This window comes from Telmatherina bonti (assembly GCF_933228915.1).
Source record: "Telmatherina bonti genome assembly, chromosome: 6".
In the NCBI taxonomy this organism is placed as follows: domain Eukaryota; kingdom Metazoa; phylum Chordata; class Actinopteri; order Atheriniformes; family Telmatherinidae; genus Telmatherina; species Telmatherina bonti.
The window spans coordinates 39,012,981-39,155,363 of record NC_136624.1 but is presented as its reverse complement, the minus strand read 5'-3'; the positions used below and the strand labels follow the sequence as shown (position 1 = coordinate 39,155,363).

At 43.8% G+C, this 142,383-nt stretch overlaps 2 protein-coding genes across 3 annotated transcripts; one reads left to right on the top strand and one right to left on the bottom strand.

Moving 5' to 3' along the window:
* The first annotated feature begins 20,773 nt into the window (after positions 1–20,773).
* On the top strand, positions 20,774–55,114 carry lrig1 (leucine-rich repeats and immunoglobulin-like domains 1). The gene is made up of 18 exons (XM_079242599.1): positions 20,774–21,688; positions 30,866–30,937; positions 31,637–31,711; positions 39,589–39,726; positions 39,841–39,984; positions 40,705–40,848; positions 41,182–41,325; positions 43,022–43,165; positions 45,032–45,112; positions 48,021–48,092; positions 48,483–48,554; positions 48,731–48,894; positions 48,982–49,335; positions 50,250–50,531; positions 51,357–51,794; positions 51,875–52,009; positions 53,082–53,363; positions 53,594–55,114. Exons 1-18 carry the CDS (start codon positions 21,486–21,488, stop codon positions 53,788–53,790), a joined length of 3,141 nt encoding a protein of 1,046 aa, XP_079098725.1. The 5' UTR covers positions 20,774–21,485; the 3' UTR covers positions 53,791–55,114.
* A 1,283-nt stretch (positions 55,115–56,397) lies between these two features.
* slc25a26 (solute carrier family 25 member 26) lies at positions 56,398–113,906 on the bottom strand. Of its 2 annotated transcripts, XM_079241783.1 has the most exons (10): positions 113,751–113,906; positions 111,415–111,571; positions 108,786–108,904; positions 101,246–101,350; positions 99,894–99,941; positions 75,755–75,799; positions 71,551–71,620; positions 68,068–68,132; positions 65,423–65,496; positions 56,398–56,707 (listed from the first exon to the last, which is right to left on the bottom strand). In XM_079241783.1, the coding sequence occupies exons 1-10, from the start codon at positions 113,781–113,783 to the stop codon at positions 56,611–56,613; spliced, it is 813 nt and encodes a 270-aa protein (XP_079097909.1). In that variant the 5' UTR covers positions 113,784–113,906; the 3' UTR covers positions 56,398–56,610. The 2 variants fall into 2 exon arrangements, with proteins under 2 accessions (XP_079097909.1, XP_079097910.1); XM_079241784.1 differs by lacking the exon at positions 71,551–71,620.
* Between the last annotated feature and the right edge of the window lie 28,477 nt (positions 113,907–142,383).

Genomic DNA, 142,383 nt, shown 5'->3' with positions numbered 1-142,383 from the left:
CAGCTTTGATCACAGTAACGATCGCCGCCTTTGGTAAATCCGTCTGCATACAGAAAGAGATTTCACACATCTGACCTGCATAGGAGACATGCTGGGAAGGAACCTTTGCTGTCCAAAAAGAACATTTGAGTAAAAGTGTAGTTGGAAAAATGTGATAGTCATTGGAGCAGAGTGAAGACATCTTGTTGGGGAGAGGAACCTCATACCAGCTGTGATGTGAAAATGTTTTAGTTTGGGGTTGTATCTCTGCCTCTGGGACTGGGCAGCTTAAAGTCTGTGATTAAACTATGAATTCACACGAAGACCATCTGTCTGAATGTTAAAGTTGATCCAGAAGTGGACGTTTCTGCAGGATAACGATCCAAAGCACACAAAGAAGAAGCTCAGAAGGAAGAATTCGAAGGTTTGGGGATGACGGATGGATCCGAAACGTTTAAACATGTAATAAAACTGTTTGCACGTGAAGGAACTTCGCTGTAAAAACGTGCTTGGAGTCGAAGCTGACCAAAGCGCTTCACATTAAATCAGAAGTATCAGGCAGCAGCTTTAGAAATTATCACGATGAAAATGTAAAACACAACCACAAAGTGCCACTCAGGTAATCTGAACTGTGTCTGGGGGTTCAGGATTGAGGTTTTTGACCTCTGTGTGTTTCTACTCCGGCGTTTCAGTTTCTCCTCGTTGAATCATCCGTCCTGATGTTGGGTCCTGACACCCGCCACACCACCACTATATGTCTTTAGTAAGGATTTAAAGCAGCCGGTCTCTGCAGATTTAATGTAGATGGGAAGTTCATTCCACAACCAGGAAGCAGCTCAGTGGGTCTGCTCAATTTCCCGCCTTGGTGACCCCGCCAGAGAGCCTGGTGGGCGGAGTTTTCATTCCTTATAAAACAGGCGATTGACTAGATGACCCACTCAGATGTAACAGCTTGTTCGGGGAGAACGCTCCTTTTCACCACATGGGTGGAACGAACAATTCAGTCGGTTTGCAAATAAACTTAGAAAATGTTCCAACCTGATAAATAACGTTGATTAAGTTCAGTAAATATCATCATATTAATAATTTCTAGAATGACTTCTGCTGATTTTACAATCTCTCCAGCTGCTCCCGGCAGCAACAGAACGTTCCAGTCCAACTAATTGTCCTTATTTATTAAGAGACCTTAAAGAAATGTCAACAAAATTATGTCTGTGTTATTAGCTTTTTTTTTTTTTTTTTCATGATCACAGTCTCTTTTACAGCTGCAAACACTCCCTTCTTCCTCCTGCTCCACTCATCACTCCTCCCAGGCTCATCACCCAGCTGACAGTAAAGGAGCGGACCCAGTCCAGTCCTCTACTTTTTATCCTGGATTTGGATGGAAATGTTTGGATTCAACTGGTTTAAGACTTTAAAGGTCTAACTGGGGTGAATATGAACAAGGTCACCAAATTATAATGAAATGTGTCCATTTAAGACTTTAAAAAGAAATCAATAAATAAAATATTCATCTCTGTCCTAAAATATATCAAATACACATAAACAATTACTTTATATCAGTTTCTTTATTTGCTCGCTAAATAAAAACAACTGGACTATTTTCTGTAGATGAAAATTAAACATATGTCAATCTAATCCTTATTGTCAATTAAATAAAGATATAATTTAAAAGGATTGAGAGTGTTGGAAAGCGTTGCGTTGTTGTGTTTCAGTGTGCGGAGTCGGTTCACTGAACAATCTGAATTAAAAGTTAATTAAAGAAGCAAATTCAGTTTTAGTTAAAGACACGATGAGAAAAATGAAGGTAAATTCTATTCAATTCAACTTTATTTTTCTTGCGTCAAATCACGGTAATACCATCTCAAGACGCTTTACAGACAGAAAAAACAACATAACGAAAGCCAATTCATAATAGTCTATATAAGGAATCCAACAGATTGAGTTGGAGGTCCAACTCAATCTCCCATCCTGAGCAAGCACACGGTGACAGTGGGAAGGAAAAAACTCCCTTTTAACAGGAAGGAAACCTCCGGCAGAACCCGGCTCAGGACAGGCAGCCATCTGCTTCAGTAAATTTGTTTTTCTTTTTGACATTTTGTAGATAATGAGTCAAATAAGAATTATTATTGGTTCATTTGTGAGAAAAATCAGATTATATAGGATTTTCTTCTTTCTGCTCCTTTTCACTCAAGTGTTTGAAATGAAAGTTGTAACGAGAATAAAAAGAAATTTGGTGTATTGTTATTTTTATTTCAGATAAAATCAAATGTTTAAAGTTTACTGAACCTTTGTTTAAAAAAAACATCTTTAACTTTATTAAAGCATCCTGAATGTGCAGAAAAGAATCCAAAAAACAGGTTTTTAACAACACCATTGTGACTGATTACCGTGATGCATGAAGACATTCAGGTTCGTTTTCACTCTTTTTTTTTTTCTTCTCAGCTGTTTTCAGGCTTGAGAATAAACATAAGTCTGACCGAACCTCCACTGCAAAAAGCAGGCGTAAGGGAGGAATTTTACTAGTAGAGATGGTCAGAATACACCCCCCCACATCGCCACACCCCCCTGCTGCCAGCTGTCAATGCATCATTCCAGCTCCTTAGTGGATAACTCAACAAAGCCTGTTCAGTCAGACAGCAGATCAGTCTAATAACAAGCGTGAAGTTATGCTCCGAAGCTGAACACGACAGTGCATTAGATAGATTATCCAGGGTGGGGTGGGTGGAGGTGGGGGGGGGGGGGGGGGGGGGGGGGGGGGGTACGGCCGTTTGAAAGCTGTGAAAACAAGGCTGTACACATGAAAACATCTGTTGTGTGTCGCAGTGAAAAATACAGCAATTTCAGCGCAAGGAAAATACTTGGAACATCATCGTCTCCATTTTCCAGCAGTCCCCAGGCTCAGCAGCACATGTGCAAGTCAGCACCGACACACACACACACACACACACACACACACACACACACGCGGGAACTGTGCCGTCTTAATGGGCACTGCTTTGGAGATAATTGTGTCTAAATTCAGGTGTTTAAAGATAAATGGGCAATATAAGTAATGATGGCTTATTTCCTATATTTTCTAGCAGCATCCACAACCCAGCAGCTGTGTCATCAGGAGATTCTCTTAAAACTGCTTTTATATTGTTTTATAACATATGAAGGCAAAACAGAAAATGTGCAAAGCTTGTTCTGCTGGTTCTGAGTCACTGGTCTGCACACCAGACAGTGAAGTAAAGAAGGGTGTTGAAGAAGGACTTAATGCTTTGCAGGTTGGTGGAAACGTTGCCAGACATGCAGGAGAGCTCAAATGGCAACCCAAAAGTAGAAAAGACAAACTTTGTAAAGGAAATCTTGAAAAATCCTCAATAAACTTGAACTTTTCCCCATCGGAGGAAGCAGAGAAGAAGAGAGACTCCTCTTCTATGTCTTTTGAAGCCTTTTTTTTTCTAGTTTTCATGCCTTTTCCCTCTAATTCTTGTCTTTGCTTTGTGATTTCTTCAACAAAAGGTTTTCTATTCCTTTCTTTTTCGCTCCTCCTCGTCCACACACGTAGTCATGTATGCACACATGCCAAACAAGTCTGGGGCATGCAGATGCGAGGATTATGTAAGCGTCTTATTCCAGGTGCAGAAGAAATGTTTCAGCTATGACAAAACGCTGAAATGCATTTGCACATTCCACTGCATTAATCACCGGCAGCTTCGGTCTGATCGTCAGCAAAGAGCGGACGGAATTTCGACATGAAATTACTACTAAACGGAGGAGTTAGAAATAAAAATTCACTCCCACCACAGTTGTCATGAAGGTAAACCTGACCTATTAAACCTTATGGTTGATTTGTACCAGACAGTAAATGTGTTTATTTCTGCTGTAAACATGTTTATTTCCGCTGTAAAGTTTGTCTTTTTAACATGGGAGTCTATGGGGATTTGCTCTGTTTTGCAGCCCCTAGTGGATGAAGGGAGAACTGCAGTTTTTGACACTGCATTGGCTTCACTTCTAACTGCCGGAGGTTGCCGCTTGAATCTAGCGCTGCTGTGACAAAGGTAGCCAGCGCTGATCAGAACGCGTCAATAACATTGATGAACCCGTGTCATCTGATACTTCATAACTGGTGAGCGGCGGCTTACAGTCGCGGTAAAGTCAAGCTAAAAAACTAGAACAGATTTTCCAACTCGCCGCGGTAAGAAACCTAATCTCGTTCACTGTGCGCTGGATCGCAGGGAAAACACTTCTTATTCCACTTTGGTGCTATTTGTCCCTCACTATGGAGAGAAATTTGTTTCTTGATTATCCAATCAAATAAGTTAGATTTTAAACCAAAAATGATTTGAGAGCAAAAAAAATAAATAAGTGTGAATCAATTTTTTTTATAAAGATAGAAACAAATTAGGTTCCAATTAAAAATATATATATTTGAGAAAGCATACTTGTCCAACTTCAATCAAAACTAATGTTTGTAAGTCAAAAAATTACAACCATTGTGCTTAAAAATAAGTCCTCTTCTCTTTACAGTTAAAAACATTTGGTTACCAGTTATAAACTGATGAGCAGGGACATGGTTGTCTGCTAATCATGGCTGTGTGCTTCGAGCAGCAAGCAAGGCATTATCATTCATTACTTCTGTTATTATTGTAAATGCATGACTGGTTGTGGCCAACGATATGTTGTGCAACTGATAACTTTTGGGATAGATTTCAAGACCAACAGGCTATCAACTTCCCTGCAAGCAGGACAGCAAGAGAGAAATGGCTGAAACGCAGAAGGTGAAACCAACCAATAGAAACTCTGCTCTCATTCACCAGCGCAGGCCCCGCCCATCATATGTTGCAGGCCCCGCCCATCATATGTAGCAGGCCCCGCCCATCATATGCAGTTAAATTCCCAACGAAAACTTTAGAATTTGCAAGCAAAGAGGACTGATTTGCAATTTTACAATTTGTAACCAAATATTTTTAACTGTAGAGAAGAGGACTTATTTTTATGCACAATGTTGTAATCTTAGACTTACAAACATTAGTTTTGATTGAACTTGGACACGTATGCTTTCTCAAATATATATATTCTTAATTGAACCCTAATTTGTTTCTAACTCTACAAAAAAATTTGATTCTCACATTTTTTTTCTCTCTCAAAAATCATTTTTTTGTTTCAAATCTAACTTATTTGATTGGATAATAAAGAAACAAATTTCTCTCCATACCTTACTGGCAGCTGTAGTTTCAAGGTGGCAGAGATTCATGGCGCTTCCCAACCAGCTTACCCGTCATATATATTAGGAAATATAAAATTCCTCACTTACGACAATGCGTCGGATTATTAGCAGTACATTAGCATACACCAATGACGCCACATATTTAAATGCAGAAATCACCTTTCACCTGTAAACAACAGAAAATGTTGCACAACGTCCCTTTAAGATGATTATAAAGTATACTTATGATTTAAAACCTTCCCTAAATGCAGAACTTGACCTGCATTTAGAGGCTCATGATGCAGATCTACACTGAGCCTGAAGGCTTAACATCGTAGTTTTCATCAATCCGTGAAGTTTTTATGGTAACTGGGGGTATGAGTTACAGCTCCCTCCTACAATCAAACCGGCTTACGGATTTTTTTTTATAAATATACTTACAGATGATGTCACATGTCGTCTAAATCCAGCATTAAAAGGATCAGTGGCAGAAACCTGAGGCGCATATCTAAGTCCGGGCCAATAAAACTAAATCTCCTTGCTTTATGGCAAACGTAAGGGTGACTTAAGAACATTTATTTTTAGCAATGCTCCTTTACTAAATGCACATTTGGCCCTGATGGTTGGTTCAAACTGAGGTCTCACAATCTCAGTAGATTCATTTCGGTTAAAATCGTCGGCAATGTCAAACTGTAGGGTCGATCCTGCAGGTTTTAGCAGTTTCCCTGCTGCAACACATTCATATTAAATGGATCCAATCTGCACAGTTTAACAGACTGGATCCATGTGAACCAGTTAAACACCTTCCATCTAAAAGAGCTTCAATATGAGCTGACCTGCAGACGAAGGAGCTATTTACGAATAAATATATAAATATTTAAGAATGTTGTTCACACTAAAGTTTAGGTCTTTTTTATGTCAGAGATTAAAAAAGTGTTTTTAATTTAGTTTTAAATTTAATTCTCAAATAAAATTGAAACTAACTTTGTGAATTAGTTGGATAGATGTATAAGTTTTCTCTGGGTAGAGGCGACAAACCACCTCAAGCCTTATTTTTCTTTTTTAATTACCTCCGCCAAGGGGTTTGTTTGTCTGTTAGCAACATTACTCAAAAAGTTATGGATGAATTTTAATAAAATTTTCAGGATATGTTGGGGTTGTCACAAGGAACAAATTTATGAAATTTTGGTGAAGATCCAGAAGACATCCTGGACTCTGGTTTTCAAATAAAAAGTATAAAGCAAACGCCACGCCACTGACGACCACGTCATCGTATGCTGTGGCCGTGTTCATAATGCACGTAACTTTGGCTGTGATTGGCCGATCGGTATGACCGACCCCTCTTTCTAATCGTGTGATATGGTAGAATCACGCTGATGTCATCATGTTTACATAAATGTGACCAATTGGCACCAACAAAGTAGGAAATATTTGTGACACTGAATGACTGACACCTGTTGTCGTCCAATCAAACTGATGTTACCGGGCAGAAAACTGTGATTTTGTCCGCCTTACTACTCCCGTAGCATCATGGGAAACGTAGTTGCTTTACTGAATGCAGTTTTATGTTGCTGGATTAAAGCTTTGGAGGCAAAACAGCAAAGGTAAGACAGAATATGTAATGATGTTTTTTAAACGTGATGCATAAATTCAGCTTCTTTTGATTCTGGTTGAGTGAATCTTGGTCATAGCGACATTAAACTGGTACGACTGGAATCTGTGGGATGTGTGCTTTCAGTAGAGATGCTGTTTGTTCGTTTCCATGCCGCTGGGTGGACATGAGGGTCCAGTATTTTTGCTTACGTATTTCTGTGGACTTTGTTTACTTGGTGTTTTAATTTCCTCCGCCAAGGAGGTTATGTTTTCGCCGGAGTTTGTTTGGTTGGTTGGTTGTCTGTTAGCAACATTACTCAAAAAGTTATGGATGGATTTTGATGAAATTTTCAGGACATGTTGGGGGTCTCACAAGAAACAAATGATTAAATATTGGTGGAGATCTGGAAGAAATCCTGGATTCTGGATCACTTTGAAGTTATATTGGGTGTTAATCACAATATGCATGGCGGAGGTCTGCGCTCTGCGAGTGCTTGTCTAGTTTATTTATATTTAACCTTATTTATGCATCATTGTTATATTATTTATCTTTATGTGTTGATTGTTGCTGATTTATTAGACTGTTTTCCTGTATTATTTTGTCTTGACATAATTGTAAATACATTAAGCCGTTCAGGAGTAAAGCAGGACGAACTGGAAACGTAATAAGACAAATGCATTCACCTCTAGACTGTACTTCAGTATAAGCTTGAGTAAATGTACTACTACTTCTGCTCTCTCACATCTTTACAAGTTTGTCTTGCAGCTGGCAGAAGCTTCACTAATCTTCTCTATGAGAGGCATTTCCTGTCCGATGTAAAAAAGAAGAGGAAAGAGTACGATGAAAAACAGGTGACAGAAAAGCTGGTGTCATTGTTACACGGGACTGTGCTTGTGCCCCAGCACGCACACTCATATTCACACCTGTAAACGGGTCAGTAGCCTGCAGACAAAATGTTCATCCGCATGCCTGCATGTACACATTCAAGCGTGTTGACATGTACACATGCATAACAGGCAGGGCGTGTGGAGAAATACAATATTACAAGCGTGCAAGTCCACAGAAACCCGCATGAGGGGAAAGTAAACACAGCAAACGGTGGCTTTACAGCACAAATATACCAACGACAAACACGTGTCGGCTTTAATCAGAAGTTCATACTAGTTTATATTCATTTTCTCCATGTATTTATACACTGGTTTACACGTTAACGTAAGTCTGTACGCAGACATAGAGCAGCAAGGAGAAGTAGTGCTGGAGAGATATCAGTAGCGCTGGAGAGATATCAGTAGCATCGGTACCAAGGCTAGTATCATCATCATTCCATACCAGCATGAGGAGATTGATTCTTTTTCTTGCAGAGCCAACCAGTAGCAGGTTCAGCTCCTTCTCCCTGTTGACTTCACTTTGTGTGGGAAAAACAGTTATTTTATTGTGTTGGTGCATTGTTTATGTTGTTTTAAATATTGTTTACAAACAAAAAGCATAAATCTAAATGTCTCAGGTCTTCCTTCAGTTTGATGAAAGTGACAAAATCATAATCATGATCAGTAATTAAAGAAAAAAATTATGACATAATAGTGAAATTTTAAGCAAAAAGTATTGGTATCGATATCAGCGATACTTGCCCTGGAACTACTTGGTATCGGATCGATACCAACATTTGCGGTATCGTGCTGCCTGAACCAAAACGAAAGGTAGGCGTCTGGTCGGCATTAGACACGCAGAACTGCTGAGCGGCTTGTCACGCTTCTGCTCTTCAACAGTTTGAGGTACCGTTCTAAATAAGCACATCAAATTCAGCACAGGAGGATGAAAACACAGGTGTGTGTGTGTGTGTGTGTGTGTGTGTGTGTGTGTGTGTGTGTGTGTGTGTGTGTGTGTGTGTGTGTGAGAGAACAGAAATGGGGAACATCCAGTCAGTTTGACGTGTATAATTCACCCATAAAACAAATGTTTTATCATGTCTGGGGCACCGAAGGGTCAGATTGAGCAGCAGGAGTGAAGAGTTTGATAAAAAAGAAGGAAAGAAAAAGGAGCTTGTCGTTGTCAGAGGATCTAATGAGGTAATGACGATACAAGTCCTCAAAACGCTGAAAGCAGAGGTCACAGATAATGAAATGCATTTTATTCATTTTCATGATGCATTGTAGGTAAAACCAGCAGCAAGACCTTCTACATGGTGCCAAACGCTGCCATGATGATGTAAGGATCATGTGCGCTGGATGCAATCTGCTTAATAAGTTTCAGGATTCACACCTAATGAATGTTCTGGTGCTTGAATCTCACATGACCTGCAAAGTGCAGACAATGCGCAGCAACATGGTGTGTGTGCGTGTACATTTTGGTTAAGTATGCTCATTCGCTCACATGAGCATTGCACGCCACATTTCATCCTTGAACTCCAGCGTTCTTCCCGTGTTTTGACTCGGAGGAACAGCAGAGAGAAACTGAAGATGCATTCAGTAGGATTTTGTGTTATCTAATACTTATTGCAAAAAGCTGATTTCTTCATTTTAAACTGAAGATGGAGAGATAAGTGCTTACATGTCTCAAAATGCTCAGAAAGCAGAAAGCTTCGACCTCTGCAGGCCTGAGATTGTCCTCTGGTAAAGAGCTGGATGTAGATCAGAAGCACCAAATATCTGTCAGGCAGGTTTAACAGCACCTTCAAGACCGGTCCAAAACTTTGCAAAACTTTAAAAATGAAGTCTTTTGTTACTTTTTGTGCATTTAACAGTTAACAGATGCAGATAAATGGTACATATCTTATCTTATCAGTGACTTCTTTATCAACCTGGACCAATAAGAAGCCATTTCTAACATTTGGACGGTAGAATTAAAAGTCGTTTTTACATAATTCTACAGACAAGCTGCACGCCTGGTGGAGCACACACACACACACACACACACACACACACACACACACACACACACACACACACACACACACACACACACACACACACACACACACACACACACACACACGTTTACACAATGCACACAGCCTTCAGCGCTGCTCTGTGGGTTTTAAGTGTGCATAACATGGCAACCATTATCCTATTAGCAGCAGCGGAGGCCTGTGGGCAGGCAGGGGTGGGGTGAAGCAAGAGAGAGTGGAGGTACAGCCAACGGAAACCGGGGCTACCAGGAAGACGCAGGTGCTGATGAGAGGGTGAAAAGTCTAACAACGTCACCAGAGATGTGGATATATTAACTCTGGATTAGAAGGCTCAGTTTGGGATAAATAAATAAATACTCTTCAGATTCTGAGCCTGGATTTCAGCATGGGGGGGGGGGTCTGCGGTGTGAAAACACCACGGTAGCATGCATGCATGTGAAAGCCGTTTATTCCTTCAGAGCTTTGGGAGGTCCTGCCAAGCTGCATTTGGCTTCTGCATATCCTGGCTACTTTCTCAATCTTCCCTTTGAACTTCCTAAATAAAGGACTCCTCCAACGGCTTCATCGTTGCATGCTAATTCCCATCGTGATTGATTAATCCGAGGTGTTCTTCCTTTCTGCCACACACCGACCCCAGGAGCTCCTCGCACAGTGGGGGCATGACGATGGGCTTATACAATCTCTCTGCTCCCAATTACTCCCCCACTTACCTTCCTCTTTTTTTTTCTTCCTCCCTAACTTCCATTCCTCACTTTCTCTCACAGCTATGCCGTTCCAAGCTCCTTTCATGAAGTTTTCTATTGAAGTCGGGGGAAAAAGGCTCAGCAGCAGCAGCTGGCCACTCTTTTCTCCAGGGCAGGTATGGAGGGGCTGGGAGCTCTCTGCATGAGCGAGCCCCACTCCTCCAGCTCCATTCAGCTCTGCTTTTTCCTCTGCTATTCACCAAAGGCTCTACTTTGTCAGAAGCAAGGGAGTGCAGGAAAAAAAGGGAGGGATCAGGCTTTTCTCTTTGTTCTTCACATGGCTATACAGGCATTCCTAAAGCCTCGGCTAATGAGTTGGCCGCAGCGTTGAGAGTGCAAAGAGAAGCAGGTTTGTAAAAAGGAAAAAAAGGTTTGATTTATATGGGTCTCCTTGCTGATGGAATGCCAGCCTTGTGTTCATTAACCAGCTTGGTGGTTTTGCTTTGTGAGGGTATTTGCATTGTGTATACCTGCTTTAGAATATTTAAAAAGAAGAGCTCAGTAATTAAATTCACTGGTTTAGAGGTAAAACAGCGCTCCACTTGGCCCTTCCTTCTACTAAAACACACACACGCTTTGTGGCATCGGTTAAAGCGCCGCCTAATTACCATTTCTCCACAGCTAATCATACACTTAAGATAATGTAATGATGCTGAATGAATTGCTCGTAAACATATACAACACACAGCGAGGGGGGGAGGCCATATGGTTCGCCAGTAAATGGGTATCTAGTTACCACAAATAAATTCAATTTTCCACCTCTGGCCTGTAGCTCCATTTGAAGCCCTAATTGAATTTAGACTAGCGGACCATTCTCATTTAGCCACTCAGTGGACGTCCAGCTCTAAACCAACGTGTAACCAACCATGAAATGTGACGGGTCAAACACAGGCCGACTGACTTTTACCTTTCATGGTTAAATAAAGTCATTTTAAAGAGTTTTGCACTAAATACTGGAGGTAGAGACCATTTTCTGGTTTGGAACAAGGTGCATGCTGGGTTGCAGGAAGGTCGCGGAGTTCAGTACGCCTCTAACAGTGATGAATTTGTTCCATACAGCGACAAAAGCTGGGTTTGAACCGCTTCATGGCTTGAAGAAAGAGCCGATTTGAACCCAAGACAAAAGAAAGAATGAGATCCTTTTTTTTTTTTCTTTAACTGTGGACGGATTCACGCTGGAAAAAAAAAAGAAAACAAAAAGTGCTGGCAGGCAAAAAGCAGTTTGGCTGCTTCGCAGAAATCACCTTTCAGAGAGTGAAACAAGCGCATTCCTCTCCACGGACAAAACAAAAACTGTTCCAGGCCGTCGCTTCTCTTATGAGATATTCTATTGACAAGGCTTATTAGAAACAGTCACCTTTCCCCAACTCGCCTGCCAACCAAGTGGTAAAGCAACAAGACGCGACTTCAGCTTTGTCTCAGCGGGGTGAGGATGTCAGCAGTGTGGACACAAGTAAACACCTGTGGAAAGATGTGGAAACAAACTGCCATTTTGGCCCTGCATGCAACAATGCATACCTTCATTGCAGCTAACGCCGAGGCTTGAAGGACAGGCGGCGGTAACCACGCCTGCCTCATGATGGAACAGGTTAGGGAAGGAGCGAGGTTTATCTCTCAGTGCTTGCTGTTGGGTCGACAAGCCGCATGTCTTACTTACCTGCTGACAGGAATTTGGCAAAGCCGAGCCTGACTCACTCTGCTTACTTGACAAACACTGATGAGAACAATAAATGTTAGCGCTCTTTCAATATGGACAGAAATCATAACAGAAGAATAAACGGAGCAGAAACGTCTGAACTGAACAGCCGCAACGGTCGAGCTTCACCCAGATTTTCTTTTCATTTACATCCATCATGTCACAATCAGTTATGTCTGCATTCCAGGGCCTTTTTAGAACCAGTTAATGACCCATGCAGCTGAAGAGGATGCTACAAAATTCATTTATAACAGGGACAGTTTTTGTTTAATGATGTCTATATTAAAATATTTTAATCAATTAATTCAATTAAAAAAAAAACTATTTATCCCTGAAGAGCAACTGGTGGCACAAGGAGTAGATATGAAGTAACAAGTAGCTGTGCAAAAAGGGCAGAGGAACAAGAAGTCAAGCAAATAATTTAACAAAATAATGTACAATTATTAAATAATAAGCTGTAATTAAATGAATAAGTATTATACATTAAACACTATCAAATCTAATAATAACATAACATAATATCTGCCTTTCGTCCAAAGACTGCTGGGATAGGCTCCAGCTCCCCCACGACCCTTAATTGGACTAAGCGGTTAGGATGATGAATAACATAACATAACATATAATGGCCAAATAGGTTGACGCTGACAAAAACATCCATCATGTCTGACAGATCAGCAGACAGTCCAGCTGGTTTATGCCACATAATAAAGCATCAACTGAAGTCGTTCTGTTGGAAACACGTAAAGCTGAAGGTTCAACATCAGTTGTCATATCTTTACCAGTTCAGGACCTTTTCACCTCTGCAGACCAGTCTGACACTAACCACACACTCTCTGATACCTGAGAGTTAAACTGCAGCTTAAAGACCTTCTATGTAAAAAAAAAAAAAAAAAAAAACAAAAAAAAAACAAAACCCCAGAAATTTCTTAGATTTGAAATATTTTACATTTTTAACATGTCTAACGTGTTTTTTTTTTTTTAAAGTGGAACTATTTTGTGCATTTCAGGCTAATTTATTTTTATTTCTGAGACCAGAAGGGCTGGGATTGATGGAGTTATTGTCACAAATGGCTTTATTTACTTCAGACCGACCCTCTCCGTAGGCTGTCAGATCAGCCCGCGGGCAAAACGAGTGGATTGAGACTCTTCCGCATTAAGCCCCGCCTCCCGCCACTGCACTACATCGGGAGCGCGCACCGCACCTGCTTTCACCGTCATTGTAATATCTCATAAACAGAAGGATTAGGCTCATATGAACTCAATAAAAAACAAAACAAAATACAATGTCAACACATAGCATCCAGCCCTACATGTTGGAACCTGAATCAGAGCCTGAAAACGAAGTGGAAAACAGCAACCCACAGCAACGAATGCAGCAGGATGTCTCTCTTTGGTAAACTCACCAGCCATCGTTGGAAATAACTTTATCCCACGTTTTCCACCCGCCTGATGTATTTGTACATGCCCTTGTTAACCAGTAGAAGGTAACCAATCACCGAACCTTATCCCCCGGGACGTCACAAGGATTTCCAAGTAGAAAAAAACTCTCTAAAACGCGTTTTTCGTCGCCATGGAAACCAAACGGAGAGAGTGCTGGAACTCAAACTCAAACTCAAACATGCGTTTAGGTGATAAAAAACAGTGTCATTCACATGTCTGATGAGGATTCAACACTGTAACACTGTAGAAAGCTCAGAAAACTCCAAATACCATCATAGCACCCCTTTAACACTTATAAGTAAACAAAGCGTTCTGTTTGGGTACTCCGGGTTCCTCCCTCCCACAAGACCTGCATGTTAAGTAAACAATTAGGCATAGCAATTAACCTATCACATGTAAGCCAGATAAAAGCATCTGCCAAATGACTATAGAGTAGAATATTCGTGTTTCCACCAGTGGGTGGTTTGGTTTGGTAAAGCCTGATTTCTGTTGCCTTTCTGCAGCCAATCGACCCTGTTGGCGACATGTCAGCTGTATAGCAACACATGGATTGGCTGTGTAATTGTGTGACGTCATCGCGACACAACACCATCCTAGAACTGCAACGAAGAAGAACAAAACCTGAAAACAAAGGAATTGCTGCAGCTTTGTTCTAAGTGCCGAGTTGCACAAGAAGTGATGATTTTATCAACCAATCAACAGACTGAAATATGTTAAGCTCCACCCTTTTTGGGTTGGATTTGAAAGACAGGGAACCCAACAGAACTGGGTTGTACTGTATATTCTGCCATTTTCCCCATTTTGCTGTCTGCCGAAATCCTCCAAAAACTGCGTACCGACCCAGACACATTGGTGGAAACAGGATAAAAAGTTGCTATTAAAAGCTGAGCTAATTTGGACTTGAATCAGACACATTAGTGTGACTGAAACTGTACTCAGAGTTGCTCTGACGCACACAGATGATGCAAGTGGGACTCAAATTCCTGCTGCATGTCTGTTCAGTTGGAACAAAACTGGACTAAAGATACTCTGACCATAGTTCCTGACCTGGACTTTGACCCGAAAGAAACTGAAGTACGCAGAGGTCAAAGAACACAACAAAAAAAGAAGATAAAGAAAAGAAAGATGACAAAAAGTAACTAAAATAGTGGAGTCTTTATGTATTCATGTTAAAAAAAAAAAAAACAACAACAAAGGACACTGAGCATTGTGCAGATTGTAAACCCAAACATGGAAATGTAGCCTCACCCCAGAGCCGGTGCTCGAGGCTCCACCAATAAGATTAGTGCTAGGTCTCAGATAGCAAAGGAAACAGCATAAAAAATGTGCTGTAATCAACGTACGGGTCAAAAACTGACATCTGGGCCACATGTGGACCACAGAAGGCTTGCCATAATCCAAGCCAGGCTGGCAACTGACCTCTGGGCCACTTACGGCCCACACAACACTTGTGCCGTGCCATAACTGGGCCATTACTGAGCCAAAGGTAGCCCCTGCTATCTATGGTCCTGACTACATCTGCCATTGCCTTGCAAACAAAGAACCTAACAGTCACGTTATAACACAAGGTACATAAATAGTGCTGCATCATTTGACGCTGCAAGGGAGAGATGTTGCTATCATGTCCACATATACACAGCAGAATATCTTCAGCTTGGAAGGAGTTTTCCCAAAACGTTCAGGATCACAGAACTGTTTGCATGTGAGGAAAAAAACGTGCAAAAGTATAAAAAAAAAACAACATAATTTCTCAAAATATACGACTTAAAAATGAACACAACATGTACATCACCACCTGTCCTGGTAGATTCTTTAGTTTTCCATCTTTTGATCGAAAAGACAAGAAGCAGGAAGTGAACTTTGTTTATTTCAGGAAGACGTAAGTACGTCACGTGCGCCCTCTGTCCAATCAGAATCCTTCCCACCCTGCTGATCTAAAGCGGAATTAAGTAAGGATGTCTTTCCATTCAGAATTATTATTTCCATGTAAACTCGCAGGAGAATACTGTTACTCAGACTCAATCATGTAACCGAACCTGTAGAGAGGGCAGAAGTCAGTTTTTATCACTCTTTTTGATGCAAATGAATCCTAATCCTTCTCTGCACAATGCTGTCTGACTGTCCGGTTATGCTCTTTACAGAAAGAGACGTTCATTCCCCCCAGATCACTTGCAGGTTAACAGTTAAGATAAATATCAGCTGTACCGATGGAAGAGTCAAACACGCCGGAGTCTGGCTTTGTTCTACATTTCCTGGTAAGGACAGCTCTCATGAAATTGTTAAATTGTCCATGAAGCTGTGTCATTTTCATCCATGAGTGAACTGGGACAGACAGGAGGGATGTAAAGAGAGCTCCTTGTCTTTGATGAAGACAATTATGAGTTGTACATTTTCTGTCCTTCGCTCATGTCTCCACCTTGCAGGCCACGTTTCCTCGCATCATAGCAGGCGCCCAAACTGCCCAAACGGTTTCTGCTTCCCATTAGCAAGGCATTTCCACAGTCCCGCAACACCCGTTAGCCATTCAGTCCCTGTATGATGACTTGGCCGGGCTTCACGCCTCTCCATTTTGTAGTTGATGAATAGCCGCAACAGATGGTTTGTTATCTTTGAAGATTCCAGTAAGATGAGCGTGATGAATCGCTCCAGGCGTTAAACACCCCCTCGCCTCCCCCTGAACAACCATGATATTACCCTTCCAGACATGAAAAAGCTAAATTTGAACAATATGTAGTTGACTCATCCTGGACACCTAAAAGAAGCTACTGCTTCCACTTTTCCTGAGGCAGGTCTGGAATCCTTACACAGCCCTGCAGCGACACATAAACACCAATATAGATGGTGTTAAAAACATACAGAAAGAGAGAAACACATGATCTCAGGGTCATCTGGTGAAGTCATTATCCTCTTTACTATGCAAAGTCATGGCAGACTCACATCCACTCTTCTCATAAGCCACATCCTCCACACTGCAGCATGTAAAGATGCAAGATGTACAACAGGTAATTAATAAATAACGAATAATAAAGAAACAAACAAACATGGTTTTAGCTCATTCCATTATCCTGGTGAGCAGAGACATTCCAATGTGATTGCCAGGGGTGGCCAGTTCCACCCAGAACAAAAAGCGGACCACCCCTGCAAAAACTTTAGTCATTTATACCAGCGTTTATTTCCTTATAACAAGACGCAGCATGCTTTGTTTATGTTTTCACTGCCAAAATCTTCCAAAAGCTGATAAAATACAATAAATAAAGATTTATTTTAATCAGGCACACAGAGGGCACCTCACAGGTTAGATCCTACTAAAAAATCCTGAGAGTAAAAAACTATGGACATATATTGGTAGACGACGTAAAACTACATGCTTTTATGCTAAAATATTTTTAAAATGCTATTTAATAAAGACATAAGGTAGCTACAATATAAATAAATGTATAAATGAATTTGATACTAACATGTTTGTTTTTAAAACATTTGGATTTATCAATTTTAATCTTGTCTAATAAAAATTTTTTATTCAACCTTGTGAAATGTAATTACACACGAGCTGCTTTCAATATTTCACCGGTTATAGCAACCGTATGCTGAACAAGATACAGGAATAGTTGCTGGACTTCTCTTGACTCTCTTTTATTTACATTTATTAATTTATCATATATAGAGATACAGTTGTATAAAATCTAAATATAAAGTATTGTATCAAAATTGTATAATTCAAAAGTTAACGATAAAAAAACTCAAAGAACGTAAACCTCCGCCAAGGCCTTTAAAAAGATCCTGGATGCAAACGGTGATCCGGATCACCACCTAAATTAAATCAGTTCTTTCTTTTCACGTTTCCAACAAGTCCTGAAAATTTAATGAAATTCCGTCCAAAACTTTTTAAGTTATCTTGAACACAAACAGACAAACAGATAAAGCCAGTAAAAACATAACCTCCTTGGTGGAGGTAATTATGCTACCATGTAAAACTCTCTTTGTGAAGCATTAATATCATATTTCCATAAACACCTCATAGGAGTAAAATTTATCATTTAGAAGATTATTCAGTGTTTTAATATTATTTATAAACCAGTTATGTAGAAAAGGGTGTTGTTTGTGTGTAATATATACGAGTTGTTCCACAGAAAACACTTATGTGGGGAAACTACGTTGACTCGAAAGCGGAGACCCGTCCAATATGGCGGCGATGCTGGTTTACTCGCCAGCGCTCGATGAGGCGTCTACGTATATAAGATGTGTTTGGTAAAGACACCATGTGGGAGGATCAAGCAGCACTGTTCCCATGTGGACATAGAATGAACCAACTCACGTCATTTTAACATAGTTTCCTCCCAGTTGTTGTCGGCGAGGTTTTAATAACCACAGCGCGAACGTGTGGATTTAATAGATTGTGTTACTACGGTTTAGCTAACGCTAGCTAGGTTTGCTAACTAGCTTTTTCACGTAAAACAGGCTAATGTTAGCTAACGTCAACATTCACCTGACACAAAGCTAAGTGGAATGAAAGGCAGAGTACTTTCCTCATCCCTACTGGTGAAAAACAATGCTTCTGTCTGAAGTCTGAATTTTTCCCAGCTCGGGGAAAACTCGGATCGTTGCTTAGCGGATAATTCTAACCTTGGAAGAGGAGCGTCCTCTCCGAGTGCCCTTCTAGTTAAAGTTATTTGTGTGTCAAGTCATCCAGAGCAGGTCATCCATCAAATAAATCACATTAAAAGACATGTCAACAATCCTCTAAAAATAGACCCCAAAGCACCTATGTCCACATTCCCAGTCTTTTAAAGGAAGACCAAAACGCAGGGTTGAGCATAGTTTGGATGGCTGTGAGACAGACTTCCTCTTATGTGGCAAAGATGCAAGCAGAACACAGATGGCCTCAAATAACAAATCAGAAATGATAAAGTAGTAATGGAACATCAGACTGGAGAATGAACCATAATCTAAAGCTAATCTTTAATTTACTGAAGATTTTACTTGTTTTTTCTTTGAGGTTAAAAGAAAAAACTGCAGAAAAATCCTCCTTTTTTCAGCTTTCTGTGGTTTAACAGGGACTTGTAGTTTCTCCTCGCCTCCCTGAGCTGCAGGCTTCACCTGTAGGCTTCTTACTCACACATGATGCAAAGTGAAACCTTCGTCTGTTCACTGGAAAGGGAACAAGGAACTTTGCCACTAAAACTGCCTGCAGTGCTGCAGGTGTGAATCCCCGTGTCCTCGCTCCGATCGTGATTAATGGCAATGAAATCTGGGCGTTCACCCAACACGAAACAATCACAATAGCTCTGACAAAAATCAATCATAACAATCTGTCAGTGCCAAGTAGAAAAAAACAAAACAAGAAGTGATGAGAAAAAGTGTTGGTGGGGCCAGAAGGCCGACAGCAAACACTGATTTATCACACATGTGCATTTCTGAGACAGCGGGCAAACATCATTTCAGCATTTGGGAAGAATTTTGTGCTATCATGTGGCCATTACAGGGCGCTGAAATGGATCAGTCTGTATGGACACACACACACACACACACACACACATATGCATGTGCTCAGATTCACTGAACGTTTGCAGACTTTTTAAAAATCATCATAGACAGTGATGGAAGAGGCATTCAGGGCCTTTATTTAAAAAAAAAAGTGACGGTTAAAACATGCAATTAAAAATCTACTTTAGTAATTAACAGCATGCAACAAAGTTCTGATAGATTTGGTTCTGTCCTTGCAGCTCATGATGGCATACTGCTATTTACATGTTATTAAATATGCAATGATACATGCAACAAAAGCTTTGTGTTATATTATATATATATATATATATATATATATATATATATATATATATATATATATATATATATATATATATGTGTGTGTGTGTGTGTGTGTGTGTGTGTGTGTGTGTGTGTGTGTGTGTGTGTGTGTGTATGTATGTATGTGTATACATGTGTGTTAATGCAACTATTTTCTATCCAAAACTGCAGTTACTGGATTCAGATTCAGTTAATTAAATCTAAAATATAAATCACCTGTTAGTTATCTTTTAATACATCTCACATTGATGATTACGATTGTGGTTTATTTATTGTTGATTAAATGGATTCTTACTGCATTTATTATCCTGCATGTGAAAGTTTTTATCTATATAGAAGAACTTTATCATAAATCTAAAAATATCTGATTCTACTTATGTTTAAAAGTACTTTTGATACTTTGACTATGTTTAATACTATATCTTATATGTGGGGGTGGGAAAATTAAATTGAAAAATTAAAAATTTGAGATTTTTTGTTTCACAATTTTAAAAATCAATTTTTGTTAAATAAAGAAAAATAATCCATTATAAATCTTTTGCCATTTTTATAGTTTTTATGGATCTTTTTACTTGTCATTTTGGGGATTATAGCAGCAGAATGATGATTATGGCTGTTGTGTTGTTTTTTTCCTGATTTAAATCAAGAAAAATGACGAGAAAAAAAAAAGTATACTTTTTTTTTGTTTTTAATCTACAAAAATCAGCAATATCAAATATTTGCGAGAATTGCAATTCAACTCGAATCGGCACCCAAAAAAAAAATCGGAATCGAATCAATAACTTAGTACTTGAAATGATTCAGTTTGACAAAGAATTTACGCATCTAAGAGGATTTAAAGCAGCGCCTGGTTCCTGCTTTGCGCCACAGATTATTCAAACTATTTCAGTCAAACGTGCAGAACTTGGTCATTTAAATGAATCCCACAGGTCCACATTGAACCCAGGTTTTTAAGTGAATGATGAACCTGTGAAACTTTCATTCTCAAACATCCTGAGTGAAGAGGAGAGGAAGAGTTTATTACTTCCTCTCCAAATTCTTTCTTTTACATGTAAATCTTGATGCTAGGGAGGAATTGTTAGGCCAATTATGTTATTATGGCTTGTTATAATGCGATTACAGCGCGTGATCTGCGTGATTGTCTCTTTAAGAAGTAGTGAGAGTGAGGAGGGGGTGGGGGGGGGCGGTGCGGTTTCACACCCCGGGGTGGGAAACATGGGCGGGGCCAGCGGCCGCTGAATGACAGCCACTCAAACGCGCCTCATGTCAGAGGGGCGGGGACAACGCAGAACGACCAATCAGAGAGAGCCCTCGGGTGGCTTCAGCCAATCAGAGCGAGCGACGGGAGGACCTTGAATAGCTGATGTGTTTCCAACGTGGGACTTCGGAGCGATTCGCGCAGAAAAAAGGGAAAAGTAACCGTGGAAAGGAGAAAACTCATGGTGGCATTTCACGGTGGGAAGGAGGAGGGGGACTCTGTTTTGCTATTAATCGGATGGCGGAGGTTTAGTGAGCGCAGACTGCATCTGAAAAGCGGGTTGTTGGCTTTATGTGGATGCGACGGAGCGCGCGTGTGAAAGTTGGATGTACGCTCGGGAAGAGTCGCCTTGAGAGATCACCTCTGGGCTTTCCACCACCAAACCTGCTGCTCACAACTTATTCACTCATTCACCAGTCCGCTGGACACTTTTAGGGACGCTCAGAAGTTCACGTTTCCATCTTTTTCCATCTTTTCTCCAAGTTTTCCAGACTTTTGCTGCTTTTGGCACAGTGTCGGGCGCAGAGTCCTTCCACGCTTCCAGGAAGGATTTTCCTGTCTGTTTGTTAAAGTTTAGCCTCTAAAGCAGCATTCTTGCAGACAGAATCGAGGTTTTTTTTTGTGAGTAAACATCAAGTTGAGCAGATATGCAGTGATTTTTAAACTCCAGAGGCGCAACTTGGACTTGCGTCAGAAATGACTTCTGGAGACGAGTTTGCGCCACCGCAGTCGTTTCTGTCCGCTCCTGTGCGTAAAGAAGACATTTAATGTACTACAGAAGGCTTCCACCTTTCCAGAGGTTTCATTAAAATCCCACGGGTGTCCGTGGGACACAAGGAGAGCTCGCGCTATTAAATCTGGATACAAAATGGCGGCGTCTCTGGCACGATTTGGATACGTGTGTCGCTGCTTTTCTGTTTTAATCTTGTCGCTCGGACTTTTGAGCGGTTCTGGGTTGAGCTGGGACGCAACTTGTGCCCTGAACTGTACCTGCAGCGGGGATTCTGTGGACTGCAGCAACCTGGAGCTGACGGCGACGCCTCTGGACCTTCCCGTCCGGACCGTCTCCTTGTAAGTTATGCGCCTTTAAGGAGCTCCGGACTATTTATTGACCAGCCCATAACTGGCAACACAGACAGAAAAGCTTCCAACTACATAAAACTTTTTCTTTTCTAGAAAACACCTCATATAGATGAGTTTCTGTCCAGGAATCCAGTCTTCAGATGTTACTCTTCTTTATTTCTGTTATTAATAATAATAATAATAATAATTAAAAAAAAAGGGGGTTAAATCAGCTTTCAGCAGCAAAAATCTCCTAATAGATGCAACTTTTATAAGTTTTTAACTTTATTTTTGCTACATGTCCCTGTTAGGTCATGAATATGTAAATGTAAGCCCCCCTGGAAGCCCCTTCACCCCAGTCTGGAGGCTTAATTTAACCAGTAAGCTCCATTATTTCATGCTCCTCAGACGTCATGTTGCATAGTTTTTAGATTGTTTATGCATTAAATTTAGCAGTGAATCAGCACACAGGGGGAAATGAAGGAACTTTTAAGTTTTATTGTTAAGTTAATGTCGTGTTTGTTTTCTTTGGTCTGCAACTTTTAACCTTTTTATTTAAAAAAAAAAAAAAAAAAGCTTTCCTTGTTTTAAAGCCAATGTGCACGACAGAGCAGAAGGTTTGGAAATGGATCTCCACATTTAGATTTTAAGCATTGCTAATAAATGTGGATGTCATTTCTTGTGCAGTATGTCTTCATTGTGAATTACTGTCCTGCAAAACCCATTTACTTTCAGAAGGTTGTGTGTTGTCATCGCCCCCCCTTGGAGTCAATTTTTAGACCTTTTACAGCTTCTGATTTATGTTTAGCAGCGTTTGAATGCAGCTTACCGAAGATGTTTTCATGTTTCTAAAGATAGATTGAGCAAACTGTTTCCTTGGAGTGAGTAAACAAACACGCCATAACAAATAAACCTCTGCATTATTCAGCCAGACTGATGGCAGGTATTATCCACCTTCTCCTTTCTCTCTTGCAAGCCGCACTTCACAAATTCAATTTCTGGTGAAAGAACCCGTTTCCCAGCCTGACAACAGTCGCTTGTCTGTCTGCCGGCTCGTTTGGGAAACGAAGCAGTTTGGACATTTTTATGTAAGTGTTGAGGGAACTTCTGCACTTATCCAGCTGAATGACAAACTTTGCTACGAGACAACGCGGCTTTCTGTCCTCCTAATGGGCGTTTTGGCCTCGCTGCATGGCTTCTGTGCTGCGAACTGGAAGAAATGCTCGTCCCGGAGCAGATTTCTCAGCATCTGTTTGTGTGTTTTGCTGGGAACTTGTGAGGTTAAAGACCAGAGGCCCAAACGCTGCTCTGGCTCCCAGGTTCCTGCGTGAGGCACTTTATCTTTCCCACTGAAGTCAGGAATGCAACTTTTAAGAAGACTTCTAGAAACATGAATAACGACACTTGTTCCCTGAAGCGCCACTTAGCCAAGATCAAGTGCACATGCACTTCATCATGCGTGCACGGCAAGCAGCGTCCTGCTTGGAAACCGTTTAGCCCAAACCTTCCTCCGTTATCTCCTCCAAACCTTATTGGTCGAGATTTAAGCGGCCGCAATCTGGTTGTTTTCAAAGGGAATGGCTTTACGGCTCGGAGTTATCTTTTAAAACACCTACGGTTGCATATTTCCACACAACTTGAGATTGCCACATCGTGTTGGCAGCTAGCTCAAAGGGGAACCAGCGTTATTCCTCTGGGGTTTGTAAATAAGACAGATTTCTTCGGGATTACAGTAAATCCAAACATACAGGAGCGGTGGGGGTCCCATTAGAGACGTCTTCAGGCTCAGCTTGTCCTCGTTCTACGGTATGCACAGATGTCTGGGAGACGGCAAATTATGACTCTCTGTTATGATTCACTGCAGCAAAAACAGTTGAAGGCCGTCGGTGTGGATTGAGTGTGTTGCTGTGCGGAGTTGTCAGCCTGAAACAAACCACGTTTGTCCATCTCCACCTTCAGGCTTCTGAGCCAAGAGGAATCAGTCGTTGTGTTTACCGCAGGGAGCAGCAGCTCAGTGGCTGCTTCAGGAAGGACGCTGAGGATGAGGCGTCCAGCTCAGCCTTCCTCTCTGCATGTTTGGCTTCAGCAACACTTGTTACATCTACATGTTAAATAAGAGAGTGAATCAGCCAGAAAGTCCTGAATTAATCACACGCTTTCCACCGTCTATTTGCACGCCTGCAAAGCGGAGATGGTTCAGGCGGGGAGCATAAATCCAGCAGTAAGTAGACGGAGATTTCCCACCCTTATGTGTGGGTGAAGAGTGATTGTGCTGTCATGTACAGTAGATGTTGCAATTATCTCTGTTGGGATTTCAGTGACGAAGCTCAGGACTGCAGTTATTCAGACGCCTCGCCACAACGTGGGAGGGAGCTTCTCTTTTCTGTCTCAAGCAGGTGGGAAATGTGGAAATATAAAATGTCAGACTTTATTAAGCTGCCTGTTGCTTTGCTGTAAAACAAGCTTTTTAAGCTTCTACATAAAGTAGCAGTGTGGAGTGATTTGTCCATGTGAGACACCTGATCATTTAAAGGAGAAAAGCTTTTGTCACAGTTGTTTGCTTTTTGGTCCTGATAGGGCCTGATGGGTAGCCGTAGGGCAGGTTTCGGCCCGGTGATCGTCCATCAGCGACGGTATGAAGTTCTGCTTCTGGCGAAGGGAAACAAAAAGCCAAATGCTTTCCAGTTGTCAAAATAATCGGGAGCCTGATGGGAGAACGAGGCCTTGACGAGGATTCAGGGAAAGAAAGATGTGAACTCATCGGCTGCAAGGCGACAGCGTGGAGCTCGGTGCTGCTACCAGTTAACACGCCAGCCGTTAGCCGTTAGCCCCGCATGCTTGTCTCTCCTTTATGATTGATGAACGACGTGTAGAGCAAGTTTGCTCTCACCCAGTCACATATTCCGTCTCAGGAGTGGCGTTTTATCTTATTTGCAGCGGCAGTAATGTGTATAAAAAGCATTTCTAGCCACGGTGCCAGTGGCGTAATGGGATTTTGCAGAGTAAATAAAAGCAAGAGCATCACTAATTTTCTCTGATTACTGTGTTGGAAAGAGATGAAGCAGATACTGGCTGTCTGTTCGCTGCCATCTTCTCTCATGTGGGATCAGATTTTTTTGTTTTGTTCAGTAGAAAGCTGCACATTTTAATGGGTTTTGGGCTTTTTTTCATCTGTTTTTGCTAAATAAGACAATATCCAGCGTTTCCAGTGAGGTTGCCGCCGTGCTGCTTGGTGCTCAGCCATGACTTGACCTCCAGCCAGACCCCTAAACCACACGGTTCCAGCCTTATTGGTAAACACCAGCCCTAACAGTTGATTTTGGCTTCTGCCCTCAGGAAATGGGGTTTGTTTTGGTGGTTTCCCAGCATGCACGGGGGGTTCAGCAGGAAGTGTGGTTTCACGTCACCTGTCTAGGGAAGCGTTTTGTTAATGTTACGGTCTGCTGCTGCTGCCTTCAGGCCGGTGGTCAGAAACCCCAACCACATTTAACGCACAAGGAGCCCAGAGGAAATGAAACGTTGCAGCTCGGTCTGGTCGCAGGCCTTTTTGTCTTCAGCTTGTTTTAAACGTACAACTGTTGTCATGCTGGTGTTTGCTGCCAGCGTTCATAAGCTGCAGAAATGTGTCATCATCTCCTCAGACACATGAGTGTTCGGGGCAGAGCCGCCGCCGCAGCAGCAGCGCTCAGCGAGGCCGAGCCCCCTGTGGTTTGCAGGGCATTTCTCTCTCCACAGCCTTGTAATTTCATGGTTTAGGGAGTGATTATACCAAGTTTGTTTATTAGTTTTGCTCGCCTCATGCCCTCTGGCAGATATTTTAAAGTCCCAACTTGAGGTTTTTTTTAATCACTGGTTATCAGCCACGCTTCACGTTTTTCTGCCTGTTTGTAAATGGAAGTCTAATCAGTATTATTATTATTATTATTATTATAACTGGAAATGTTGAGAACCTTCATGCAGGACTTTAGCTGCAAACAAACGAGATAAAAGCCGCTGAAGCGGAGCCGCTTCTCCAACAACAGCAGATAAATAAGATGAAGATATGAGCTCATGTCCGTTCTCTGGCATCAGCCACAATCAAACAGCTGCTGCTGCAAGTCATTCCGAAAGAATTCAGTCAGCAGAATAGATGGCAATTCTGTGAAGACATTTCAGGACACCAAGTCGCCCCCCCCCCCCCCCCCCCCCGTTTCTTTCTCGCCTGAAGTCAGTGTCTGCAAAGTGAGTTTGATCAATGAATCATCTGTGAGCTCTACATCTGGGAAGTGTTTGGAGAGATTAAAAAAAAGCGTGACTTGGAGCGAGAGGTGCTGCCGAGCGAACCCGGAGAACATGCAGACCTTCCAGGCATGAAGACACCCCCCCCACGCAGCTTCGGCACCTTTCTGATGCCGCTTGCAGCAGCGTTGGAGCTTCAGCGTCTAGAAGAGTTCTCATTAGATTAATATCATGCATAATTATTGCTCGGAATTAAACAAAATCTTTTTTTTTTTTTTTATCACTTTGAAGCAAAGTGTGTGTGTGTGTGTGTCAGCTGTTGCGTAGCTAAACTGGCATCCCTCCTGGGTTGTTTTATCAGATTAACAGGGGTCACTCACCTCCCTCCGCTCATAATCTGCAGCTCAAACTCTGACAAATTACACTCTGTGTGTTTCCATGGGAGTTTTAATTTCTGTTTAAGTCAGAATAAAAAGTTAAATTCTGCTTTAAACTGATGAAAAACGACCATGTAAACACTTCATTCCTACTATTCGGAATTAAACTTAATTCCGATGTAAGTGTCTGGTTTATTCGCATTTTAATTCCGAACTATTTAATTCCTCTGTCATGTAAACCTTTATTCCGCTCTAAGTTAACTCCGGTCGTTCTGAGCATGCTCGTTACCTTGTCCTGTCCCGATGACGTTGTTTTACCTCCCGTGTTCGCTGGTCATTCTTTCTTCTCCTTCTCAGTTGCTGCAGAAAGTGAAGTAGTATGTTGGTGTTGAGCTGCTACTTCACATTTAGAATAAAAATAGCAGTGAAACTGGTTCTTATTATGTAGCTTTTATAAGTTAGGACTGAAAAGACGAGAAGCAGGGAGCGACTTTGTTTATTTCCGGTTTACGTCATACGTCACGTGCACCCTCTGTCCAATCAGAACCCTTCCTGACGAGGCCTGGCCGCTGGGTGCGTGCACAGCGCCTGGGGAGGAGTGCACGCTTTTCCCAGCGTGTTCGGAGCGCCTTGCTCCGTCCCCAGCGCTGCAAGAAACTGATTTCTGAGGATGCAGCTTTTCTTTGTTGGATGCATGTTGTAGGTGTGTGTGTGTGTGTGTGTGTGTGTGTGTGTGTGTGTGTGTGTGTGTGTGTGTGTGTGTGTGCGTGTGTGTGTGTGTGTGTGTGTGTGTGTGTTGGAGGGAATCTGCTCCACAAATGGTAAAACACGCCGACCCCATCAGCAGTGCACGTCTCTGATGTTGGACCCAAGCTCTCCTCACACTTCCAGGATCTTCCACACACACTCAGAACGTAGCAGATCAGATTTATCGTAACGACGGCGAATCTCGCCGGCCGGCTTTCGCTTTTAACCTCGTCGGACCCGATAAGACATTCGTTCTCCTTCTCTCTGCAGGACTGGTGTGGAGATCGGTGGCCTGGAGCTCGTGTCAGCTCAGTGTACACTCTCACTGCAGTTTCTGGGCTATAAAGCGGCCTTTAATGACAGGAAGAGCTCTGTGTGTGTGTGTGTGTGTGTGTGTGTGTGTGTGTGTGTGTGTGTGTGTGTGGGGCTCTCAGACGCGCAGGTTATTCTTTGACAAGCTTTATGATGCTCTGAAATGGAGCACATTAAAGGGCTTTTGTCCTGCAGCTGCAGCGTAGAAGGCTGACACCACTTCACACTCTGGATGAGCAAAGTTCACGCCGGGTTTATCTGTTGCAGAAATGGGAAAGATAATGATGATGTATCTCCCCCCCCCCCCCCCCCCCCACCCACCCCCCTCCTCCAACTCTCCCACATATGCGCTGACTTACAAGCATGGTGTCATGCGATGACATCACTCCCACAGCCGGCGTGCTGAGCTGCAGCCTGAGCCTCACGTCTCTGTTCAACAGAAAGAATCGCAGCATTTCCTCCTGATTTGACCCAGTTTGTGTTTCGTATGTTTGAGCGAAGGCAGCTGAGTGAGGCAGAAGACGGTGAAACTGCCTCCTTATCCCAGATAATCCCCCCCCCCCCATGGGTCCAGCTGCCCTCTCGTTTCACATCTCTGGACTTCTGCTGACAGATAGCAGGTCACGCTGACCTTTGTGTTCTCTGATGGACAGTTTGTTTCTGCTGGAAAACACGTAGAAATGCAGCTGCTTTGTTTCTCTGATTTAATTGCAGACTATACAACATGAGGCGCGGCGGTCGGAGGGGCTTGAAGAAGCTTTCCCAGATGTTTCTTGGCGAAGTGTTTGGGATTGCGTTTGATTTTGATCCCTGCTAACTGTCAAACAATCCTGCTTATTACGAACATTTCGTCCGACAGGAGGTCGGCTGCGGCATTGTGGGGGAAAAGAGTGGAGTGTAATTACTACAATGTGTTTGCCACATCGTCTCAGCCGTGCATATCGTCCAACTTCTGCAGCCGGTTGAGTTATATTCCCGATCCTGTGGAGGATTATGGAAACTAACAGGATCTTTAGCGTGTTTGTTTCTGTTGGCGCTCACGCCTCCGTCCCTCCACCTGTAAGCTGTGGAAGGGCTCCTCTCCTTCCCTCACACTTCCAGAAAGTGTAAGGCCACTTTCAGGAAAGCATTATCTACACCCCCCCTCTCCCACACACACACACACACACACGCTTCCACGCAGGGGAAAGTGGGGGGGGGGGGGGGGGGGGAGTCGGAGCTGCTTATCAGCATCTCCTCCAACAGTAGGTGTTAAACACTGAGAAACTTATCAGATCTGATACAGAAGAGAATAAATGTGTCAGAATGAAGTGGAGAGAAAACGACAACGGTGTGCGCTGAGGAGGCGCGTGTGTGTGTGTGTGTGTGTGTGTGTGTGTTGCAGTTTGCACCGATGCAACATGTTCACCTCTCAAACATGACTTTCTGTCTTTTACTTGGGATTTTCTTCCGTCTTCTTTCCGGCTTCTAGCTTCACGTGCGCGGTCGCTTTTCACGAGGATGTCTCTGGACCAGGACTTGTTTCCATGTAACGCTGCTCTGACTAATAAATTATTTTGCATCAGTTTTGTGCCAAAAGCAGGTTAATAAAAGCAGCTGATCACCATTGCAGATGAGCAGCTCGCTTTCCAGCATTACCTTGCTCTGTGTGTGTGTGTGTGTGTGTGTGTGTGTGTGCTGGCGCGTACCTCCAGGCTACAGCGGCAGCGCTTGCTTTGTGCTCCTCGCCATTACCTGGTAATTGCCTCCCGTTGCAGGGGACGGTAATTGAGCAATCTGGGCCACAATAGGAGGTACACGCTGATCATGACATGGATGCTTCTACACGCCTCCTCGTCAGGCCTGTGCCTGGAGGCCAGACACATGCGCTGCTATTATCTCGTCACACACACACGTTGGGAGGAAGGAGACTGTCATTATCTGCAATTGAGCACACAGAAGACAAGAAAGGGAAACCTGTCGGGTCAAACAGCGATTGATATGGATTGTTTTCATTTTAAAGCGCCGCGTAGCTTTATTTAAATAACTGTTCCTAGTTTCTTTAGTATGTAAAACCTCCCGTTTGCCCCCTTCAGCCGTGTTTTAAAGCCACAGTGGCTACGGTTACATGGTGTTTTTTAATTCGGAAATGACTTATTCTAGTACGAGTTTACATGAAAAGAATTCTAAATGAAGGTTTACATGAAACACGTCTTCACTTAATTCCTCTTCAGAGCGGCGGGTTCGGAAGGGTTCTGATTGGACAGAGGGTGCACGTGACGTATGATGTAAACCGGAAATAAACAAAGTCGCCCCCTGCTTCTTGTCTTTTCAGTCCTAACTTATAAAAGCTACATAATAAGAACCAGTTTCACCGCTATTTTTATTCTAAATGTGAAGTAGCAGCTCAACACCAGCATACTACTTCACTTTCTGCAGCAGCTGAGAAGGAGAAGAAAGACAGACCACCGAACACGGGAGGTAAAACAACGTCATCGGGACAGGACAAGGTAACGAGCATGCTCAGAACGACCGGAGTTAACTTAGAGCGGAATAAAGGTTTACATGACAGAGGAATTAAATAGTTCAGAATTAAAATGCGAATAAACCAGACACTTACATCGGAATTAAGTTTAATTCTGAATACTAGGAATGAAGTGTTTACATGGTCATTTTTCATCAGTTTAAAGCAGAATTTAACTTTTATTCAGAATTAAAGAGGAATTAAATGTAAACACACAGAGTGTGACAACAGAATGAGGAATGTGTTGCACCAGGTAAAAGCGTCCCCCCCCCCTCTCCCCCATCTCTGGGAACAAGCAGCCATCCCTCCATCCCTCCCTCGGCAGGCCTGTGAAACATTCTTCTGCCGTCTCTCACGTCTGGACGGAGGGACGGAGGGAGGCGGCTCGGAGCTGTGGGCTCTCTTTGTCTCGCCCAGCCGAAACCCCGCCACACAAACACAAACAGGGCTCTCTGTGCAGCCTCCTCTCTGCCAACACGCAGGCTGCATGCCAGCCGAGCGGGAGGTGTGTGTGTGTGTGAGTGAGTGTGTGTGAGAGACAGAGGTGCCACTTGTTTATCTGTGATAGAAACGAGAATCTCCATCTGAAATGCAGATGTGTGTCCAGCAGCTTTCCGACAGCAGTGTCACTAATCGCTCTCTGAGAAGTCAAGAGGCGCCGATTAACTACAGTCAGCCTAAAGTGCTAATTGACTGCTGCAGATGAATGGCCTGTGGGTTTTGTTTGCAGAGAGAAGCGCTCTGCGTCGATAGTATTGATCTGAACCCTCCTTGCAGGCTGACTGGATTTATGTCCTGCAGTGATTTCACACTCATCCATACCTGGATGGATGAGTGTGTTTGCCATGTGGGAAATGGAGAGTAATTGATGCTATTGATCAGGATCCTTGTTTAAACTGCTAATGAAATGCAAAAGACAAATAGAGCAATAGTTATCAGAATGATTTGCACAGCTCTTCTTTATGTTTTTCCTCATTTGGTGGATTTAAAAACCTTTTTAATGTTATATTTTCTGCTTTTTGTTTGCAGGAATCTTGGCCACAACAAGCTGACGTCCATCAGGATTGAAGCGTTTGCCAACCTGCCCAACTTGAGAGAACTGTAAGTCGCTGCTGAAACAACACAAACTGGTTTTAAAAGGCTGAATCCGTGGTGAACCGGCGGCCTGACGCTGACATCGCCGCTCCGCTTCCGAGCAGCATCCTCAGATGTTTCGCCTTGAACTGAGGCCAATTGAGAATGAAGTGGTGGTTTTTCTATATTAAGCCTTCCCCCTCCACCACCCGATACTGCGGCCAGCACCGGCCTTGTAAATTTTTTATATGGTGAGGAGAGGGCTTGGCTTTGTGTCACTCACCACCAGCGCACAAACACGCACACGCACATGCACGAGGCGACCGTAAAAACGCACACTGGTGACATCTCTGGCAGGCCGGCCGACCGGTCATACACTCCCCGACATCTGTTTTACTCCCGTGTTATTTTTGGTTTTGTTTGAAACGATGATTTGCCACTTGCTCCACGGCCGACGTGACAACTCGTACGAGACGTCTCCTGATTTATGCCTGGATTAAATTTATATGTGTGGTTAAGAAAAGTGAACTAAGATGCTGTGAAAGTACCTTTTAAATCAAGTTTTTTCCCTCTTATTAATCTTTTTTCCATGGGTACTCAATGTGTTTTGGTAGATCCTTCATGCAAGCATGTGTAATACTTGTAGAAAAACACCATAAATAAAAATCCTTGTATGTTTCCGTGTTTTTCCCTGCTGTTCTCTAACCTGCAGTTTGTCACTTTCAGGCGTTTGGATCATAATCAGCTGACCGCCATACCAGATTTAGGACAGGCTGCTTCCAGGATTGCATCCCTGTACCTGTGAGTACCGCTTCATGTACCAGCTTGCTCTTTTGAAACCTGCTGAAGATGTTTCTGCATGTAGAAATAAAGATGCAGGAGAGTGGATTAAAGAATCCTCTGATGAGCGAACCGGTCGGTAAGAACGAGCCTCATCGGCTCGCGGCGTGGTCAGGTCGGGGCGCAGGCTGCTTCCAGTCTCAGTTTGTATATAGTTTCCACTGTGTTGCTCCTGGTGCTGTGGGGACGGCCTGCGCTGGCATCCTGCTGGAGATTTACTGCCATATTTGGGAAGGGTGTGTGCGCAGTTGGGTATGTCAGCGGCTCAACGCAGGACGGAAACCTGCCATTTGAAACTGCAGGAAGCTTCGTTATCATGCAAAGTTAATGCATTTCACCGGCTGGAATTCCTGCATGAGATGTGCACGAGCCGGATGTCATTATGTGTTTAACCTGCTCAGATCTTAAGTATCATCACACACACACACACACACACACACACAACAGGTCAGAGCAAAATAAGCTAAAGATTAAGATCGAGCTGATACGGAGCTAATCGTTTAATGTTACCTGTGCTGGCTGAGCTTTTTATTTCCATTCGTGTGCCACGATTTTCTCCCCTAACATTCCCACGTGTCGCTCAACCTGAAACAAGAACGTTCAGCCCACTTAGCCTAGCCGTTAGCTTCACTTTGTTTCCTTTCACACCTTGCCAGCATGCCGGTAGACTGCGCGGCAGGAAAGCGCTCCAGCTGCCGCCTCGTGTCATGTTTTGGTCGTCTTCGTATCGTTTTCAGCTGTGAGCTTTGTGGGAGTCACGCTGGCCTCTCCCTGTGTGTCATCTTCCTGTTTCTCAGAAACATCATGATGCACTAATGTGGTCAGAATATTTCTGTAAGCTGTGGAGGTTTTTCTTTTTTAAGCAGCTGGGACTATTTGTGTTGTTAAAAGCTGCTAACATTTTGTGTTACAGTGTGTTGTGTCTGTCCGTGAGGCTCGTTCCTCCGAAACGGACCGCAGCAAGTTCACCTTTACTTGCACAAACTGTGGAAAATGGCAGGCCCTCCAAATGATCGGTGTCTTTTTTTGGCCTGACGCGAAGCCTGTTGCTGGGGTGGTGGGCGGGCGTGAAGGCCTGGAGTCCTGGTGGGAGTGGAGGCTGGAGGGAGGGTCGGATTTTTACAAAGCCACACAGCTGAAACGAAGGCCTGCTGAAGCACCTGCAGCTGCAGCTGTCCGTCACATGGCTTACAGTAAAATGAGAAACATTGAGCATGGGAGGAAGGATGGGAAAGCAGCGAGGGAGCACGGTCAGATCAGGGTGACGTCACCGTGGGTTGAAAGAGGCGTGATTAGGGAGAAGCAGTGGAGGAGGAAGCGAAGAAAGTAAACCCAGTTTGTGTCGTCGCCAGCCAGGAAAGGCGTGTGCAGACGCAGCAGCAGCGTGCAGACGCAGCAGCAGCGTGCAGACGCAGCAGCAGCGTGCAGACGCAGCAGCAGCGCGCAGACGCAGCAGCAGCGTGCAGACGCAGCAGGAGCGCGCAGACGCAGCAGGAGCGCGCAGACGCAGCAGGAGCGCGCAGACGCAGCGTGCAGACGCAGCAGCAGCGTGCAGACGCAGCAGCAGCGTGCAGACGCAGCAGCAGCGTGCAGACGCAGCAGCAGCGCGCAGACGCAGCAGCAGCGCGCAGACGCAGCGTGCAGACGCAGCAGCAGCGCGCAGACGCAGCAGCAGCGCGCAGACGCAGCGTGCAGACGCAGCAGCAGCGCGCAGACGCAGCGTGCAGACGCAGCAGCAGCGTGCAGACGCAGCAGCAGCGTGCAGACGCAGCAGCGTGCAGACGCAGCAGGAGCGTGCAGACGCAGCAGCAGCGTGCAGACGCAGCAGCAGCGTAGAGGCAGCAGCAGCAGCGTAGAGACGCAGCAGCAGCAGCGTAGAGACGCAGCAGCAGCAGCGTGCAGACGCAGCAGCTGGGTGCTGACGCAGCAGCAGCGTGCAGACGCAGCAGCAGCAGCAGCGTAGAGACGCAGCAGCAGCGTGCAGACGCAGCAGCAGCGTAGAGACGCAGTAGCAGCGTGCAGACGCAGCAGCAGCGTAGAGACGCAGCAGCTGGGTGCTGACGCAGCAGCTGGGTGCTGACGCAGCAGCAGCGTAGAGACGCAGCAGCAGCGTGCAGACGCAGCAGCAGCGTAGAGACGCAGTAGCAGCGTGCAGACGCAGCAGCAGCGTAGAGACGCAGCAGCTGGGTGCTGACGCAGCAGCTGGGTGCTGACGCAGCAGCAGCGTGCAGACGCAGCAGCAGCAGCAGCGTAGAGACGCAGCAGCTGGGTGCTGACGCAGCAGCAGCGTGCAGACGCAGCAGCAGCAGCGTAGAGACGCAGCAGCAGCGTGCAGACGCAGCAGCAGCAGCAGCAGCGTAGAGACGCAGCAGCAGCGTGCAGACGCAGCAGTGTGACCGTGCCACCAGTCGAAGATTGTCTGGAATGTTGTCTGACGGCAAGTTTGTGTGAGACGGCGGCTAAAACGCAAACGAGCAAACGGACGGAGAATCCGTCTTCAGCTGCTCATCAGACAGTCCAGAAGTCTGTTTTCACACGGCTGCTACCGTCCAACGGCTTTCAAGGCGTGTCAGATGGCGCGTTTCTACAAGCACTCAGTGATACTCTGCCAAATGCACAACTAGGCCACATAACTGGAGCTCTGTCTCTGACTCTGCTACCAAAGGTGGACATGTGCCTCCTTTTAGTTTTCCAGGTGGTGATTTCTGGTTGGCCTTTTCTGTCACGCAGGTTGGCAAACTGTCTTGTTAAAGTAAACTAACATGTTTGAAACTGGTTTTAGAAATCAGGATTCGGACCTTTTCACACGGAGCTTATGGTTGGTGCGATGCAAGGTTGGAGTTGAGTGTATGGTTGCAGGAATGAGTCAGAAAAGACGGTAAATTACCTGACATGTAGCTTTACAGTTTCACATCTTCACTGTTCTGAAGAAAGTTTCGGTTTCAGGATGAAGACAGCAAAAAAAGGGATTCTTGTAGAGAGTTTGGGGGAAACTGGATTTAGTTTGGAGTTTAGATGACATGAGTGCAGATGTAGAAACGTAAATGCTGCTGTGGCGTCTGCTGGTTCACGGAAAGGACCAGCTGCCTCCACCCAGTCAGCCTCCCCAAGATGGTGGACCCGTTGTTGCCCCTCGTGGTCTGGTCTGGTTCATGAGATCCACCATCCTGTAACTTTTCCACCTTCGTCGCCCAGCTCTGCACAGACCTGGTAACGAGACATTTGTTTGGTTCAGGTGTGTTGGAGAAGGGATGCGTCTAAAAGCTGCAGGATAGCGGACCTTAAGAACTGGACCTGGACACCTCCTGTTTACACTGGAGCAACTTGTTGCCAACATTTCAGACCTCTCCAGCGACGCTTTCTCAAAGAGCAACAAATCTGGCAACTTGTTCTGGTGTTATTTGTTACAGACGTGGAAGAGCATAATGTGGAGGCTTCTCAGTGGGCAGCAGGTGCCGCCGCCACCATCGCAGGCCCCGCCCCCCCTTGCAGTAGTTCCAGCTCCATCACATGTTCACCTCAGCTCCATGACCGGACTAAGAGCCGCCACTGGCTGATCCGTCCTGGCCTCCATTCAGATATTAAAGCTGATTTAATGTTGAGAAAAACATTTGAAATGTTAAAAATCAGTTGAAAAACAAGATCATCCAGCATTCATTTACCGTGTTAAAGTCTTTTATTATATTTATTCATATATTTTTAATGTATTGTTTGTGTTGTTTTCTGGTGTTCTAACTGTGGTTCTATAAAACAGTTTATTGAGTAAAAGGCACCATCCTGAGTGTCGGTATGGCATTTAAAGGTCGTGACAGTGCGGTTGTAAAAGAGCTGAAAATCATGCATTTGGGGTTCACCATGTTTTATATCGGTTTTAAATTCCTAATGATTGATTTTTCTGTGCTAACCATGAGATAACGTAGCATAAACAGATAACTACTCATTCGCTTTCTGTCCTGCAGACATCATGTACAGAATTAAAAGTATCCATAGCTGTAGGAGGTTATTTACATGAACTAAACTAGTAATGGTTGTTGACATTTATAGAAGATCTCATTGATCATTTAAACTTATTTTAGTGTCCTTAAAGCAAAGATAAGCCTGAAATAGTCATCCAAGCAGTTAAAAATGCACCTAACAGAGGAAATAATCGGACAGCAGTGGGAATCTTTGGAGGAACTTGTGATGGAGCATTCAAGGCCCATATGCTGGGCTCCCACAGTCCCACAATGCATTTGGCAAGCCCACCGAGGTCCCGTAGACTCCCAGAATGCCCCAGCAGGATGGCAAAAGGAAGGAAAAAAAGGCGAAGCAAGGAAAAGTTTTAAAAACAAAGTTCCAAAGTGACAGCAGAGCAGCACAAACTTTCCCATTGTGCTCCTCGGTTACCCAGTCGACATCAAAGAGGCGCTTTAAAACAGCTTGGGGATAAAAATCATATGGCCCGCTGGATGATCTGATTCTGGAATAATTCTCCTTTTGTCCCGACCGCTGGCTTCAAACACAACGGGAACGGGCCAAACAGCCAACCTCAAAAGATGACACTGGAAACGGGAGTATGGGCTTGCTGGTGTAAACCCCCCCCCCCCCCCCCCCCCCCCCCCCCCCCGATGCACTTTCCATACATCAAAAGAAGTGTCAAGATGAGCCGGGCTCGTGATAATCAGACGGTCAGTGGGCCAGCGTAATGAGATTTGGAATTAAGTGGAATCAAGGCGAATAAGACCCCCGCACATCAAAGCGAACAAGCGGGAGCGAGGCTTCGTCAGAAATGTCACCGGTCCTACGATGACCGGTTTTATAAACGCTACGATTGTGTGTGTGTGTGTGTGTGTGTGTGTGTGTGTGTGTGCGTGCGCGCGGACTTCAAACACGCTGAGCGAAGAGGCTTTATCTGTCTGTAACATGCAGCTGGGATGGAGGGGGGGTGGTTAATGTGCAGAAAGAGGGCAACCTCTCCCACCAGTTTGAGACTGAGCTGTTTTTCCCAGTAAAAGGTCACCAGCTGTTGACCCCACCTCACCCCTCCCACCCTCTCTTCCTCTTCCTCCTCTGTTTCTTCTCTTTCTGCTCACTGTAGCCACCGTCCGTTGCTCTGTCCCATGTGTGTGTTCCTTATTTGTATTGAGTGTGTGTGTGTGTGTGTGTGTGTTTGCGCATGTGTGCTCATCCTTAACCATTTCGGCCACTGTTTATTCAGGTGGGCCACTGTGGCGTGACCCCCTCCTCCTCCTGCTCCTCCTCCTCCTCCTCTCAGATACCAGTAAATATGTGTGTGTTGCATCTGCAGGCTTAAAGCTGGGAAGGAAGTCGGGTCCGACCTTGTTTTCATGAGCTGGACTGGGTGAACACCTGCTCTTTCTATCAAACACGCACTCCGTCCTGAAAAGTTAATGATCCAAAACTTCATATGACGTTTTTAAACTTTTAATGATGAAATGTTCGTCTTCGTCTGACCACAACGCAGGACGAGAGGCGACTTCTTTACCTGCTTTCAGTCAGCTGACGGTGCGCCGCCTTAGTGCCTCACAATTCGATCAGTAAACAGTTATTATGAGTTTCAGTGCATCTTGTTCCCCATTGAAGTTTTTTTTCGTGTCACTCTGTGGCTACATTTATTTTCCACTCATTATCTATTAATTCAAGTAACCAAACTAATTTATTTCTGTGGAAGCATAAATAAATCCAACACAAATAAAACATATAATTCATGTTGTCTTTAAATGTTTTCCTGGAATCTGCAGGAAAAATTTGTTTTTCCCATAGATCGTATATGAAAGATGGACGAAGCTCCAGCGGTTAAAAATGAAGCCTATGCAGAAGTGCATAAAACTGCAGTTCCCCCTTCATCCACTAGGGGCTGCAAAACAGAGCAAATCCCCATAGACTCCCATGTTAAAAAGACCAACTTCACAGCAGGAATAAACATGTTTACAGCTGAAATAAACATGTTTACAGCAGAAGTAAACATGTTTACAGCCTGGTACAAAAATTCATTTTAGGTTTAATAGGTCAGGTTTACCTTCATGACAACTGTGGGGGGAGTTAATTTTTTTCTAACTCTCCAGTTTAAAAGTAATTTAATCTCGATATTTGGCATATTTAGGGGCGTGTCCTTTTGATTGACAGGTACCCGATCTCCCGCTTCAAGTCAGAAGAACGTAGAACAACCGCGGATTTTAGCCGGTTAACAACGTGACTTAGCTTTAGCCTGCTTACCTCGTTAGCTGGTTAGCTCCTGTTGTCTCCGGATTAGCTCGGTTAGCTCTTAGCTACAGAAAGCTCGGAGTTCACTTGATGTCAATCATCCACCATGACGCTCACAGCCCCCCTCTCAGCTCCACCTCTTTGCCCATATTTGTATTTTCCGGGAGAGACGACATGCATGCCCCTGCCAAGATGGTGATGGCAGGAACCGCCCACCGAGCTTCACTACGGGTGATGTCACGGAGGCTCCGCTCATTTTTATATACAGTCTATGGTTTTTCCTGTAGTTTTACTATTAGGTTTCATTTAGACTGTAAACAACTCGCATGTGATTAAGTCTTGTCTGTTTTCATGTCCAAAAAACCCACAAATTCTCTGAGCTGACGAGTAAATCTCACGCTACAAGGTTAGCTGCTAGCTTCCTGCTAACTCTGCTGTTTACTCTTCGCAGATCCGTCTTTTTAAAGCGTTCAGGCAACTCGCACGACGTTGATGTGGCATTTCTGACTCGTCTCATTAATGAAATAGTGCAAAGTTTGTGTTCCTGCGATCACACAAACACCAAATTAGTGGAAAAACTTGTGTGAATAAACATCAAGTTGTCTCTGTAAGGACATGACCTTCGTTTAGAAGACACTGGCTTTGGACAGTCAAAGCCTTGGAGACCGCCTTTATTTTTTGGGGGGAAACCAGGTGAGATGACCTTTCTTTGCATCAGGTTTGATTATTTGTGACTCTGCTGCACTAAAGGACAAATCCAGAGGAAAAGGCAGTAAAAGTCACCTTCAGTTACTCTGATTAAAAAGCGACAAGTTTCTGCCCCCATCGAATAGCAGATAACTCCTCCGGTGCTTTCAGACAGAGTTCAGCAGAAAATAAACGTTCTTTTTGAGCGTCGTTATTTCTATTATTTATTTTTGGACTTGGTGTCGCAGATGAAAGCGATACTAAATGAAATTCCCATCTCTAGTTAGCACCCAGTCATGTGTCACATGTGTCGCCCAGCAAAGGCTTTCATGTGATCTCGGGTGACACATGCTCTCCGTCTCCCAACACTCTGCAATACGTGCACCAACAGGCCGTTGGTGCGGTGAGAGAGATGGCTGTCAAGCACCGTTACCCACAATCCCCTTCATCCCTTCACGTTGAACCTTTTTTTCCCTTATTCCCATGATGTTGAGGATAATGTGGCCTTAATGTGACCCTTTATTCTTCGAAAGGCCCCTAAATGTGTCGAGTCTTCTCTGGATCTTCTTGGCCAGCACAGCCTGACAAATCATAGCTGGTTTAGAGCTTCTGCTGGCCTCTCTGTGCTCAGGCACATCAGGAGCTCACCATTATTTCTTGGTCGCTGCATCTTTTCCATGATACCATTCCGTGATGCGTTCGAGTGCTTGGAAATCTCCCGTTTAAGTGGTCCTGGTTGCTCTGAGATGGTCTCTCTGCCCTCAGAGTAGTTTAAAGAAGGCCAGCTCCTGTTTGGAGGCTCATTAAGGACACCCCACCCCTCGGTCTTACAGATCCGAGGGGGGTGCGAGTGTCCTCCTGCTTTGGAAGATTAAAACGGTACGTGCGTTTTCAAGCGAGGTCATTGGCTGACGTCGTCTAATGTCTTTTATGTGTTCTTTATTCAGGCATCACAATAAGATCGGCAGCATCGACGGCAGGCGGATCAGAGACCTGGTGGCTGCCGAAACCCTGGACCTCAGCAACAACGACATCACGGAGCTACAAGGGCATTCCTTCCCCGCTGGCCTTCAAATCCGAGACCTGTAAGTACCAGCAGGAGACTGGTCCAGCCCGGAAGACGGATGCAAAGCTGGGAGAAATTGTGAACATGCTTCAGGTTTTGTGTTAAATCCTCCCTAAAAACTTGATTTGTTCAGGTACCTGAGCAACAACAAGATCACGGTGTTGGAGCCCGGAGCGCTGGACCGTCTGGGCCCGACCCTGCAGGTGCTGAGACTGAGCCGAAACCGCATCGGCCAGATCCCAGTCCGAGCCTTCCAGCTGCCGAGGCTCACCCAGCTGTGAGTATGGCTCTGTGTTTTCCTGGAGTCACCCGTCACGTCCGTGGTTGGGCTGACAGTTGCAGCAGAAATCATTGCGTCGGGAAGAACTCAGTTTGGACAAGGAGGAGCTGCTCTCGTCTGTTGATCAAGCGCTGTGTGTTTAACATTTGGAGCGCTGTTAGTGTGAGCTATACCTCTTAGGGAGGATAAGGTCTGACAAGGTAAACACCAGAGCCGTATTATTGCTGATTTATTGCCTTCCTCCATATCCCCAAAGTGGTTAGTTCTATCCCCACATCATGCTCCATTATCTTCGTCAAACTTCCCTCCAGCATAACGCCGAGGCCGACCCATTTGTAGCTCAACACCTCCGTTCCAGACAGTAAAGGTACTCCCCCCCCCCACCCCCACCCATTGTGGTTCCAGCAGTTTCCCCAGGTGCCTTTTGTTGAGCAGGTGACCCGGTGACACTGTATCTACAGCTAGCGATGATGCACGTTGGACACAAAAGAACCTGTATGGATGTTTACCTTGGCCAGCCTGGGGGCTTTTACAGCCTCCACACTGACACAGCAGCTGTACACGCAAACGTCGCAGTTTTTCAACCTCCAAACACTTTCTCTCCTTTTTCTGTCACATCAAACAGCCAAAAATATTCCTGTTGTCTTAAAATGCTCCAAGCCAAAACTTTTGTTTGTTTGTTTTTTTTTTGTTTTTTTTTTTACATCTGTGTTGCAGAGAACTGAACCGGAACCGCATCCGTCAGATTGAGGGACTCACCTTCCAGGGTTTGTCCAGCCTGGAGGTACTCAAACTTCAACGGAACAGCATCAGCAAGCTGACGGACGGAGCGTTCTGGGACCTGGCCAAAATGAAAGTCCTGTACGTTTAAAAGGGAAATCAGACACGTTATCAGGAGCGTTTATCTTTCTGCGCAGCATGAGTTTAGCTAGGAGTAAGAACTGCGCGATAGGCTGATCTCATTTGCTCCTTATACTGGAATACATAACAACCTTTTCCCTTACTGGAAACTGCTCACTATGACTTATTCTCTGCTAATGTGCAGTTGTTCCACCATCATTACGTCCCCTTTGCAAGTAGTTTAACAAATAGTCACAAATTACTTTGCACTTTTTCAGATACGCTGCAGTTTTAATGCAACCCGTTGAACCAATTCTCACTGCAGGACTTGTTTCTAAAACTTGTTTCACGCAGACACCTGGACTACAACAACCTAACGGAGGTGAACAGTGGCTCTCTGTACGGCCTGACTTCACTCACGCAACTATTCCTCAGCAACAACTCGATAGCGAGGATCAATGCAGATGGATGGAAGTTCTGCCAGAGGCTGAGGGAGCTGTAAGTACCAGCCTTTAAATGAGCCCGAACACACAGGCTGGTGGTTAAGTTGCTAATTTCCTGGGTGATAATTGCTTGTGATTAAAGTTGATGTTTTTAGGTTGAATGCTCCTGGAAATGTCTGTAGTTGTAGTTTGTCTTAAAGCCTGAGAACCCAACTGTTTCCATCCTTTTCCCCGTCTCATCCGTTTACCTTCCCCACAGTAAATGACATATTGCTTTAACACCCAATATGCCGTCCCATTCTCGGGATAAGCCTGTTTATCCCATAATTAGAGCTTGGCTCAACAGCACACAAGCCCTTCGACAAGGGTTTTTGTACTCTGTTCTAAAGCGCAGGGTTTTGGCAAACCGGCGTGTAATCCTCTGTTGTTTGTGCAGCGGTAATTACACTCAAGGATCACCTTCACCTCCTTTGTCTACTAAGTTATTATGCGACCGTCTCTCCTGTACTGTTGACACGAGCGTCGTAATGCTCCTTTAAAGTGCTTTAAAGCGCTCACCTGAGGCGTTGCTAACCACGAGGTAGCTGGGGCTGTCTGTGGCGCCTCCGCTTGTTTATGCATAACAGTCTAAAGGGATAAAGCGGTAGACTGTGATCCCGCTAGTTTGCTCTGCGTATCTCGCAGCCCTTTTTCCTGTGTGCACATCTTATGAATGACAGATTGCTCCCAGCGTTGCTGGAATCAGCCCCGTGGCACCGCAGCAGTCACCGCTTATATGGTTTTTATTAGCCCGAGTTATGCTGAGCCAAATGGCGGACAGACGTGAGCGACTGGTCTTTATGAGGAGCCTGTTATTGCATTCCCAATGCGCCGAGCCGAGCCACTCATAGGGGAGAATCTCTGCACACATGACTGGTCAAGCTAACCTTAGGCCTGGCTGCAGAGACACTGGGCCTCAGAGAGGGCAATAAAATGCACAATACTGCCTTTGAACACTGTTGGAAAGATAATATAGGATTTATGATCATCTGAAATCAGGATTTTATAGAAAAAGATAAGCAGTGTCAAGTTTTGAGTCTTAACTTTCTCTTGTAAACGTTTGGACACACCCTATCCCATTAAATCCCAGTGTGTCGCAGTGTTTGACTGGTGCTGGATGTCAACTTTTAACATCTTATTCGCTTATTATCCCAAAAAATCCAGTTAATTGTAGGATTTCCAGTGTGTTCCTGTGAGGTTTACCACATTCTCCAGTCAGTTTATAGACAGGGCCAGATTAAAAGTGCCCCTGGGCCCAGAATATTCCAGGGGCCCCCTTCTCCACCGCAACATTGAGAAAATTGTGAATGACAACAGTGTGTAACGACATTTCTAACATCTCTCAGCCATTGGTACCAGTAGCAGTACACTATTGGTAGTGGTGTAACTATCTGGCACTTATGTACATTTTGTTTCATGTCCAAACTGCTGCTGTTTGCCATCTCTGGGCCCCACATGGCCCCCAAGTGGGCGTGGCCTGTGCCCATAACTCCCATTGGATAATCCGGCCTTGTTTATAGACACGTTAATCTCTCTTCCCAGTCGGATGATTAGGATGTGACATCTGCTGAAGTCATTCAACGGAAAAAGACGTCACATGCTCGCAAACAGATTTTGAATCAGCCATGAAATTTAGGATGTTTATGACGCTGCGAGCCGTTTCAGCGTTCTGCCAACTGGTCATCTTCTTCCAACGCTTTTCCTTTCTCCAGGAATCTGTCGTACAACAACTTGACCCGTCTGGATGAAGGAAGTCTGGCTGTGCTGGGCGATCTCCACACCCTCCGGCTGGGCCACAACTCCATCAGCCACATCAACGAGGGGGCCTTCAGGGGCCTCAAGGCCGTACGCGTCCTGTAAGTACGCCACCTCCAACTGCCGTTACCAAGCCCCAAACACCCTGCTCATTACGGCTTCATTCCTGCTTACGAAGAGGCTCATATGTGCCACTTAGCAGCGGTGGAAGCCGATCTGTCTAATATTGGTTGTGCCTCTGTGATATTTGATATTCAGGCTAATGTAGTTTATTTTGGTTGACTTGACAAAGCGAGGGTTGTTTACTTTTTAGCACCTTTATTTGCATTCATATATTCATGCCTTCCACAAGGTGTCTGTTGCCATTGGTCACCATTCCCCACCCTTCACCACTTTGCTCCTTTTGTATCCGGACCAACTTGGATCTGAAAGTGTTCAGTGTCACTCAGCTCCATTGATATCCCTCACCACTTTCAGAAGCCGCAAATAAAGACCAAGCTTTCTTTTGCTTGTCGTCAACCTTTTGAACAAAAAGTCCCAAAGAGAGAAAAGGATTGAGGCAAAGAAAGTAAGTCTGTGGAGAGACTTGGGGGGTCTTGGTTCTTAACCAAGGTCCTCTTGGCTTCCTGGGTAAAATAAGAGGCCATGCAGGAGAGTTTTGCCAGAGTTTACTAGACGAGGGCACTCAGAGTCCTTATCTTTGTGCTGGCATGCTGCATGCTAGTCGGATACTTAGAGGATGAGAAAGCTTGTCTCCATCTTTTCCTTTTTTTGTCTTGATTTGCTGGTTTTGTTTAATTCTTTTGCTCCTGCGGTTTAGAAAAAACCAAACTTCTAAACATATGTTGGCATTTTATGCTTAATCGTCTCAGACTGTGCGATTTTATTTTTTTCCTTATGTGTCAGCCCGGCTCTCTGTCTTTGAGGCAGGCCTAATCTAATCAGTGGAGGGGAGGAGAAGCATAGGCAGGGCCCTGAAAAGGAGCTGGGGGAGCTTTAATTGGGCCTGCGCTGCTGGTTGTGCTGGCATGGGGCTGGAGCCTGCATTGGGGTGTGAAAGCTCCAAACAAGCCAGCCTGCCCCTCTAATTCGGCCACGGGGGTTGTTGGCGCATCGGGGGCCCCCAGTCCTTTCGCCGTACCCGGTCTCTCTGCTCCACGGCCCCCACCCATGGCCTTGCTTTAACAAGGCAATGGCCATTCACATCCAGCCAGCCAGAAAGAGTAGGAAATTGGCAGCCCCAGTCGAGTCCAACTAAAGACAGCAGGCAGCAGAGGCTGAAAAGAAGCAAAGGGGATAAAAGATGCTTGGAAAGCAAAGGGAGGGGGAGAGGAGGCGATGGAGGGTGTAGCTGACCATCAACCTCAAAGGCCTTTCTCGGGTTTGGAAGAAAGTCTTTAAATGGTTGAGAGGAACTTTCCAAGCGTCTCCTTGCAGAACGGTGGAGCGGTGGCTACCATCTTCACCTCGCAGGAGGACGCAGATTCATTCAGCAAGGCTTTAGAAACCCCCAACGTGCTGTAAAAGAAGCCCTTTTTATCTTTTCTGTTTTTATTCATTGATTCTTTTCTGTCTTCACCGGGCCGTGGCTAAGCTTGGCCCCTAACCCCATTAGGACCATTGGTTGTACTATACCTGCCACCATCGCTCCCAACTGTCTGGCATTGTGCTCTCACCAGTCCCTCCATGCCATCATGAATTATACATGTTTCCTCGCAGTGAAGTTTGCCTCCACATGCACACATAGTCGCACGCAAAAGGAAAGAATGCGCTTGGTTGGCTCTAAAGGCCAGGTGCAAAAGGTTGGGGAGGGGTTCGTGGTGGGAGGAAGCATGGGCGAAGCGCTACCCTGCCATTTCCAGATCGACCTCTGCCAGAGCGTTGAAGCTGATGGCCGCCTCTGTCACTGTTCATCTCCTCCCACCCTTCATCTTTCTTATCCCTCTGTTTTCTCTCCTTCTCTGCAGGGAACTGGATCATAACGACATCTCGGGCACAATAGAGGACACCAACGGGGCCTTCTTTGGATTGGAGAAGCTCAACAAGCTGTGAGATTCTTGCCTCTTTCATTCTTTCATTCTTTATCCCCCCCCCCTCCTCTATCAACCCCTCCTATCAACTGCTACTTATTCTGGGAATCTCTTGGTTCTTCAGAAACAGCAGAAGTTTGCATAGAAAAGCCTACTAATCGATACCCGACGCCACAACATGCCTTTTGGAAAGCCAGAGCCTTTTCTCTCCATTTGAATCTGGTGATTTCGTCGTCTTGAAGCTTTCTGAGCGACATGGCTTCCCGTCGCTGATGGTAGTTCAGTAGAAGATGGTGAGTCGCATTTGTCATCATGACTCAGGGCAAAAGTCAGCGAGTTAAAAGATTTGCAGCGAGTGCGATGTTTCTGGCAGTGAGCGGCAATCATCAACCTGCAGGATGAAAAGATGATGTCCAGCCAAGATGGTTCCCAGTGTGAGCAGCTCTAAGAGAAAGAACCAGAGAAAGGGCTTTTCTTCCAGCTGGCAGGGGTTCGCTCCCCAATAGGCTTATTCCCATTTCTCCTCCGCAGCTCCCACTCCTCTGGTCCCCCTCATTCCCACTCGCTGTTGTTTGGAGCTGAGAGAGGGTGAAATTGAGGGTCGTATTCAGTCATCAAACATCAAACGCCCCACATGCCCCACCCTCTGACCCTGCCCCTTTGCCATGGTGTTGGCGGAAGCAGCCTGCCCCGTCCCAGAGCCAGCCATGGGAAATAAAACATGCATAAAGAGACAGACGGGGGACTTCAAAGTGTCCACCTCACATTCTGGCTTCCTTACAGCCATGTTGAAGTTCTGCTGTTCGCTTCTCTGAATCTCTTAAAACAAGTCACAGAGCAGCCGGCTCGCCGTCCCTGTGACAGGACAATTTGTTTGTGTGAAGATGTGGATGAGTTTGAACACCGGGGTCCTCATTGTGAGGCAGCCAGCCATATCTCCTCTTCCTGTGAAGTGAAGACTACATCAGGGGAGGCTGCAATGGAGAGCGAAGGGGGTTAGGAGGGGTTAGAGCCCCAATCGGAGGCAGAATCGACTCCCTTTCTGACCCGAGACAAAACGATTACAGCGCCCCTTAGCAATTACGCAACATGCCAACAACCTCGCAGCTGCAAAATATGTTTTATTGCATTAAATAAACAAGAAACCAACAGTTCAAGCTGCATATCTCAAAAATTTCTCAAAAATTTACGTTTCCTGTCTATTCCGACTGATTTCCAACAGCACACCATGATGCTACCGCCGCCGAGCTTCCGTGTGACGGCCGATGAGCTGTTGTCTGCTTTACAGACAGGCCTTCAAGGAAAACATAAAAACTACCAAAAATAAAATCCCCGCTGGCATAAACCAAACGTGTCTTTCCAACAAAGTCCCCGAATAAAACAGAAAAAAAATCAAAATAAAAACAACAGAATTTCAGAATGAAATTACTCTAAATACAAACCTTCAGTTATAATAAATAATTAAAATAAAAACGCCAAAAATAAATAAACAAAATCTCTCCGGTCTGAGGGACAGAGTTCAGAGTTTTTACATGGAGGGTCTTTCCGGTTTCCCAGCATGGCTCTGGCTTTCCTCACTACCTGCTACTCGTATACAGCAGCTGGTGAGGTCTGGGGGGGGGGGGGGGGGGGGGTATTTTCCAGCCAGCTTCACCTTCCTGCTTACTTCCCAACCAGAAAGTGTTCCAACCTGAATAGAAGACCTTCATCCTCCTGCTTAACTTTTGTCATAACCTTTTATATCTAAGCCACCTCACATAACGCCCATGTCCCCCCAACCGGTGTGGAAATTTCCTTCTTGCTTTTGTTTTACTTCATTTCACTCAGCGTCTGAACTGGAATGGCACCAGTATTGACATGCATTTGCAAGCCAGTGTGCATGTAAGCTCTGCACATCGACTGTATATAAAAAGATGGGCGGAGCCTCCGTGGCGTCATCCGTAGGTTTCTGAAAAGCTGAATTGAAGCTCGGTGGGCGGTTCCTACCGTCGCCATCTTGGCAGGGAGTCGTCTTGCCTGAAAAATACAAATGTGGGCAAAGAGGTGGAGCTGAGAGGGGGGCTGTGAGCGTCATGGTGGATGATTGGCTTTAAGCGAACTCCGAGTTTTCTGTAGCTAAGAGCTAACCGAGCTAACCCGAAGATAACAGGAGCTAACCAGCTAACGGAGGTAAGCGGGCTAAAGCAATCGGCTTAAAAACAGTTGTTCTACGTTCTTCTGACTAGAAGCGGGAGATCGGGTACCTGTCAATCAAAAGGACACGCCCCTAAATATGCCAAATATTGATTACTTTTAAACGGGCGAGTTAGAAAAAAATTCACTCCCCCCACAGTTGTCAGGAAGGTAAACCTGACCTATTAAACCTAAAATGGATTTTTGTACCAGGTTGTAAACATGTTTATTTCTGCTCTAAACATGTTTATTTCTGCTGTAAACATGTTTATTTCTGCTGTGAAGTTGGTCTTTTTAACATGGGAGTCTATGGGGATTCGCTCTGTTTTGGAGCCCCTAGTGGATGAAGGGGGAACTGCAGTTTAATACACTTCTGCATAGGCTCGACTTTTAAACGGCAGTATCTCCGTCCATCTTTCATATACGGTCTGTGGTTCTGCAGGTAGAGAAACACGCGTGTAAATACACACACACACACACACACAGCCTGGTCATTGCTGTGAAGTTCTAATAAAGATAAAAGTGATGTTTGAAGAGCAGTGCTGATCCAAGAGGCGCCCCCCCTCCTCCTCCTGGCTAATCTCCACACAGTTCAGATTTCCAATACCCCCCCCTTCCCCCACCCCCACCCCTCCACGCCACCACTCTTATCAGATTCAGCCTGGCTAATTGTGCTTCTTGCTCTCTCTTCTCACCCCCTCTTCCTCTCCCTTTCTCCTCATCCATCGACGCCCCTCGTGTTCTGGAACGGCAGGACTCTGTTTGGAAACAAGATCAAATCGGTGGCCAAGAAAGCCTTCTCTGGCCTGGAGACGCTGGAACACCTGTGAGTATCCCACTAGAGAGAAATGTGGAGAGAAGTGGGGGAGGAAGAGAGAGAGAGAGAAGATGGGGGAGGGGGTGAGATTGCCAAAAGGAGCTGGCAGAGTGTATGTTGCTAGCAATTTAATAGCATCTTTGTAAGAGGAGAAGACTGGGGCCAGCTGCTTCTCTCTTGTTAGCCTAGCGTGATATTTTTCCTCCCGCCTCAGTCAGGCACTAAGTTACCGAGCATATGCTGAGTCCTGGAGAAGAAATGAGCTTTTCTCAGACTTTTTGACCAACTGAAGGCAGGGAAAAGGCAGGAAAGCTGGCACCTACCCGTGCACACACACACACACACACACCTGGATGTTTCCAGGTGGCTGTAATGAGACAAGGTTTGGTTTTCCAACAGGAACTTGGGGGAGAATGCCGTTCGCTCCATCCAGGAAGACGCTTTCAGAAAGATGAAGAAGCTCAAAAGTCTGTGAGTTAACCTGACGCATCTGCAGGAACACGACACAGATCCAGATACATACACACCCACACATGCCTCGACTCGACCAGCCGTAAAACTCTCTGCAAACACACACACGCTCTCAGAAATGTTCTTTCAGTAACGGAAGCAGCTGAAGTGATCGCGTGTCGTCTTCTCCTCTGCAGCCTGATTCAGAGCCACAGCTTCCTGTGCGACTGCCAGCTGCGATGGCTGCCCGGCTGGTTGGTCTCGAACGGTTTGCAGGCCGGTGTCAACGCCAGCTGCGCCCACCCGGTCAGCCTAAAGGGCACCAGCATCTTCCAAGCTCCTTCCAGTAGTTTCGTCTGCGGTGAGTCTTCTTCACGTGTTGCATCAGACATGTGATTTGCCTCCCCCGTCCATTATTCACACGTCTTACCCCCCCGTTTCCCTTCAGACGACCTCCCCAAACCCCAGATCACCGTTCAGCCAGAAACCACGGTGGCGGTCCTCGGCAGCGACGTGCGACTCACCTGCACGGCCGCAAGCAGCAGCTCCTCCCCCATGACCTTCACCTGGCGCAAAGACCAGGAGATGCTTAGTCACGCCGAGATGGAGAACTACGCCCACGTGCACACCCCCCATCAGGGCGCAACGCCCGGCACGCCGGGTGCAGCAGGAGGCGTGATGGAGTACACCACCATCCTGCATCTGCGACGCGTCACTTTTTCCCATGAGGGGCGCTACCAGTGCATCATCACCAACGAATTCGGCCGCTCCTACTCCAGCAAGGCAGACGTCGTCGTCAACGGTACGTCGTCGTTCGGGGGGGGGGGGGGGGGAGTGATCGGAAGCAGAACGTTGGTGTGATGGATGTAACCATGGCGACCATCATTAAAACGACGGGTTAATCATGAAAATTAGCCAATCAAAGCCTGAGTGGTTACAGACCTACAGAAAGTAGAAATTTTTCCACTGTCCGCAGTGTTTTTGTCCACTTTAGATCAAACGTTATCCCAGAAGAAACTCTGAAAGCTGAAGATGAGTTTAAAGACGCATTACGGAACTTTCTGACATTAAAACTCGGTGTCCCGGACGTGTTCGGTGACAGAATGACGTCTATCAAGTGTATTTCTAGAGGCTGAGAAACCGACACGATGCAACGTTTACATCCGGGACACAGCGTGACGTTTGGCGTCACGGTAAAATAAGAAACTGGATGTTTGAACACGCAACGTCGCTGATTCAGCAAAGAAACAAGAAGATTAAAGAGACAAAGAGAGTCATCATAGAGAGCTGACAGGTCGGGTCGGACGCAGGATGGAGGCTGGATGAGCCGTCGATGGGAAAAAGTTCTGTAGGGTGTCTTCAGGACGGAGGCGTGTCCCAGACTCCTCGCCACGTAATGAGCACGTCGCTGAAAACCACCTGGCTGTCTCCTCACTAAAACCTCCGGAATCTTTGCTTCACGTTGATTTATTTTTATGAGAAAATGTTCCTGAGCCGACGTTCCCGTTTCTGACCGAATCTTCTGGCTTTTAGCTTCATTTCCGTTCCCGACGGTTTGCAGCGAGTCTGTCGCTGCAGGGCGAGCGGCGTTTCTCAGCTCATTGACGACTTGCAGCTTCTTCTGCTAACAGCTATAAGTTGCTAAAGATGTTCGTTCACCTGGTGGCGCTAAACGTTGCTGAACCTGCATCGACGGACTCCGTTCTTCCTCCACAGTTCTCCCGTCCTTCGTGAAGACTCCGAGGGACAGCACCATCCGAACGGGTCACACCGCCCGGCTGGAGTGCGCTGCGGAGGGTCACCCTGCGCCTCAGATCGCCTGGCAGAAGGACGGCGGCACCGACTTCCCCGCTGCCCGCGAGCGCCGCATGCACGTCATGCCCGACGACGACGTCTTCTTCATCATGGACGTGAAGCCGGAGGACATGGGCGTGTACAGCTGCACCGCCAGGAACACGGCGGGCACCGTGTCCGCCAACGCCACCCTCACCGTGCTGGGTAAGGTAAAAGCGGCGTTCGGGCGCTGCAGAACCACAAGCTTCATATTTTTCTTTTCTCGGCAGCTGCGGCCGTGCTGCGGGTCAGGGGCCAGGGGTCACGCTTCGGGGTCAAAGAGAAGGGGGGCGGGGGACTCACAGAGGGGTGTTTGTTCGGCATTCCCACCCCCTTCTCCTCCCCCGCTGGGAGGGACAGTCATGGCTGCTTCACTGCAGGCCCCAGTGCTCCCAGTTTATTGGCTGTTTTACGCTCTGAAACAAAACAACCAACGTTTCAGCGGAGCAGGAAAACCAGTTAAAGAAGCTGAAACTCCTCCTGAAGCAACAGTTTCCACGTCGAACCGACGAATCGAGACGCGTCTGCAGGCTGAGGGACGTCGCCGCCGCTCGATGGGCGTTAATCCGCTCAGCCACGGAGAAGACTGCAGCAAGCAGCCGTGTGTGTGCCGGAGGGGGGGTGGTGCAGTCGAGGGGCCCCCGTCTGGAAAAGGGAGGAGGGGGGGAGGAGGAGGGGGGAGGGAGAAGTGGAACGGCGGAGTTGTGTTTGGGATTCAGAGAAAAGAGAAGATGGAGGCAAAAAGAAGAGACTCAAGTGGGTTAATAGAGATTTCTTAATCTGAGCGTGTAGGGAAGGGTTCACACACACACACACACACACACACACACAGCTTTAGTTCAGCGTGCTTCATACGTTGTGAAGAGAAGATGTCGGATTGCGCCTCAGATAAAAAAAAACTTGTTTATCAGCCTCCGATGCGGCGAAGTCGTTGTTGAACGAATCGTCACGCGATTTGCTTCGAAACCTGACGGCTCTGATGTCCGACAGAAACGCCGCACCTGCTGCAGGACCTGGAGGACCGCAGCGTTGGCGTCGGCGACACGGTGGCGCTGCAGTGTAAAGCCCTCGGCAGCCCGCCTCCCCGCATCACCTGGCTGCGCGACGACCAGCCGCTGCGCGCCTCCGACCGGCACCATTTCGCCTCCGGGAACCAGCTGCTGGTCATCAGCTCGGCCCTGCTGGAGGACGCCGGCCGCTACACCTGCCTCATGTCCAACACGCTGGGCACGGAGCGCGCTCACAGCCAGCTGGACGTCACCGAACATGCCGGGAGGACGTGCGCCTCGCATTCGGGCCCCAGCACCGTCACCATCGGCATCATCGTCATCGCCGTGGTGACCAGCATCGTGGTGACCTCGCTGGTGTGGGTGTGCATCATCTACCAGACCAGGAAGAAAAGCGAGGAGTGCAGCGTGACCAACACAGGTGGGTTTGGAGCTGCTGCCGCGGCGACGTGGCTGGAAGTGAACCTTCAGTTGAGCTCAAGTGTCTCTTTGTCTTCCCAGACGAGACAATTGTCCCTCCGGACGTACCCAGCTACCTGTCCTCCCAGGGGACGCTGTCCGAGCGGCAGGACGCCTGCATCCGCGTGGAGGCGGGCGGCGGACCTCAGCCCAACGGGCACGTCGTGGACCCCGCAGGTACCTGAACGCTCCACACAGGTAGCCTCGGTGTTTTCACGCAGACGTTCCTTTCAGCCCGACGTCCTCCAGACGTTTTAGTTATTTCTCTAAACATGTTTGATCTTTTTCACTGCAAGCAAACCGCGTCTGAGATGAATTTAGGCCCCACTAGAGCTGGGCGATTGATCGGATTTTAATCTGAATTACGATCTGGGTTTCCATCGATGATAAAAATAAAAGTGTGTGATTATTTTTCTCTCTGCAGTTTGCTCTCCTGCTGTCTTCAGCTGCTAATCGAGCGTCTCTGGCGTTGCAGCGCTGTGCTGTAAACTCCTCCCACAGCCGCTTTGCTTTCATTCAGACACTGTTGCCAACTTGGAGACTTTCTCACTAAATCTGGAGACTTTTTTTGTTAAAAGCGACAAATCTAGCAGCTTTTACTGGAGTTATTACAGACTTTTCTGGTGTTTTGGCGACTGACTTGAAGGCACATATTGTTCTGCAGTTACTGTAAGGAAGGAGCAGCGGGAGCCTCTCCCGTCCTAAAGCACTCCCAGGCGGCCAGTCTCAGTCGGCTCCGGCTGCAGGTCAATGTAGAATAACTGCAGTAGGTTGTGGAAGTTCACCTAAACATAGTTTATACCATTGTCAGTGACAACTGGCTGCATTATTTTCCTATACATAGTTCGGCCAGTTAAACACTGTAATATCCCTCCGTTACGGGGCGTTACCATAGCAACGCGTTAACCAGCTGGTTCAGATCAGCCGTCTTTTAACAGGTGAACGAGAGAAACGCGCTGCAGCCTGACAGCGGTTGTAATAAAAATAAACTGATATTTAAAGAGTTTAACAGGATTTGTAGTTTGAGGCGGTTTGAAGGTGTTAAAGTGAAGCAGGAAAAATGCTGAATTTAGATGATTTTCCAGCAGTTTTTGTAGGTTTGCTGTCAGAATATTGAGGTTCTGATAAATAAAATAAATTTTGTTGCTAATTTTTCACTTTATAAATGTTTAATCAACAAAAACTCATCTTGTTTATTTATTGTACGGAAACTAAATTCTATAAATTCTTCTCCTGGTTCTCCTCGCAGGTTTCGACGGAGCCGTTCTCTGCTCAGACTGTCTGGAGACCGGCAGCAGCTACTCCAAAGATCCCGACTACCTGGCTCACGGCTTCGGTCCGGTTCGCGGCGTGGAGTACCAGCAGCAGTTTGTTCCTCCTCCTTACTCTCACTGTTACCCAGAGGAACAGCACGACTCGCGGCCACATCCAGCGGCGCCGCTCTGCAACGGGACGCCATACGGGCTCCGAACAGAAGCGCAGGAACCGTCGTTCCCCAGAAACCAGCACACGTCGCAAGGCGACAGAAAAGGTGAGACGACTCGGGTCCAACGCTGCGTACTCTCCGTCAGCAGCATGAGGCGATGAGAAACGTGACTGCTGACAGGTCTGACGGCGCCGCAGAGCGCTCCGTGCACGCCCTGCATCCGGCTCCCGTAGCGAGGCGCTAAATCAGCAGAATCGCCTCTGTGCACACAAACTGAACGCACATTTGTCGACCTGCACGTCACATGACCTCCCTCTCCTCTCTTTGTTCGGCAGCGAGCAGAAGCGGCCCGGCGAGCGGACCGCCGCAGGAAGACTCCTTCCACAAGCCGGTGAAGCTGGTCGGCATGGCAACCCATGGATGCCTGGACACAGACTGCCCGCCTGAACTCATGCAGACTCTGCTGGCAAACGGACACGCCCTCAGAGCCTCTCAGAGTGAGAGCGCCCCCCTGAGGAGAGCGAGCGACTAGCAGGCGCCGACCCCAAAACTTTTCTTTTTTTCTCTTTGCACTGGGAAATAAACTGCTACCTCATACGGAGGGGGAACGGTCCCAACACCTCCTGGATGCAGACTGTGAAAGGAGCGCTGGGAGTCGGGAAAAACAAATCCGGAGCGTGAAGGCGGAGCTTGAGTGGGCGGCGTCCCATCTGAGCGTTTCAGATGTACATAGTTTAAAAATCTTCCTTTGGGAGATGACCAATTAAAAAAAAAACGAAACAAAAAAAAAAATTAGCTCCAAAAAATGTGACTTGCATTTGAAGCATGTAAAGTAGGGAATGTGTACGGCGGGGAGGACAGAGAACTTTAACGGGAACTTTTCACTGTACATAAGAGTTTCTTATATATTATATAACTTTTCCAGAAGAGTGTTTGGATATATGTGCATGACAAAGAAAGGAGTGATACTTTTATTTTTGTTAGAGGGAAAACAGCCTTTTCCAGCTCGTACCAACGTTACGCTGCAGTGCCTTATTGCTTGATCAAAGAAAACTCGACCTGTAACACCGTTTTTCTCACATACTGGTACTTTTTTTATTTTACTGCAAACAAAACACTTGATTGCACTTGAATGTTTTTTCTTTGAGACAAACTGCTGCAGGAAACCTACGGAAACACGCGCGTTGTCGCTGAATGAAGGCTGAGCTCTGATGTAAGTCATTTCGGTACGTCAGATGGTGCCAAGCAGTCAGTTTAAGCACTTTTTATACTCCGTAAACGTGCACACCGTCAGAAACCTTACGTGCGAGGAGACTGTCCACGTACTTTAACCCTTCCAGCTGATTTCCATCTCTGCAAAGCTGCTCCCGCCTGTTCACCACGACAGCTGCAAACGCTGCTGTTCGGCTCTTTTATTTGGGTTTAATTGGATATATGAACGATAAAAGGTGTCACTGTGTTACTGCTGTAATATGCAACATCATCCATTGTTGTGCATTCAGGAGCAAACGGCCAGTATCCCACCTCGGTTATGTGTCACAGTCGGTGGGGCTCCAGCTAAAGCAGTCAGGCTGTCTCACTGGGTCAGGTTCGGTTACAGTGTTTAAGGTAGGCATGTGTTTCCTCTGCAACCAGCCGCCTCGCTGAGGTAAAGCGGAGGACACACTCCTCCTGTTACACCCGATTGCACCTATCCAAGCATTTTTACCTGCATGAAAACTGACCCCAGAGCGGCGGGCTGAAGGGACGAGCGGGAGGGAGGTGCAGTTCATGTTTAAGAGTAATTTATTGAAGCGAACTGTCTGAAGCAAACCGTGAAGTGTCTAACATGGCATTGAAGCGTCTAATAAAAAGTCACATTTTGCAGCTGGTGTTGTGCTTGTTTTCTGGGAGCTGCAGCTGAGTCAGCATCTGCTTACGGAGAAGACATCAGTTCCACTGGAGCTCGCGCTACGACATGAAATCCACAGACCCTGATCTTCAAAGCAGTCGACTAGCTTGGGCCAGGACTACGTACACACTCTGCAAACACACACTAAGCTAATCTTCCAACCAGGAATGCCTCCTGGCTCCTTCAAGCTCCAAAGACAGCAGGCTTCTTTTTTTTTTTTCCTTCCCCCTCTGCAGTCTGTTTAAAATATTTGCTATTGACTGGAGGCTGACTCGAGGCCAGAATGTGCATTCCAGATGGATATTTGTCACCGGATGATTGACATGCCCCTGGCCGTGGCCTCCACCAATCACACGCCAGCCATTGTTGCTCAACAGGCCGGTGACACGCAGGATGACATACAGTCCCATGTGGGGCCATGTGTCTTCGGCTTTACCTGAAGGACAACGGCACCGTGTGGCTAAATCTTCAGCCTGCTGGGAACACGGTGCTTCACAGGAGCTGTGGGATCACAGATGATCCAAAACGTGTCGATGATTCAGTGAAATCTGCAGAAATCCCCTGATTAACGTTCATTCCAAACATTCTTCACGTCTCGTCCTTGCCGCCACATCACAAACGCTCTGTGGATCGGAAACCAGCAAACTGCTGTAATACGAGACAAAGACGTGTTTGTCCAAACCTTCGGCTAATCGTTGCAGCGCCGAGGCCCGAGCAGCTGATGTCTCGCAATCAAAAACATCTGCTTGGGAGGAACATTTCAATGTTATTCACCCTCTAATGCCGGCGCTCATGTTGCCTTGTAAGATGTAATCAGTGCTCTAACTCAAGCTGAATGCAAAGTTGTTTTAAACAAAGCAGGAAGATGAAAACAAACAGCTATGCAACTGGATCGGCTTGTTCAGTCATGTTAAAGTCATGACGGCGTCTCCGAGCTGTAATGAAGAAGCTTGTGCAGAACACCTGAGCCTCCACACAAACCTGCTGCCTCCTTAATTTGACAAAGTGCTCTATTGTTGGAGGCATCTTAAGATAGAAGAGGAAAAAAGGGAGGCTCCTGCAGGTGGATGAGGTCGGTTTTGCTCTTGCAGGAATGTAACGATGGTGACATATTGCTGCGGCTCCCTGGTGGGTCTTATATGCAGGTGACTCGGCTTAACGCAGAGGAGAAAATATGGACAAAACAGTAAAACGGGACATAAAACCAGGGAGGGATGGAACCGCGAGGTTCCGCAGGGAGCCAAAGAACCTATATAAAGACAATCTTTAATTCAGATCTTGCTCACACACGTAAATAAGCACAAAATTCTGCTTCAAGCTACCAGAGATGCAACAGAATGAAGGTGCAGTTCGATGAGGAGGCGCGTTGCATCCTGGGTAACGTAGTCAGCTCTGAGGGGCTTCTCTGCCTCGGCAGGGGACGGTTTACAGGCAGTGCCTCAGGACAGCGAGGACTTCCCGCTATAGTAAAGTACGGCGGACCTTCTCGTACGCTCCCAGGAAGATGAAGCCGCCCACACTGATGAACGCCATCCTCGGAACACTGCCGGCGAACAGACTACGGAGAAAGATGGAAACGAAAAGGAGTTGAATGTAAACAAAAATACAACTTTTATGATCTACTGTTGCTCTGCAAGATGTCATTTTGGACCACAAATGTGTGTGTTTTAATATTTATACACACACACATTCGTAAAATTTTGCGTAAAATGACAAATATGCATCATATTGTTCGGCAACATCTCGGATCGTATTGAGTTAATTCAGTTTTGCACATTTTAATATAAATTTGAACTCCTTGAAATATTACTTGTTAAATTATCCAAACTAAACATTTGTGCCTTTTAGGAAGAAACAGAACAGAATATAAAGTTTTCAGTTTCAGTTACAGACTAAAAATGGGCGGAGTCTCCGTGACGTCACCCATAGGTTTCTTAAAACTTAACCAACACTCATTGGGTGATTCCTACCATCGCCATCTTGGCAGCGTCACGTAAGTCGTCTCTCCCGGAAAATACAGAAATGGGCAAAGAGGTGGAGCTGAGAGGGGGGCTGTGAGCGTCATGGTGGATGATTGACATCTAACAATGTTCGACCTGCCTGTAGCTAAGAGCTAACTGAGCTAAGCTGGAGCTAACCGAGGTAAGCAGGCTAAAGCCAAGATGTGCTGGTTAAAGTCCACATTTGTTCGACACTCTGCATCCTTGCTGCCAGATTTCGGATACCTGTCAATCAAAAGGACACGCCCATATTCATGCTGAATGTCAAGGACAGTCTGTATAAAAAGATAATCGTAGGTTTCTGAAGAGCTGAATTGAAGCTCGGTGGGCGGTTCCTACCATCGCCATCATGGCAGGGGCATGCGCGACGTCTCTCCCAGAAAATACAAAAATGGGCAAAGAGGTGGAGCTGAGAGGGGGGCTGTGAGCGTCGTGGTGGATGATTGACCTCAAGCGAACCCCGAGCTTTCTGTAGCTAAGAGCTAACCGAACTAACCCGGATATAACAGGAGCTAACCAGCTAACGGAGGTAAGCGGGCTAAAGCTAAGTCATATTGTTAACCAGCTAAAAACCGCGGTTCTTCTACATTTTTCTAACTTTAAACAGGAGATCTGGTACCTGTCAATCAAAAGGACACGCCCCTAAATATGCCGAACTTCGAGATTAAATTACTTTTAAACGGGCGAGTTAGAAAAAATATTCACTCCCCCCACAGTTGTCATGAAGGTAAACCTGACCTATTAAACCTAAAATGGATTTTTGAACCAGGCTGTAAACATGTTTATTTAACTGAAAACATGTTTATTTCTGCTGTAAACATGTTTATTTCAGCTGTGAAGTTGGCCTTTTTGACATGGGAGTCTATGGGGATTCGCTCTGTTTTGGAGCCTCTAGTGGATGAAGGGGGACCTGCAGTCTCTGGCATCACTTTTAACCAATCAGCTGCCTGCAGCGGTTAAAACTGCTCTGTTGTGACATGAAAACCCATTAGATTATCTCTCAGGTCGTCTCCGTGGCAACATGAGCTGCATCATGTTTCTCTCCGTGGAAACAGACCGAGTTAAACCCAAGTCCTCGGTCTTGGTGGCACAAATGGGGGTTTCTTGAAGGAGCCGTTGACATTGCGGGGGTCAGAGGATGTTATGGGCCATGAGAGAGCTGCAATATCCCAACCCCCCCCCCAATCCTCCTACAACTCCTCAGAGCTGTTTTTGGGATTAGCTTGTAACCCCCCCATCCTCCGTGAAACTCTCATCCCACCTTTTTTTCTTTCTCTGTGCTTGACTGATGGCCAGATGACATCCACACATGTCTGTCTGTGTCCATCCATCCGACACCCCCACCCCCCCCTCCAGACCGCCTCAGCTGGCTCACTTGTTCGGGGATTTCTTCTCCGTCTCCTTTTCTTGCTGCGTCATCCACCTCTCACTTTGTCCCATCCCTCCATCTGCCTTTTCGTTTCCATCTTCTCCTTGCAGCGTATTTGCCTACCGACACCTCCAGCCTGCCAACAACGCCCCCCCACCCTCACACGCTCTGGCCAGGTCCCATCCAGATGTAAGATGAAGAATAATGTGTGTGCGTGTTTCAGGAGAAAGCACAAGAAAAAACTGTCTACACATGCAAAACGAGTGCATTCATGTGCAGCTCCTTCTGTTTCTGCCCTTTTAAACTGTCGAGAAACTTATGAAATATTACAAGGATGTTGTTTGTCATCAGTTTTTTAAAAAGATGCGACATTCTGGAGGTCAAACAATGCGGTCAGTATGACTTCTGCTTCCCACCTTTCCAGTCTCACCGTCACATACCGAACTTCTTGCTAGTTTCAACACGTTTGCCAGCAGAGAGGTCCAGATATAAATACATGAAGGTTTCTCATTAAAATATCAGACACTTAAAGATGCTTTATGTCACTTTTAGACCTAAAAACTCTCGAGTTCTGGATCCGTTTGATGATAAAACGACATCTTTATGTGCATCTTTGTATCCGTCCAGCAACATCCAGGAGTTTTTCATCCAGGACGCTGCGTAACGTCACAGCAGAGCTTTATGCACCGTGTCAGACGCTGGCAAACGGATACAAACCCAACCGCCATTTTGAGCGCAGACCGTTGCTGAGTCAGCAGGAAGAGTAAAAGGAGAAAACAGAAGAAGAGATGAGGTGAAACAGTTCAGGCAGGATGCAAGATGGATACTGAAGCCGCCGTCTGCAGGAGGCGCATCAGTGAGAAAAGACTCCAGTTTGGTTTGTTTCAGCGGCGTTTCGGCTCGATAGCAAGAGATGCGTTAGCGATGCAACAGCGTGGCGTAAAAGCGGTGCAACACCAACATGATGGACACGGAGGAGGAGAATGATGGACTTCCAGCAGTGCTTGTTCTTCTCATCATGTAGCTTTAAACAACAAAAACAACACGATGGATCTGCATGTGGCGACCCGTTCGTTGTGCTGAGTCACACAGGAAGTGATGACTCTTTCGACCAATCAGCGGATTGCAGTGTGTTGCTGGGTGGACAGGTGAGATTAGAAACGTAGGCTGGGTCAGATCAGACCTTCTGGTCCCAGTTCAGTGGAAACGGAATAAAACTGCACATCTACAGACTAACAGCCGTGGTTCTGCTTCGTTTCATCCGTTTGCTTTTCCTTCCATCCGGCTGGAAGGCTGAAGAAAGGCCAACGGCTCTTTACTTTGCATCATATTGTTTACAACAACCTGCAAAGCACATCGCAGCATATGAATGCATGTTTGGTGTAGTCCTGTCCAGTCCCAAAATATCCATAAAGGGATTAAAATGAAAAGGCGCTAGCGTGGGACCTGTTGCAGAGTCACAACAAGAACGTTCGCTGGCGTTAAACGTGCTTTTCTGTTGTCTTTAGCAACCTGACGGAATATGTTCCGTATTTCTCTAAGGTGAGAGCTCTCCGGCCATCTGATAGGCTGAGAGGATGCAGACGGACCTCTGCAGCCAGTCGGAAATGATGCAAGTCATGTTTTTATTTGTTGACAAAGCAGGAATGTTGCACCTGGAGATGCTCTGCTGACTCAACATGCACATAAATGCCAGGTGTAAAAACACCAATAGGCTGGTTGCTATGGAGATGTGCTGGCGAACACCGACTCCGAGGTGCACGTGGAGGATGAAAACGCCGGCGTGATTAACGAGGTTGAGTTCTGTTAATTCTCTAAATAAACACGGAGACTGGAGTCAGATGTTGCTGCCCTGCCCCTTGAAGAGCTGTTTCCATTTCATCACAGCTATCTTTTCCCGTCTGCCGAGGCCACGGGACCGATGTGGGGAACTACGGAACATTACGTGAAGAAAACTGTACAACAGGTCTGGACGGATTCCACTCTGTCTTCCCGCGTGAGGAACAAACTCAGGACTGTTGTGTCTCGTTACGTTTCCTGTCTGGAATCAGGCCCACCTGTGGACTCTTGAGCTGGAGCTCAAATATTCCCTTCTGCTTCCCCCGGGTGACCCGACCCACTCTGACGTCACAGCCTGGCCAGCCGCTGAGACCCGTCATCCTTCTGCTGTCGGCCAATCATGCCTCCTGAGGAATCGGGCTAAATATAGTCTGTGAGCAGCGGTGAGCTCAGTCTTTTCACCACCAAAGCGACTTCAACTATTGTTGGATTGTTTGAATTCTCCCTGCTGGAGGTGGGAAAAAAGGAGATTAAAAACGTTCAAAAAGCTCATAATTTACCGAGTATTTAGAGGCTGTTGCTGCGAACGGGGTTCTTCACATTTAGGCTGCAGTAAACGTTAATATGTGGAGAAGATCTAAGTGTTCCTGCAGCTTCCTAAACAATCCAATAAAACCGCTTAGTCGGATGAAGGGTGACGGGACGCTGGAGTCTTTCCCAGTAATCACTGGGCGAGAGGCGAAGGACGCCATGGACAGGTCACCAGTCCATCGCAGAAAACAATAAAATTCCAGCTTCAATTCCAATCAGTTCTTTTCTCAAGGCGCTTCCGTTCGATTTAATGCAATTCATTGTCTTCTAATTACAATCATATTAAAGCAAATCCATGAAATGATCCACCTGCTGCAGATGGACGCAGGTGAAGCACTGACGTTCGCTGAAAACGAGAGATTGGAAAAGATGGCGGCGGTGTGTTTGGCTTGCCGTCTGCTGCTCCCCCGATGTTTATGCTCTCGTTTCTTCTGTGCTTTGGCACCCTGTTGTCTGAGTCTCTGCTGGGATATGATCATCATTTTCTTTTGGATCTGCAGTTTAACCAGCGAGATGTCTGCTTGTCTGCATTTAGGGGACAGAAGACACTGCCCCAGCTGCTATCGAGCATTCCAACTCACCTGTTTAGGGCCTCTCATGGCCTAAACTTTGCCGCAAACGCGGCAAGCATGGTGGCCGTCTGGTAAAACTGAAGGCTTTTTTGTCCCCTTCTTCGTCCTTTTTGGATTATACTGCTCCTGGATTACCCTGGATTCGTCTGATACCTACATCATTCCTGTCATCACCTCTGTTGGGGATCCCCGGCGTCATTGCGCCCACTTTCTTCAGCCCCGCCTGGGTGGGGTAAATCACAAGAACCTGAGAACGCTCTCCCGGACATCCTCTGGCCTGGACAAACAGTCTGCATTGACGCCAGCCAGGTTTGGCTTGGTGAACGCCAGATCCCTGACAAACAAAACCTTTATTCTGCGGGAGTTTTTCACCTCCCAGAATCTGGATTTCCTCTGCGTGACAGAGACGTGGGTGTCTTCCAGTGAGTGCAGTCCTTTCGTGGAACTTCTACCGCTGGATGTAACTATCTCAGTTCTCCACGGATGTCTGGCCGTGGAGGAGGAACGGCGTCTGTTTACAAAAACAATTTCATCTGCAGACAGCGCTGTGTATCAGCCTCATACACTAGTTCTGAAGTAACACCATTTGAGGTTGATCCATAGACCGTATATGAAAGATGGACGGAGCCTTCGACGGTAAAAAAGTAAAGCCTATGCGGAAGTGCATAAAACTGCAGTTCCCCCATCATTCACTAGGGGCTGCAAAACAGAGTGATTCTCCATAGACTCCCATGTTAAAAAGACCAACTTCACAGCAGGAATAAACATGTTTACAGCAGGAATAAACATGTTTACAGCCTGGTTCAAAAATCCATTTTTGGTTTAATAGGTCAGGTTTACCTTCATGACAACTGTGGTGTGAGTGAATATTTTTCTAAATTCAATCTAATCTAAAATCTAAATTTCTAGGGGTGTGTCCTTTTGATTGACAGGTACCCGATCTCCCGCTTCAAGTCAGAAGAACGTAGAACCGCGGTTTTTAGCCGGTTAATAACGCAACTTAGCTTTAGCCCGCTTACCTCCGTTAGCTGGTTAGCTCCTGTTATCTCCGGGTTAGCTCGGTTATCTCTTAGCTACAGAAAGCTCGGAGTTCGCTTAAAGTCAATCATCCACCATGACGCTCACAGCCCCCCTCTCAGCTCCACCTCTTTGCCCATATTTGTATTTTTCAGGCAAAACGACTCCCTGCCAAGATGGCGATGGTAGGAACCACCTACCGAGCTTCAATTCAGTTCTTCAGAAACATACGGGTGACGTCATCTTTTATATACAGTCTATGGGTGGGTTGGACTGACCCGGTGTTGTGCGGTCATTTACAGACCTCCTATATGCCTCATTATGACCGGATTCTTATTGTAGGTGATTTTAATATCCATGTATGTTGTCCCACAAAGCCTCTAGTAAAGGAGTTCCTAGAAATAATTGATTCTTTAAATTTTGTACAGTATGTGTCCGGAGTCACGCACGGACTTGGGCACAGTCTTGACCTCATTCTCGCTCATGAGTTATCTGTATCTAATATAGAGACTTGTCACATTGCTATCTCAGACCACATGACAATATCATTCCAGTTAATAATAAGCCAGTTTGTGTAAACCCGTTCATTAATAATGACTCTACTCCAGAATGTGCAGGTTGGTTTACAAATACCTAAAACACATTCTTATCTGTGTGTTCTGGCCTCAGCGAGACATTTAAACGTCTCTACAAACGCTCCAGTGTTGCTTTGGCGGGAAAACCTCCATTTTCAGGCTAAAATTTTCTGGAGGACTGAAACAAGTTTTCCTCAAGAACCTGAAATTTCAGACCATTCAAGGTTTTAATGAATTCCCCTCAAAGATGATGATGAGGAAAACCTCTCCACAGCATGCTGCTGCCACCCCCGTGCTTCACTGTGGGGATGCTGGGTAATGAGAGGTGTTGAGTTTAGCTTCATCTTCATTTTGTTATTCTGTCTTTGAATCATTACACATCAAATCCACAGCTGAAAGGTACAAACAAACATCCAAAGTGACCATTATGCGCTGATTTAAGGGTCAAAATGAAGCGCTGAGAGATCTGTAGCTTCTCGATCATCTTGGTCGTGCTTTTGGAGGATATTCGGGACCTGATTGGACAGATCTTATCTGCTCTTCTATCCTGTTCAGTCATTCAGGAACTTTCCAAGAAACGGTTATAAGGAGCATTAAATGCCAAAATAAAAGCTGTTGCAATTTTAAAATAAAACTTGTGTGAGAAGATCTGATAAAGACGTTGCATTCGTACATCCTGGCAGCATCAACATAAGGAATACATTAGAAACACCGTCTGCCTGCACATCCCAGGATTTTCCAGGTTTGAAACCATAAGTCGGCTTCATCTCATCCAGATTCAGATCCAGATTCAGATTCAGATCCAGATCCATATGACAATAAAGATCCAGATGATCCAGATCCCGATCCAGATTCCAATCCTGATCCCAATTCAGATCCTGATCCCGATTCCGTTCCAGATCCATATTCTGATTCAGATCCTGATCCCGATTCAGATTCTGATGATTCAGATCCAGATGAGTCGGATCCAAATCCAGATCCAGATCCAGATTATTCAAATTCAGATCCAGATTCAGATCCAGATCTACATCCAGATCCTGATTCATATTCTTCTTCTTCTGCAGAACGTGAGTCTGCGTATGCAGCGTAAAACTGTAAATACCTCACCTGACGGACAATCAAAGTGCATTTAATCGTCACCAGATGCTTCTAGAAACTTCCTTTGTGTTGCGGAGGAGGTTCAGGTACGTCTGCATGACTCGCATGTCGCTGTGTAGAGGGTCAGCTGATCAGAACACCGTGAGTACGCGCTGCCTGTTGACTCCTGCTGCAGTTTGGGTGTTTTGCAGGTTACTGGTGGGGGTAGCGGAGTGAGTGGGGTCTCCGGGGCACGGCACACACATGGAAGCACTTTAGAGCTTCACTACACTGCGATTGGGCCCATTACCATAATTACAGCTTTAAAGCCCAGCAATTTGTATCAGGCATGCACCAGTGCAACAAGCAGGCCTTTGGCGCTACAGAACAGCAGCAACCCCCCATTTTCCTCTTTCTTACTTTATACACACCCTGCTTTGTCTCTACGGTTATTCTGACGTGCTGCTCGGTCTTCACCTCCTCTGGTTATGTGAGCATCAGAGAGGAGGAGGCGATGCTTATGATGGTCGGATGAGATGAAAACAGGAGAAGAAGAGCATCAAATGTTTCCACGTGGCGGCATCGCCACTCAGACTCGAAGTCGGAGGCTTTTCCAACTCGCGGCTCATGACGACGGTTCTGTAGTTTCCAGTCTTTATTAAAGGTGACTCGCAGGCCGTTTCGGTGCTTAAAGCGAGTTTTTGGCTCATTTTAAACCAGACTGAAATGTGATTTCTCTTTGATTAGATTCCAGCACTTCAGGCTCTCCAAACAAACAAAACAAAAAAAAAGAGCAAGTGTTTGTGAGACGGAGATGGAGAGGAGGGTGTTCTGCTGGTGTCTGGCTCCGTCCCAAACCAAGCCTCTTATGCATCCCGACCAAATGATGGCGGGTTATTACTCACCGCAACTAAGGGTTTGTTTTAGCGCTGGCAGCCCTCGGTGGCCCCATTAGACCCGGCCTTTTGTCCGCTGCGCATCATAAACACATCAAACCACTCAAATAAACCCTTCCACTTGGCCCTCATAACACCTTAATCAATAGGACGCAACAGCGAGTCGGCAGGAAAAGCTTTTATGCATCTCATTTTTCAGCCGTGGCTGTAAATTCGCCGTCCCCAGAGCGGCCGCTCTGTCATCAAACCTGATTACGCGAGGGATCAGGCCGAGTTAAATCAGATCACGTAGAAGAAGACGGTTTTTTCCCATTTAAATAATCTGGGATGAAATGGTTTATGTAAAATAATAATCATGTAAAAAAAAATGGTGGGTGTTTTTTTGGGAAACACTCACCCTGGAAGGCCTCTGGTCCTCCACACATCGTAGAGCACCAGTGGGATGTTGCCGCTCGCTGTGGCGGAGCCTGCCTGCAGAAACACAGCGCAAACACAGGTGTGATGACGGATAAATGGTCTCCTTCGCTTCCTGCTGCTCGGACAGACACCCTGTTTAGTCTTCCTCAGCCGAGCTTCAGTCAGCTGCTTTTTAGCTCATGGACAGCTGTGTCAGCGCAGGTGTCCCCCCCAGGACCACACCCAGTCATCCGGCCACCCAGAAACACACTCAGCATCTTCTTCTCGACCCCCTCCAGACCAGCTCTCTTTTATTTACACAATACGAATCAGCCGGCCAGAGAGTTTCTGGAGTGTCCGGCGGCGACGGGAGTCGGGGGGTGGGGGTTCGAGACAGGTGGATGAGAAACGACTCTCTCCTCGGCTGACAAGTTTTCTTTTCCTTTACCGCTCAGGAATGGAGGAACGGCGTTTCCAAAACACACAACGTGTGTCTGGCTGCTGATGTGGAGGAAGAAGGTGCAGCTCGGTCAAGGCCGGATTATCTGATGGACATCATGGGCACAGGCCCAGGAGCCCACGTGCAACTTGGGGCCCAAGTAAGGAAAACATCAGCAGTTTGGACTAAATGTACATAAAAGCCTGATAGTTACACTACAGTGTCCAGTGTGTTGCTTCTGGTACCACCGGCTGAGAGGTGTTAGAAATGTCCTTTCATCGTGAATCGTTCACAATTTACTGAATGATGTGGTGGGGAAGGGGCCCCTGGAACACTCTGAGCCCAGGGGCCTGTGCACTTTTAATCCGGCCCTGAGCTCGGTGCAGGAGTTTCCTCCGACACGCCGGCTTGCTTTGGGATCTGAGCCCACATCTGAGGCTGAAGCGTTTCTGTAAGGTGGCGCGGTGAATGCGTGAGACTCGCCGCCTGCAGAGGCACCTGGCCGGCTTGTGGAGCAGCCTTTCCTTCGCTCCGTCCAGCCGGCCGTCAGACCGACTTCCCTCGCTGCGGTGGAAGTTCGGACAGTCGTTTAACTTCTTAGGAGAAAATATTTTGCTTTAAAACTCCACCAGATTTATATCGTTACCAGTGTCTCTGCAACAGCAGGGTGTAAATCTGTGTGTGAGTTTCCCTGCTGCAACACACCTGACTCACATCGGACCCAGCTTGCAGAATTTGGCAGCACACTTTGATAAGAGTTACCATGGCAACTTAGCCCGGTAGGAAGCGATTCACCTTTGTAGGGCAGAAAACTCTGAAAGTACCTTGATGAGAGAGAAAATCCAGCTTCACTGTGCTGACCTCTGGCCCATAAAACACTTACTGGTTCCTAACTCACTTATAGGGCTCAAAGTAGCCTGGACTAAGACCAGACATGCGTCCTGGGTCTCCTTTGCAGCCAGGGTAGAATAATAATAATAATAATAATAATAATAATAATAATAATAAATATAGAAGAATAAACATTTGGAAAACAATAGGGCCTTGCCATACTTCGTATGGCTCGGACCCTTATAATAATAATAATAGTAACAACAACAATAAATTTCTATTTTTTTTTTATTAAGAATAATAATAATAATAAATGATCATTATTATAATAATAAATTATTCATATTATTTATATTATTATTAATAATAAATCACCATTATTATTATTATTTAATAATAGCATTATTAATAATAGTTAAAACTTTATAATTATAATAAATTATTATTATTATTATTGATAATAACAATAACAATAATAATAATAATAATAATAACATATAATACCAGATGCCAGCTGCAGTATCAGTGGTGTGATGTTAATTTCCTTCTTTCTGCATGAAATAAAAACCTTTTCCAGAGTTTACCTGCTGCTCTGGAGGTGAATGGACAAGTTGGCCTTATAAAGTTCGAAGCACCGCTTGGATTAACGGTTGCTTGGATTACAGCAGCTGCCTTCCAGATCACGTTTACTGGAAGCTTTTGTACCGTTCACGTCCACCTACAGCCAACAGCTTCTCGCAACACATCAAAACCATCCCAGTGTTTTGTTGATTCCAGTTTCTCATTAGTTTGGACAGAGGTGGAAACAGAAAGCTGTGTCTTCTCCAAGGACGGTGTGTGTGTGTGTGTGTGTGTGTGTGTTGGCTGATTGGGGTAGCTCTGAACTCACTCCCCTCTGCAGAAACACACACAAACACTGTGAAGGAAGCCAGACGTACAGTCAGCGAGCCAGACGAGGAGAGAAAACAGTGAAGAGGAGGAATACCATTAAACAGAGGAGGGAGAGGAGGAAGAGGAGGAGGAGGAGGAAGAGGAGGAAGAGGAGGGGGGTGGACAGACCAGGAGAGCTAACAGGAGGGACACTGGCTTTTTTCTTCATCTCGTGGTGTGAAGATGGAAACTCCTGAGCAGCTCGCTGGAACACTAGTCATGCACACAAACACGTCTTCCCAACGCAAAGCGTGTTTCACATCAGGTGACGGATGCCTCGCGCTCTCTCGCTGTCCGGGCGCTACCTTGGCCTGCTCCGTCCTGCATGCTGACACTTGAGATGTGCTCAGGCTGCGGGCCCGTTCAGCCTGCGAGGCATCACCTGACAGCAGTGTTTAAAAACGGCTGCCAGACGAGGGGGTGCGCTGGTGTTTTACTGCACGTACCTTCGCGAGCATGATCCTGGTCTTTGCCACGTCAAGGGGAGTGGTAACAAACGCCGCCACCGCACCTACGAAAAACACACAAAAAGATCAGTCCAGAGCAGTTTCAATGCTCGTCCGCACAACTTCCCCAAAAAATGTCACATCTGGATCGTCCTGCGAGCCGTTTTCACTCCAACTCGTCTGGAAGCTGGACGGACAGCAGAGCCCAGAAGTATCCCTGATGAGTCTGCATGAAGACATGGTGTGTGTGTGTGTGTGTGTGTGTGTCATTCTGCCATAAACATAGCAACATGCTGTCAGAAAACACGTCTCAAAGCGTCACAGAGGAGCCGTGTGACTGTAAGCGAGCCGATGATGCAGGAAAACATGCGGAGTGAATCACCATGTTTTATCCAGAAGATGAAGCTCATTTATTCCGGCAGGTTATGAAACGTTAACGGACAGCAGCAGAAAGAGGCGTCAGCGGAGCGTCCTGCACATGAAGAGTTGTAATGTAAGAGTTGTTTTCACCAGGAGGCTGATAAGGCCTGCTGGAGTCCATGCAGGGTACCAGCGGAGGTATCTGGGGGGGGGGGTTAAACGCTGTGTGAGCGCTTCCAGCGTTGTGGATGAGCCAGAGAGAGTGTGAAGTTAACGCAACAGGAAGTGAGTGAAACTTGAGGATCCCTGTTGGACAGCAGCTTGGTCATGGAGGGAATTCAGCCCTGGACCCACTTGTCCCCCCCCCCCGTCCCCCATTTGTTCCAGAATATTCTGGATATTCAGATCTGGCTTGTCGTCTACTTCTACAACTAGCAAAGCTTTTAAAAGTCTTTTCCTGCTTATTTTCTCCACTTTTCTCCTCGTATGAAGCGTTTATATCCTGGTTCTGCTTCTCCATCACAATAAAAGGGAAAACCAGGAGGAACAACCGATGATGTGACACTTTTTCCCAGCTGCAGACTACAACAGGAGAGTCCAGCAGCATATGGTGAACACAGCTTCATCTAGCAGGTGGTCAGGATGCCTGACCCGAACCACCTTCCACCCGGCTGACGGAAAGCCAACCTACTGTTCAACAGTCTGTTCTGCAGAACTTTATTCTTGCAGCCGTTTATTTCCTTTCAACTTCTGCTGTGCTAGAATGAAGCTTTATCGTACCTTCACTCGTCTCCGTGAGTCCTGAACCCGGGTCCTCCCACGTCATTTCCTGCATACAATCCATGAAGCCGCTGCAGGAGATTGGTAGGGGACGCTACTGACACGTGTCGCTGATTCCCCAGATTGTAAAGATGATGAATCAGGCTTTCCAACCATGTACAACACAACAGCCATTCATGTTGAAGTGGAAGCAGAGGTTTCCTCCTTACTTTCTGTGGCTAGTTTATTCGGTTTCAGAGGTGTATAAAGTAGAAGTAAAAATAAAGTAGAAGTCTTACCGTGATTTTGGATCTACCGGTGCATTTAGATCAGGCGTTTTCACCAACAGGCTCGTCTACCTGCAGTGGAGCTGATTAAATTCAGCTGGTTAAGTGACTGGTTGGAAAGACAGGACTTCTACTTTCTACACCTCTGCTTGGTTCGGCTATGGAAATGAACAGACCCACTGGTCTCTCCCCTTATAATAAACCTCCACACAATCATCGATGAGACCTTTGATCCTCTGCAGCCTCACAGTGAGAAACAGGGATGCACCGATCCACTTTTTGGGAGTTCTGATCCGATCTGAAACTTGAATATCTGCTGATACCGATATTTTACGATACCAGATGTGTTTATGTCAACATTATTGTGACGATGGTTATTATTGCTGTTATAACTGTGTAAGATTTCATCAGGTTGTAATAAATGACTCACCAATACAAATATAATAACATTACAGATCTAATCATTTCAACATGTTTTATTCTGATTTGGCACATTTGACCTAAATACAACTATAAATGTGTGGTTTTGGAACAAAGATCCAGCTTTTAGTGCCGTGTTCCTCATCGCATGCGGCTCTCTGACTCTTGCCTTGCGGCTCGTGAAGCAGCCTCTGGCTGTCTGAAAATGCATCTAAACAAGTCATAATGATCCTTAACGGTGCAGTTCTCTCCACTAACAAGAGCTGCAGGCTGCTTGCAGAAACTCTGCTGTTCTAACGGCCCTAACTGACCCTGTCAGAGTTGCCAGTTTTGGCTGATTTCAGCTGCACCGAGCTCAAGAGCTGCTCCGTCGGTAGCTTCGTATTTATAATAAAAAAGAAACGCCCACATTCTGGAGGCATTGTTGTATTTTCACCATATACTGTCACATGAGACGCCATTACTCTGTCCAACATTTAGGATAACCATTCCTTGCTAAAAAGCTGAATTTTACTGATTTGGCAACGTAGCAGGATACGTAGCGTGGGAACGCTTTTTTTGGGGGATGGCGGTTCTCCTCCTCACTGCTTTAGTGGAACAAAAAATGTCACATTTTAACATTCAAGGTATTTATTTCTTTTAAAACATGTCTGAAGCATGTCATCGAACACATCTGCGCTGGCTTGACTAGTGTGGTATCGGTCCACTTTTACTAATACGAGTACACACAGTTGGTATTGAGCCGATACCGGTATGGGTATCGGTGCATCCCTAGTGAGAAACATCACAAAGTTTTCATCTTTGCTGTTTATTTCTGAAAGAAATGAGATGTTCCTGGATGTTTACACCCCTCTCAGCTTGTTACAGGAAAATTAATGACATTAACCTGCATTTGTTCCGTTTTTCCGGTTGATATTTGCTTTTACAAAGCGTCAGGACGTCTCTGACATCAGCGATGAATGAGAGCCTGGAGGGAGGCGTTAAGCTGAGCGAGACGTCCGACGTGTCATGAACCTCGGTTGTATTTAACCCTTCATTCGCCGGCGCAGGCCAGCGACTGGAGGTCATTTTGTTTATCGACAAGCACACTTTGTCAGGATGGAACTTCTTACTAATGATTCCAGTCTTTATCTGCTGCTCTTCTGTCCTGCTTTCAGCCCATTCCCTTCGCCTCTTCCACTCCTGTCCTGCACCCCCCCCCCCCCCCCCTTCCTCTTTCTCAAACCACTTCAGGCTCCAGTGCTCAGAAGGTCGCACAGCTGCAGGGGCCGAATACCCAGAAACCGGCCCCCTTTCATTCCTCCTCCTTTCCCCTGGTTGTCTGTGTTTCCCCTGATACTCATCCAGGCGGAGAAGATCCACGACGGTGAGATGTTCGCTGGCTGAAGAGCTTAAAAGTGCAACAATGAGGATTTTTCTGGATTTCTTTGTCGCTTCATCCTCCCTCGTTTTAAACTTGGTAACAGAAACCAGCTGCTTGTCGTCAGCAGGTGTGATGCGCAGGTGAGTGTGTGGTGGAAGCTTTACCTGCCCTTCACGCCTCTTATTCACCCATCCTCCATCTATCCATCTATCTATCCATCCAGCCATGTACTCCTCCTTCCCACCCCCACCGCCCCTCTGCTTCTTTCCCAAAGCAGCATATAATCCCTTGCACCTGCAAAAGCTCCGCACACTGCTGACTGCCAAGAGTAGAGCGTGTGACCTTGCCTCCACGACCACAGAGTCTGGGAGAAAGACAGAAGCATCGAGAGAGAAGGGGGGGGGGGGTTGTCGATGGAGAGGGATGATGAAAGAGCGAGAAAATGGAGGAAAAGAAGGAGAGAGAGAGATGATAGTTAGTGGTGATATCAGACACACTGGAAACACATTGTGAACTTTGGTCTGGTCTGAAGTCCAGAATCTGCTGCTGGGAAAGTCGCCGTCCGGCTATTTCTGTTGCTTTTTCTCCCCAGTGACGCCGCGCCACGCAGTTCTCAGGAACAGACATGGGGAGGGGGCATGAAAGAAATAAAATCTACAGCTATATCTATAAATGCTCCACATCTGGGGCTGCACGTGCGCGCCCCTCGTGCACACCTACAGGCAGTGGAGCTGTGATGAAAACGTTATGCGGGACAGAATCCAACATGAAACGAGCGTTTCTGTTCGAACCGTTTGCACTCAAACGTGATGTTTGCAGCGAGACGCCGACGTCCGCAGCTGTTAATCGTTCAGCAGTTACAAGATGACCTGATTTTTTTTCTAAAGCCGTGAAGTTTAACTCGACTTATTTCTCTGAATGTGTAATGAAAATACCTCCAGAGCTCGCTGGTTTGGAGGGATTTTCTCTCTTTTATTTCCTTTTTTTTTTTCTTGCAGAAGGTCCTTCATGATGAAGATGACTGACAGCTGAAGCAAAGCCGAGGAGGATCCTGCTGGTGCTTTTTAGCTCTGCTCAATAATTCCCTCAAAAATGGAAAACTGAGTCCAAAAACACCCATTTCTAATGAAAATATTCTCATATCGATGACATTTTACATCTTTTTCCGGTTCATGAGGAAACAGGGTGAGTGATGGGCTGAAAAATCAGACAAACAAGCAGCATCCGAGGCTCCAGGCAGCTTATTGGTACTGAAGTGGATATTTTAACATTATAAAGGGAAAAGATCATCTGAGTAAGCTGTAGCCTGATTAATATGAGTGGCAACAAGTCGGAGCTTCTCTTGCGAGGCGACGCTTCCCGCCATCAGGTCAAATCATTCATAACCAGAGAGACTGCTGGAACTACAAAAACTGGGTCAAAAACTCTCCAAAGGAACATCAAACCTTGCAGGGATCATGGCGAGCGGTCATCCTGAGGAAGACTTGTGATTGGAGGAAATGATTGTGACCATCAGGAGTTTAATGAAGCGTTTGGAAGAAATCAAAAGCAGGAATTAGAAGAACGCTTCAGAGTGAAAGTACAAACATTTCCACGGAGAACTAAACAGCTCTTCAGACCTCGTGAAGCCGCCGAGCGCCGAGGCGAGCGGCATGAAAGGCTCCAATTAGCTGCAAACAAATTAAATTCAATCAATTCAACTCGAAATTCAACCGAATCAAATTAAGACGACAAAAACAAACTAATATAAATGAAAACAAACATTAGAATAAAATAAAACATTTTCTTAAATCTTGTCAAGATCAGCAGTATATCGACACCCCGGGTAAAAACATGCCTTCATTTTATTCACACACGAGTGTGTGGTTTATACTACGCAGCCAATCAGGAGGAAGTATTTCTCGCTGAGTGTAAAAACTCCCTCCCGCCATGCAACTGGCTACTGAGTGAAACCACCTGATGTTTTTGTTTTGAGATTGAACACAGGATGAGAAGGGAGGCTTCCTCTCCGCCCCCCCCCCCCCCCCCCCCCCCCTCCCCTCCCCTCCCTGTTTGAGCGTTGGACAGCGGCGGCGCGAAGTTTCCGTCTGGATGAAACGCGTGTGGACAGCTGAGCCGCCCCGGGCGCTGCAAGGTATGATTACTTCTCAGGGAGAGCAATTGGGCAACAGCAATTACTAATATTTTCTTTGCTGCCACCCCCTCCTATCTGCCACACAAGCATGTATATGTGTGTGTGTGTGTGTGTGTGTGTGTGTGTGTGTGTGTCAGTGAACACAAACAGACAAACACACAAAGAGGAAAAGCTGGAGGAATGTCAGACGGCGTGGTTGCGTCCAGGATGCGTCATGTGTGATCCATTAAAAAGCAGATTTTGTTTTACACATCAAAAGGCTTCATGCTGGGGGGATTCCTCCCCCCCCCCCCCCCCCTTTTTTTTTAGGATCCTCTGCTTCATGAATAGATAATCAGGGGTAAATCTGGGAAAACAAACTCTTTGACCTGTGAACCCTCGTGTCAGGGTCGCGCTCTGCACCTGGATGGCTTCCCACAGGAAGGCCGGTGGGTCGAGGTGCAAAAAAAAAAGTGGAAACTTGCGCGTAAAGAAGCGGCATCTGTAAATGCATCTCAGCTTGAGTTCCCATCATGCCTTTGACTAAAAGGAAAAATTCTCTGGATTTTTTGTGGCCCTCTGCTGCCGTTCAATCATAAACCAGAAGCGTTCCACCCTCCGGTTGAGCTGGCGATATTCCCGAGGTCAGAGCAGATGGAGAACGCTGTGAGCTGCAGTCGTTGTTGGGAAAACAACTAAAGGAAAACCGCAACATTGGGAAATCAATGTGTGAACTAACTGGAAGAATTATTCACATGGAGTCTGGTGTGAAAAGGTTTTAAATCTCTTCCGCGATCGTCGTAAAAGCGGCTCATAATTCATCAAGTTTTCCCGACTTTTTCCAGCCCGGATCACGCCTCTGCACCAGGAATTCAGCGACCAGCTGGAAGGATCCAGCAGCTGACCATGAGCTGCTCTCCACCGAGCTGCTTCTCCCCGACAGCTGTGATGGTTTGCTGTGAAATTAAACAACGCAGCATATTTCACTCCCGTACAACAGATGGGAGATCAAACCACACAGTTTATTCACGATTCTCATCGTTCCCATCAGAGAACGTTCTGGACGTCCTGCAGCTCACAGCGAAGAAACAGCAGGAAGAAAAACAACCTGTTTGATTGCAAGCAGTGGAAAACAAGGGAAGGAAAGGAGAGGATAGGAAAGCAAAGGAAAGGAAAGGACAGTAAATGGACAGTGGAAAACAAGTAAGGAGACAAGACAGATAAGGAAAGGAAAGGAAAGGAAAGGAAAGGAAAGGAAAGGAAAGGACAGGACAGGACAGGACAGGACAGGACAGGACAGGACAGGAAAGGAAAGGAAAAGAAAGGAAAGGACGGGAAAGGAAAGGAAAGGAAAGGACAGGACAGGACAGGACAGGACAGGACAGGACAGGACAGGACAGGAAAGGAAAGGAAAGGAAAAGACAGGAAAGGAAAGGAAAAGAAAGGAAAGGAAAAGACAGATAAAGACAGGAAAGGAAAGGACAGATAAGGAAAGGAAAGGAAAGGAAAGGACAGATAGGGAAAGGAAAGGACAGTAAAGGAAAGGAAAGGAAAGGACAGATAAAGACAGATAAGGAAAGGAAAGGACAGATAAGGAAAGGAAAAGACAGATAAAGACAGGAAAGGAAAGGACAGATAAAGACAGATAAGGAAAGGAAAGGACAGATAAGGAAAGGAAAGGGAAGGAAAGGACAGTAAAGGAAAGGAAAGGACAGATAAAGACAGATAAGGAAAGGAAAGGACAGTAAAGGAAAGGACAATCAATTCCAGCAGTTCAGTTCTCTACCAATGGACACATCCAGATGGTCTTTAGAGAGAGAGACGGCCTTTGACTTGGTGGGGGGGACAAAGACATACTTGTGAACAACAAAATCTATCTCATGTGAACGCACGCACGCACGCACACACACACACACACACACACACACACACACACACACACACACACACAGCTGCGCAGCGTATTGTTCATCTTCCAAACGTTGATGGAATGCCTGACTGTCCGCCTCTCGCGGCCCTGAGACATGATGTCACTCCGACAAAACGCCGTCTTCTCAAAGAGAAACGGCTTTTATGTGCTCAGGGCCACGCTGTGGAACGAGAGGAGCGACACGGCCCGGAGAAAGACATCAAGACGGCGAGGAAACGGCGAGAGCGCGTGATAAACTGAAGGCTGGTTTGATGGCAGCAGTGACGGGCCATTAAACCGGGGCGTAAAGTCCCATTTTCTCCTGCCATGATGATACAAGAGGATGCAGAGACATGCTGTAAACGTGTCAGAGTGGAAGCACAGCACTGTAACCGTACAACGGATTTATCACCGACATGAACAATAACGACACACACAGAATAAACTAAACTTTATCTATTTAAAGCCATACGTACCTTTAAATACTCCCAGAGTGGAAACTGCACCAGCGAGAACGGAATCTGAAAGACAAAGTGACAGTTTTAACGTCTGGATGGACGAGTTCGCCGATGTCCACAAAGGCTCATCTTCAGCTTCTTCTTCTACTCATCATCCTCCCGTCTTTCCTGATTCTGATGGAAGGTTGTTGGGAAGGAGGGAGAGTTAAACCTGATGGGAGAAGCCCGAGATTGACTCAGACAGGAAGTTACAGCAGAGAGGAAATCGATGACCAAACAGACACACACACACACACACACACACACACACACACACACACACACACACACACACACACACACACGTGTGACGCGCGCGCACACGCGTGTCCTGTCATCTGCAGAAAGAGCAGAGCAGGACAGGAAGGAGGACAGGAAACAAAACCAAAGAGAGACATAAATAAAGTGACACTAAGTTGTGTCATCAGACTTTGATCAGAGCAACAAGAGGAACATTCCTCCATCTGCATCGCCATCTTCTCCATGTTCCATCCGGCTGCATCAGCGTGCTGCTGAATACCAGAGCGATCCGACAATGACTCAGCCGGAGCACGAAGACGATGCATGAGCTGCATTTATGACACCTGACAAACTAATGAAGCACTTTGTCCAAACCAGCTGGTTTCATATAAACACTCAGATTTCTGCTCTTTCACAGCTATAAACAACTTCCAGATTTATTTAAGGCAACTGAAGTTCTGTGAGCTTCGGTCAGGGCTCAGCTGATTCTGCTGACTCATGGTCAGGGCTCAACCGATTCTGCTGACTCATGGTCAGGGCTCAGCGTATTCAGTTCATGTGATGTCTGTAGGGTTAATGTGCTGACTCATGGTCAGGTCTCAGCGTATTCTGGTAGGTTACATTTAAGGGATAATGCCCGACGAGGTGTCCATTATCAGAAATTAATGGACGACGTGGGGGCGTGAACTGTCCGACGCGAAGCGGAGGATTCTCCCATCCTCAGTCTGCACACTGCAGCCAGGGGTAAATGTGGGGAGCTCAGTGTGTATGAACGTGAGTGTGTGTGTGTGCGTGCGATGGCTGGTTTCTATGACAGGAGAAGAAAAATGTCTGACGATGTCTGTCCAGATATATTATTTCTGCCCGTTTGTCGCTAACATTTCTGTTGCCACGGTTACCAACTGCTGTTTGAGTCAGCGCACTGATTTATAACTATTGGGCTATTTGACAGAACTTTTTATAACTGGTGTCCATCATCACTTTTAACGGGACACCCTGCAACCAATCAGAATCAAGTATTCACCCAGACCATGGTATAAGAATGTGATGTCTGTAGGGTTAATGTGCTGACTCATCGTCAGATCCCAGCTGATTCTGGTAGGTTATGTGTATGGCTGAAGGGTTAATGTGCTGACTCATCTTTAATCCAACTGGAATCAGGGATAATGACTCTACCACATGTAAAACTTTCTGTATCAGGATCAGACTGGCTGCAGCTGGACTAAGTAAGAGTTTTTCAGAGATTTCAAAGAATTTCTGTGCCTTAAATCTATTTTCCAGGGGAAAATAATCCCTGCTTTTCTGCATTTCCAAGGCATCACAAAGTTAAATGTGTTCTGAATCAGGCTGATTTTACTTGTCGGTGCAACAGTCAGACCTGCTGCAGCTGTTCTGGTCTTTCGACTTCTTGTTTCACTCCTTTAACTTCTCAACTCTTCTTCCACAAACTCATTTCAAGTTTCCGACTGAACGTTGTCCTCGACAAATGCCCTGAACCGAGCCTGGACGTTGTCCATCCTCTGAATGGCTCAATTTACTTCAAACTATCTAAACTTAGCAGAATAAAATAGTAAAATAAAGGGGATAAGGGACAGTTTTTACCGTAATACCAGTCAATATGCACAGAGGCTTTTTGTAAATTGGTAGTAAAAGAAAATTCATTCATGATGCTTTGACTCGTCTGCAGGTTGTTCATCTGTCAAATCATCAATAAGCAGCAGCAACCTGATGCCACTGGAAGTATGGATGTTGGTGGTGGTGTTGTCTGATCATGAGAAGTCTCCATACTTTACTCCACCCTGCTTTTTCCGACAGGTTAATTTCAGTTTCAACTGTACAAACAACGCGGTTCCAGAATGGCTCGAGGCCTCTGAATGGTCCGAACCCCGTCGACAGCGAGCGTTTGTGTCTGCAAAGCCTTGAATAATTAAAATCCTCCCATGAGACAGCTCATGTTTAATAATGGGAATATAAACAGTATAAACGCTGGTGAAATATATCTGACTGCTGGTTTCCATAGCAACCTTCAGCTCACACTGGAGCAGAAAAGCAACTAATTTTACCCCCAAAGTTAGCCTCTTACTTGAAAAAGCTCCCTGGTACATAGAGAGAGAGAGAGAGAAGGTAGTCCATCTGGTTTATCCAGGCAGACAGAAGCAAAGCGAGTCCTCGGAGAAGATGGAAAAGTTTTATTTGACGTGCTCGGCGTGTCTGGTATCCAGCCCCCTGAAAGTGCAGCGTGATAAAAGTGCACCTGTGTTTTATTAGAAGAGTTCTGCTTCTCCAGGCCAGGAAAAGAGAAAGAGAAGAAGAGATGGAAGGGAACAGAAAGAGGAAGGCTGCATGTAAGCACAACAAATTATACGTATAACTGCATGTGAGAGCCCTAAATTACACATTGGTAAATATGTTTGCTGGTGCCAGAGGGTGACTGATAAAGTGTTCGCCGCGTCTTCCACCACCACAAGGTCACGTTTACGATCTTTACCAAAGTGTTGATGGTGTAAACGGACGTAAAATGTTGCTGACTCAGCAGATGGAGCGGAATACAAAGTAAAGCATTTTATAATGAAATTTAAAAAGAAAAAAAAGAGAATTATTTGATTCATTGTTGTAAAAAGCAGTCGTTCCTAAACTTGGAGCCCCGGAGTCACAAGGGGGAGGAAACGACGAGGCTCAATAGTTTTTCAGTTTTTTAACAGCCACAAAAATGAAAGAATGACGGACAAATCTGATCTCAGGCCTGAGCCAGTAATGGTGAATGATGGGTGATGAAGAATGACCATCATGTTTTAAAACATTAGCATCTCTCAGTATGACGCTACTGTCCTCAATACATAGAAAATTACATTTTACTTACTTCAGAAGTAAACTACTCAGATTACACAGCAGGTAAATAGAGTGGTTTTACTAAAGCACAACCCGACTCCCCTCGTGTAAAGTAGTGCGCTCCATAAAGCATCACGTGATAGCAGAAGGATCAATACTTCCATGGTTTTAACTAGGGCTGTTCGATTGATCGGATTTTAATCTCATTACGATCTGAGTTTTCAACGATGATAAAAATAAAAGGGTGTGATTATTTTCCTCTCTGCAGTTTCCTCTCCTGCTGTCTTCAGCTGCTAATCGAGCGTCTCTGGCATTTCAGCGCTGTGCTGTAAACTCCTCCCACAGCCGCTTTGCTTTCATTCAGACACTGTTGCCAACTTGGAGACTTTCTCACTAAATCTGGAGACTTTTTCTGTTAAAAGCGACTAGCGACAAATCTAACAGCTGGAGTTATTGGAGACTTTTCTGGTGTATTGGCGACTGACTTGAAGGCACATATTGTTCTGCAGTTACTGTAAGGAAGGAGCAGCGGGAGCCTCTCCCGTCCTAAAGCACTCCCAGGCGGCCAGTCTCAGTCGGCTCCGGCTGCAGGTCAATGTAGAATAACTGCAGTAGGTTGTGGAAGTTCACCTAAACATAGTTTATACCATTGTCAGTGACAACTGGCTGCATTATTTTCCTATACATAGTTCGGCCAGTTAAACACGGTAATATCCCTCCGTTACGGGGCGTTACCATAGCAACGCGTTAACCAGCTGGTTCAGATCAGCTGTCTTTTAACAGGTGAATGAGAGAAACGCGCTGCAGCCTGACAGCGGTTGTTTGGCATAAAACGTACATCCAGGCCAACATAAAATAGTTCCTATATAAGCGGTAAAAGCGCATTAACGTTCAGTCGTTTTCATTGTCTGGCTTTAGATGAATTGATCGTATTTAAACTGTAATTAATCAGACTAAGCTGGTAGGGATTCCAAACAGTTTACCGTGATTTGGATGATAGTTTCATTTCCAGCTTATTCCTTCTCTGCCCTGAGACGTACTGTAAAACGTTCCAATATAAATACACTGAAACAAACTGGATAATCTGCTGAAGTATTTCAGGCTTTTAGAAATGTGTCTTGGGCATTTCTTTGCCCAGGCAGCAGTGTGCTTGTCTGATTTGATCAGGGCTGGGCATCTCCTCAGGGATTTTTTCTGATACGATACAATTTGTGCTCAGATGTTCAACAGCAGACTCGAAGGGTGACACCGGCAGACCAGACTGATGGGGGATGAAGTTTCACACGTCCACGATTCGAGCTTCAGATGTCTTACAACAGATACTTTATTTTCTCAACATGTAGTTGGAAGAAAAGCCTTAAATGGAGCAATGATGATCTGATCAGGTGGTTTTCTTCAAGTATCTTTTAACAAAAAGTTATTGTTACTTCCTATTCCAGCTATTCCTCAACAAACATCTTAATGCAGAGGTGCCCAAAGTGGGGCCCACTGGCCAAAATCGGCTGGCCAGCACTTTGCTTTTGGCCCTGAAGTCATTGTTTATATCAATGCCCTACAGAGCTTGATGAAAAGACACTTTCAGTGTCATGAACCCCAATAAGACCAGACTCAGAGGGACCCTGACTGACTCACACCTCAATGACCTTGTAAATGGTAAATGGACTTGTACTTCTGTAGCGCTTTTTCTAGTCATACAGACCACTCAAAGCGCTTTACACTACTTGTCACATTCACCCATTCACACACACACACTCATCCAACACACTCATACCCCAATAGGCACATCGGGGGGCAGTTTGAGGTTCAGTGTCTTGCCCTAGGACACTTCGGCATTTCAGGGGAAGCCTGGAATCGATCCCCCAACTTACCAGTTGAAGGACAACTTCCTCCTGAGCTACAGCCAGGTGAAACCTAACATGGAGACACTGGTAATGTCCAAAGATCAACTTCATGTTTTCCACTAAGTAGCAACAACTCGCCTTGTTCAACATGCACAGTTTCTGGTTGTTGACACGTTGCACTTGGTTAAAGTTTAGTGTCTGTAATTATTGTTTCTTGCCCCTCTAACTATGGCTTCTATTGCTATATCGCCGATTAAGGAATAACATTTACTTTACCAAGATAGGAAAAGAATACACTGTATTTGCTATTGAACAATAATTAAAATAACTTTGCATTTTCTTGTGTTTCATCCATAAAGTAAATAAAATACACATTCATGTGTGTGGGTTTCTTATGTTAGAAAGAACATGTGCCATGAAATTAGCCTTCTTGAAGTAAGCTAATACTATTCAGCTGACTAAGATAGCAAGCATTAGTTTATCATTTAAATTTGTGACTCTTTGTGTGACAAATATGTTAATCATGTACGATGAAACAGACCCATTACATCATTTGTAAAGCTAGCTAGCTAGCTAGCTAACATAGCTAATAATGCTGAGTGTATTGTGTGTGCACAAACTTGTAGAGCTACTTTCTGATCAATAGGTTTGTTTTTCTTTCAAAACATTTTCTTGATTTCATAATTTGTCTCAGAATTTTTTTAAAAAGTGAAAAATTAAAAATTATCTGATGACCAAAAACTATAAATCTTAACTTCAAAACTATTCTGTCTCTATATTAATTTTTTCTTCGTTTTCGCTCATATGATATCTGTTATACTGTGTATTTAGGAAAAATAAACAACACAAACAAAAATACATAAAATAAAACATAGGGTCCAGTCAGTCATGCGTCTAACGGCAAAATGAACAATAAAAATTCCAATTAGCCACATTTCCGGTTAACTATTCGCACACACACACCTGAACCTCCGGAGCTCAGTATCAGCATCCGGCTATCCTCAGGGGACGCGGCTCCACTGCTGGGAAACACACATGTGGCGTGTTTTTGTGCATATTTTGGCATGATTAATAGGATTTCAGCTGATGTGTGTGTGTGCATGAGTGTGTGGTGAACGGCAGTAAACGTTTACAGGCTGATGCATTTTCTCGATGATCGAAGGTGACAGTGCCTCTTGCCGTGACTGTCAGCTATGATATTATACCAATATGGAGATGGTGTCTGTTGTGCCATTCTGCTGACAGAGTTCCTCTTTGTGTGTGTGTGTGCATCCTGGTCAACTGCAGCTGTGTCGCTAACTTTATTAGTATTCAGAGAGGCTCCAGGCTGTCACAGGTCCTTAGGCACTCAGCGGAGGGCAGGAAAAACACATGTCAAAATATATTCACATTGAGCCTGATTGCAGGCAGGCCAGTTGGCTGCAATTTGACGAATGACTTTTAATAGGTCATGCTGCAGCCTCTGCATACTGATGAGCATTTAGGAAAAGAGCAATGGTAATGGGGATGGATATTAAGAGACAAGCAGACAAATGCATCGATGTCCCAACCAACTGATGGGAGACATTATTTATCTTCGGCAGGAGTTTCCTTTCCAAGAAAGTGCCTCATTCTTTCCTACTTATAACAAAGTGCTGCATGGCAGTGGAAGGGCGTAAGAAAACCAACTTTACTGGGAGACAAAGTTCTGCTGAAATTCCATTTATTTTACCAATCACAAGGAGCATCACACCTTTCCTGGACTGGAAATAAGATAATTATGCTTACATTTAATATACTAAGCTTATTAAATAATGTGTGTGACGAGTGAGGGATGGATGGAGCGTGAGATCGACAGGTGGATTGGTGCGGCATCTGCAGACTCTGCACTGGAATATCAGAGTGAAGAAGGAGCTGAGCCAGAAGGCGAAGCTCTGAACTTTACTGGCTGATTCACGTCCCCAACATCACAGAAATAACCTCCACAGGAGTCTGGCATCATCTGAAGCAGCGATCCTCACTGTTAATTCAACAAGACGCACTCAATATACTAAGACAAGAGGAGACCCGCCACCCAAAAAACGCATTCCCATGCTACGTATCCTGCTACGTTGCCAAATCAATAACATTCAGCTTTTTAGCAAGGAATGGTTATCCTAAATATTGCACGGAGTAATGGCATTCTTATGCAACAGTATATGGTGAAAATACAATAATGCCTCCAGAATGTGGGTGTTTCTTTTTCAATGTATATACGGAGCTACCAACGGTGCAGCTCTTCGGCGGAGTTCGGTGCAGCTGAAATCAGCCAAAACTGACAACTCTGACAGGGTCAGTTAGGGCCGTTAGGACAGCAAAGTTTCTGCAAGCAGCCTGCAGCTCTTGTTTGTGGAGAGAACTGCAGCGTTAAGGATCATTATGACTTGTTTAGATAGCATTTTCAGAAAGCCAGTGGCTGCTTCACGAGCCGCAAGGCAAGAGTCAGAGAGACGCATGCGATGAGGAACACTGATCAATCCCTTTGAGATAGGGTGAGGAGCTCGGTCATCCGGGAGGAGATCAGAGTAGAGCCGCTGCTCCTCCGCATCGAGAGGAACCAGTTGAGGTGCGTAGGGCATCTGGTCAGGATGCCTCCTGGACGTCTCCCTGGTGAGGTGTTCCAGGCACCTGAAAATGAAAAATTCTGTACTTTCTTAGCATATTTCCTGTAGTTTCACAGATAGACACCACGCTGGGAAAAAGAGGTTTGCCTGAACTGGTCACAAACGATCGAATTAATTAGCTTAAAATGTTCGAAGTGTTGGAAGTGATCTGCAGTTTAGACACAAATTTTTAGGGATTCTTCACAAATGGGTGGAAATTAGCGGTGTGGCGAAGGTCTGTGCTCTCAAGTGCTTTTCTTGTTTTCCAAACAATCCATCCTCCACCTGAAGTCTTAGCGTTAGCCGCTAACATGAGAGGCAATAAGCTGCTAAACAGTTTACAGGTGAATGTTTAATGTTTTTTCCAGAGGTTCCTAAACGTTTTCATCCACAACATCATTGTTATTGACATTTTAAAGATCCGAATCTGGCATCATCTCGGTGAGAGACGCCGATTTTTGATGGAAACTGCGTAGCTTCTTGCACATGCCCCGATGAACAACGATTAAATAAATGAGATATACAAATCTACATGCCAATCTGTCTTCAATCTGATTTCTCATAATCTGATAATGGCTGTTATGTGATAAAAGATATTACATTTTGCTTTTTGCATGTTAAATTTTCTGTTAACTTCAGAAATCACGTGATCAGGTTTTGGGTGTCCATGTAAACTTGTCTGAACATAAACATCACATAAAGCAAAGCACGTGACTCATATGTAGAGGGTAACGACCACTAAAGGATCCTGCTGAATATGGATTTCCCATGAGCCTTTGCGTTTTTTTCACACTTGGAGAAAAGCGTCATCAAGAAAGTAAAGCTACGTCAACCTTTACTATTGAACTTTGAGATTAGAAAACTGATCTCAGATGACAACCAAACACAGAACTCCAGACATTTACCTCCGCCAAGGAGGTTATGTTTTACCCGGCGTTTATCTGTTTGTGTTTTAGATAACTCAAAAAGTTATGGATGGATTTTCATGAAATTTTCAGGAGTTGCTGAAAATGGGAAAAGAAAGAACTAATTTTTTTTTTTTTTTTGGTGGTGGTGATCCGGATCACCGTTTTGATCCAGGAACTTTTTAAAGACCTTGGTGGAGGTTTGTGCTCTGTGAGTGCTTTTCTAGTTTTAGTTCTTCTTTCCGAGATGCAAAGAACAAACTACAAACAAAAGTTAAAATAGAAACTTTCATCACATTTACAGTACATTTGACTTTATGTTTAACCAACTCTTTATCATCATTTTGGTAGAAAATGGGTCCAAAATGCAGCAATGGAGACACAGATAGACATTTATGGTGGGATTATATTATTTACACAGAGGATCCTCGTGGAAACTGTCACACTCCAGTTCTTGTTTTCTACAGAGAAGCAGAAACTCCCAGCTTGCTTGGTTGAAATGACTTGATGAAATGATTTACTACAGCAATGACAGCAAAGGATACCCCCATCATAGATCTTACCGTTCTAATTTTAAATCCCACACACAAATAGTCATTACTCAGTATTTAACTCAGCCAAACGCGATGGTGCAATAGACAACCCCAAAAAAATTCTTCCGTATTCTTTACACCAGATGTGGAACAAACGGGGGAAAAGAGCGAGCGATTCATGAGCCAAAGAAGTCGGCTGGACTCTATAGTCGACCAGCATTTGGAGAAAACGATGCTAAACCTGCAGATGTGGAATTTACTAAATGGATCACTTTAAATGAGACAAAAATGAGGAGGAGAGAAGAAGAGGAGGAGAGGACAGAAAGAAAAGAAGACAGGAGGAGAGAAGAAGAGGAGGAGAGGACAGAAAGAAAAGAGAAGAGAGTTTTTAAAAGAAAGCAGATGGGAGTCAGATGGTGAAGCAATCAGCAGCAGGCTGATTCACAGTGAAGAATTACTAAAGGCCATGTGAAGACCAAGAAACACACAGACAGATACAGAAAAAAAAGAAAAAATCTGAACATGCAGACGAGGCGGGCGCAGAAAAGTCCAGAATCTAAGTCCACTTTTATTACCTGCTAATGCAACAAGGCTGGAGTCAAACCAGCAGCCCACATACACACAAAACCTCCCGACACGCCCACATTCCATCTGCTGCGTGCTAGGAAAGTATGACGAGGAACTGACTGCGGTGACATGCCGATAACAAACAGGCACAGATCATATTTTAATATGTTGAAAGTTGATAAAGCCATTAATCATGTCAGAAAGGCAGGTGGCTTTGGACACCTCCGAACGATGCCGTGCCAAAGTCAATGAGTGGGAAGAAAGCAGTTCTGTTGTACAAACTGGAACAACATCTGAAGACGCAAAATAAAAAATTTTACATAAATGACACAAGTGAATACATGCCAGCAAGTCTAGGCTCATCAAAAACAAAAACACGCAGGCATTTTGCTTGTTGGTGCAGTTCTAATGAACTACAACTGATATGTGATACGGCATGGCTCTGAGCCAGGCGTAAACAGTCAATGGGGGGTAGCGATTACCTTCCGAAAATATCTCTGGCAGGACTGTTTCTGAAAACCAGCTGAAGCCAGGTCATTAGATAAATGTATATTTCATAATTTCTATCCTACTGGTTTATATATTAATCTTTGCAAATTAGAGACAAACTACACATTAAATAAAAAAACAACATTCTTCTACAAATTCTTTTTTAAACTGTAGAATAATATGACAATTAAAGAAAAAACTTGCATACTTAATAACAATAATAATAATTCAAATCAAAGCTTACATTTAAAGCTTCAGAACTGCCAGGGATGCTCCCAGGTGGTTGCCAAGGGTGGCCAAAGCCACCCTGAATAAAAAGCTGGCCTCCCCAAAGGCCACCCCAGCAAAAATAGTATTTTTTCTATTTATACCAACAATCATGAACTATGAACACGGCGTAGCATGCTTTGTTTATATTTGAATGCCAAAATCTTGCAAACGCTAATAAAATTAAATATTTTATTCAGGCACCTTACATATCAGGTCCTACTAAAAAGAGCGAAGACACCATTTATTCAGGCACCTTACATATCAGGTCCTACTAAAAAGAGCGAAGACACCATGGAGAAGGGCAATGTTGCCACATAAAATGGACACAACCACTTTAGTTTCACATTGATTCACAAGTGATTATTTTCAGCTAGTTGTTGTATTACAGCGCTAACATGTGGATGTAATATACGCGCTGCCACAGTTTAGCTAACGCTAGCTAGCTTAGCTTCATTAATATCATCAGCTACCTAGTTAGCCTTTCCCCTTGAAATAGGCTAATGTTAAATAGCTTTGTGTTTACAAACCTCTCCCCTTTTCTCTGGTGAGCTAGGGGTTTGTAAAACTAGGTGTAAAGCGAATGGTAACATGAGCTAACTGGAATGAAACAATGTATGTTCCTGTTTCATAGACTAATGCTACAGTTAGCCCATGTCTAAAGTGGTATTAGCCACTGTTAGCCCATGGCTAACACTGGCTAACGCTAGCTGTTGTTCATCAAATCAAGTCATACATAAGTTAATGTTATCTCACATTAGCTAAAACATTATTAGCATTATCTTTATACATGGAGAACATTTACAAACCACCTTGTTTTATCACCAGCTAACGTTAGCTGGCTAATTGTGAGAACCAAGGCAAGTGAAATTACAGTGAATTTGGGAAAATAATCAACTGCAGCTAAAACAAACACTCGCAAATATTTTTTAAGAATGTGACTATTTACAAAAGAAAGCCAGAAAGACGGAGATGGAAAGAGTTCAAAGTCTATAATGAATATAAATAAATATAAATAAATAAATATATACGCAATAGACCTCATAATATAACAGGTATTGGATCGGTTCTTGGTATCGGCAGATACCAAAACAGAAGTATCAGAAGCAATATGGAACAAAACAAAATAGTATGAGAACATTCCTCAGACTGGTGTCATGCTACTAATGCAGGAACCAAATAAACATCTAAATTAATGTAACATCTCACACAGCAGTGACGCTGCAAAACCTCTGAATAAACAGGAATGTGTGTGTGTGTGCACGCAAGGGGAGTGGGCTAAGTACACCTCAGGGACTGAGGGTTTCAGGCCCTTTTAAATAAATAAACAAACACATAAAAAAGGCAATCGATAGAAGGAGCCTGATCCGTCGCTCTGGGCCGGTGTTTGGCCTCTCACTTCATCAGCAGGTCCTGGGGCGGCGAGGGAGGGGGCGGCAGGGAGGAAACTGAACCGAGTGCCGGGGGAGGACAGAGAGACAAGGTTGGATTACATCTCTCTTGGTGGTTCGTGGAAGCTAAGACTTGATTTCCCGATTACAGAAAACAGACCTCCATATGCTATCTTGAGTTGAAACACACACATATGTACACAAGATCGCACCTGTCTTCATACTGCCTGCAGCCAGACTCCTCACAAATGATCCAACCTAAACCCACAACATGCAGAAAGCACAACACTCCCTGTGTGTAGCTCAGTTCCACAAAACCTACATTTGTCACAGATTAGCAAGACTGGGCGGCCGTGCAGCTGCGTGCATCTTGCAGCAGTACACTATGAACACCAGTGTGACTGCACTTGCTGAAGAATTCCACCTGACAGCTTCGAATGCCAAGGGCACTTTGGAGTATGTGTGTGTGTTTAAACAAGCCAAACCAGGGAGAGATTTAAGCGCCAGCACGTCCCCCCCCCCCCCCGAAGCCAATCGCGTCGCAGCTGGCTCCCAGTTCCTATGAGCTGCCGCAGCACGCCAAATCTCAGCACAGGGCAGTAATATTCCTGACAAATTAAGACTTGTTCAAAGTTGGAGAAGTGAGGTGGAGGGGGTACAGCGAGCTGGCAACGATTCAAAACAGCAATTCCACTGACATGAGATACGCTTCCCAGAAAGTCTGAATAATATTTATGTTGTGCAGATTTTTTCCTCCTCCAACCTGTATGCAGCCTTTTTCTCCAGATTATTGCTTCAAACTGAATGTGTGGAGCAAAACAAGCAAAAAGACGAAGCAAAAGCAGACAAACGAAACCAAAGCCTGATGCAGTTTTTTATTTTCAACCTGACATGAAGTCTGGTCTAGAAGCGAAAGCAGTTCTGCATCTTTTACATATAGTTTACATGTATAAACAGTATTGTGTGTTATGATTAAGGTTGGCCCACAGATGAAATCAGACACACTCAGAACGTTGCAGACATGCACTCAAAAAACATACCTTGACCATTTTATAGGCGTTCAAGCTGTAAATCTTCTGGTGGCGGATTAACTAGGCAACAATCAAAATGTCACAAGGTAGAGTAATGACAGTATTTCAGCTGAAATCATGGCTGCAGGTCAATCTGAAGCAGGTAGGCTGGATTCTGGTCTAATCTAAACAGGAAACAAAGTTGCTTAATCTTGATCAAACAGCTGGAAAGTGGAAAAAAAAAAGAAAACAAGAAAAAAACAAGAAAAGACGCAAGTAAAGAACGTTTTTGTATCGTGGTTCTCAAAGTATCAAAGTTCTCAAAGTCAAACTTACACCAAACATTGTTAAAAGGACTTCTTATTTTTACAACCACTCACTGGCCACTTTATTCAGCACACCTGTCATCTCCATCATGAGTTCACTGAGCTCCAACTGTCACCAGATCTACATCCAACAGAGCAGCTTTTCTCATGGTGATGAAGTGGAACAGGAGATTCTCATCATGATGTGATGGAACGGGAGATTCTCATGGTGATGAGGTGGAACGGGAGATTCTAGTCAAAGATGTAATTAAAATTTCAATAGCAAACAGGAAAATACTATTTTCCTTTAAATTATACATAATTTATTCCAGCAAAAGGCATTACCTGGGAATGAAACCTGCACCGGCTGCATAGACGAGCTGTGGTCGCCGCCGCCTGCATGTTCTGTCTGCGCAACCAGATGGGCTTTTTCTCCTTTATTTTTTAATTTAACCTTTATTTAACCAGGTAAAATCAGTTGACAACAACTTCTCATTTATAATGATGACCTGGCAAGAGGCCCCAACAAAGAAACGGACAAAACAAAACAAGAACAAACGAGGCCAGACAAGAACAAGTAAAAGGAGGCCATACAGGCAAATAAAGTCTCACAACCAAAAATAAAGAGATTATGAAGTTAAAACCACTTAAATAACCAGTTTAGTTCAGCCACAAGCATCCTTTTTCCTTTTATAAAAATATTGTGGTCATTTGATAAACGTGGCTCTATGCTACTGTAGTTTGGAATGATGATTGTACCACAGATCCTCTCCAGGACAGCCTTCAGCTCCATCTCAAACGCCCGGGGTGAGTTTGCAAGAGGCCAAACTAGTTTTCTGACAACATGCCTCCATGTTTGTAACACTTCACCAAACACGAAGGCAGCTTTTCAGTTTTTCTAGACCCACTTAGAGCAGCGTTTCTTAACTTCTGGAGCAACTTTGGTGTTTCTGTTGGCGGCGTAGCCTTCGCCGACTTCCTGGGCGAGACACGGGTCCTGCAGCAGTTGGACGTTTCAATTCCATGTTGTACAACTGATTCCATTTTTCATCCACACTGCAGAAAGCACATCATCGGTGAGGAAGAGCGCCACAAGATGACTGAAATATAAGGCAAGGCAGCCGTTGGCAGTTGACCTACATAATCCATCCTGGTCCGAGCTCTTCATGCCTTGTAACGACGAGTCATATGAAGCTTTGATCAACTTTATTTCTTTACATTTCAGATGCAGTTTTACTGACGCACCGAGTTGTCCAACAAATGGAAGAGCATCAGCATTAGAAAACTGGTGATGCAGCTTCATCACGCTGTGTTTAAAGGACGACTGTGGCGACAGGCGTGGTAACAGGCCATATGAACGCCATGACAGATGAATGGCACACGTCACCGTCATCCTCACCACTCCAACATGAAGACGGTGCAAATGCACTCTGGAAAATCCAGACCTGAGTTGGAACATGCAGCCTACAAAATACTCATTTTCTAAATCAGTTCAAACCAGGAGAGTTTGATTGGTCCCAGTCATTGATCGATGACATCCATGGCAGAGTGCATATTAGCGTGTGAGCGGTGATGTGATGTGATACAGGATGGCCTGAGGGTCAACCAATTAGCTGTTGACAGGAAGAGAGATGTATGGCTGCCTGATCCGTCTGAAGCTGGGAGCGAGACATGGGAGACTGGACAGAGAAAACATGCTGGTGCTGAGGGCAGAAGCACAACGTAGAGAGCTGGATGAGGGTACAGACAAGACCGCTCCAATTTCCTACCCCAAAGATGCTGCTCCGTTTAAACACTCCTCTTTTGTCCATGTGCTACCAAGAGGCTGTCTTTCGTTCTGTTCTCCATCAGTTAGCAAATCTCTAGCCATTTCTCCACGTTCCCTTCATTACAGACGTCTTCCTGACTGCCTGCTGACTGTTTCTGATGAGGCTTCAGCAAACAGAATCGTCCAAAAGTTTCAGGTCTTTTCTGGAATTTTTCATGGTTCTTAAGGTTCTAACGTTTAGATTTGTTAAACTGTCCTACACTCTTAAAGGCAACGCTTCCTGTTCAGAGTTTCCAACTTATCAGAAGGGAAAAAAAAACAGGAAAAATAGGAAATGAGAGGAAGAAACGGAGACGTGACTTCACATACAGCAGCCAAGAAAAGAGCGTTTGTCAAGCATTAATAAGGGTTTTGTGTGCCTGGGACTCTACAAGGTGCTCCTAAAGGGCGTTCCAATCAGACTGTATATAAAAAGATGGGCGGAGCCTCCGTGCCATCACCTGTAGGTTTCTGAAGAGCTAAATTGAAGCTCGGTGGGCGGTTCCTACCGTCGCCATCTTGGCAGGGGCATGCGTGTCGTTTCGCCCGGAAAATACAAATCTGGGCGAAGAGGTGGAGCTGAGAGGGGGGCTGTGAGTGTCATGGTGGATGATTGGCATCGAGCGAACTCCGAGCTTTCTGTAGCTAAGAGCTAACCGAGCTAACCCGGAGGTAACAGGAGCTAACCAGCTAAAGTAGGTAAGCGGGCTAAAGCTAAGTCACGTTGTTAACCGGCTAAAAACCGCAGTTGCTCTACGTTCTTCTGACTTGAAGCGGGAGACCGGGTACCTGTCAATCAAAAGGACACGCCCCTAAATATGCCAAATTTTGAGATTAAATTAGTTTTAAACAGGCGAGTTAGAAAAAAATTCACTCCCCCCACAGTTGTCATGAAGGTAAACCTGACCTATTAAACCTAAAATGGATTTTTGAACCAGGCTGTAAACATGTTTATTTCTGCTGTAAACATGTTTATTTCTGCTGTGAAGTTGGTCTTTTTAACATGGGAGTCTATGGGGATTTGCTCTGTTTTGCAGCCCCTAGTGGATGAAGGGAGAACTGCAGTTTTCTGCACTTCCACATAGGCTTCACTTTTAACCGCTGGAGCTTCCGTCCATCTTTCCTATACAGTCTATGGTTCCTGTACGTAGTGCTGCTGCAGGGCCCTGTTAACTGTGCACCGGGATCCGGAGTGAGTCCGGAAACCACGAAGTTCCAGATATCCTGGAAAACTGGTTAAACGACTGTTAAAACTAATGTTATGAATCCTTTTATGCTGCTTTGAGTTGCCACTTGTTTCTGCACGCTGCGGCAGGAAGAACTGCTCAGTACTCCCCTCTGTAGACCAGCATAAGGAATCTGCAGGCAAGCGAAGGGCCAGGTTCCTCCGGCCCACCTCATTCGGCATTGTAGGGTGGCGCGAGGGCTCTACAATCAGCAGCGAGTGCACGTCGGCGTTCCTGGAAAGATGATTCAGCTGAACCGAGATGAATGAGGGTTAAAAATGACAACGAGTACTAGAAGGTTTGGACTGGACAGAGGGTCAAAAGGTCAGCATAGTCTTCAGAGTTTATCTTCTGGGGAACAGGAATATTAGTAATTAATCCCAATTTACCCAGTTTTCTATCAGGTCGAGAGGGGTTATTCTGAAACCTCGCTAAGGAAAAAAATCTTTAGAAAAGAGCATCCCCATCTAACCTCTTCTGGGGGGGGAGGGGGGGGGGGGGGGGAGGGTGTAAGGAGCGAGGTAAATGCTGTTAGCAGTGACACCACAGTGTGACCTCATTCAGGAGGTTTATTCCACATGCGTCGGGGTCGTAAGCGCGTCTGTTAGCAAGATAGAGGTTGTGGTTGGTGAAGCGTGGTCAGGCATTTGGTTGGCTGATGATGGTGGGGGGGGGGGGGGGGGGGGCGTGACAGAAATGTGATGAGTCCAAAGACAATTCCTTACATTTTTAATTGAGGGTTTCTGTAAATCCCCAGCGGTGAGAGAAGACTGGTTAGCTGTCATGACAGAGAAATGATGCTGTAAAACAGCGAGGTTAACCTTTAATTATTGGCTGCTTCCTTATTGCTTTCACACAGCAGTGATTTATCCTCCCTCTACTTCTCCTTTCACTCCAGGATGAAGTGAAAACACCACCTTACTGCCATTTACTGGATTTGACTGATGCTTTAACTTTTGTTCTCCAGAGGCTTTACAGCTCCGAATGAGACGGGTATTACGCTAATTAGCCAATCATATATCATGCTATTATGTCATGTTCATACCTGCTGAGCTGCAGTGGAAACTGGCTGTTTGGGGGAAAATGCATCACTTTCCATCTCACATGCTGGTAAATTCATATGCTGGTGTACTTCTGACATTTTCTAAGGATCCATACTGGATCCAAGATATAACTTGCCATTCTCCATCAATTCCAGACCCTCGTCCTATCAACACCAAGCACATACAACCCCCCCCCGTCCTCTGCCTGGCGGGCTGCATGTTATTAGAAACACATGTGGGGCGCCACCGTTTTTCTGCTTGAATTGAGACAAACATGCGTAAAGTTTTGGGAAGCAAACACAGCCCCAAGACCCAAAGAGACATGCGGCCTAATAAGGCAGCGGCGGTCCAGTCGGCAAAAACACACGCGAAGTGAAGAGGAGAGGCATAAAAACAACTTATACCATAAACAACCACAACAAGAGCTGTTTTCCTGCAAAAGCAAAAAGAAATGCACAGAGATTCGCTGAATTACGGCCACGGTGATGGATTTCTGAGTCCGCTCCACGTAAGAGTGTGATCCATGGGTCTCAGTGGCACGGCTTCCAACGGATCAAACCGAACAGGGAGGCTCAGAAACTCCTCCAGCCCCTCCACTGCAGAACTCATCAATACAGCCGCATGTTTACCCAAGGCTTTAGTCCTGCTTTCAGCAGATGTCCAGTCGCCAGATGACGAGGCTGGAAGTTTGAGAGGGCAGCAATTCTCGCCAACATGAACGATTAGATGCAACTGCAGTCGCACTCCGCTTCACCGATGGGAACGACGGGCACAAAAAGAGTCACAGGGAGTAGAACCATCAATCCCCCGTAGAGACGTCGGAGATGAAGTGATAGAAATCATCCAGCGGTGAAGACGCAGTTTAAGAGGGACATCACTCTTCTGACGAGGGTCGGCTCGACCTGGATTCAACAGATGAGCCATAACTCAGGCAGGTAGAAGTCTTCGTCTCATAGAGTAGTTCCTTCTAATACTGTGTTCTGCAACTTTATATCTCCCGACACACACACACACACACGCGCAAACACACACACACACACACACAAGCTCTTTAACATTGCAACCAAAAACTATTCAGTGATTTTAAATGGTAAAATAAAAAAAATTTTAAAAAGCCATTTTCCATCTGTTTTCTTGTTTTTATTTTTTTTCTTGAACTTAATACCTAAGCTTCACTCACAAACCCACACACACATACACGCACACACTCACACACACAGAAAAGCTGGCTGGCATTCAGAAAACACAAGCTTTTATCAGCCTGCGTTTAGCTCACAAGACATGTTTGGACACGTGATATTTACCTTTCAGCTGAGACTGGACAGTAAATCAGGTGATGGATTTCCCTCAAGTCCTCATAACAATGTTGCATCACCAAAACAGTTTCATGGTGTGAAACGTGATGATGAATAGAAGCAGCTGGGGGGAAAAAAAACTTTCTCCATGTTTAACAGTCAGTCTTTTACTGGTAAGAACAACATGGTTTCAACCAACTGGAGGACTTGAGGTCTGCACACAGTCACCGCTGTCTGTCTTGATCTGGAGTCCTTATGGACTTGTTTTTTTTCCTATAATACAATTATCTGCCATAATAATAAATAATAATAATAATAATAATAATAATATTTCTGTAGTACTTTCAAGGCACCCAAAGTGCTTTATGTTATGATAACATGCACAGAAAATCAGCCAGTCTGCAGCAACGGCCTTCCAACCACCACCAAACATTCATACACACCAGCGTTGCAAACACCAGATGCAATAATGACAATGTGTTTTGCCCAAGGGCACAACAGCAGATTTACTCAGGGGGTCTTCTGGTCACTGGACAGCCCGCTCTACCACCTGAACCACTGCCGCCCTCATAAAAACTCATGCTGCATGAATGAGCAACCTGACGTTGCTGATGAGAATATGAATTTACATTTCACAGCTTAGTTTTTAGGTACATTTACCAGGTTGGACCAGCTTTCGTCTTCTGAACTGCCTCAGTTGTTCCTGGAAAAGATTCCTACAGTACCAGTGAGAGGACAGCTAGGAAGAAGCTTCACAAATTGTGCAACAAAAACACTTCAAACTGAACATATGACTCAGACGCGGTGAAAAGGCCCTCAGTGCTGCATCCAGCTTTTACAGATGGAGGAAAGCGTCAACATTCCTCTGAACAGCTGATCAGAAGCTGATTAACCCACCTTTACTCCATGTGAACGTCTATTAATGAGACTGCTGCTGCTTAGTCTTCTGCTTCACGGATACAGACATATAAACTAAACAAGGACACACACACCAACAAGCTTATAAAAAGATATTCCTTATGAGGTCTAGAGGCTCAGAAACATCATGTACACCCCAATCAGGACCCCAAAAATACGATTCCTCCTCATTAAGACCAGACTGGGGGCTTAATGAAGACTACTGGCCTCAACAAGGTCCACATGGAGCAGAAAAAGGTCCTAATAAAGTAAGTACAACAAAAACACGAGGTCTATCCTCCCATTCTACAGGTTATGTTCCGGATCACAGACAGAGGTCAACAGCTTTCCTCTTCAGACTCCTGATCGATCGATTGATTGGGGAGTAAACAGATAAGGAAGCACCAGTAGCAAACGTTCACCTCGTACCTTCTGAGTAAAGAACGTTGGTAAGGTGTGAAAAAGCAAGCAAAGCGACACGTGCAACGTGTTGCAGAGCATCATTGTTCATTTTTAAACAGCTCTTTGGTTAATTTTTTATTTCCAGGCCAACTTGTGACACTTTCATCTCGTCCTGTGACGTTATACCGTTTAATCATTTAGAGATGTTCTCCTGCCAGCGTGTAGATGACCAGCAGCTGCTCCGAAGGGTTTTAACACCAAAAACACAAAACAGGAGGAAGTCTTAACTTCTTTACACGTGTCACACAAATCCTCCCTCTGCATATGTGCAGGAAAATAAACAACCTTTGCCTCCCCTGCCCTCAACTTTCCCTTGCTCTGCTCTGTCTGCGTCATATGAGGGCGTATAAACATGAGCCTCTGCGGATCAGCGCGCACAGAAACAGGATATTGGAGTGATTCCCCTCACCTCTGTCTCTTGAACCTGCACTGCAGACGATGAAAAATGGATGCTTTCCCCACAAAATAAGAAAAAATAAAAAGAAAGGGAGGAGGTCATGGTGAGGTCACCACCGCTCCGTTTCACGCCTGTTGAGGTGGTTTCAGCCTCAGCATCCCAGTGGAGGACGCAGAAAGCGCTCATTGTGATCTATAGAACCATAACTCTGCACACCACAACAACTCAGCTGTCAGCTCAGAGTGGTGACTGCAGATAATAACAGACCGTTTCAGCTTTTATAGCATGTGAACAACACAATGTGGTAAGTTGCTGCTGAAGCGGACAGTCAGGTCATGGTGCAAGCCAACCAAAAACCAATCAGAAGTCTAAACTGAGCTCTGAAACAAGGATGGATGGAAAGTCTCCAAAGCAGGGAGCAGAACAGGGAGGAACAAGAACCAGCTCTGGAACCAGAAAGCAGAGCTTCATGCTACACACCCAAAAACCGGGCCAGAAATTTGGACTCAGACCTAAAGATTACCAACCAGGCTACAAATCCAGGTTCAGGGATTGATTCAGACCTAAAATCTACCAACCAGGCTACAAATTTAAGTGCAGGGATTGATTCGGACCTTAAAATCTACCAATGGGGCCAGAAATCTCGGTTCGGTGATGGACTGTGACCCTAAATCCACCAACTGGGCCAGAAATCTGGGTGCAGTGACGGATTTAGACCTAAAATCCACCAACGAGGCCAGACATCTGGGTGCGGCGACGGACAAGGACCTAAAATTCCCCAACCGGGCCAGAAATCCGGGTGCTGTGATGGACTCGGACCTAAAGATTACCAACCAGGCTACAATTCAAGGTGCAGGGATTGATTCGGACCTAAAATCTCCCAATGGGGACAGAAATCTCGGTGCAGTGACGGATTTAGACCTAAAATCCACCAACCGGGCCAGAAATCCGGGTGCAGTGACGGATTTAGACTTAAAATCCACCAACCGGGCCAGAAATCTGGGTGCAGTGACGGATTTAGACCTAAAATCCACCAACCGGGCCAGAAATCTGGGTGCAGTGACGGATTTAGACCTAAAATCCACCAACCGGGCCAGAAATCCGGGTGCAGTGACGGATTTAGACCTAAAATCCACCAACTGGGCCAGAAATCTGGGTGCAGTGACGGATTTAGACCTAAAATCCACCAACCGGGCCAGAAATCCGGGTGCAGTGATGAACTCGGAGCCAAAGTTTGAAAAACACTAATTGAATTGGAAAGCCGGCCTACAATCACATGAACCCACATGACCCCAGCGTGACATGATACAGTTTGAGACACTTCATGGTTAAAAACAAAACAAAAACTATTCAACAGGATTTTGAGGGATCTGATTCTTGTCTTCTGGCCCTTAAACACCAGAAAGAAGATTAAACAATGGCATATGACTTAGTAAAATATCTTTAAAAATGTTACTAGGTTTTTTTTTTTTTTTTTTACATTTTGTTAAAAACTTCAGATTCTAAAAATGAACTTTTAACATTTTTTCATGGGTCTTCATCAAAACTAGTCTTCATCTTTAGTCCACTTCATTTCTGTAAGAGGGTCTTTACAGGTTCCACCTAGAGAACCTATAAAAACACCTGCAGCTCATTCAGAACTCTGCTGCTCCAATCCTCACCCAGAAAGACCCAGAAAGTGGACCACATCAGTCCAGTTCTGATGTCTTTACCCGGGCTACATGTCCGTCAGAGGATGGACTTTAAAGTTCTGTTGTTGCTCTATAAACCTGACTGGTTCAGGACTGAAATACATCAGAGACCCCTTAACCCAGAACGAACCTCCGGACCCCTCAGGTCATCTGGATCCGGTCTTTTATCAGTTCTAGAGTCAGAAGCAGACCTGGATCCAGGTGGAAGACCCTCCTGTTTTCAGCTGTAAAAGTCCAAACCTGCTTCTGTTTCTTTTGAGCTTCCCTTTTTAACACTATCGAGCTCTTAAAATCGATCGTTTTTTGTTTTTAATCCTAAACTAGCTTCTCAGTGAGTCCGCCTGTTGTGCTGGGGAACAGCAGGGTGTCGTCGCCTTGCCTCTGGCTGCCGTTTCTTCATGACGGGATGCAGAAGCTCCACTTTAATGCCGATTCTCCTTCGATGAACACACGGGTCAAAACAAGCATAAAAGATTCTGCGTATTCATATCAGCCGCACGCCAGCCGACGCAGTCAGCCGCACTTTCACCTGTCATTCCACAGCTCTCACAGCACGCAATGACTAATAACCCATCCCAGACTCATTACTCCGTCCGTGAACGCCATACAGCTGGATGATGATGGAGCGCGGAGAGAGGAGAAGCAGTCAGCTAATCTTAGCATGCCATCTAGTGGTGGAAGGTGGAGCTGCTCAGAGGCAGAAGGCTGGGATTCCTGGCATCATGACAGACATCACACAATGATGGAATATAATTAGACTTAAATTATTTAAACACAAAGACAAGCCAACACACCGATGCGTCGCACGGTTCTTTCAGAAAGTCTGGAATAAAAAGCTTCACTGGCGTTCGTTTATTAGGCTTTTGTTTTTCTCTTTACAGAGGAGAATAAAGTCATTTTCCACAGCACAAAATGTATTCACCCCAATCTAAATCTCATTGATTTCATGCTCTATTCAGCTGGAACAAAAAAAAGAAAAAAAAAGATGCCGACTCAGCAGAGAACTTGACAGTTTCTCTTAAGGAAAGGCTACAACACAATGAAGATTAATGTGCCTCAAAAGCAAAAAGAACTGAATGCCTATTAGTCAATAGACTGGATATAAGTTTTAAATAAAACCCCAATGCGGTGCGCTGTGGATAATTAGCCGCAGTCATCTGGATGTAGGACGCCGCTGCAACCATAACTGGATCACAACAGCACCTTTACGTGGCACTGCAAGCAGAACCAAGTGGGTTCTGACACATCCTCCGCTACGGTGACATCATGCCCATCAGAAACGCCTCCTGAAAGCGGCTTAATGAACATACAGCACAGAAAGGACCCCAATTAGAGTCCCGGCGAGGAGGGGAGACGCCGTACCGCACCACGTAAACAAACTTATCTTGACAGGGTCTCTTGGCCAGAAGGAGGTAGATGGGCGGATAGCGGAGGAGGCCAAGAGAAAATGAATTACCTTCCTGACACACGTCAAAGCCAATCACCACGAAGCATCCTTTGCTGTTCCCGCGCCCCCAAATCCCCGCCACCACCGTTGCGTTTCATCTAGCGGTGTTAGTATGCACGCAGGCCCTGCGCCAGCCTTCAAATGTATTCATTTATTCAGAGCCCCTCGGAGAAATCACAGTGTCTTGTTGTCCTTTTTTTCCTCGGCTGTCCAGATGGAATTTGCGTGAATAACATCAGTTTAGTGAGGCAGAAAATAAGTACAGGCTAGCATGGCAGAGGGGTACTAGATTACACCCTCATCCACCCCACCCCCTCTTCTTTAGAAAAAGAAGACAAGTGTCACCTTCATATACTTCTGTCTCTCTGTCAGTCTTCCTTTCTCATTTTCTACTCAAGTCTTATTGAAAGTTGGCAGACGGGGACAAAATCTCAGATACATTCTGCATTATCATGCGCTGCAGGTGCAATTAAACCAAAAACCATGAATCAAAGAGCCGGAGCGGCTTCTTCGTTAGATGACTGAGCCCCGTGCTCATTTATCCAGGCTTTGTTTTGCATTTACAACACAACTAATTGCATTAATTTGTCAGATTTTCCGCTAAAAGAAGCATCTTCAACGACGGAATGGATATGTCCGACTTCCATAAAAATCCAGACAGATTAAAAGGACTTTAGTTACTACAGAGTGGAAAACCTCGACATCCAGTAAACCTGAAAATATTTGCAAAACTCTCAGAATTACAAGCGATGAGATTTTTCAGGATCCGTGTGAAGAACTTTGCATTTATCTGAAGCCAGAAGAGCAAGACGAGGACAGAAAGCTGCCAGTGAAAACATCTGGATTAAATCCTACCTCTCTGATAACGGTGCTGCAGTATCCCCGGTACAGGCCTCCAACACCCTGCACACACACACACACACAATGAATATAATTCTATAAAAACAATTTTATATTAGTTTCAGTCAGCTGCAGCATTAAAACCACTGAGAAAATGGACATATTTGACTCAAACTAATCAGTCACTGTGCAGAACCAGGTGTGTTGGAGCAGGGATACATGGAAAACCTGCATGACAGCGGCCCTTGAGCAGCAACGTTGGGCACCCCTGAGGGGCGACGTAACTCCTGAGTTACGATCGTAGACTGTATATAAAGAGATGGGCGGAGCCTCCGTGACGTCACCCGTAGGTTTCTGAAGAGCTGAATTGAAGCTCTGTGGGCGGTTCCTACCATTGCCATCTTGACAGGGGCATGCGTGTCGTTTCGCCCGGAAAATACAAATATGGGCAAAGAGGTGGAGCTGAGAGGGGGGCTGTGAGCGTCATGATTGACATCAAGCAAACTCCGAGCTTTCTGTAGCTAAGAGCTAACCGAGCTAACCCGGAGATAATAGGAGCTAACCAGCTAACGGAGGTAAGCGGGCTAAAGCTAAGTCACGTTGTTAACCATCCAAAAACCGCGGTTGTTCTACGTTCTTCTGACTTGAAGCGGGAGATCGGACACCTGTCAATCAAAAGGACACGCCCCGAACTTCGAGATTAAATTACTTTTAAACTGGAGAGTTAGAAAAAAATTCACTCCCCCCACAGTTGTCATGAAGGTAAACATGACCTATTAAACCTAAAATATTTTTGTACCAGGCTGTAAACATGTTTATTTCTGCTGTAAACATGTTTATTCCTGCTGTAAACATGTTTATTCCTGCTGTAAACTTGTTTATTTCTGCTGTAAACGTGTTTATTTCTGCTGTAAACATGTCTATTTCTGCTGTAAACATGTTTATTCCTGCTGTAAACTTGTTTATTTCTGCTGTAAACGTGTTTATTCCTGCTGTAAATATGTTTATTTCTGCTGTAAACGTGTTTATTTCTGCTGTAAATATGTTTATTTCTGCTGTAAACATGTTTATTCCTGCTGTAAACATGTTTATTCCTGCTGTAAACATGTTTATATCTGCTGTGAAGTTGGTCTATGGGAGTCTATGGGGATTTGCTCTGTTTTGCAGCCCCTAGTGGATGAAGGGGGAACTGCAGTTTTATGCACGTCTGCACAGGCTTCACTTTTAACCGCCGGAGGCTCCGTCCATCTTTCATATATGGTTTATGGATAGAGAAATGACCCAACTGTACTTCTTGTCTGCTTTGTTTAAGCTTCGTTTAAAACTGTGTTTAGCTTCAATGTTTGCTTCAACATGAACTCGGATACCTCTTCTCTGAGCGTGGCCAGCAGCATGTTGTAGGTGGTGGATGAGGGACAGGCCTGGGTTCTCTGTTTCACCACCTCGGTGGGCACCCGGATCAAACACGCCACCTGGAAGATGAGAAATAAAACAAGGTGTTTCCTAAACTTGTGCCATGATGGTGAGGCATGACGAGAGCAATTACATGGAGCTGGAGGGGTAATGTCTACTTCAGTTAGGGTGCAACACAGCCAATTAAACGTTTTCATGCAGCCAAAATGATCCCGCTGCAACAGTTGTCATGTCTGCAGAAAGGTCGTCACGCAGGCTGTGTATCTGTGTCCAAAGAACATGCTTCTGTCAAACCCACTGATAGATTCAGACACACACCTCAGTAACCACGCTCCCTGCTCAAGTTCCAGCCCATCCACCATATGTCAACAAAAATATGGACTGCCAACAGCAAGTGAAGATAGACATGAATATTTATGCCTCTTAAGAAGGCAGACAGGCAGGCACAGCTGCCCACCTGGCGACTTGATTTCCCATTTATCCTGCATCGGAGTGGAAACGCCGGCTAACGGCGAGCAATCTTACAGAGCGGTTGGTGAGCCGACTGCCCCCCCAATGACTCCCCCAAGTCGCGCAGATGCCCGTCTGTCAGTGCCACCCTCGCCACGGCGACGTCAAGTAGAGAGGGATGGAAGGAGAGAAAGAGTGATGAGATGAAATGCATCCTTTTTCCCCGCTGCTGCTACTCCTCCGCTGGGCTATCCATACTGATTTAGCAGCAGGGCCCCCGACATACGGCTCTACGGCCATGAGGGAGCGAAGGATACCCCAACAGCTGCTGCAGGAATCATTTCAGATGGCCACTTGTCCTCTGTCATTTCCTCAGCCTGACACCAGGGAAGGCCTCTAGGCATGAAGCACGCGCTACAGAGCAGAAAGGGAGAAAGGACACATGATGGAAGTGAAACTTTTCAAGTTTGTGTTGATCTTAACTGCATTATTATGTTTTTTTCTGCAAGGCAGAAATACAAAACGAGCAGATAAACTTCCAGCTCTACATAAAAGCAACAGCAAATGAAGCAGATGAGCCGCTGTGATGATACTCCGACGGTCCGAGTGCGTCTGAAACGTGGTGCAACACTGCCATCAAGTGGCGAAACACGCATCTGTACCCAGACTGTCACGGCTTGCATCCCAACCTGGGAGCTTATTATCGATGTGAATCGCGTTTTTCTGCAAGAGAATCTCATCAAATGCAACAAAGATGATGTTTATTTAGGAGCAACTTCTGCTAATTGTGCAGGAGAATGATGCTGATTGCAGGTTATATCAGATATACGCAAACAGAAGACAATGAGGGGAACTTGAATCTGAAAACTTTTAAATCGGAAAAAATAGAAATTAAAGTGAGAAAGACCTACACTGCTTCTTCTGCCTTTCCTCTGGCTTGCAAACTTCTAAATCTATTAGCAATCTGTTCAACTCCCCCCACCATTCATCTTTATTTACAAGCTCTTGGACTCATTAAGCAGACTTCATTAAGAAGCTGCTGTCTTTAAGCTTCCTCTTGTTGTTAATCCAGATGACAGATTTCAGTTTCTAAATTCTGCAAACTTCCTGGAAAGAAGCTGCGGCTCAAGCTGCAGTAAGGAGCGGGACGGCCCAGCACATCACTGGCCTCAGCCGGTGCCGAATCCTTCAGCTGCGTCTTCAGTCGCCTCATCTCTTCAGCGCTTGTTGCATTCAATAGAAAAACCTCGTTCTTATTGAATCAAACCTATTTGTCAATAAAAACTGTCCTGCAATCGCCACCGAGATGACAGTGCTCCCGTCACTTATTCGAGAAAAGAGCAGAACCAGTTGTAGAGGATTAATTATGATGACTAAAAAGCAATAAATCACATTTAGCTCAACATTGTCCTGATGGACGTAACTTCTCTGAAACTCAGAGCAAAGCCGGCGAAAAGGAAGGAGGCAGGAAGAGAGGGAGACAAGAAGGTCACGAAGAAAAGAGAGGATGGAATGAGGACACTGCGAATCTCCAACTCTGAAACAACAGCCGATAAATCACAGAGCGTGGAGCTGCTCAAAGGCGATCCATGGATTATTTCTCACTGCCAAGTTAAGTGGTTGCCAGTTCCCCCCCTCCCCAAAAGAAAACTGCTCCCCCCTTCTCACTGTCCCCTATCTTGTCATGTCACACTGTATTTTGCAGAGCATCCTCCTGCAGACATGCGGCGGTGGAGGAGGACGACGACTGGGGGGGGTATAGGTGCGAGAAAACCCTGCTGCCTGGCCTTGACAAATGAGCTTTCAGGGCAGACGTCGAGCGAATGGGAATGAAGATAAATCTGATCTAATGGCTAGATAACAGCCTGCTAGAGCCTGACAGACGCCATCAGCTTACACATTCTTTATAGCAGCGTCGCACATCTGCAGTCACACAAGGTGGGGGGGGGGGGGACACCGTTCTCTGTCCCGCTTGGTTTACACGGCTCATACTAAAACGGGTTCAGTCAGGACATTCTGCAGAGGAGGATCGGTTCTGGGGAGACCATCTTTGACCATCTTCGTTGTGAACATCGCAACAAACATGGAGAGAAGTTTGCTACGTCGCCTGAAGCCAAACCGGCATTTACTTCAGTTTATATAAAGCAAATAAAACTTCATTTTTCCAGCTTTTCCGGTGTGTTCGCCAGTTTCAGGATGGCTCGAAATCCCCCGAGTGGGGGATTTGGATCAGGAGATCTCAGAGATCCTCGAGTCGTTACTGGACAGCTTCTGCATCCTGAAGGAGTCCAACTTAACATGATGTACGACGGTCTTTAAGCAAAGCTTGGAACGGCGTAAAGTCATTAAGTCACATGACACCAAAACCTTGTGGCTGCAGCCAAAAGCATCAGATGCTGCAGTGGCTCTCGTCTTGCTGTACCAGCTGGGAACCATCTGTCTAATGACACAACTCTGTCCTGATTGGCTAAAAGCCTCAATGGCCACTTTACTTCCAAAAACATTAAATCAGGAAATGTTAGAGCTCACTAAAAGCCCGACTCTTGAACTTACTGAGGTCTACGTTGAGCATCAAGGCCAACAAATGTAAAAACTAGACATATTTCCTGCAGAATAAACTCCTCTTTGGTAGGACTGAACTAGACTTTAGTCTAACTCAGGGGTCTGAAACCTTCGGCTCCAGAGCTGCAAGCGGCTCTTCACACTTCCACAATGGCTCTCGATGACACTGGCTAAACATGCTGAACTGTTGGACTGTTTGGAGTCAGCTGTAGACCAGATAAGAGTCTTCAGAAATGGTTCCCAATCCTCACAAAATAAATATGTAGCATAACTCAACCCCCTCACCAAACTAATTTATGCGACCTGGACCATATTGGAGCCTTTTTACATATTGTAGGAAAGTCCATCAGCTAAACAAAATAAAACATCTAGAACATTTAAAACAACTGCTCCTCAACAGGTGGATCGCAGGCAAAACTTTGACCTGGTGCTGAAGATTTTTTATAGCTTTGATTCTAGATTTCTGCCAAGAAGATGGACGGGCCTCAGTGACACCAACCGTAGGCTTCTGAAGAGCTAAATTGAAGCTCGGATGGCGGTGCCCATCGTCGCCATCTTGGTGAAAATCATGCAAGCCGTCTCTCCCGAAAAATACAGAAATGGGCGAAAAAGGAAGAGCTCAAAACAAATTCAGTTCTCCCCCCACAGTTGTCATGAAGATAAACCTGACCTATTAGACCTAAAATGTATTTGTACCAGGCTGTAAACATGTTGATTCCTGCTGTAAACGTGTTGATTTCAGCTGTAAACGTGTTGATTTCAGCTGTAAACGTGTTGATTTTAGCTGTAAACGTGTTGATTTTAGCTGTAAACGTGTTGATTTTAGCTGTAAACGTGTTGATTTTAGCTGTAAACGTGTTTTCTGCTGTAAACGTGTTGATTTCTGCTGTAAACGTGTTGATTTCTGCTGTAAACGTGTTGATTTCTGCTGTAAACGTGTTGATTTCAGCTGTAAACGTGTTGATTTCTGTTGTAAACGTGTTGATTTCAGCTGTAAACGTGTTGATTCCTGCTGTAAACGTATTGATTTCTGCTGTAAATGTGGTGATTTCTGCTGTAAACGTGTTGATTTCTGCTGTAAACATGTTGATTTCAGCTCTAAACGTGCTAATTTCTGCTGTAAACGTATTGATTTCTGCTGTAAACGTATTGATTTCTGCTGAAAACGTATTGATTTCTGCTGAAAACGTATTGATTTCTGCTGAAAACGTGTTGATTTATGCTGAAAACGTGTTGATTTCTGCTGTAAACGTGGTGATTTCTGTTGTAAACATATTGATTTCTGTTGTAAACGTGGTGATTTCTGCTGTAAACGTGATTTCTGCTGTAAACATATTGATTTCTGTTGTAAACATATTGATTTCTGTTGTAAACGTGGTGATTTCTGCTGTAAACGTGGTGATTTCTGCTGTGAAGTTGGTTTTTTTAACATGGGAGTCTATGGGGATTTGCTCTGATTTAGAACCCTTAGTGGATGCGGGGGAACTGCAGGTTTTGTCACTTGGCCAGTCAGGTTGTGTTTAAAGCGAAGGCGGCGGCACTTAATATAGCAATAACTATGATGTAATTGGTACAGATTTACCCATATCTGGTTTTTATGTATGCACATCTTTTTTAGTGTATACATTTTAACGTATTGAGGATCTGAAATATCCAGCATGTGGTGAAGCTTACAGTAGGTCTACGGGGATGGAGCTGGTTCGGGTTAAGGAGCCCTAAAACATGCAGGTTTTTGTTTTTTCACTTATTTTGTTGATTTACTTAATTTTCTATTTTTGGTGTTTTGTTTTCGTTAACTTATTTTGTCATTGTGTATGTAAGAAGGTTTTAATAACTGCTGTATGCTATCAGGAGGCTGCGTTGGACCAGCGACCTGTCCAGGTGTATCCTGCCGCTCGCTCAGTGATTGCTGGGATAGACTCCAGATTCCCCGCGACGCTTAATCGGACCAAGTGGTTCAGAAGGTGACTGACTATTGGGAGGCGCAACATGTCGGATATATAAAGTCGCCCTAAAATTCATTCATATTCTTTCATTAAAGAAAAGAATTCATTTACAACAGTCACTCAAATAATTCATAAGAGCTATAAATTTGCTAAATTATTATTTAGTGATACAAGATACTGTTTTTTCATTTAATTGAGTTGAAGAAAAAACAACAAATCGGTCCTGGAGAAATTAGAGGCCTTTTCTAATGAACAATTGGACAAAATACCTGCCAACAGGTGTAGAGGTCTGTGGGAGGTATGAATATATTTATTATATATACACATACATGCAGATTTTAGCCATTTTTTCATAGAATTGCATTTAATTTCTTCAACATCAAACTTGAAAAATAAAAATTAACCCACAAATTTTTTTTATTCCATTTTTCTTGTAAGGTTGGAAACATAAAAAAAAAAAAAAATCACAAATATCTACATCCCATCTGATAATTTTTTTTTTGCTACAGCTTGATGTTTTTCTTTAGTTTAAAGCCTAAAATATTATTAAAATCATGGCTCTTTACAAATAATATAGATATATTTTTGATTAAGTTCTTTTTAAAAATGTCACCTGCAGCTCCATACAAGTTTTATTTAGGCTGCAGAAATGTTGTCCAGATCAATACTTTACCACATTTTACTCTGTGTGATCATAAACCTGATAGACAGTTAAATCCAGAAAAATAATGGAACGTATGCGAATGAAGACGCGCTGTATTGAGACACTCGTACCTCCACAAACACCAGTAATACGTGCATGCGACAAAAAAAAAAAGCAGCAAAGTTCTGCAGAATTGGCTGCAAACATTCAGAACCACCAATAAATTAACTGCTGATTGAACAGAATTCATTTTAACAAACTAATAACTGTTAAAACATGAGATTTAAGTCATCTGTTGCGCATCCTGCTGCTTCTGCCGTTCTGCTCGGGTCATGACCAGCAGTTGTTGCATCACGCTGCAGGTGTTTGGGCCTTTTAGAAGCGTCGTGGCAACGGCAGGATGAGCTTTCCTGCTTAAAGCCTGAAGCTTAGACTCTTTGAACAGGAACGAACTGGAGTCGCTGGGATGCAGCTGGATACCGCCCCTGCTCTGCTCAGCCCGGCTCGCCGGATTTACGCCTTTGATGTGCTCAAATCCAGCGCGGGGTTAAAGGCAGCCGCGGCCTCCGCCTCACCTTTCACATACAGCTCACCTGTGCTGAGAAAATTCTCCTCACATCGATCATCGCAGCTTTAACGCCACTCGCAGGTCGAGTTAGCGCTCGCTGATCTGAGAGGAACCTGTCAAGCGACCCCCCTCCTAAACTGGAATAATTCCATTTCATGAACATGCAAAAGTTGTCAAAATAACCAAAAAGCAATGAATACTGAAGACGTAGCATCTCCATACCACCCCCCCTTTCCCCCTTCATGTGAATACCAGTGGCCCCCACATGGCTCAAATGCTGCGGTTCACTTCAAGTGACTGGGAGAGGATGAGCCGAGGAAATTGCTCTGCTCCTCGTCGGTTCCAAGCCTGAATTCCCCCGGACTAAATTGGCAGAGTCTGGGGGTCCGCGCTGGGAAAGTAGATGAGTCAATAGGCAGTAATGAGATCTTATTTACCCAGCTGGTGGGGAAAATACTGGAACGATCCTGAGGAAGCTGCCTTAACTCACCCAGCTGGACCCCAGAGACCTACAGCCAAACCCCCCCTCCATCCCCTCCTCCACATCCCCCTGCGGCACCCTTTGAATAGCGCTCTGTGAAATTTAGAAGGCAACAGCATTAACACACATGTACAGAAACAACAAGGCAGGAAGATGCAGCGAACACAAGCGTGCACGACGGCTGGATGCCTGAAGATGGCAGCACTGGGAATGAGGACGTCCTACACAAATAAGAAGGTAAAAATACAGCAAAAAAGATAAGAAACTTTATTTATATAGCGCTTTTCATAGACACAAGGTCACAAAGTGCTTCACAACAATAAAACATAAAAAACCTGCAACGTGTGGAAAAAATAAATAAAAACAGTATAAATACACAGCAGTATCACCATGTCTTTTTAGAGCTAAAATGCCTGAAAAAATATGTTTTTAAGAGGTTTTTAAAAGGATCTATTGAATCCAGAGAGCACAGATCCTGGAGAAGCTCATTCCAGAGACGGGGGGGCGACAGCTTTAAAAGAACGGTCTCCCCGGGCCTTAAAATGGGTTCCTGGGACCATCAACAAGTGTTTCCCGGTCGACCTTAGACCTCGAGCTGGACTGTAGGGCTTCACTAAGTCCTCAATGTAACTAAGGTCCTGTCCGTGTAGGGCTCGGAAAGGAAGTACCAGGATTTTAAAACGAATACGATATTCAACAGGAAGCCAGTAAAGAGACTTAACACGGGTGTGAAACCAAAAACCAATAAGAAGGTAAAAGTCCAGTAAAAAAAAAACAATAAGAAGGTAAAAGTCCAGCAGCACAGGGTTATATGAGAGGGGGAGGGGTGCATAAGAACACTTACGACTTCTCCCAGCGAGGCGGCCAGCATGTGAGTGACAGGTGCCACTTGCGGCGCTGCGAGCGCTCCACCGGCGCCGAGGAGGGACTTCGTGTACTCATAGGTGACAAAGAAAGCAGCGGCTGAAACCAAGCAGAACCACAGCCATTTAAGGCCCATTAGTCAACCAGTATAGAGCAATTAATTTCCCTCACCACCACTGACAGGGGAGAGACGGAGGTGAGTGTGTGTACGAGCGCTTGTACACGTACAAAAGATTTAAAATCTGAGAAAATAAAGTGTGGAAAGAGTCTAACTCTTCTTTCTGAATAAGTCCCTCCTGCAGACATGAGCGCTGGCGGCAATTTATGACTCCAGCGTCTCGTCTTCGTCAGTCTCAGGCTGATTAACCAATGGAAACGATTTGCTCTTAGTGACTCATTAAACGGTCAACCGATTCATGCAGCTGTTGGTTGAGTCGCTAACTGACCGCCAAATGGTTTTACCTTCAACCCCAGTACTGGACCATCCTGCAGGTATTAGTGTTTACCTGCTGCAACACACTTGACTCATATAATGGCTTGTTAACAGGCTGTTGCAAAAGTTGGAGAACGTTTTAATTTGAGTCTCTGATCGTCACCATCTCGGTCTAAGCAATGCAGCTTCATGCCACAGCAGTGAAAAACACAAGCTAACATCTAAAAAAAGGTTAAATGTGAATTTAAACCAAACTTTAAAACTAAACTTGAGATGCTGCAGCGAGGGTTCTGATGAGGACTAGCAGGAGAGATCATGTTTCACCAGTTTTAGCCTCTCTACACTGGCTCCCTGGTAAATCCAGGATAAAGTTTAAAATTCTTCTCACACATAAAGCTCTCCAATACCAAGCTCCATTGTACATAAAAGATCTTATAGTTCCATATATTCCAAATAGAGCACTTGGCTCTCAGACTGCAGGTTTACTGGTGGTTCCCAGAGTCTCTAAGAGTACTATGGGAGGAAGGGCCTTTAGCTATCAGGCTCCTCTCTTATGGAACCAGCTCCCACCGTGGGTTTGGGAGGCAGACTCCCTCCACACCTTTAAGATGGAGCTGAAAACCTTCCTTTTCCATGATTCTTATAGTTAGGATATGAGCATCTCCTGAGTTGGAGTCTGCATGTACGGGACCCAACTGTCCAGGTTCTGCTCATTGCTCTTATAGTTATGGGTAGTCTAGCCATCCATTACTTATGTAGCAATGGGGATGTTACCTGATGCACTGAGAAGTACCTCGCTCTATTTCTCTGATATATTAATGTATAAATATATGCCAATATTGCCGTCTAACTTATTTCTCCCTTTTTCCCTTTTTTTGTTGATCTGTCTTTCCTGTCGTCTCCACCCCAACCAGTCGAGGCAGATGGCTGCCCTCCCTGAGCCGGGTTCTGCCGGAGGTTTTCTTCCTGTTAAAGGGGAGTTTTTTCCTTCCCACTGTCGCCTCGTGCAGCTCAGGATGGGGGATTGGATCCAAGTCATGACTCGATGCAATCAGTTGGTTTCTATTATAGGATATGTATGAATTGGCTGGAAATGATGTGGATGTAGAGTGTCCTGAGACAACATTGTTGTGAAGTGGCGCTGTACAAATAAAACTGGATTGAATTGAATGTTGTTTCTGGTGCTCGAGAGATTAAAGTGTGCGGGTGTAACGGTTCACCCGAACAGGATCGTATGTGGTCTGTGTGATTTTGACAAACTGAGGAAATGTTGGCGTGAAAAGATTCAGAAGAAGAAACCAAATTTATTTGAATGTCTGAGTAAATGAAGAGCTGGTTCTTCATGGAGGACATTTGTGTTTTAGCATGAACATTAAAGAGGCATTATGTAACTTTATTGCATCCTAACAGTTTTTTTTATAAAGTTGCTTAGTGATGCGATGTGTAGCTGCAACGCCGACAGTAAAACAGAGTTTGTAACGTTCGTTTTCCTTTTTAACCTCCGTAATGGAGGTCATAAAGTAAATGCAAAAATACAGTTAAAAATTAAATGTGGGAAATAAACAATGCATTTAAAATAAAAATGGGAAATACACTACTTTTAAAATAATGATTGAATTTTGTGCAGGACGATACGGTTAAAACTGAATCTTTGCTCAGCAACATGTAGAATAATAACATACTTGGGGAAAAATTGTGTTATAAGAACAAAGACAGTCTCTAAAAGGCTATTTTGGTGTAAAAGGAACTCCTAATCCCCCACAAGCAGCATCTTAAATCACTCTGATATGGATTTTCCTTTTAATTATTTTATTGGGTATTTATTTATTTTTAGTTGTTTGACTTTTTATTTTTTAATGACATTTTATTTTATTTTGTGTTTTTTGACTCTGTGCAGCACTTTGGTGACATTCTGTTTTTAAAAACAATCCACTTTATCTATAAAGTGTATTGAACTGTTTTCTCAGATAAGCCCATATCATACCACTTCCACCACCGTGCTTCAGTTATAAGTTGGGCTTGATCCCCCCCCCAACAAAGCTTTCTGTCTGCTAAATAAACAGTTTCATGATGTTTTTATTTATTTCTGATTGCAGAAACCAGCAGCAGGCGTTACTGCAGATCATCACAAGCAGCAGCGTCCTCGGAGGACCACCACTCACGCTGACCATCTTACCGTTGGGGAAGGAGCCCACAGCAGCCGATGGGACCCCGGCGTAGATGCCTCTGAAGCCCCCAGCCTTGTAGAAGCCCTGCTGGCTCTGCAGTCTGGTCTTAATGGTGTCCAGCGGGAACAGGGTCAGATCCACGCACATCCCTGCGCAGCCTCCCGCCTGCAGAGACAGACACGTCGTGAGACACGATGCCTACACACAAACACTCTGGAACAACTGTGTTATAAATAAAGCAGAGCAAATTCATGACATTCTGTTTAGAATTTGTGATGATGGTTATGGTCAGTCTGAACTGGTGACCAGTCCTAAAGGCACAGAGTAGCAGCATCCCCTACTGGCAGCACTTGAAAAGTAGCACTATGACCATTTCTGACCTCTAAATATGTGATTCTGATTGTTTTGGTGGTATTTATCCTGAAGCAGTTATTGCTCTGCAGCATCCAAAGATGAAAACACATGAATACATCCTCACAGGCTGCTGACAATGGGTTATATTCTTCTCCAGTCCCAGCATTGAACCTGATGTACTCATGTCAGGACAAAGAATGTAAGTTGCAGAAGAACTGAATCATCTCAGGGTCTTTATGGACTCACACTCAGCTTCAAATTACAGGTAAAAATGCTCTGCAGTCATTTCATTAGAAATGCAGGCAGCCAAAGTGTCGACGCACGTTTTTTTTTTATAACTTGTCTTGTCCAGCATTTAAGGAGCAGATGGATGTTCTGGATGCTGTGTCCTGCTGAGCAAATTTATTTTGTCAAGGGGAGCTTTTATAGATATAATGATCCCCTTGTATTTCTGGATTCTTATTTTATTTTTCTATTTGTTTTGGATAATTGTTCGTATTACAGAGTTTATGCTGCTGGACCTGACAGGAGAGGACAGAAAAGGGACAGACAGAGAACAGAAAACAGAGAAAACAAGAGAAAGAGATAAATGCACATACATACCCACCTACACACATATGTATATGCACTCACACACGTTATGATTATGTCGAATATCAACTACGATTTAACAGCTTGGTCATCATACCATCACTGCATATTTTACAAACGCATAATCGCTTCAACTGGGAGAACTTTGTGAATAAAGAAATAACTAAATAATTATTAGCAGTTTGCCTTCTCCACTTAGCCAGTTTGTACACATTAGAAATACAGTTGTGCTCATATATATTCATTCAACACTCTCTTCTTTGAAAAGGGTTACAGCTAACAACAGACATTTTATGTTTAGAATAACAGAGATTCAGGGCAGACAATTAACGCCCTTAAGCGCGGGTAAAAAGATGGTTCAGCCCGGGACTCGGGTAGAGAATTCCAGACTTCTGCCCCATCAGACCTCTGGACTGTTTCTCCGAATTGAAAATTTGTATTATTCTGTTCTTTATTTTCTGTTCAATAAACTTTGTAATCTTTTTCACTTCAGAACCACACTCCTCGTCATTGAGACTTTTTTCTACAACAATGATCATGTTGGATATTGAGTGCTTTTAATTGACAGTTGGTATTTTAACATTGTGGTTTATTGTATTTTACATTGTTCATCTTAATTAGCAATTTGCACAAACTCTTCTCTGCTTTGTTTTTGTACGTGTGAGATTTTATCACTTTTTTCCTCTCATCCAGGGACAGTTGGGAGTAGCAGTTCCTGTTGTCTTTCTGTCCTCTTCCCCCCACACAGCAGAGGCAAATGGCTGCCTTTCCCTGAGCCGGGTTCTCCCGGAGGTTTCCTTCCTGTTAAGCGGGTGTTTTTTCCTTCACACTGTCGCCAGTGTGCTTGCTCAGGATGGGAGATTGAGTTGGACCTCCAACTCAGTCTGTTGGTGTCCTTAAATAGGCTATTATGAATTGGCTTTAATATGTTTTTGGTTTTTTTTCCTGTCTATAAAGTGTCTTGAGATGGCATTGCTGTGATTTGACGCTATATAAATAAAGCTGAATTATAAATTAGATGTTAATTTACAATCATGTCTTTTGCTTCTCTGTTAAATAAACTAAAACAGCAGGAACAGCTGGAAACAGGCTCCTGCAGGCAGAACTGGTGTCATGCTGAACTCCATCTAACTGGAGAGAAACAGAAACTTCAGTTTCAGCTCAAATCTTCTCATATATCCTGTCTAATCCTGTAAATATGACGTTTTTCTTTTTTTTTTCCATTAAGTTAAAGTTAATTACCCATATTTGCACATTTCTGTAGTTAGATATTGACAGTTTAATTTATTTTAAATATAGATGTTTTTAAACAGATTAACTCTCTAAAAGTTTAGTTTTCTGGATTCTGTTTATATTTCCTGATTTTTTTCTTCTGTGACTCATAAACAGAAAATCTTACCACCAGCGACGCGACGAACTCTCGTTTCTCCATGTTTCCCCTCACAAAGTCTCCCTGTCAGCAGAGAAACCCGTGGATTTGTACCTGGACATAATTTACCTGCTTATTCACACCAAAACATGCCTGTCAAGGACGCTGCCATCTTGGCTGAAGTGCTTCCCCGTGACGTCATGACGCACGTCGTTCATGCTCCGCAAAAAGGAGCGGAAAGCAGAACTTTCAGAATAAAAGAACCATGTAACGTTATAAAAAGGTGGAATGTTTCACGTTCCAACCTGATACGTTTTATTGTAAGAACATGAAACGTTGCTGCTGAATGTGAACAGAACAGATTCTGGAGTTTATTCTCACCAAACTGACAGATTTAAGACCTCAAGTACAGTTTTGAGCACGCAGAGACGGTGTTGTGCACGTGTCTAGGGGCTGTGATGGTTTTGGATAACCTGTACCAGTGGTCAGGTCTATGAAAACTTAAATTAAAATACTGTAAGCTACATGCACAACTGGAACTGAGACAATTAAGTTTCCCACATGTTGCTTTGGCTTCATATTACTACAATTTGCTTCGGTTATTTAAGTTTGTTGTCAGTGGAAATACTAATTATACTTATATAATTAGTTATATGTGTGAATAATTACAGTTTAAATGGCCTAAAACATTCTCAGTTTGGTTGACCACGTGTCTTTACCTCCATTAAAGCAGGGGGGGGTCCAACTGCAGGGTTCAGTGTCTGAATATCCACACTACTTCTTAACCATAGACTGTATACATGCACACATATATATATATATATATGTACGTCACCATTGCTCTGTAGTGGTGCTACAGAGGTGGGCTACTGGTCCTGCAAGCCTCAGGAGTCTCTCTCCTGCAGCACACCTGACTCATATCAGACTTAATTAGCAGAGTTGTGCAGAGCTCGACATCAAACTGCTAATTAGCCACTGATGTGAGTGAGGGTTAGGGTTCAATCAGAAGTTAAGCAGGAATGACCTGCTTAACTTCTGATTGATTGGTAATGTGTTTAATTTAAAGCAAAACTGCAGTCCTCTCTTAGCATACGAAGATGATCTCAACAACAGTCACAACAGTATGAAAATGAAGTCATGAAATGGTCAATTTAAAAACAATATTTTACTACAAAACCTGCAAAAGCAGCAAAACCCCAAATCAACAAACTGCAATGAAGTCCAGAAACATGCAGAAGATGTTCATGTCTTGCTAAACTGTCCAATCACCTTCCTCTATATTCATTCAAACAACACAGGTTGATCACCTGGGACGTCTCCATGACGACGCCATTGCAGTGACGTTGTCAGGGAGACATCACTGATGATGTCACAAAGAGTGTGATGCAACAAAGCTTTATGACATCACCCTTTGTGACATCAAGAGTACTTAAGAACCCTGGAATTCCGTGAGACAGACATTTATTTCTCCAGAACGGAAAGAGACACGCTGAAGTTACTTTGTGAGTTTTGTATTGAAAGCATGTTTAGAAAACTGTTTAATTTCCACAGACAGGAGTCTGGCCAGGCCTCTGTAGAAAGCAAGAAGCAATGTGATCGTAGCCTTAAAACGGAAAACAATGAACTCAAAACGGTCATTGAGCATCTTCGTAAAGAACTGGGGAGCTCCCGACGCCTAAACAAATGGGACCTCAAGCTACAAATTGATCAACTGTTCAGGGTCAACAACCAGCAGGCGATGGACATGGAAGCCATGAAGAAAACCATCAACGTTCTTAATGCAGACCTCAAGACCCAATATGTACAAAAAGCAAAGACCACGAGGAGATTAGAAGAATTAGAGAAAGAGAAAAAGATCCTGCAGAAAAAGCACAGCGATGAGAAGTCAGAAAGGGAAATGATGGAGTTCGAGAATGTGCTGCTGAGGAGGGAACTGAAAGATGTAGAAAACCAAGATGAGTTGTTAAGACTGGAAAACAATGAGTTGATGGAAGCTGTAACCGAGGAGATGGAGAAGAATGAATCCCTGCAAAAAAAGCTCCAAAAAACCAAAAAGTTCTATAAAGATACCAAAAAGCAAATGATGGGCAGTGAATACGAGACTCCGAAAGAAAAGCTGCTGAAGGAGCAAATTCAGCAGCTCCAAGACAAAGTGCAGGAATTACAAGGTTTTAAATCCACATGTGAAATGCTGGAGATTAAAAACAAGAAGTTGAAACAAAAAAATCTGGAGCTCAGAAAAGAAAATGAGAAACAGCAAGAGAATATTGAAGAACTGAAGTGTTTTGAATCCTCATTTGAGTCGACGATGGATAAGATGAAATTACAGGAGCAAATAAACAAGGAGTTAAAAGATAAGAATGAGAAACTCCAGCAGGAGGTGCAAGAAATGAAGTGCTTTGAGGACGTATTTGATGCAATGACGGATAAGGTTAACATATATCGACAAGAAAACGGGAATCTCAGCAAACATAATGAGAAACTCCGGGAGGATTTGGAAAGACTGAAGTGCATTGAATACATGTTTGAGTCGACAAAAGATGAGATGAAATTATTGCAAAAACAAAGTGAGGAGCTCAGCGAAAAAAATCTGCAGCTCCTGCACAATCCAGAATTATTGGCATTATTTGACTTCAGATTTAAGTCGATGAAAGATGAGAACCTTGTACTGCAAAATAGAACCGATGAGCTCAGTAAAGAAATTCAGAAACTCGAACAAGATTTAGAATCGAAATCATCATCCTCCACATCTGACTCTCTGAAAAATGAGAACGATTCACTGAAAGAACAAAACAACGCCCTCATAGAGGAAAATAAAAAGCTTCATCGTAATATCGAAGGCATGAAATTCCTCTCCATGATTGAGGCTCAAGCCACAATATCATTCGACGAACTTTAAGTAATTCTGATATTACTTAAAGAACAGGTTGCTACTCTGAAAAGCGCTGCAACAAAAGGAAACTGGAGGTTACACCGAACACACAGACCCAAGTCGTCAGCTTTATTTCATAAAAACAGCCACTAAAACAACATCAAATGAACAAACGGCTATAAAAGACAAGCACAACACATACATTCTGCAACAATGCTAATGCTCAGTCTGCTTCAAAAGCAAGACAATAAAAACTAGTCTTTAAAGAGGATTAAACCTCTCCACAGCGGGTAAGGTCTCCGTATGAAAGAGGAAGGTTGTCCCGCCTCAGGACAGCAAGGAACGTCTGCAAACCTCAGCGATCAAGAGGGAGCATGTGGGGTTAAAAGATCAGCAAAATTAGACTTAAACATAAACAACTCTAAAACTAACAAACAACCAATGTAATGAAGCCAAAGCAGGCAGGATGTGCCGTCTTTTCCCAGTGCGAGTTAACGTGCCTGCAGCAGGATTTGGGACCAAATGCAGACAAAATTCCTTTTATTTTAAAGATACAACCTAAAGGATGTGGAAAAACAAACCGAACCCAGAATGGATCCCTGTGGAACCCTGCAGGAGAGAGGTGCTGACAATGAGAAAAAAAAGCAGCAATGTTGACAGAAAAACTTCTGTCAGAGAGGTAGGACTCGAATCTGTTTAAGTACAGTATCCTTATGAACAATAATTTGTTCAGTTGAGAGTAGATGATGCTATAATCTTTTCGTTTCAAAAGTAGCGCTAGGATCCAAAAGAACTAAAATAGCAGAATCCTCAGAATGTGTCACATGTAAAAGAAAAGCCTTTAAAAGTGCAGATTCTGTGCTGGGAAGAACTTTAAAACAGAACTGGTAAAAGTCATTAAAACTGTTACCATTTAAGAGCAACTTTTTCCAGCAACTTAGAAAGAAAGGTTCATATTGAGATAAGCGTAAATCCAAAGTTCGCTTTTTTAAAGGAAGCTAACTTACAGCATACAAACATTTCATGAATGTAGATCAAAAGCGACATCACAGATAACAGACTGATGTTTCTGAAAGACAACACTGCTGGACCAGAACTTCCCTCAGAAAGCCGGAGGACATCATGTCTAGACTTCAAGCTTTGCCGTTAGCGTATCAGCCAGTCCAGACAGCGGAGCGAGAGAGACACCGGATCAAAGTGGTCAAAGCTATTTGGAAAGCAGATGGATCATAGGTTAGTGGAACAATCTGAGACCTGATTTCAATAAATTTGCAAACAGAAAAACAAAGAAGAAAAAAAACCACATACTGCGGTAGAATCTGCAGGACTGGAAGCAGCAGGCGGAGCAATAACATAGTGTTAAAAGAAAACACAAGGTGTCTGACAATTTATTGATACAATATTAGCCAGATATTATGTCTACGCTGCCATAACAGTCATTTGATAGGAGGACAATGAATCTCAACATGTTAAAAGACCCTTGGACGTCATCCTTCTTCCTTTTACGTCAGCTCTCCTATGACATACAGGCATTTGGGATATAGTTGGACACACAGATAAATCAAAACAAATAAAATTCAAATTACTGGCTCCATTTGTCATTTAAAAAATATTTGACATTGTGATATATTGGGACATTGTGTAACATTTACATCCGCCTGACGTTGGAATCATCGCCACGCATGCGCGTTCTGGCACCTCACTTTACGAAAAACAGGCAACATAACGACGGTGGCCAACGTGTGTCAAAAAGCCTCGGCAACACCGAGAAATAAAAATATATATTATGACTATGGTAAATACAACAGAATGAAAAACGTTTCTTTAGGCCAATTTAGGCAGCGCATTTGACTTACTTGTCGAGAAGAAAGTTGGCGACTTCGGCATCCTTTTTAAAACCCTTCTCCGTCTTCAGCTCCTTCCACCTGGAGAAAGCTCGTCCGATGTTGATCCTTGTTTTTTGTATTTCCTGTTCACGCTGCCTTTTAAGTGTCCTTTTTCTCGGCGATGGCAAACAGGGCTCTGTGCTGCTGCTGCTGCATATCCGTGGTTTTCCATCTTTGTTCATAACAATTTAACACGATTTTCATGTTAAATTGGCTGCTAGAACCAACGGCAAGCCATTGGTTTTAGCAGCTTTAGGCGTTTTAAAACGGCAAATTCACTGCTAATTTTCAGCCCAGTAAAATGCCTAATTTAGGTAACTGAAAAAAATAATTTGTTCTAAAGTTTATTGCAGTTCTTGTTCAGATGAGCCTGTAATTGATAAATATATGTATATACATATATATATATATATATATATATATATATGTATATATATATATATATATATATATATATATATATATATATATATATATATATATATACATGTATATATATATATGTATATATATATACATGTATATATATACGTATATATATATGTATATATATATACATGTATATATATACGTATATATATATATATACATATATATGCATACATATATATATATATATATATATATATATATATATATATGCATACATATGCGTATATATATATATACATATATATATGCATACATATGCGTATATATATATATATATATATATATATATATGTATATATATATATACATGTATATATATATATATGTATATATATATGTATATACATATATATATACATGTATATATATATATATGTATATATACATGTATATATATATATATGTATATATACATATATATATACATGTATATATATATATGTATATATATATGTATATATATATATATATATATGTATATATATACGTATATATATACATACATGTATATATATATATATATATGCATATATATATACATATATATGCATATATATATATATATATATACATATATATATATATATATATATGTATATATATGCGTATATATATACATATATATGCATATATATATATATATATATATATATATACATATATATACATATATATATATATATATGTATATATATATATATATATATATGCATATATATGTATATATATATGCATATATATATATATATATACATGTATGTATATATATGCGTATATATATACATATATATATATATATATATATATATATATATATATACATGCGTATATATATATATATATATATATATATATATATATATATATATATGTGTATATATATATATATACACATGCGTATATATATATATATATATGTATATATATATATATATATATGTGTATATATATATATATACCTGGCCACCACACCTGGTCTCAGTGACGTGCGTCCAAGCAGGGTAAATTTGTATCCATTTTTATTCATTATCATGTTCTATATTTATACTACATGCACACATTTGCCGACATATAAGAAGAACTTTGCGTTTATGTGCATGAATCAAACACAACAATGCACTGACTCCTGCTTCATGTGCAGCAATTTGTGGTAAAAGTTTATATGACTTTTAGTTTGGTACCTGCAGTCACACACCTGTGGACTACAAAATGGGAGGTCCACCTTATTACAGTCCCAAGTGTTTGAGAGGTGCTTTGACGGAGCTAAATAGTGAGTAGGTTATATTCTCACTTTTCACTCTGCTGACTGTCTTACTGCGGAGGAAGTGACTCTTTCTGTCTGCTTAGTTCAGAACCCAAATGCATCTCCTGAAAAGATTTGGCTTCTTTAAAATCTATAAAAGAGTGAATATAAAATATATTCCTGTGCATGACTTTAAGGCCTTGCACTCCTACATGATGCTTATGAGGAACTGAGCTCAGGTGAGAGCGGTCTTTTCCAGCAACAAGCCGACGGGGTTATTTATGGGCTGCTGTCAGCCAGGCAGCTCCTTCTATTAGAGGAGAGCAGGCGAGGGGACGCCACCTCTTTATTCAGCCCGGGTACCAATGATGTCTGGGCTGAGTGCACCCAGTTAGAAGCTCGGTGCCTGCTATCCATCTTGTTGAAGCGGGTCTCGCAGGGATCTTGTTGGACGCGAGCCCCAGCTGGTTCTGGAGCGTCTGATCTGTCTGAGGACAGCGATAGCATCGCTTTACCTGTCCCTCTTGTGGTTTTTTATTTAGAGAATAAATGAATGAATGAGGGAGGATTTAATGCTTCTTCTCTTTTATTCATCTTTGGACCTTTTTTTTCTACTCTACTGAGAATGTGCAAGGCTTATTTATTCACCTGAGATATTTATTACAGCTCATCTCCAGCGTTAAGATGAACCTTGGATCAGTCAATACAGCACATTGACTCTATTTAATACCTTTAAATGGAGTTTTTTTCATCTCTTTGCATCTTTACAGAGATGTTTGCTCCATTAGATCAAGCCATGTGATACAGCATGTCCTTGGTTATCGTTTTGTGACATGGAAACCAAAAGATATATGTATATGTATGGTGCAAATGTAGCTAAAACTGTAAGTTACTCACATTATCTCTATGAGATTACAATGAATCTTATACCCACAGGTCCAGGGTAGTTATTTTTACTGTAGGTGGTGATGAAAATTTCCCCTTTAACACTCGCAAACTGCTGAATGACTTCAATCAGACACATGTCTGGAGGGCAGCTTACAGTTTGAGACCAAGAAGAACTTTTTAATAGACCAGAAAATGGTCTGCAGCGTGGCTCTTTGAAGCCAGCTCTCCGTGCAGCATCTGAATTTATCTATAGAAGTGAATGCAAAAGCCGGCAGGATGAGAGTAGGAGTTACCCCTGCGTAGAGGTCAATGAGAAGCACCCAAAGTCTGGGCAGATTTGCAGGGAGCACCATTGATCTTGACCCACTCGGAGTATGATCTCAGAGATAAAAGGGAGGAGACGAGAGGAGAACTTATTCACTGTCAGCCACAAGTCAGCAAAGAGCAATTCTAGCCCGCAGGCTGCCTTTGAAAAACTGAAGGGCAAAAGTGCAGAGGATTAAGCCACGAGGTGGGGAGGGAGACAAACGCAAGCAGCCAGGAGGTTTATTGTAATAACGCAGAGCCAACATCTACTGGCTTCCCTCCCTTTTGCAGATGCATGTGTATCTGACAGCCAGAGTGAACTCTGAGTCAAAAGGTTATGCGAGTTGTACAGGTGAGAGGGTGTCCAGAGTTCCAGCTGAAGTTTTCATGCACTTTTCCCTCCGCTGTGTTCCAGACGGGGCAGGTTGTTCCTGTTCTACTTGTTAAAGTATAGTTTGATTTTAAAGGCCTGGTCGTTCCTTGACGACACGCTACGGATGTCTGTTTTTTCCTTTTTTAAGAAGCCATCTGTAAACTTGTTTTATATTTGTGAGCTGAGAGGAGCACACATCTTGACTGTGACACGGGATTTTTATTCATGAGACAGTTTGGTGGAGCAGGGCGGTAAACTTCATCTGAAACATGTCTCCTGCTCATTAGCCAGAATAACATTTGCATCGTTAGGACACTGCAACAGCAGGGGGAGAAGCGACTAAGCACCCTTCATAAAACTGTGTTTTTTACTCGCAGGATGAAAGGCTACACGAGTCAGCGACAGGACGTGGTGGGTGAGGGGTGGCCATGCCCTAAACCGAGTAAGGGGGGGAGGAAAGGTGAGAGAGAAAGTGAAGAATAAAAGAACATTCATTATAAATTCACTGAATCGACAAGCTGTCAGGCTGCGCCGTGTTGCATTGAGTCCTACGTCACACATAACTTTGCCCTCCTTTCCTCACCTTTGGTGTTAACCTGCTTCTGCTCCACGATGCCTCCTCCCTGAACTGACCTCCTGAGAGCCTTGCAGAACCATGTCATCATCCCATCTTTCCCGTCCGTTTTCTCCCTCATCCCTGCTGGGCCAAGAGTGAAATATGAGCCGCCTGTGGCATATTGATCCCACGCCAAGCTCCCACCTAAAGATAGATATATCACAAGGCAAGGCGCTCCTCGTGCTTTCTGTTCTGCTGCAGCAGGACTGCCAATGGCTTCGCCGGCTGAGATTGATCGCTCTAATCAATTTCACCACGATGCTCACAAACAGATCCTGTGCTGCTGTTGGTGAGCCGAGTTGAGGGCCGTTGTGAAGGTCTTCCACCGGCCACGAGGTGTGTAGTCGCTGTTGAGTTGGACCGACTGATCGCAGCGAAAGCTTCGGCTTCAGGACGTTCAAACCCGACTGCACATCCAACAACATCTTTTTAACGCAAACATCACACAGGAAATAAGACACGACTCAAACTGAGAGGGTGGAGTCACATCCATCCATCATCCATCCATCATCCATCCATCCATCCATCCATCCATCATCCATCATCCATCCATCATCCATCCATCCATCCATCCATCATCCATCCATCATCCATCCATCCATCCATCATCCATCCATCATCCATCCATCCATCTATCTTGAGGAAACTAAAATTTTGTCAAACTTTATTATTAAACTTTAAGAATAGAAAATGAATCTCCAGAAATGTTGTATTCTACAGTATTTTGACACTTAACATTCCTCTTCAGTCTCATAGCTGTTTCTAGGACTGATCTCTGTCTGTTGTTTCTCCAGGTCTCTGTTGGAACCATTTCTCCAACATGAGGGGACACCGCCTCCCAGTCCTCCAATGATGGATACTACCAATGTTTTCACCTTTTGCAGGTCTTCCTTGAAGCCTTGGTATTTCTACAGTCGCCTGTCTTCCATCACTGTGAATCAATATATAGATCACTATGGCCTTCTTCTGCTGCTTATCTATGATCACTATGTCTAGTTGGTTGGCCACCACCATTTTGTCGGTCTGAATCTGGAAGTTCCAGAGGATCTTAGCCCTTTCATTCTCCACCACCTTGGAAGGTGTCTCCCTTTGGGACTGGCTCTGGTCCATATTCTGCATAGATGTTTCTGTACACTATGCGGCTACTATGTTATGGCATTCCATGCATCCTTTGTCTTCCAGTATCTTGCACCCTGCTGTGAGGTGCTGGATTGTTTCAGGGCTTTCTTTGCACTTGGAGTCCTGCTGCACCTAGATGTGGTAGATCTGATCCTCAATGGCTCTGGTACTCAAGGCTTGATGCCTGTGCTGCCATTATGAGCGCTTCTGTGCTGTCCTTCAGTCCAGCCATTGGTAGGACTTGTTTGTATTCGACAATCTGTATATAATTTTATAAAATTTTCATATAATATAAATATAACATATAGTTTTTTAGTAATCTTGAATGAACATGTGAAAGTTAATTAAAGAAATAAAAATAAAATGTGATTAAGAAATGAGAACACCTCTATATTTCTGTAAAGGTAAAATATTGTATGTAAAAGACATGTGGCACCTTTTCTTAACAATTCATGCCTGAAAAGGTTTAAAATGATAACAAAAGTATTAAATTGAGTATAAATAATGTGAGAAAATTTCTCATGCTGTCCGTTTTATTAGTCGTATCTAGAAAGGACCAAGTATTCTGATGTAAACTTGCTGCTTTTTCAGCCATGCACAGACGACGCTTCCATTCATCAAGCCGAGCTCCAGGTAGGAGAAGACTGGAGCTTCCGAGCTGCAATACGGAGTAAGGAATCCCTGCAGCTTTGTTTGTTGCATCGTCAACCTTTTTGATAAATCACTATACCAAGTCCTACTTCTGCATAATTCACCCATTTTAGGACTTTTTGCATTTTCAACACTTTCTCACACTGACTCACACACTGAGTGTGTGAAGTCTGCAGAAGCAGAACTCATAAGAGATCATATTGTCATTAACTTTTCTTCTGGTTTTTTACAGTATTTCCTGTTGGGAACATTGTGTGGTTCACCAGATTCCCCAAACAGTCCTCTTCCAGTGCAGCTGAAAGCTGTGCAGAAGTGCACAGCTTTGCTTTGCATGTAAAACTAAATCAGTATCAGGCTTGTTTGCAAAAAGTCTTGTATTACTGGAATCCTTCCCAGTTTAGGACATCAAGCCACAATAGGCTCATTAAAGTCACACAGGTAAGAAAATTATGGTAAGAAATGCAAATCCAGAGGCCAGAAGGGATTTTCTTCTTCCCACACGGGGCTACGTTATGCAACAAAGTGGCATCTGAGCAGGTGATGTGTGGCCTGCTACTCCACAATGTGCTGCAAGCCTCTGAAGCACAAGGGACCAGATGTGAACAAGTAGATTTCATCTTCGCTGGTAGTCATGCCCTTCAGGTAGCTGCAGATGGATCAATAACACTGGTCCCCCGTCTCAGCCGGAATGAGAAGCCTTGTAGTGGCTGTTATGTCAAACGCGTGTACAGAACTATTTGCCTCGTACGGATCGATCCGAGACATGCACATCAAAAACCAAGATGGTGTGCGTGTGTGAGTATGTGCACACTCCTACTGTATTTGCTCTGTGCAGGTGTTGCTTTCACCTTCTTGGTGGGTCAATGAAGATGGAAGAGCAGCATTACTGAAGACAGAATTATGCAAAAACCTGCTTGTCAGTTGAGCACTGCCTGGAGCCGAGCAGACATTTGGTTCACACACCTCCGCCAGCTGATGCAGTCACACACACAAAAACTCTAACAGAACTGTTAGCACAATGAGAAAACATTTCCATGCTGCTACAGGAGAAGTGACATTTAATTATTTCCAGGGTCCTTCTCTGATCAACTCCTCTTGTTGTAGATGATGATTATGACTAAACTGCATAAATGTTACATCAGATTTTCCACCGCTTGCAAATGATGACCTTTAAACAGCCAAGACAAAAGACAGCGCTAGGGGAGAAGCTAACCTTTCTGTTGGAAAAACATCTGGGCAGCTGGGGTGGTTTTACTGTGGTGTCAGAGTGCCACCTGCTGGGCAACTCCTGCACTGCGGCTGCAGCTTGAACATCTGATAACTCAGCCTAATGTCTACTAATCTGCACTGAGAGACAATAAGGAAAAAGTGCACTTTATGTCCCATACTTTGAGACAAACAGCAGCACAAAACATGCTTAATTATATTAATCTGCATTTAATTTGATCAACAAGAGTTTGTTAATAAAAATAAGTTATATTGCAGCATGTATTCTTCCTGTTCCTTTAATTCATCATTTTCTGTCAAGTACTGTCTGTGTTCCATTTCCATCTTCAGCACATGGGAGAGCTGCCATCAAGCCTGAGATAGGAAAAGTCTTCAGGGACCAATGTGTGATAATAAGCAATTAACATGCTAATTTCACCATGCATCTGTGCAGCAACTGCCCACATTAGTATAACTGAGACTGGAGCATAGTCTTAGAGTTTTATGATTAATAAGTGTCTTTTTCTTCCTCAAAACATATGAAATTACCAGTTTTGGAAGATTTTCAATCTGCCTTGATTTAGTGGGAATAAAATTACAGATATGAGAAAAAAAAACCCAGAATATTCCATCAAAAGGAGGATTGTTGTCATTCATGGCAGATTAAGCAGGAATAAACAGAAACTTGGAAAGGAACAAATACCTGCACAAATGTATAAAGGCTAAATCAGTCTACAGTTAAAGTGTTTAAAGAGCTTAAGCAGCTGTTGCAGCTGTTTGACTGACAGGAACCAGCTCAAACAGGAGAGCTGTCAGTAGAAACCATGGAAAGGATTATAAAAGTCCCTCTGACAGGTAATCCAACACCCAGTGTGGCGAAAGTGCTGCTTTCCAGTTGGCTGCGTCTAAAATTTGCAGTAAGAAACAGAAGGGTTGTAAAGGGAAAACATACTGACAGACAAGACGAGTCAGCGTGTCAGGGCCGCAAACTCAAAGCAAAAAGTCCTCAGACGTCCTTCAGAATGGAAAACAACGAGCTCTGTCTTGGTCCATAGGCAGCATAATGAGGTGAGGTTAGACCCAGAAAAGCCAAGCGTTAACCATCAGTAAGACCTAAACAAAGGAGGTGAAGGTTAAAGAGAAACTCTGATACAAATACGTCAATGAAGGCGATATTCAGTGATGAGTCATCAATCTGCAGAGAGCAAAAGGTGAAGCTGGGATTTATCTTTGGTCTCATTCCGATGAAACAAAGATGACTACCAGGAGAAAAGACATTTCTTTTGTTATTAATGTTGTGGAGCTGAGGTAAAGGACCGTGATTCTCTGACATAAATCCTTTATGAGGTTTATTAGTTGTGTAAAACCTGCTTGTAGTTTTCTGTTGTTTTAAATGAAAACACTAAAAGCTCATTGAAGACAACTCTGCCACAGCGATGTGACCACCCCCCCCTCCTCTATCCTCATAAAGTCTCTTTAAATGACCATCAGATCGTGGACAGACCCGACATCATTAGATAACAACATTTGTGTCTCCTTTCCAGCCATGATCACAAATCTCCTGCTTCATCTGCATTAAACTTTAACTTCAGGTTCAAACAACAGCTAATATCAAAGCTAGCTTCATGCTCGGGCTGCGTCGGGGGAGGGACATGTTGCAACTTCTCCTTTTCTTATGCAATCAGTGTTAACATCTTTGCACTTCCTGAGCTAAAAGACACAAGGTAATTGATCATATACACTGATACCTGAAAGTGCTTGCAGGTTTCTGCATGTTGATTAGATTCTCATTTTCCAAGAAACTCTGCAACAATATTGATCAAAATTTGTCGTTCAAGGTGGATTGCTAAAATGGATTGACTGTACTCCTCCTAAATATGTGTCATTATGTTTAGGTTATGACACGGCAAGTTTATTTTTGCAGCACATTTCATGTGACAATCCAAAGTGCTTTACATCTTCATTTAACTGAGGAAGTTCTGGAACATCAACTCTTTAAGGTGATCATTGCATTTGATCAGAGTTTGGATCGAACAATCGTCTTCTGGCGACATGGTGATGTAGAATAGTGTGTCATCAGCGTAACTATGGAAACATATTTAGTTGTTTATCATCATTTGAGTGAGTGGGTGCATGTAGATGTGGAACTCCACTGGTTCTTTTCTAGTTAACTAAAGACACAAAGTAGTTCCTGTCTTTTAGGAATAAAACCAACCGTATCATCGGAAAGTCCCAGTTTTACCGCCGGTCCAGTAAGGCGTTATGGTTGATTGTGTCAAACGCAGCTCTGAGATCCAGACAGATTAAGACAAGTTACACTGCGAAAATTATTATATGTCTTATTACGAGTTAACAAATACTTAAACTGATAAGATTCTGACTTGAAGTGACTTTAGACAAGTGAGACACCTGAAACAAGCTGTGAAACATTAATTTTCTGTTCATTATTAAGTAAAAAGAAAAAAAACAGCCTGTTAATGCTGATTTTCAGTGATGTTTCTCTTATTTGTGAGAAAAGATCTTAATACAACAGAAATTAGGCAAGACGATTCTTTCTGCTTCAAGACAAGCTGATACTAGTTTTAACCAACAAAGCTCCAGCTGAAGGGGGCCCTGTCAACAACCACACGCACTCATATTACTGAATGTTTTGTTGCCAAAGGCCAGAATGAAGTGAAAGCTTGCTGGACTAAATATTCTCCCACCTGAACCACAGCTACAAACTACACCACCTGCACCGCCCATCCAGCATGAGGTTACATTGAGGATGTATTCCCATCAGGATAGTCCGCTGGACCCGGTCTGACTGGGGATTCAGCTCGGTTGTAGGGGGGTGTATCCATGTGGACCGAGATCGTGTTCACGCTGCACTTTGGTCAAACCATTAGAATAATAGCTCCCCATTCCCACCAGAGGTGGCGCTGCACTAGTATTTATCAGAAGAGAGGACCAGACCGGCGTGAAGAAGAAAACTCCACCTGCCAGTTAAACATGGAGACCAAACTATGGCTGTTTTGGGTTTTTATTGTGTCTTATGCAAGTATACTGCAGAAATCCACTGCAACTATGGACGCAGTATGAACACCAGACGAGGCAGAGGACCCTTAACGCCATCGCTATGGATTTACCCACAATGCAATGCTACGCCACATGCAGGAAGGGACTTGTTTTGTAGTCCGCTTCCTGTATTTGGTCCGCTTGAAACGGACCGACACCTGTGTTTGTAGGTGGACCGAGTCCGGTTCTTTGGTCCGGATCAGAATTTGTTTGGTGCGTTCACATTTCCCCAAACGAAGCGACTTTCCAATCAAACAGACTCTGATCATAAAGGCTGATGTGGATGTGCTCGTAGTCTCATTAGTTTATGTGATAAATCGATTTATCATCAACCTTTACACTGGTGGTAGAGACTCGGGGTCAGAAGTCTGCCCCGTGGCGCCGCTGACCCTGTTATGGTTCGGTTTTTGTAGCAACAGCATGGAGCGTCTTCAGATGAAATGCAGACGAGCTTGTTGCTGTGATTCTAAATGCTTCATAAGCTTTTCTAAAAAGCAGAGTTTTGGTTATTTTTCACAGAATTTCACATCTTCTCAGCAATGCTGAAACTGCAGCAAGAAAAACAGACCGAGCCCTGCGTTTGTAGGCAGACCGAGTCCACTTCTTTGGTCTGAATCAGAATCTGTTCGGTGCGTTCACATTTCGCCAAACGAAGCAACTTTCTGAGTAAACTGACTCAGGTTCAGATCAAAAAGGCTGATGTGCCCTTGGGGTGCAGATAAGAGTCCCATGGTGATCTCACCTGTGTGTCCATTTGGGTTTCATGTTGGTTCTGACTGGGTTTCAGCTGGGACCCAGCTTGGGGCCCATTTAGCCAGCCCACATGGGCTCCTCATGCTGACTTAGCCCTCCTACATCCCTTATGAGGCTCATAAAGCCCTCATTGGGCTTCCCACACAGGACCCATGTAACAGAAACCACATGGGACTTGCAAATTATCGACCCACATAGTCCAAACTAAACCGTTACGGGCTCCACACAGACATAGGATAAGGGGCCTACATGGTTCCTGTGCACTTCACCATGTTGGTCCCCAGCTGACTCAGTCAGAACTACCTAGAGGTCCATTTGGGCCAACACAGGTGAGGCCACTATGGAAACTGCAGACTAACCTGTGTGGGAACTCCATATGCAGCCCAGATTTAACCCTTGTGGGCTCCGCATGGACCTGCTGGCTGGGCAGTTGTTTAATTCTCCTTCACTTTCTGCTGTTTTTGGATCTTTCCTCTGAAAAGAGGCACCGACAGGCTGGTTTTCACATTGTTTTTACTTCATAAAGAACTCAGAATGAGTGTTTCACCGCTTGTTTTGAGATATTTCTCACATTTCTAATGTCTAGACACTTTTCTCTTATTTCGGGGAACCTGACCAGACGCTACAAGTTTTTGCAGCTAAAGTTGGGTGTGAAAGATCCTGATCTCAAATAATAACCAATTTTAAGATTTAGTTACTAAGTATGAAATAAAAGACGTGATAAATAATCTCACACATTCTGCTCTTGCAGAATTCATCACTCTGGCAGAATATGAGATGATTAGACTGGGTCAGACTGTTTCTGCAGTACGTAACTGAGAACTTTTCAAGCATTTAATTAAAAGTTTTCAAAGCAAATAGATCACCAAGTGTAATCCCACTGGGTTGGGTTGGAAAAAGCAAAGAGAAGGTTCAGGGAACAGCTCCATGAAGGACTGCAGAGCTCCACAGGAACTTATTGGATGTAAAATCTAACAAGCCAGAATGTGCTTAAAGGAAAACATTTGATTCAACAGGAGCAGCATGAATAACAACTTCAGGTCATGATCCGTAGACGCTGAACGTTGTCTGTAATTGTGCAACAATAATGTCGTTACCTGCATCTGCCATCAGAATCACAGACAGGCTGTAAAAATCCTCCTCATCACAAGATGAGGAAGTGCAAAACAAATTAAAATTTCAAAAAACACATTTCAAATTTCAAAAACAAAATTACATTTTAAAAACCAATTCACAAAATGAAAAACAAATTTCAATTTCAAAAACCAAGTTTAAATTTTAGAAAACATATTTAAATGAAAAAAAAAACAAAACAAATATACATTTTTAAAAATAAATTTATATTTTATATTTTTAGGAAAAAAAATACACATTTTAGAAAACAAATAAAACTAAGAAAAGAAAATTCCTATTTAATGAAACAAATTTGTTTCCTAAAAATGAATTTGTTTTTGTTTTATTTAAATATGTTTCCTAAAATTTAAACTTGTTTTTTTTAAATTGAAATTTGTTTTTCATATTGTGAAAAATTGAAATTTGGTTTTCATATTGTGTATTGGTTTTTAAAATGTAACTTTTTTTTTTTTTTTAAATCTTGAAATGTGTTTTTTTGAAATTTTAATTTGTTTTGCACTTCCCAGCCACGGTAGAGTTTGGACCATTTCACACTGGTTTCAAACTGGTTTCAAACCTATGCACCATGCATGTTCACGATACCTTATAAATAAATAAATGATTTAAACATTACATTAAATAGCTTGCTTGCAAATAATCTCTTTAGTGATATAAACTAATAAATGCAGGTAATTACTATGGGTGAGAAAAACAAATAGAAAAATGGAAAATCTGGATTTTTTTTTGCTACACAATTTTTTCTCAAATAAATAAAAATATTCCATTATAAAATTTTAGTTGTTTTTTTTTTGTTGTTTTTATTGATTTATTTACTTGTCTTATTGGGCGTTAAAGAAGCAGAATGATGGTTTGCCAACTGTGTTGTTTTTTTCGTCATTGAAATCAAGAAAAATGACGAGCAAAACAAAAGTTTTTTACATTTATTTTGTTTTTAATCTGCAAAAATGAGCAATATCGAAGAATTGTGAGAATCGCAATTTAAATCAAATCAGCAACAAATAAATCGGAATCAAATCGGGACAAAAGCATGTCGTCACAGCCCTAGTAAATACACTCCACCAGCAATTTCCCACAATGTCTTTCTTACTGGGGAACTTTCACGTGTCTTTCTATCCTAACTGGTCCCATCAGCTCTCATCTTAGCCGTTTCATTTCCCGTGTTGATGCTCCAGGATGCTTCAGCTCAACGGAAATGTCTTCAGTAACATCTGAATCTGTTATCCACGGTGCAGTGCTGAGCACCAGTCATCACCAGCAGCTACAGACTCCTCTGACACTAAAACTGTTTGCAGTAATGAACTGCAGCGAAGTCATTTGCAAAACTATTCTGTTAAATAATCCCCAGCTGTAGTCACCTGACACATTCCCAGCTCTGCTGATGCTGCAGACACTGATGACAAGTCATTTAGATATAGTTTATTCATTAGAAAGGGATTCCCCCTGAAAACCTTAATAACTTGGCATTTGATCACATATAAAACACAAAATTGAGCTTTTCCAGATATTTTTTCATAACCTTTATTTAATAATCTTCCACTCAGTTATTTTTGTCAGATGCAACACTTAAATACACCAGCAGAGGGCGCAGTTGTCTTTCTATTTGGCCTGACTTGCAGACTGAGTAGCAGATTATATACAGTATTACATACATATTTTTCTCATCCTATTAATCCATTTGACAGTCATGCATGATGCCTCGCTGTACACACAGCTTGGTGCTGAGGTCTCATATGGCGTTTATGCAAATGACTCACACAGTTTCAAGCTGGTTAATTGAAGCATTTGCATTCCACCAAACATGAATCTCCACATCAGACCCTAACGGGTGAGAACTCTAGGTTTTAAGTCGAGTAAGGGGCAATCCCTGATCTGAACCTACACAGTTTGACAGAAAAACAAATCAGAACTGAGGACAAATTGCTAGAACCAAAGCTCGATGTGAGGAAAGCAGATAATATCCTAGAGCTGACCTTAGCAAGAAAGAATTATGAGGTTTAACTAAGTCAACGAGGACCTGAAGGAAAGATTCACAAGAGAGGGTTTGAAGTGGAAAACAGGAGGTGAATGAAGGTTAAAAACAAGATCAAACTCCCTAAAAGCTGCCGGAGGAGCAAACAGAGTGGGAAAGTTGACTTAAAGTTGTGGAGTGATTTTTCATGCTGTGCCTGTGGCAAATGGAGTCGGATAATGGCTGGTCCCAGCTTTCATCCTCGCTGCAGCTTGTTTAATTAGATCACAAGCTGATAAATGAGTCTTGACTTTCAAATGAGGTTCTGAAAGGATTGGAGGTGTTGAGATCTCTATCCACACAGATAATAGAGTTGTCCTGAGTCGGTGATTCATCAGGGAATCTGACTTTTACAAACACAAACACGTGCTTGCAGCCTCCACCTGAAGCATGGAAATGTGAGGTGAGCAGCACTCAAGCCGAGTCCACCCTGCTCGAGACAGGGTGCAATAAGCTCATCTGCATAAAACGTATTTCTATTTAACAAAAATCTCTCCATCGCTACACACTGGTTTCCTCGAGGACACTTTTCTTGGGGTCCTGAGGATTACCTTATAATACCAAATGTGTTTAATCCATCTCTCTTTCTCTGCTCACCTCCCATCTAGGCTTGTCTCTGCTGTGGGTCTAATCCTCTGTGACTAATAGGCTGCATATGAGGATTTCTTTCCTTTTTTCTTTTTTTTTTACCTGCAAGAGGCAAAGTAAAAGAGAGATGGAGCAGAGATGAAAGGATATATAAAGAGCTGATCTCTTGGTGCTGCGACAGAATTGTTACCATCCTGTCAGTTTCACAGCTCAGAAAGTCTGAAAGTTAGGATGAAAAAAGAGGAAATTGCTCCTGCTTTTACAGGATGAGTTTTTTTTTTTTGTTGTTTTTTTTTTTTTGTGCAAACTAGTAAGTTGAGCGAGATATTTTGTTGTATGAAGACGTTAATCTCTGATCTACTTTACTTTTCCTTAAATACTTATAGTGGATTTTTTTTTTTTACCCAGTTCAGTCCCTGTGCTGTGACTTCAGGCTTGATGTGCAGGAGACACTCACAGCGTTACATGAAGCATCACATGGAGAATAAGAAGGCATGTCACACGTGTTGCATGCTGGGACGGGAGCGTGTCACATGACAGGTTGTCCCGTCAACGCTGCCTGGTTTTCATTCATTTATGTTTTCCATAAGGGCAAAACAAAAAGCGGTCATTTCCACTTTCTTCTGATGCATGATGTACAACAACGTTTTAAGGAACATTTGACCCTTTGCTAAGCCCCGCCCCCCGTGGTTACTGTTCTCTCCGCCATTTTCCCCCACATGGATTTCTCAGCGATTTCAGCTAAAGATATTCCCTAGGAAATCATTTAAAATTTCTGTAATGATAACTGGGAATTATCAGATGACTCTTGACTGATTATTTTTTAGGTTGAATGACAGTAATTTGTAAGAGCTGTGGAAATACACAGAAAAGGAATATAAGTTACGACTCATACACTTACATCCTTTACCATACATTTGGGAAGACAATAGTGGTATCTTGACGAGCTTTCATCTCTTTCTTGGAAGCAAAACTTGGATTTTTTCCAACTCAAACCTATGCAGTTGAAAAACAAACTTCAAAAACCACGTTATTAAAGCGTAATGTTAATCTATTTTGAAAGCTGATCACTAACCTCGACTATAACCGGAAGCTCCTCAAAAATATTATTTTCAACCGGAAATACGTCACGCCTCTCTGCCATTTAAATCAGATTTAAACATTCAAACGAGGCTCTTATTAACATGTTAAACATTCCACGTTCCTCTAACAAAGGGATGCTAATTAAAAAGGAAAAAAAAAAACATTTGGAAATCCGTACAAACACGTTTTTTTGGTCTTTTCATTACCGCTAAGTTAGTTTGCGCCTCAACTGATGGCCGGAAGTACCTTCAAAATAAAAGCGTTAATGGAAAGTTAACGGCAGCTAATAGCAAAAAAAAACAAAACAATAGTGGCAAAAATAAAAGATTATCTTGAGAGATTACTTAAGGTTACTTACGAACTTATAAAGGGACAACAATATGTTTGCATTGCAGGGTAAGTCAATATATTGTTTTATTTGAAGCTAAATTTAATGTACAACTCTGTAGATGTCAGCATGTCAGTTGTTTTAACTCGTTGCTAAATGTTTAGCAACTAGTGTTACTCACTAGAGTTTATCTGATAATTTGTTTGACCTCAAGCTGTAAAAAACAACTTTACTTAATATTAAAGTACTAGGAATTTTAGTTAAAATTCTTCTATTGTAGCTAACAACTGTGCTAGGTGGCGTTAGCATCTTATCTTGGAACAAACATGTTAGTTTTGTGTTTTTCCACGCTGTTTAATCTGTATTTGGCAGTTCTGTCAGAGCTGAATGCTTACTAACAATTATTAGAGTACAGGACAAAAATAAAGTAATCTAATAATGTAATTACAATATGAAATGCAATATTTTGGATAACACAGCAACATTAGCTCACTGTAAGCTACTCCTCTGGTAGTGAGATAGTTTGTCTTTACCAAGCTTCATACATTTATGATATCTGTCAGGTGGAGGCATTCTGCTCAGAGCAGGTCATCCTGTTTGCATTCGCCAACAACCACTTTGAATATTCAAAGGTAAGAAGTGTGTCAGTGAAAACTTTCTCATGCTCTCTTGCCATATGGTTCACCCATTTGATTTCAACAGCTTTGGCTTGTTAAAAGAGTCATAACCTGGTCTTTTCATGTCTCCACTGTCCTCTAAGTGTTTTTAAATACTTTTTGAAAAACTTATTAAACCAAAGAAATTTTTAAAAAGTGCTTTTTCTGACACTTTATTCATCATAAAACTGGAGATTTCATGTGAGATTTTGAAAAACATAGATGTTAGTTTAAACAATGTTAATGAGGTGCACGCTGATTGATTGCTGGAGGTCCAGCGCCAGACCACTTTTAATGTGGTTAAATGTGGTGTCTGTTGGTTCTGGAACCACTGAGCAAGCCTGCAAAGAAATCTTCCTCTCCCTCCAGACTGAGGTAAGGCTTCTTCAGGGATGGCTGTTAGGACCAGGGAAGGCTGGAACCACAGTGTTAAAAGATGTGCAGACTCCTACATCATCTTCACTGCTGTCGTCTGGGTTATTTTTCTGCACAGAACCAGATACTGACATCAAAACAAGCAATAAAAGTGCCTCTTAGCTTCCAAAATGCATATGTGTTTGATTAATTATCATTTTCTGTATGAAAAATGAATGAAGAATATGACAAACATGTACTTCTGAAGTGAGGGTGGAAAGTCTTTGATGACAGCTGTGTTCCAGTTGTTGCCTGCATTGCCGGGTCAGTCTATCAGCCAACATGTACCTGTAGACCGCTGGTGCTGCGCATGGCATGAGATGTACTAGGCTAAAATCGGCAAATAGCAGTTAGAAAAATATCAGATTATCTTGTGAATAGATTGTAGGTGTAAATAGCTGCAGTGTATGAGTAATCAAAATATTGTAATACCAATAAATGAAATCAAACTTTATAAAGAACTTTCCTGCCAAAGGCAACACAAAGTGCTTTGCATACTTTTATAAGAATATTAAATAAAACAGGTTTTCACACACCAAATGATACAACATAGAATATTAAAAACACACTCATTTTTGTCTTCACCTGTTTTTTTTCCCAAATGTTTGCAAAATTTATTCTTTTTAGGCATAGAAGAAGGGCGTGTTTAGGCATAGAAGTAGGCTGGGTTTATGCAATTGGCTCCCTAGGATGACGAAATCCCAGGGGCAAATAAAAAAAATGTGTTTGCGAGACTTCAACCTTGTGGACAGTTTTGCTGCAAACAAAGTGCCCAGATGGAAAAACTTCAAAAGAAAGGCTTCCGGGGACATTACCACTTCTGGTCAATGCTGATAACTTGAAAAAGTGCAATTCGGGGGCTGGCCCCTTTCAGTCTGCATCAGCGGATAATTAGACGCTGCAAAGAATGAACCGGTGATGCTTTATGTCTGTGACCGATAGGATACAATAACGCTAATCTTATTAAACAAGTTCTATGGTAAATATATGCTGTGATCCTTCCGACCAGTTGCATTGTAATCCCATCAAAAGGCTGTAGACAAAGAGAAGAATGTGATCCTCTTTCACCAGTGTCCCTGTCACATTCTGTCATGTATTTCCACTTGGAAGTCTGCTGTTGGGTTTTGGGATAATGTCTTCAAAATAATCATTTATGGCATTGGATTGAGATGTTAATCAGCCAGACAATGCTGGCATTGTTGCTTCAATATGTCAGATGGTGATGGTTCGCAGATTTGTACTGAAAGAGCGTAGAGTGTTCGGTCAGATTTAGCAAGATTGTGTTACTCTTTACAAAACCATTCAGATGCTAATATTTTCATGCTTCTTCAGCGTATGTTAAAACTTTCTCCGCTGGCGTGTGCGGCGTTGCATGAAGCAGTACCAGTCATTTCTTATGAACATACGGGGCTGGGCTCGGACCTTCCTGTAGATGTTGCTCTATGGGAACCTGGTCTTCCACACTGAAAAGAAAGTAGCTGTAAGTGCCTTACCAAAGTAGAGCCAATGTGATCCATATAATGTACCCACAAACAAGGACAAGAGCCTCTTAAACTTTCTCTCAGCTACAAGCTAGTCTTTTAGGCAGAACATGCATTCAGGTATCAACAGTCTTGCTTCTCATTCACCCTGATAATAAGTTCCTGACCTCAATTGTGGATTCATTGCTTCTGTTTAATTACATTGTGGTCAACAACTGAAAATAATTAGACTTTCAAATGGCAGCATTTATCAGTCTGTCAAATTATATTGCAAATTATAACAACCAAATTAGACTGCAAGACCTTTGTGTTTGCACCACCAGAACAAGGACGATCGAGTTAAAAGAAGTCTGTTTACACAGCATGTTTTTTTTAGCTAGTTTCTGTTTACTTTAAGGCTTCCAGTTGAAGTAATGGTACTGGCTGATCAAATACAACCATACCCGAAGAAGATGCACAAGAAGAAGTTGAGGAGAGTAACAAAAAACTTTGTAGTCTTATTCTACTTCTTGTGGCATTTTATAGCATTACATCACTGCTATCAACCTGTGTCAAAAAGTAAACGTAGTGATGTGTCGTTCATTAACCAGCCAGCTTCAAGAGCCAATTCTTTGTAAGAAATGAGAAGAACCGATTCCTGAGACCCAAACCTTTTGAAGGAGTGGGATTTCATTTTGGTGAGCACAGCATGGTAAGATTCAGATAGTATCACTGCGTAAAGAAGGCACGGTGTCTTGGAAGACATGAAGTGTAGTGGAACAGACCAGGTACACAGAGAGAGCTGGAAGCCTGATTTAAATGACAAAATTATGTGTGTGTCAGGAAAAACTTGAGAAATTAGCATATTTAAGGTGTCATAAGGTTCAGACTTTGGACTTTTATTTATTTAGTGTGATTTGTAAACACAGTTATATTTTCTAATTGAAATCTGCTAAAAAATAAACAAATAAACATAGTTTACCAACAAACAAACCACTCATAATTGCTAAACGTGACTAAAGTAGAAGCTGTGACCCACACCAAATGAACAACTGTTTGAAAGCAGAAAGTGTCAACTCTTTTTTGAGATTCAAGTTAAAAGAACTGGATCCTCCAAAAGAGCTGAACTTCTCATCTACATGGAAGCGAAGTCGGAACTCAGCACTGCCCTCTAGTGGATGAACTTATGTAACAACTGCGGCAGAGAAAAGACACCTGTGAGTATGAGGGCAGCAACATTTGAAACTCTGTCTTATGAACATACGTACAGGAGCATAAATGGGCCTTTACAGCACCTACTAATACCTCTCTTTTCTTTAAAGAAACCCTCTCTTTTCCTGTAAATCTCTGTATTATGTATGATACAGAGAGAAAGTAAACTTCTTCCCTCTGATTTGACTCTATCATATAGGATAATCGGTCTTTGCTGCAGCCGTCTCATATGCTGCATCTCCTGAGTCTGATCAGCTAGTCAGTATTCTGGCTTCGTAACTTTCTCTCACTCAGTGAGTTAATCCTGCCCTCTGCTGATGATTCTCATCTCTAAGTGTGTAATGTGTATGTAAAGGCAGATTATCCTTCTTAAACGATTAAATTAGATGGCAGTGTCCAGTGATGTAACATCATTTCCTGCTTCTATGGATCTAGATCAGAGAACAGGGACTAAATGCAAATTATGGGACTAAAAGAATGCAAATTACAAGAAAAAAAAGCTTGACTGTATTTCACTGCAGACGGTATGAAGCCATCACACCTTATATTATTTAAAGTATCTCAAGTTTGCAACATTTTCCAGAAATATTTGGAGACACAAAGCTATTTATTATTTTATAAAGCTACTTTTTAGTCATGGGACTTAAAAGATGCTCAAGCATCAAGGATGAAGTGTTTTCACTTATTTTGCACCATCCTGCGAACATGATGAATGTTGAAAAACACATGACAATGACTGGAAAAGACATCATCTGGAAGGCAGCATACAGCTTGTTACGTCTCTGTGTTATGGCATGAAGCTGAACGAGGTCCTGCTAAGGCATCATGTCCTCTTACTCTCCTCTATTCTTTTTATTCTCGTATGCATTTGTTTACAAAGACTTCACCTGCCATGGAGGCTGCTTTATTGCATTATTTATAGATAGATAGATAGATAGATAGATAGATAGACAGATAGATACTTTATTCATCCCCAGGGTGTAAATTCAGGGTGTTCCAACAGCTCCTTAAAAAAAAAAAAAAGATAATAGATTACATGATTACAATCTTTACTTAACCTCTGGATTAACCGTAATCTTCAGATTCTTCTTAAACATGATTCAACAGGACTGACTGGTAATGTTTGATGACTTTAATGTTGTTTTCCTACTTCTGTTTGTTTATTATTCCCTCACAATGTAGCACTTTGGTCAACGTTGTTGTTTATAAAGTGTGTTATAAATAAAGTTGCAGTTGCAGGATTACTGTCTTCTCATCACTTATGCTCTCGCTGATCAAATTGATTGTGATAATCATAAAATAAGGATTATTTGTGTGACGGTAATCAAACCAAGAACATCTATAATGGAGACATCCATGATCTGGAGAATATTTAGAGCAACATTTAGAGTCTAAATGTCGGCGTCTATCACTTTGTCCGTCTTGATATCCAAGCAGAACTTATCACAAGCCCTCTGATACACTCTTCTTCCTGCTCTTAGGCTTCCTCTTTAGACTTTATACATAAAGATGAGCCTCTGTACCGTCAGTCGCAGGTTTACGTAGAACTAAAACAAAGTTCGGAAGGCAGTTTCTACTGTCGCCATCTTGTCGACATCATGCGTGTTGTCACTCCAGGAAAACAGAAAAACGGGTCATATGTTCACCTTTCTGCAGTCCCAAAAGTTGTTATTAATTGAAAAACTTTTGTTTTTCTTTAAACATTTTTACGTTTATTCCATGCATTAAAACCCTTTAATGTCTGGTGTCGCAAATATGCATCAAATTACTGACCTGTTCGTATGTTGTTAGGTTTCTCTGCAGATATGCTTATAACTGTGTCCCTTGGCTAAACATGCCGTTGACTGCCGTTGCTATAATATGATGCTGGACAGGACATGGTAAATAAAAAAAAAGAAATCCGATAGCAAACACACTCCGCTGGGATCTGATTTATTCTGCTACTCTACACTTAGAAATATCAGTTTCCGATTTATCCTCGCCTGTCACTCATGCTCATACACATCCTGTATTTACGTATACCTACTTGAAGTGCAAGCAGTCATCAAACAACATTCCGGTTACTTGTTCCGCCTGTCTGGTCACATCTGGCTGCAAAGCTCTGCAGATCCACACACACTGATAAAAGCTGAATGGCAACACATAAAAACAGGGTGTACTCATTTACAAGAGGATGTAATGAGAAGCCATAATGACCAGTGAGGCAGTAAATACACACAACATCGCACTTTTTCTCCCAGGAGCAACATGGTGACAGAAGGACAAGGAGTTCACACATCCTTGCCCTTCGCACACATTATTACATGCTGCTGTTTGTCCTCCGCCCTCCGTTGTTCATCAAAGGGTGGAGTGACTGAGGTGTTAAGCTGCTTTAATGGTGAATGGTGGGAGGGTGGCGCTAAAAGAGGTGGAGATTTGAGAGACGCCAAACATCCACTGAGATGAATAGATGAAAGGAAGCTGTTGCCAAATGTTTCATATATAATCCACATACCACTCAGCAGCACATGTAAGGATAGATCATTTTATGTAAGTTACACAGACAGAGAGCTTATTGCTGGTGGTGAGATGCCTCACAGTAATCGCTGGGATATATTTGCTGCATACGCTTGCTGCAAACAATACAGCCTTGGCTGCAGCCAAAACGTTCGATACTGGAGGTTACCACTGGGGGGCAGCACACGGCTCTGGGACTCTGAACTCTGAAAAGGTCAACTACAGTTTACCAATCTGTTGCTAATTGTTGGGTTTGAATATTTGTCACTGTGCATTGGGGTAAACAATTAAAAAAGTTCCCCCGGTTCTGAAAAAGTTCCCAACAAGGTCCAGGAGACGCTCTTCAAAACTATCTTCCATTGTGTTTACCTCCAATCTCATGTTCTTGCTCTTGTTCACATGATCATCTGTGGCGTTTAAGTCACGCAACACGTTACCTCGCGTCAACGTGCCAAACGTACGCCAAGAATGCGTGGGCGCCGTGATACATATGTGGGTTTCTTCTTTACACTATCGTCCTCGTCTATCCTGCTTGTCCTTGTTTCTTGTAGATTGTACAGTTTTTCTTCATTCCTAGGTCCACCTACTTCCTGTCTCATCATCCTGCATTTGGATCCTTCCTCCTCCTCATCGTCACCTGGACAGTATTTACAACCTGGTGGACCAGATGAGTTTGCATTAGGTTGTGTTATGTAAACAATAGAGGGTGTAGCTGCTTTTTTATATTAACTTATGTGATTAGTTGGTCGCTACAGACTGCTGCAAGGAATTCTTGTAGTTTAACAGAAGGCAGCCAGACCCTTCAATGCTTTTCATATCTTCTCTAAAAAGCTGTCGGTTTTATCTGTCACACAATTTCACTGCCACAATTTGGACTTAAATAATTTAATGTTAACAAAAGGTGTTTCAGAGTCCACTTATTGCTTTAATAAATTGGTTGTTGGAGCCAAAACAATTAGCTGAGATACTCAAAGTTGTATGAATGTAACGGGAACAAAGGTGTCTGATAATTCTCAGTTTGTCACAGTGGTAAATTTCCAGCATGCATACAATGTAAAACTATTCTGACAAATGGATGATATTCCTGCAACATACCCTTTATTGCTGATGATTTAAATACTTTTAATCCCATACATAAGAAGCCAAAGCAGATGACCCCAGGAAATGTGAAAATGTTGACAACAGAGCTACAAATTTAGTTCAGCAGCAACTGTAAAATCTCCCCTCGGGGCAAACGTGGCTTTTGCTGTCCTCATTATTTTGTCTGTGAAGTTAATACTGATTCCTTGACTGGAAGATGATTTAAACTTACCTTGCTTACCCCCTCCACCTCACAGGACATTGAGAAACTTCTGTAAAGAGAAACTGCATGTCTCTTCACCGTTTTGTCCCTTCTAACATGTACAAAAACTCAGGTGTCTTTTTCCTAAAGCAAAGTTGAATTACATGGTTAGAATTTCCACTTCACACCTCCTCCAGCACTCAACCATCCAGAATTGATGAAAATGCTAATATTTCTCACATAAAACCCCAGCAGAGCTACAGGGTTGCCTATTCTCAGAGCTCTTTAACATTTTACTGGAACAAGACCTGAGCTAGACAAACAGAAAAACCAATATGTCCTGCATAAGTTATGAAAAAGAAAATACATTACGGTTCTTTACACTCAGTTCAGTCCAATGAGGGCTGCAGTCCTGCAGCTTTTCAGTGTGTCCCTGCTCCAACATGCCTGACTTAAAGTCACTGCACAGAACTTCATAAGCTGTTGGATCCACTTCATTTGAGTCAGAGCAGGGAAACATTGAAAACCGGCAGGGCTGCAGCCCTCGTAGGACTGAACTGAGACGCTCTTCTTTATACAAATGTACAAGCACACTAACGA

Coding starts and splice junctions, on each gene's coding strand:
- lrig1 (XM_079242599.1), top strand. CDS start 21,486: ATGGCGGCGTCTCTGGCACGATTTGGATACGTGTGTCGCTGCTTTTCT. Junction 48,093..48,482: donor CTGGAGACGCTGGAACACCT/GTGAGTATCCCA, acceptor GTTTTCCAACAG/GAACTTGGGGGAGAATGCCG. Junction 49,336..50,249: donor GGCAGACGTCGTCGTCAACG/GTACGTCGTCGT, acceptor CTTCCTCCACAG/TTCTCCCGTCCTTCGTGAAG.
- slc25a26 (XM_079241783.1), bottom strand. CDS start 113,783: ATGGAGAAACGAGAGTTCGTCGCGTCGCTGGTG. Junction 111,572..113,750: donor AGTTCGTCGCGTCGCTGGTG/GTAAGATTTTCT, acceptor CTGTCTCTGCAG/GCGGGAGGCTGCGCAGGGAT. Junction 75,800..99,893: donor GCAGCACCGTTATCAGAGAG/GTAGGATTTAAT, acceptor TTTGTCTTTCAG/ATTCCGTTCTCGCTGGTGCA.